Here is a 144,179-nt window from a genome sequence, read left to right as displayed (position 1 = left end):
GTTCACAAGTTCTACTAATGATGTACCAATAATGGGAAGTTTAGAAATTCTTATTAATGATAACTTTAATGTGTACTAACAATAATGTTACCAACAATAATAAGTTTAAAAGGTAGTATTAATGACAAATTTCGAAGCTACTATCAATAACTTCAATGTGTACCAATAATAACAAGTTTAAAGGATGATAATAATATCAAATTTAGAAGGCACTATTAATGATAGTTAATGATTATGATAATGTGTACGAATAATGACAAGCTTCGAAGGTACTATTAATAACAACTTCAATGTTTAATTAACAACAAATTTTGTATATAGTAATAATGATAATTTTGGAATATACAAATAATAACATATCTAGAAAGTACTACTAATGATATCTTTAATGTGTACAAATAATGACAAGTTTGGAATATACTAATAAAGACAAGTTTAGAACATACTAATAATGACAATTTTAGAATATACTATTATGACAAATTTAGAATATAATAATAATGATTGGTTTAGAATATACAAAAAAATGAGATTAGAATATACTAATAATAACTTTAAAGTATACTGATAATGACATCTTTAATGTCTACGTGTATAAGGAAGTTTAGAATAAATCAATAATGACAAGTTTAATGTGTACAAATAATGACAAGTTTTGAATATAGTAATGAAGCATACTTATAATGACAATTTTATAAGACAAATTTATAGTATAATAATAATGATAAGTTTAGAGTATACAAATAATAATAAGATATACTTATAATATAATAATAATAATAACTATTATATATGTACTGATAATAACAACTTTAAAGTATACTAATAATGACAACTTTAATATCTATTTGTATAAGGAAGTTTGGAATATACCAATAAATAACAAGTATAGGAAGTACTAATAATAACAAGTTTACAATATTGTAATAGTGAAAACTATCGATTACTTTAATTTGTACTAATATTGAAAAGTTTAGAATATACTGATAACTTTAATGTGTACTAATAGTGAAATAATAACAATTACAAGTTGAAAGGTACTATCAATCATAACGTTAATGTGTACTAATAATGCAAAGTTTAATGATATGTTTAAAATGTAATCTTAGTAATAACTTCATGGTAATAATATTTTTTCGATATATTAACAATGAATATTTTTGAAGGTATTAATGATAACTTCAATGTGTAATATATAAAATATACTAATAATGACATGTTTAGAATATTCTAATAATTACATGTTTATAATGTTAACCTTCATGTGTTCTACTAATGACAAATTTCGGACATACTAATTAATACTAATCATAATAATATCATACTAAATATAATACTGAATATAATATTAATTAATGATAATTTTAGCATATACAAATAGTGGCAAACGTAGCATATAATGATGGCAAGTACATTTAATGATAGCTCTAATGTGTTTAGTTTAGAACATATTAATAATGAGATTTAAAATATAATAATAATGACAAGTGTAGAATATTCAAATAATGACAAATTTAGAATATTATAATGATGACAATCTTAGAATATTCTAATAATGATAAGTTTGAAATATACTAAGGATGACAAATTGAGAATATCTAATAATGAAAAGTTTAGAATGTGCTAGTAATGATAACTTTACCTTGTACTAATGACGACAAGTTTAGAATATAATGATAATGATAAGTTTAGAATATACTAATTATGACATGTTTAGAAAGTACTATTAATGATAACTTTAATGTGTACTAATAAAGACAAGTTTAGAAAATACAAGTTTAGAAGATACAATTGATGATACCTTGAATGAGTTTAGAACATACTTATAACGACAACTTTAGAATATACTAATAATGACAAGTTTATAAAGTACTATTAGTTAACATAAATGTCTAATAATAATGACAAATTTATTAGTTACTATCAATGACAATTCTAATGTGTACCAACAATGAAAATTTAATAATATACTAGCATTAAACAATACCTTCTAAACTTGTCATTAATAGTAACCCTCTAAACTCTTAGTACCTTCTAAACTTCTCGTTATTAGTATTCATTAAAGTTATAAGAGTGCCTTCTAAACTAATCATTGTTGTCATTAATAGTAGATATTAAAGTTATAATTCTTCTATACTTGTCGTTATTTTTACCTTCTAAACTTGCCAAAATTAGTAACTACTAAACTATTAACTACTTTCTTGTCATTATTTGTACCTTCTAAACTTGTCAAAATTAAACTTGTCAATAGAAGTAATAAGCAATAATAGAACCCCTTATATTTATCATTAATAATAACTTATCGTTATTAGTATACATAAAAAGTTAATTAAGAGTACCTTCTAAACTAATCATTGTTGGGTTGTTATTAATAGTAGATATCAAAGTTATAATTAACAGTAAATTCCATACTTGTCATTATTTCTACCTTCTAAACTGACCAAAATTAGTAACTACGTGTCATTATTTGAACCTTATAAACTTGCCAAATTTAGTAACAACTAAACTTGTCAATATTAGTATATTCTAAACTTGTCAATATTAGTATATTCTAAACTTGTCAATAATTGAACCCCTTATATTTATCATTAATAGTATATTCTAAACTTCTCATTATTAGTATATTCTTAACTTCTCATTATTAGTACACATTAAAGTTACCATTAATAGTCATTATTACTACACATTAAAGTTATCATTAATCATTATTAGTATATTATAACCTTGTCATTATTAGTATGATCTAAACTTGTCACTATTAGTATATTCTATACTTTTCTTATTAGTACACATTAAAGTTATCATTAATAGTATACGCTAAATTCTGAGTATGTCATTATATACGAAATATGTCATTATTAGTACACATTATATATATATATCATTAATAGAACAATCTAAACATCTCATTATAAACTTATCGTTATTAGTATTGAAGTACAATTAAGAGTACATTCTAAAATAATCATTGTTAGTTTATTCTAAAGTTCTTTTTAATAGTAGATACTAAATTTATAATTAACAGTACCTTCCATACTTGTCATTATTTCTACCTTCTAAACTGACCAAAATTAGTAACTACTAAGTTATTAAGAGTACCTTCCATGCTTGTCATTGTTCGTACCTTCTAAACTTGTCAAAATTAGTAACAACTAAACTTGTCAATATTAGTATATTCTAAACTTGTCATTAATAGAACACCTTATACTTATATTTTCAGCTTCTCATTATTAGTGTCATTACTAGGACACAATAAAGATACCATTAATAGTCAGTATTATTACACATTAAAGTTAGCATTAATAGTAATAATGTCGTTATTAGTATATTATAACCTTGTCATTATTAATATGCTCTAAACTTGTCATTATTGTATATTCTATACTTTTCTTATTACTACACATTATATTCATCATTAATGATATATGCTAAATTTGTTATTATGACTATATTCTAAACTTTTCATTATTAGTATATACGAAATATATCATTATTAGTACCTTTCAAACTTGTTATTGTTATTTAAATTTATCTTCTAAACTTGTCCTTATTAGTACACATTTAATTTGTCATGAAGACTACCTTTTGCACCTGCAAAACTTTTTATTCTTAGAAGACATTAAAGTTATCATTAATAGTGAACTTGACATTATTAGCGCATTTTAAACTTGATATTTGTAGTACATGTTCAAGTTATCATGAATAGTGCCCTCTAAACTTATAATTTTTAGTAGGCATTACAGGTATAATTAATAGTACCTTCTAAACTTCTTTTATGTGTTCTAATAATGGCGAGTTTAAAAATTACTATCGATGATAACTTTAATGTCAAGTTGAGAAGTTACTATTTAACTCTAATTTGTACTAATGATAACATGTTTAGTAAGTACTAATAATGACACGTTTAAAATATACTAATAATAAGAAGTTTAGAAGATACTATTTATGATAAATTTAAGGTGTTCTAATAATGATAAGTTTAGAAAATGCTAATAATGACAAGTTTAGAAGGTACTCCTTATGTTAATTTTGAATATGTTGTAATGATAACTTTAATGTAATGACAAGTTTTCAAGGTACTAATAATATCAAGTGTTCAGGGAACCAACAATAACACGTTTAGAAGGTACTATCTTTTATAACTTTAATGTGTACTAGCAATGACAAGTTTAGAACGCACTCATAATGAAAACTTTAGAAGATACCATTAATAATATCTTTAATGTGTACTAATAATGGCAAGTTTCTACTAATGATAACTTTTATGTGTTCTAGTATTGGCAAGTTCAGAAGTTACTATAAATGATAACTATTAAAGGCGCTTGTAATGTCTAGTTAAGGAGATACTATTTAACTATAATTTGTACTAATGATAACATGTTTAGTAAGTACTAATAATGACACGTTTGGAAGGTACTATTAATGATAACTTCAATGTGTACCAAGTTTTTGAATATACTAATAATTTCAAATTTAGAAGGCACTATTAATGATAGTTTTAATGTGCATTGATAATGAGAAGTTTAGAAGATACTATAAGGACAAGGAGGTACTATAAGAACAAGACACTAAACGGCAAGTTTAGAAAAAAATAACAACAAATGACAAGTTAGAAAGTACAACTAATGATAACTTTAATATTTACTTATAATGACATTCTTAGAACATACCAATAAAGATAATTTTAAAATATCATAATAAAGACAAGTTTAGAACATACCAATAATGACAATTATAGAAGCATACTAATAATGGTTAATTTAAAATATAATAATAATGGCAAGTTTGAAATATACATATAATAATATGATGAAACTTGTTTAAAATATTGTAATACATATAATAATATGATGAAACTTGTTTAAAATACTGCAATAATGACAACTTTAATGTCTTCTAATATAATTATCTAGTAATGATAATATTAATGTATGCCTAAAATGAGCACTTTGGAATAATCTAATAATATACAAATGCTGACAAGTTTAAAGACATGTTTTAGAACATACCAATAATGACATTTTTAGAAGCATACTAATAATGGTGACTTTAAAATATAATAATATTGACAAGTTTGAAATATACTGATAATATAATGATGAATATATACTAATAATAACATACTTGTAAACTTGTTTAAAATACTTCAATAACGACAATTTTCATGTCTTCTAATATAATTATGTTGTAATGATAATTTTAATATGAATAACAAGTTTAATGGGATGTTTCGATTATACTAGTAATGACTAGTTTAGAATATACACATAACAAATTTAGCATATACTATTAATGATAACTTATGAATACCTTTGAAAGTTATCATTATTAGTACCTTCTTAAATTTTATAATGTGCATCTTCTACATTCTAAAATTATGTTAGTACCATCTGAAGTTATTATTAGTAGCTAAAGTTATCATTGTTACTACTTTATAAAGTTATAATTGTGTTGTCATCAGATACATTTTAGTATCGTCTAAAGTTACCATTATAAGAACAATCTTAAGTTATCATTATTAGATACTAATAATGATGAATTTAGAAGGCTAAATTCATCATTATTAGTATCTTTTAAAATTACCGTTATTAATACCTTCAAAAGCGTAATTATGAATGCCTTTAAAAGTTATCATTATTAGTACCTTTTTAAGTCTTATAATGTGTATCTTCTTAATTTATCATTAGTAATACATTCTATAATTGTACCTTCTAGTCATTATTAGTAGCTATTAATCTTATCTTTGATAGCACCCTCTGAAGTTATCAATATCACTTCTTTATAAAGTTGTATTTGTTTATGCTTTCTAAAATCGTCACTCTTAGTTCCTTCTTATTTTTACTAGTAACTTCTAAATTTATCATTATGATCAATTTCTAAATTTTTCATTAATAGTACATTTAGCCACCTTTAAAGTTATAATTAATACTATTTTCTAACGTTATTAGTGCATTATTAAATTGTAATTATATCTAACTTCTGAATTTATTATTATTGATATTTGGAAAGTTATATTAGTATCTTCGTTATTATTTTTACTAGCCTACAAGACTCTCGTTACCAGTACCTTTAAAGATACTACATTGTAGTTGTCTTTTATAAATGTCATTATTAGCACATTCTAATGTTGTTATTATTAGGAACTTTCATAGTTATCAGCATAAGTGAGCATCATTATACCTTTTTAATTTATTATAATGTGTACCTTCTCTTCTAATTTTACCATTATTAGTACATTCTAAAATTACAATGTGCTAAGTCATTAGTACTTTGTAAATTTATAATTTTCATTGTAACTTTTAAATGTTCTCATTGTCTTCTAAACTTGTCATTATTCGTATATTTCATACATGTAATAATTACAAGTATATTCTAAACTTGTCATGTATATTAACCGTGTTGTTATTAGTATATTCTGAACTTGTTACTTTACTAAACGTGTCATTAGTATGTTCTAAACTTCCCATTATTGGTATGTTATAAATTTGTAATCATTAGTTTATTCTAAACTTATCATTATTAGTATATTCTAAATTAATTAATAGTACCTTCTAAATATGTCGTTATTAGAGTTGTTCAAACTTGTAATTATTAGTATATTCTAAACGTGCCAATAACAGTACGAATGAAAGTTGTCTAAACTTGTCTTTATTAGTGTAATCTATACTTGTATTTATTAGTATAATCTAAACTTGTCATTGTAAGTATATTTTAAACTTGCCATTTTCAGTGTATCTTAAGTTACACATTATTGATATTATTACACATTAAAATGATCATAAATAGTATCTTCATTATAAGTACACATTAAGGTTGCCTTCTAAACTTATCATTATTATTAGTATCTTTTAAACTTGTCTTTATTACTATATTCTAAACTAGTCATTATTACTACACATTAGATGTATAATTAATAGAACATTCTAAACATGTCATCTCTAACACATTAAACTTATCATTTAAACTTTTTATTAGTATATTCTAATCTTGTCATTATTGGTAAACATTAAAGTTATTATGAATAGTACCTCGTAAACTTTCATTATATTTTCATTATCATATTTTTATTAATATAAAGTTCTCATTATAAGTTTGTTATACTTGAATACTTATTTTTTTTAGAATATTCTAATCTTGTTCTAAACTTGTTCTAAACTTGTTCTAAACTTGTCATTATTAGTGCATTATAAATTTGTCCTACTAATGTTGGGAGTATTCTAAACTTGTCATTATTAATACATTCTAAACATGTCATTATTAGTATACATGCATTTTTAGTATATTCTAAACTTATCATTATAAGTACACATTAAAGTAGCCATTAATAGTTTGTCATATTTAATATATTCGTACCTTATCATTATAAGTATACATTAAAGATACCATTAATAGTACCTTCTACTCTAAAATTTTCATTTTACGACACTCTCAATTACCGTTAGTTGTATCTTTTAAACTTGTCTTTATTACTATATTCTAAACTAGTCATTATTACTACACATTAGATGTATCATTAATAGAGCATTCTAAACATGTCATCTCTAACACATTAAACTTATCCTTTAAACTTTTTATTAGTATATTCTAAACTTTTCATTAAATTTATTATTAATGGTACATTCTAAACTTCTCATTATTAAGATAATCCCATTAATAGTACCATCTAAACTTGCATTATAACTTGTCATTATAAGTACACATTTAAGTTATCATAAATAGGACCTAAATTTGCCATTAATAGTACCATCAAAACTTGATATTATTATTATATATAACTCTTATATTCTAATCTTGTTATTGTCAGTATATTCTAAATTTGTCATACATACATTATTCTTAACATATCATTATTAGTTCAAATTAAAGTTATCATGAATAGGACCTTCTAAAATTGTCATTATTACTATATTCTAAACATTTCATACACAGTGCACATTAAAATTATCGTTAGTAGCACCTTCCAAAGTTGTATAAATTACACTAGTCATTATACGTACATTCTAAACTTGTCGTTGTTAATATAATCTAAACTTTTCATAAATAGTATATTCTAAAATTGTCTTTTAGTACACATTAAAGTTATCATTAATAGGATCTTCTAAATTTGTCATTGTTAATATATGCGAAACTTCTAAAGTAATAATTATTAGCATATTCTATACTTTTCATTATTAATACATTTGTCATTATTATTATTACACATTATTGATATTATTACACATTAAAATGATCATAAATAGTATCTTCATTATAAGTACACATTAAGGTTGCCTTCTAAACTTATCATTATTATTATATTTCATATTTTTCAGTTTATTTTAATTTTTAGTATTTTACAATTTGATGTTATTACACATTAAAATGATCATAAATAGTACCTTTAAAACTTGACATTATTATTATATTTTAAACATGTAATTAGTATACTTTAATTAGTATAGTGTCATTAGTATATATTAGTCATTAGTATACTCTAATCTTGTCATTATTAGTATATTCTAAACTTGTCATCACTAGATTATTCTCAATTTATCATTATTAGTACTAATTAAAGTTATCACGAATAGTGCATTAAAGTTATCATTAGTAGTACCTTCCAAAGTTGTATATAATCTAAACTTTTCATAATTAGTACATTCTAAAATTGTCTTTTAGTGCACATTAAAGTTATCATTAATAGGATCTTCTAAATTTGTCATTGTTATTATATGAGAACCTTGTCATTATATACATTATCATTATTAGTATATCTTATACCTTTAATTATTTATACATAGTAAATTTGTCATTATTAGTATATTATAACTTCATATTTACACATTAAAATTATCATAAATATTATCTTCATTAGTATAATCTATACTTTGTTGTATATTCTAAACTAGCATGACTTTAACAGGGGTGATGCAAACAAAGTCATCATAGTAATTAAAAGAACCGGGCAGGACTCATAGAAATTTAGATTTTAGGAACTCATAGAAATTTAGATTTTAGGAACAGTGAGATAAGTTTAGATGGTACTATTAATGATAATTTGAATGCATATTGATAATGAAAGTTTAGAATCTACAAATAATGGAAACTCAGGAGGTACTGTTAATGATTACTTGAATGTGTACTAATAATGGCAATTTTAGAATATACTAATAATGACAAGTTTAGAATATACTATTAATGACAATTTTAGAAGGTTCTATTATTATTTTTTTTTTACTACATATTAAATTTATCATTAACAGTGCCTTCTAAACTTTTTATTATTAGTATATTCTAAAATTGTCATTGTTACTTAAAGATGTTATTATTAGTATCTTCTCAACTTGTCATTATTGATATAATCTAAACTTATCATTATTAGTACACATTATGGTTATCATGAATAGTGCCTTTTATACTTATCAATAGTATATTTCAATTTGTCATTATTAGTACATGTTAAAGTTATTACTAATATTACTCTCGAAACTAGTCATTATTCGTATATTCTTAACTTGTCATTCCTAGTATCTTCTAAAATTTTCATTATTTGCACACATTAAAGTTATCTTAAACAGAAACTTTAAACTTGTCATTATTAGTAAATTCTAAACTTGTCATTATAAGTACACATTAAAGTTGCCATTAATAGTACCTTCTAAACTTGTCATTGTTTATATATGCGTACTTTGTCATTATAATTACACATTAAAGATACCATTAATAGAACCTTCTAAAATTACCATTAGTAGTATATTCTAAAATTTTCATTAATATTAAATTCTAAACTTGTCATTGTAAGTATATTCTAAAGTTACCATTATTAGTACATATTATAGTTATCATTAATAGTACCTTCTGAACTCATTATTTGCATATTCTAAATTGTTCATTATTAGTACACATTATGATTATCATTAATAGTACCTTCTAAACTTATAATAATTAGTAGATTCTAAAATTGTCATTATTAGTACACATTAAGGTTATAAGAAATAATATCTTCTAAACTTGCCATTGTTAGTATATTCTAAACTTGTCATTATTAGTTTATTATTAGTTTATTATTAGTTTATTATTAGTTTATTATTAGTTCATTATTATTATAGTATTTCCTAAACTTGTAATTATTTCATTGTAAGTTATCATTAATAGTACCTTCTAATCTTGTACTTATTACAATATTAAAAAATTGTCATTATTAGAATATTCTAAGCTTTTTACTTAATATGTTCTAAACTTGTAATTATTGGAGAACATTAAATTTTTCATTAATAGTACCTTATTAACTTGTCATTATTAGTATATTCAAACCTTGTCATTATTTGTACATATTAATGATATCATTATATGTATATTCTAAACTAGTCAACACGTTAAAATTATAATTAATACTACCTTCCAAACAGTAATGATCTTTAACACTACCTTCCATAGAATACCAAGAAAGATATGTTTAGTATTTACTAATAATGATATGTTTTGAATTTACGAATAGTGACAACTTTAGAAACTACTGTTAATGATAACTAATGTGTACTAATAATGAAGGTTTAGAAAATACAATTGACAAGCTTTAATGGGTACTAATAATGACAAGTGTAGAATATCCCAATAATGACAAATCTAGAATATGCTGATCAGATTAGAATACACTAATAATATCAAATTGAGAAAGTATTATTAATAATAAATTTAGTATAACGAGCCATTGTTAATATATGCGAACCTTGTCATTATATACATGTCGTTATTAGTATATTGTAAACTTGTCATTATAGAAATATACTAATAATGACAAGTTTAGAATAATGATATGCTTAGATGATATTTAAGATAACTTTAATGTTTAGAATATATTAATAATGACAAATTACTAAAATGACAACTTTAGAAGGTTCTATATATAATAACTATAATTTGTACTAATAATGACAAGTTTACAAATGACTAAAATGACAACTTTAGAAGGTTCTATATATGATAACTATAATTTGTACTAATGACAAGTTTAGAACATATTAATAAAGACAAATTTAGAATGTACTATAAATGAAAACTTTAATGTCTTCTAATAACTAATGTTTGGAATATATTAATAATGACAAGTTACTATTAGTGATATGTACAAGTTTACAATATTGTAATAATGACAAGTTTAGAAGGTTATATTAATGAGAACGTTAATGTGTTATGACACGTGTAATGACATGTGTTAATGTGTAATGACACGTTTGAATTATATTAATAATGCAAAGTTTAGTAAATACAAATAATAGCAAAATTAGAAGTTGCTATTAATGATAACTATAATACGTACTAATAATGCTTAGTTTTGAAGAAAAAAAACTAACAATGTCATATTTAGAAGCCACCAGTAAGAGTAACTAACAAAAGTAACTAACAAGTTTAGAATATACTAATAATGACAAGTTTTAAATAATTATAAACTTTGGAATATATTAGTATTGCCAAGTTTAGAATATACTAATAATGATAAGCTTACAAGGTCCTAATAATGATAACTTTAATATAGATTAATAATGACAAGTTTAGAATACTAAAGAAGATATGTTTAGTATTTACTAATACTGATATGTTGCGAATATAAGAACAATGACACCTTTAGAAAGTATTATTAAGTTTAATGTTGACCAATAATGAAGGTTTAGAACATACAAATATTGACTATGTGTATTAATAATGACAAGTGTAGAATATGCTAATAATGTCAGGTTTAGAATAAAATTTTAGAATAATGATCAACTTAAGAATATATTAGTATTGCCAAGTTTAATACTGCCAACTTTAATGTGCACTAATAATGACAAGTTTTGAATACCAAAGAAGATTTGTTTAGTATTTACTAATACTGATATGTTTCGAATATAAGAACAATGGCACCTAATAATGAACGTAAAATAATGACAAGTGTAGAATATACTAACTATGACAAATTTAGAATAATGTCAGGTTTAGAATATACATGTAATGGCAAGTTTAGAATATACTAATAATAACGAAGTTAGAAGGTATTATTGATGATAAATTTAGTGTGTACTATTAGTACACACTAAATTTATCATCAATAATACCTTCTAACTTCGTTATTATTAGTGTATTCTAAACTTCGTTATTATTAGTGTATTCTAAACTTAGCATATACTAAGAATGACAAATTTAGAATAATGACGATAATATTCATGATAATATTCATGATAACTTCATTGTGTACAAGTTTAGAACATATTAATCCTGACAAGTTTAAAGATTACTAATAATGACAAGTTTAAAACACACTAATGATGACAAAGTAAAATGTACTATCAGTGAAAACTTTCATGCCTACTAATGATTAAAATTTGAGATATACTAATAATGAGAAGGTACTATTGATAATAATTTAATGTGTACTAATAACGACAAGCTTAGAATATATGAATATTGACATCACTAGAAAATATTAATGACATCTTTAATATGCACTAATAATGAAATTTATAATATACTATCATTGATAACTTTAACGTGTACTAAACAAATTTTAGAAGGTTGATTAAATAGCTTTGATATGTACACATTTTGAATAATTTAGAATATACTAATAATGACAGCAAAAAACAAAAATAATAAATAGTTTAGAAGATATTCATTATAAATTTAATTTGTACTAATAATGACAACTATAGAATATCCTAATAAGGACAAATTTATAATATTCTAATTATGACAAGTTTAGAAGGTATTGTGTACTAGTAATAACAAGTTTAGAATATGCTAATAATGACAAGTTTAGAAGGTACTATTGCATGATAACTTAAATGTGCACTAATAATGACAAATTTAGAATATGCTAATAATGACAAGTTTGTAATATACAAATAATGTCAACTTTATAAGGTATTATTAATAATAGCTTTGTGTACAAATTATAACAAGTTTATATTATACTTATAATGCAAGATACAGTTTATGACAACTTTTATACTAATAATGGCAAGTTTGAAATAAAGTTTAGAATATAATAATAATAACATGTTTCTAAGGTTCGTTTAATGATACTTTTAATATGTACTAATAATGACAGGTTTAAAATGTACTATTAATGATAACTTTAATGTGTACTGAGGTCGGGTTAGGGGGGAGGGGGAGGAAAGTTTAGATAATTTATTTTGTGAAAAATAATCTTGATAATCTGATGTCCATTTGAAATAATCTTTATAATCTGATGTCCATTTGGAATATTCACACTGGGCAAATATTCAATTAATGTGGATTGGTACTTTTCATGATAACTTTAATGAGTAAATTTTAAAATATATTAATAACGATAAGCTTAGAAGGTGTTATTACTAATAATTTCAATGTTTACTAATAATGACAATATACTAATAATGGCAAGTTTAGAATATACGATAAACTTGAGACAAGCTTACTATATACTATTGACTATAATTTTAGCATATAGTAATAAAAAGAAGTTTACAATGACAAGTTTAATTGTAAAAGAAATAGAATAACAAGTTTAGAAAGTGTTATTAATGATAACTTAATTTGCACTAATGATGACAAGTTTAGAAAATACTGATAATGGCAAGTTTAGAAGGTACTATTAATGATAATTTTAATGTGTACCTAAAATGAGTACCTTGAAATAATCTAGTAATGACAAGTTTAGAACGTATTTCTAATGATAAATGTGTACTTACAAAGAGAAGTTTAGAATATACTATTAATGATTATTTAAATGTCTACTAATGATGAAAATAATTACAAGTGTAAAAGGCACTGTTTACTAATAAAGGAAAGTTTAGTATATACTAATAATTACAAGTTTAGAAGGTACTAATAATGATAAATTTATACTAATACAGACAAGTTTAGAATATACCAATAATAAACTTAGAACATACTATTAATGACAACTAATAATTAAAAGTTTAGAATATACTAAAAAATGATAAATTTAGAAGGTTGCGTTAATGAGTACTAATAACATGTTTAATACACTAATAATGACAAGTTTAGAATATATTAAAGAAAAGTTTAGAAGGTACTAATAATGACATATGTAGAAAATACTACTAATAATGGAAAGTTTAGTAATGAGTTTTGAATATACTAATAATGACAAACTTACAATAAAATTAGAATAAGTTAAATATACTAATAATGAAAAATTTAAAATACAATAACAATGACAAGTTTAGATTGTTGTAATAATGACAAGTTTACTGTATTAATAATTTCAAGTTCACAAGTTCTACTAATGATGTACCAATAATGGGAAGTTTAGAAATTCTTATTAATGATAACTTTAATGTGTACTAACAATAATGTTACCAACAATAATAAGTTTAAAAGGTAGTATTAATGACAAATTTCGAAGCTACTATCAATAACTTCAATGTGTACCAGTAATAACAAGTTTAAAGGATGATAATAATATCAAATTTAGAAGGCACTATTAATGATAGTTAATGATAATGATAATGTGTACGAATAATGACAAGCTTCGAAGGTACTATTAATAACAACTTCAATGTTTAATTAACAACAAATTTTGTATATAGTAATAATGATTATTTTGGAATATACAAATAATAACATATCTAGAAAGTACTACTAATGATATCTTTAATGTGTACAAATAATGACAAGTTTGGAATATACTAATAAAGACAAGTTTAGAACATACTAATAATGACAATTTTAGAATATACTATTATGACAAATTTAGAATATAATAATAATGATTGGTTTAGAATATACAAAAAAATGAGATTAGAATATACTAATAATAACTTTAAAGTATACTGATAATGACATCTTTAATGTCTACGTGTATAGGAAGTTTAGAATAAATCAATAATGACAAGTTTAATGTGTACAAATAATGACAAGTTTTGAATATAGTAATGAAGCATACTTATAATGACAATTTTATAAGACAAATTTATAGTATGATAATAATGATAAGTTTAGAGTATACAAATAATAATAAGATATACTTATAATATAATAATAATAATAACTATTATATATGTACTGATAATAACAACTTTAAAGTATACTAATAATGACAACTTTAATATCTATTTGTATAAGGAAGTTTGGAATATACCAATATATAACAAGTATAGGAAATACTAATAATAACAAGTTTACAATATTCTAATAGTGAAAACTATCGATAACGTTAATTTGTACTAATAATGCAAAGTTTAATTATATGTTTAAAATGTAATCTTAGTAATAACTTCATGTTAATAATATTTTTTCGATATATTAACAATGAATATTTTTGAAGGTACCATTAATGATAACTTCAATGTGTACTATATATAAAATATACTAATAATGACATGTTTAGAATATTCTAATAATTACATGTTTATAATGATAACCTTCATGTGTTCTACTAATGACAAATTTCGGACATACTAATTAATACTAATCATAATAATATCATACTAAATATAATACTAAATATAATATTAATTAATGATAATTTTAGCATATACAAATAGTGGCAAACGTAGCATATAATGATGGCAAGTACATTTAATGATAGCTCTAATGTGTTTAGTTTAGAACATATTAATAATGAGATATTTAAAATATAATAATAATGACAAGTGTAGAATATTCAAATAATGACAAATTTAGAATATTATAATGATGACAATCTTAGAATATTCTAATAATGATAAGTTTGAAATATACTAAGGATGACAAATTGAGAATATCTAATAATGAAAAGTTTAGAATGTGCTAGTAATGATAACTTTACCTTGTACTAATGACGACAAGTTTAGAATATAATGATAATGATAAGTTTAGAATATACTAATTATGACATGTTTAGAAAGTACTATTAATGATAACTTTAATGTGTACTAATAAAGACAAGTTTAGAAAATACAAGTTTAGAAGATACAATTGATGATACCTTGAATGAGTTTAGAACATACTTATAACGACAACTTTAGAATATACTAATAATGACAAGTTTATAAAGTACTATTAGTTAACATAAATGTCTAATAATAATGACAAATTTATTAGTTACTATCAATGACAATTCTAATGTGTACCAACAATGAAAATTTAATAATATACTAGCATTAAACAATACCTTCTAAACTTGTCATTAATAGTAACCCTCTAAACTCTTAGTACCTTCTAAACTTCTCGTTATTAGTATTCATTAAAGTTATAAGAGTGCCTTCTAAACTAATCATTGTTGTCATTAATAGTAGATATTAAAGTTATAATTCTTCTATACTTGTCGTTATTTTTACCTTCTAAACTTGCCAAAATTAGTAACTACTAAACTATTAACAGTACTTTCTTGTCATTATTTGTACCTTCTAAACTTGTCAAAATTAAACTTGTCAATAGAAGTAATAAGCAATAATAGAACCCCTTATATTTATCATTAATAATAACTTATCGTTATTAGTATACATAAAAAGTTAATTAAGAGTACCTTCTAAACTAATCATTGTTAGTATATTCTAAAGTTGTTATTAATAGTAGATATCAAAGTTATAATTAACAGTACATTCCATACTTGTCATTATTTCTACCTTCTAAACTGACCAAAATTAGTAACTACTTGTCATTATTTGAACCTTATAAACTTGCCAAATTTAGTAACAACTAAACTTGTCAATATTAGTATATTCTAAACTTGTCAATATTAGTATATTCTAAACTTGTCAATAATTGAACCCCTTATATTTATCATTAATAGTATATTCTAAACTTCTCATTATTAGTATATTCTTAACTTCTCATTATTAGTACACATTAAAGTTACCATTAATAGTCATTATTACTACACATTAAAGTTATCATTAATCATTATTAGTATATTATAACCTTGTCATTATTAGTATGATCTAAACTTGTCACTATTAGTATATTCTATACTTTTCTTATTAGTACACATTAAAGTTATCATTAATAGTATACGCTAAATTCTGAGTATGTCATTATATACGAAATATGTCATTATTAGTACACATTATATATATATATATCATTAATAGAACAATCTAAACATCTCATTATAAACTTATCGTTATTAGTATTGAAGTATAATTAAGAGTACATTCTAAAATAATCATTGTTAGTTTATTCTAAAGTTCTTTTTAATAGTAGATACTAAATTTATAATTAACAGTACCTTCCATACTTGTCATTATTTCTACCTTCTAAACTGACCAAAATTAGTAACTACTAAGTTATTAAGAGTACCTTCCATGCTTGTCATTGTTCGTACCTTCTAAACTTGTCAAAATGAGTAACAACTAAACTTGTCAATATTAGTATATTCTAAACTTGTCATTAATAGAACACCTTATACTTATCTTTTCAGCTTCTCATTATTAGTGTCATTATTAGGACACAATAAAGATACCATTAATAGTCAGTATTATTACACATTAAAGTTAGCATTAATAGTAATAATGTCATTATTAGTATATTATAACCTTGTCATTATTAATATGCTCTAAACTTGTCATTATTGTATATTCTATACTTTTCTTATTACTACACATTATCACAGGTGAGAAATGTAGTAACACATTTATAAATCACAACTAACACCACAGTCGGACGAAAGAAAGAGTTGCGTAAGCGGAACTATATATTTCGATTGCTACCTGCAATCCTCTTCAGTAGTACAAAGTGGCAGGGAGGAGGCTATCTTAAGTAGCAACCTCTTACAAAAGAAAGGGAACACGAGAAAATACAGAACATCACTGCCCCAGCCCTAGTTGACCTGAGGCTGACACGAGGTCGGGTCAGGGGGAGGGGGAGGAAGCTTGTTGACAATATTTTTGGTGATGAATAGTCCTGAAATGATGTCTGGGGTCCATTGACCCTTGGAAATATTCATCGTGGGCAGATAATCAATTAATGTTGATTCCACCATTTTCCTTCTGAACCCACACCCCGATTTGTAAATGAGATCAGATTTCTCCCAGTCCATCCGGTGATTAAATTTATCAACGTGTTGAAACACTGCTGAATTTATTAGCCCATATCTAATCGACCTTTTGTGTTCATTTAATCTTGTCGGTAGGTCTCTTCCCGTCTGGCCAATGTATGAAAGGTCACAATCTTTACATGGAAGGGAGTAAACACCTGGGATATGTTCTTCCTTCAACCTCTGGTGAACATTAACAACTTTTTTATTAATAGTGTTAGGGTAGTTATGAATTAAATTTACTTTCTCTTTGGGAAGAAACTTGGACAATTGACTGATGGACTCTGAGAAGGGGATGACTAGGGGATTTTGTCTCTCTTTCTTTAACTTAGTGGAAGGGTGTTTGAAAAAACTTGCTCTGGCTTGACTAAGGGCTTTATCCAGAAACCAATGAGGGTAGGCTAATTTTGTTAATTGGGACTTGATGGAAGTTAATTCGTGTTCTAAAAATTGGGGGCTACAAATCCTAAAGGCTCGGAGAAAAAGTCCCGAAGCTACACTCCTTTTAATGTGATCTGGGTGATGACTGAAGAAATGGAGGTAACTACCTGAATGAGTGTTCTTTCTAAAAACAGTAAAGGCAAGCTTATTCCCATTCTTCATGATTAAGATGTCTAAAAAGGGGATTTTATCATCTTTTTCCCATTCCACTTTGAACTTGATGTTGGTTGTTAAATTATTAAGTTTATCTAGAAAAATATCAAAGGGACCCCAACTCTCATCCCAAAGAGTGAAAATATCATCAACGTATCTTAACCAAATCATACCTGGGGGTTTAATTGTTGGAAGAAGAACACTCTCAAAGTATTCCATGTAAAGATTAGCCAGAACAGGAGAAAGATTCGAACCCATGCTACAACCAAACTTTTGCCTGAAAAACCGATTTTGAAAGGAAAAGACATTAGATGACACGCAGGTGCGTACAAGAGCAATGATTTTGGAAACCGGAAGGGGGAATTTGTCTTGGAATGGTTGTAGCTTAGTTTCTAGAAAGGACAAAACATCATCAACACAAATGTTCGTAAATAATGAGATAATATCAAGACTTAATAAGCGACGGCCTACTATATTAATCTCCTTTATTTTCTGGATAAAATCTTCTGAATGTTTCAAATGGGAATTGGAAAATTTGCCCACAAATGGTGATAATAAACCCGCAAGCCATTTAGAGAGTTTGCTGGAACAAGAACCCCTGTTGGAAATAATGGGCCTTAATGGGGTACCCTCTTTATGTAACTTGGGGAGGCCATAAAAATAAGGGAGCTTGGGAGTAAAAACTTTAAGTTTGGACACTTGTTCACTAGTGGTGATCTTACGAACTTGCTTATTAAAAGAGGCAGCCATGTCTTTTAAGGGGTTTTTGGTGAGTTTCTCGTATGTATTTTGATCATTAAGAAGCTCCATAGCTTTTTCAACATACGAGTCTAGGTCTAAAACAACTACTTTACCCCCTTTATCTGCCTTGGTGATAATTATGTTACTTAGTTTTTTTAATTCTTCTATACCCATTTGGTAACGTTTGGGTAGACCATTGTTGTCCTTGAAACAATCTGAAATGCTGTTCAAGAGCACGCCTTTGAGACATAATAGGTCTTTATCATAATTATTATGGGACAAGAACTTATCAAAACCTACCAGGAAGTCCATAGCATTGTGTTTTTCCGGTTTTAAAGCAAAATTCAAACCAAGACCTAACACTTCTAATTGTGATTTTGAAAGTACTGTGCTAGAAAGATTGACGACATTATCAGAAGAAGCAAACTTAGACCAAATGCTGTTATTACATAACCTAAAAAGTTTCTTATTGAGGATCACAATGTGTTTGTCATTGGGTATAGAAGAATTAAAAAAACTAAGTAACATAATTATCACCAAGGCAGATAAAGGGGGTAAAGTAGTTGTTTTAGACCTAGACTCGTATGTTGAAAAAGCTATGGAGCTTCTTAATGATCAAAATACATACGAGAAACTCACCAAAAACCCCTTAAAAGACATGGCTGCCTCTTTTAATAAGCAAGTTCGTAAGATCACCACTAGTGAACAAGTGTCCAAACTTAAAGTTTTTACTCCCAAGCTCCCTTATTTTTATGGCCTCCCCAAGTTACATAAAGAGGGTACCCCATTAAGGCCCATTATTTCCAACAGGGGTTCTTGTTCCAGCAAACTCTCTAAATGGCTTGCGGGTTTATTATCACCATTTGTGGGCAAATTTTCCAATTCCCATTTGAAACATTCAGAAGATTTTATCCAGAAAATAAAGGAGATTAATATAGTAGGCCGTCGCTTATTAAGTCTTGATATTATCTCATTATTTACGAACATTTGTGTTGATGATGTTTTGTCCTTTCTAGAAACTAAGCTACAACCATTCCAAGACAAATTCCCCCTTCCGGTTTCCAAAATCGTTGCTCTTGTACGCACCTGCGTGTCATCTAATGTCTTTTCCTTTCAAAATCGGTTTTTCAGGCAAAAGTTTGGTTGTAGCATGGGTTCGAATCTTTCTCCTGTTCTGGCTAATCTTTACATGGAATACTTTGAGAGTGTTCTTCTTCCAACAATTAAACCCCCAGGTATGATTTGGTTAAGATACGTTGATATAATTTAACAACCAACATCAAGTTCAAAGTGGAATGGGAAAAAGATGATAAAATCCCCTTTTTAGACATCTTAATCATGAAGAATGGGAATAAGCTTGCCTTTACTGTTTTTAGAAAGAACACTCATTCAGGTAGTTACCTCCATTTCTTCAGTCATCACCCAGATCACATTAAAAGGAGTGTAGCTTCGGGACTTTTTCTCCGAGCCTTTAGGATTTGTAGCCCCCAATTTTTAGAACACGAATTAACTTCCATCAAGTCCCAATTAACAAAATTAGCCTACCCTCATTGGTTTCTGGATAAAGCCCTTAGTCAAGCCAGAGCAAGTTTTTTCAAACACCCTTCCACTAAGTTAAAGAAAGAGAGACAAAATCCCCTAGTCATCCCCTTCTCAGAGTCCATCAGTCAATTGTCCAAGTTTCTTCCCAAAGAGAAAGTAAATTTAATTCATAACTACCCTAACACAATTAATAAAAAAGTTGTTAATGTTCACCAGAGGTTGAAGGAAGAACATATCCCAGGTGTTTACTCCCTTCCATGTAAAGATTGTGACCTTTCATACATTGGCCAGACGGGAAGAGACCTACCGACAAGATTAAATGAACACAAAAGGTCGATTAGATATGGGCAAATAAATTCAGCAGTGTTTCAACACGTTGATAAATTTAATCACCGGATGGACTGGGAGAAATCTGATCTCATTTACAAATCGGGGTGTGGGTTCAGAAGGAAAATGGTGGAATCAACATTAATTGATTATCTGCCCACGATGAATATTTCCAAGGGTCAATGGACCCCAGACATCATTTCAGGACTATTCATCACCAAAAATATTGTCAACAAGCTTCCTCCCCCTCCCCCTGACCCGACCTCGTGTCAGCCTCAGGTCAACTAGGGCTGGGGCAGTGATGTTCTGTATTTTCTCGTGTTCCCTTTCTTTTGTAAGAGGTTGCTACTTAAGATAGCCTCCTCCCTGCCACTTTGTACTACTGAAGAGGATTGCAGGTAGCAATCGAAATATATAGTTCCGCTTACGCAACTCTTTCTTTCGTCCGACTGTGGTGTTAGTTGTGACTACACATTATATTCATCATTAATGATATATGCTAAATTTGTTATTATGACTATATTCTAAACTTTTCATTATTAGTATATACGAAATATATCATTATTAGTACCTTTCAAACTTGTTATTGTTATTTAAATTTATCTTCTAAACTTGTCCTTATTAGTACACATTTAATTTGTCATGAAGACTACCTTTTGCACCTGCAAAACTTTTTATTCTTAGAAGACATTAAAGTTATCATTAATAGTGAACTTGACATTATTAGCGCATTTTAAACTTGATATTTGTAGTACATGTTCAAGTTATCATGAATAGTGCCCTCTAAACTTATAATTTTTAGTAGGCATTACAGGTATAATTAATAGTACCTTCTAAACTTCTTTTATGTGTTCTAATAATGGCAAGTTTAGAAATTACTATCGATGATAACTTTAATGTCAAGTTGAGAAGTTACTATTTAACTCTAATTTGTACTAATGATAACATGTTTAGTAAGTACTAATAATGACACGTTTAAAATATACTAATAATAAGAAGTTTAGAAGATACTATTTATGATAAATTTAAGGTGTTCTAATAATGATAAGTTTAGAAAATGCTAATAATGACAAGTTTAGAAGGTACTCCTTATGTTAATTTTGAATATGTTGTAATGATAACTTTAATGTAATGACAAGTTTTCAAGGTACTAATAATATCAAGTGTTCAGGGAACCAACAATAACACGTTTAGAAGGTACTATCTTTTATAACTTTAATGTGTACTAGCAATGACAAGTTTAGAACGCACTCATAATGAAAACTTTAGAAGATACCATTAATAATATCTTTAATGTGTACTAATAATGGCAAGTTTCTACTAATGATAACTTTTATGTGTTCTAGTATTGGCAAGTTCAGAAGTTACTATAAATGATAACTATTAAAGGCGCTTGTAATGTCTAGTTAAGGAGATACTATTTAACTATAATTTGTACTAATGATAACATGTTTAGTAAGTACTAATAATGACACGTTTGGAAGGTACTATTAATGATAACTTCAATGTGTACCAAGTTTTTGAATATACTAATAATTTCAAATTTAGAAGGCACTATTAATGATAGTTTTAATGTGCATTGATAATGAGAAGTTTAGAAGATACTATAAGGACAAGGAGGTACTATAAGGACAAGACACTAAAGGGCAAGTTTAGAAAAAAATAACAACAAATGACAAGTTAGAAAGTACAACTAATGATAACTTTAATATTTACTTATAATGACATTCTTAGAACATACCAATAAAGATAATTTTAAAATATCATAATAAAGACAAGTTTAGAACATACCAATAATGACAATTATAGAAGCACACTAATAATGGTTAATTTAAAATATAATAATAATGGCAAGTTTGAAATATACATATAATAATATGATGAAACTTGTTTAAAATATTGTAATACATATAATAATATGATGAAACTTGTTTAAAATACTGCAATAATGACAACTTTAATGTCTTCTAATATAATTATCTAGTAATGATAATATTAATGTATGCCTAAAATGAGCACTTTGGAATAATCTAATAATAACAAGTTTAGAACTTTAGCATATACAAATGCTGACAAGTTTAAAGACATGTTTTAGAACATACCAATAATGACATTTTTAGAAGCATACTAATAATGGTGACTTTAAAATATAATAATATTGACAAGTTTGAAATATACTGATAATATAATGATGAATATATACTAATAATAACATACTTGTAAACTTGTTTAAAATACTTCAATAACGACAATTTTCATGTCTTCTAATATAATTATGTTGTAATGATAATTTTAATATGAATAACAAGTTTAATGGGATGTTTCGATTATACTAGTAATGACTAGTTTAGAATATACACATAACAAATTTAGCATATACTATTAATGATAACTTATGAATACCTTTGAAAGTTATCATTATTAGTACCTTCTTAAATTTTATAATGTGCATCTTCTACATTCTAAAATTATGTTAGTACCATCTGAAGTTATTATTAGTAGCTAAAGTTATCATTGTTACTACTTTATAAAGTTATAATTGTGTTGTCATCAGATACATTTTAGTATCGTCTAAAGTTACCATTATAAGAACAATCTTAAGTTATCATTATTAGTACCTTCTATAGTTATAACTTAAGATACTAATAATGATGAATTTAGAAGGCTAAATTCATCATTATTAGTATCTTTTAAAATTACCGTTATTAGTACCTTCAAAAGCGTAATTATGAATGCCTTTAAAAGTTATCATTATTAGTACCTTTTTAAGTCTTATAATGTGTATCTTCTTAATTTATCATTAGTAATACATTCTATAATTGTACCTTCTAGTCATTATTAGTAGCTATTAATCTTATCTTTGATAGCACCCTCTGAAGTTATCAATATCACTTCTTTATAAAGTTGTATTTGTTTATGCTTTCTAAAATCGTCACTCTTAGTTCCTTCTTATTTTTACTAGTAACTTCTAAATTTATCATTATGATCAATTTCTAAATTTTTCATTAATAGTACATTTAGCCACCTTTAAAGTTATAATTAATACTATTTTCTAACGTTATTAGTGCATTATTAAATTGTAATTATATCTAACTTCTGAATTTATTATTATTGATATTTGGAAAGTTATATTAGTATCTTCGTTATTATTTTTACTAGCCTACAAGACTCTCGTTACCAGTACCTTTAAAGATACTACATTGTAGTTGTCTTTTATAAATGTCATTATTAGCACATTCTAATGTTGTTATTATTAGGAACTTTCATAGTTATCAGCATAAGTGAGCATCATTATACCTTTTTAATTTATTATAATGTGTACCTTCTCTTCTAATTTTACCATTATTAGTACATTCTAAAATTACAATGTGCTAAGTCATTAGTACTTTGTAAATTTATAATTTTCATTGTAACTTTTAAATGTTCTCATTGTCTTCTAAACTTGTCATTATTCGTATATTTCATACATGTAATAATTACAAGTATATTCTAAACTTGTCATGTATATTAACCGTGTTGTTATTAGTATATTCTGAACTTGTTACTTTACTAAACGTGTCATTAGTATGTTCTAAACTTCCCATTATTGGTATGTTATAAATTTGTAATCATTAGTTTATTCTAAACTTATCATTATTAGTATATTCTAAATTAATTAATAGTACCTTCTAAATATGTCGTTATTAGAGTTGTTCAAACTTGTAATTATTAGTATATTCTAAACGTGCCAATAACAGTACGAATGAAAGTTGTCTAAACTTGTCTTTATTAGTGTAATCTATACTTGTATTTATTAGTATAATCTAAACTTGTCATTGTAAGTATATTTTAAACTTGCCATTTTCAGTGTATCTTAAGTTACACATTATTGATATTATTACACATTAAAATGATCATAAATAGTATCTTCATTATAAGTACACATTAAGGTTGCCTTCTAAACTTATCATTATTATTAGTATCTTTTAAACTTGTCTTTATTACTATATTCTAAACTAGTCATTATTACTACACATTAGATGTATAATTAATAGAACATTCTAAACATGTCATCTCTAACACATTAAACTTATCATTTAAACTTTTTATTAGTATATTCTAATCTTGTCATTATTGGTAAACATTAAAGTTATTATGAATAGTACCTCGTAAACTTTCATTATATTTTCATTATCATATTTTTATTAATATAAAGTTCTCATTATAAGTTTGTTATACTTGAATACTTATTTTTTTTTAGAATATTCTAATCTTGTTCTAAACTTGTTCTAAACTTGTTCTAAACTTGTCATTATTAGTGCATTATAAATTTGTCCTACTAATGTTGGGAGTATTCTAAACTTGTCATTATTAATACATTCTAAACATGTCATTATTAGTATACATGCATTTTTAGTATATTCTAAACTTATCATTATAAGTACACATTAAAGTAGCCATTAATAGTTTGTCATATTTAATATATTCGTACCTTATCATTATAAGTATACATTAAAGATACCATTAATAGTACCTTCTACTCTAAAATTTTCATTTTACGACACTCTCAATTACCGTTAGTTGTATCTTTTAAACTTGTCTTTATTACTATATTCTAAACTAGTCATTATTACTACACATTAGATGTATCATTAATAGAGCATTAAACTTATCCTTTAAACTTTTTATTAGTATATTCTAAACTTTTCATTAAATTTATTATTAATGGTACATTCTAAACTTCTCATTATTAAGATAATCCCATTAATAGTACCTTCTAAACTTGCATTATAACTTGTCATTATAAGTACACATTTAAGTTATCATAAATAGGACCTAAATTTGCCATTAATAGTACCATCAAAACTTGATATTATTATTATATATAACTCTTATATTCTAATCTTGTTATTGTCAGTATATTCTAAATTTGTCATACATACATTATTCTTAACATATCATTATTAGTTCAAATTAAAGTTATCATGAATAGGACCTTCTAAAATTGTCATTATTACTATATTCTAAACATTTCATACACAGTGCACATTAAAATTATCGTTAGTAGCACCTTCCAAAGTTGTATAAATTACACTAGTCATTATACGTACATTCTAAACTTGTCGTTGTTAATATAATCTAAACTTTTCATAAATAGTATATTCTAAAATTGTCTTTTAGTACACATTAAAGTTATCATTAATAGGATCTTCTAAATTTGTCATTGTTAATATATGCGAAACTTCTAAAGTAATAATTATTAGCATATTCTATACTTTTCATTATTAATACATTTGTCATTATTATTATTACACATTATTGATATTATTACACATTAAAATGATCATAAATAGTATCTTCATTATAAGTACACATTAAGGTTGCCTTCTAAACTTATCATTATTATTATATTGCATATTTTTCATTGTTTATTTTAATTTTAATTTGATGTTATTACACATTAAAATGATCATAAATAGTACCTTTAAAACTTGATATTATTATTATATTTTAAACATGTAATTAGTATACTCTAATTAGTATAGTGTCATTAGTATATATTAGTCATTAGTATACTCTAATCTTGTCATTATTAGTATATTCTAAACTTGTCATCACTAGATTATTCTCAATTTATCATTATTAGTACTAATTAAAGTTATCACGAATAGTGCATTAAAGTTATCATTAGTAGTACCTTCCAAAGTTGTATATAATCTAAACTTTTCATAATTAGTACATTCTAAAATTGTCTTTTAGTGCACATTAAAGTTATCATTAATAGGATCTTCTAAATTTGTCATTGTTATTATATGAGAACCTTGTCATTATATACATTATCATTATTAGTATATCTTATACCTTTAATTATTTATACATAGTAAATTTGTCATTATTAGTATATTATAACTTCATATTTACACATTAAAATTATCATAAATATTATCTTCATTAGTATAATCTATACTTTGTTGTATATTCTAAACTAGCATGACTTTAACAGGGGTGATGCAAACAAAGTCATCATAGTAATTAAAAGAACCGGGCAGGACTCAAGAAATTTAGATTTTAGGAACTCATAGAAATTTAGATTTTAGGAACAGTGAGATAAGTTTAGATGGTACTATTAATGATAATTTGAATGCATATTGATAATGAAAGTTTAGAATCTACAAATAATGGAAACTCAGGAGGTACTGTTAATGATTACTTGAATGTGTACTAATAATGGCAATTTTAGAATATACTAATAATGACAAGTTTAGAATATACTATTAATGACAATTTTAGAAGGTTCTATTATTATTTTTTTTTACTACATATTAAATTTATCATTAACAGTGCCTTCTAAACTTTTTATTATTAGTATATTCTAAAATTGTCATTGTTACTTAAAGATGTTATTATTAGTATCTTCTCAACTTGTCATTATTGATATAATCTAAACTTATCATTATTAGTACACATTATGGTTATCATGAATAGTGCCTTTTATACTTATCAATAGTATATTTCAATTTGTCATTATTAGTACATGTTAAAGTTATTACTAATATTACCCTCGAAACTAGTCATTATTCGTATATTCTTAACTTGTCATTCCTAGTATCTTCTAAAATTTTCATTATTTGCACACATTAAAGTTATCTTAAACAGAAACTTTAAACTTGTTATTATTAGTAAATTCTAAACTTGTACACATTAAAGTTGCCATTAATAGTACCTTCTAAACTTATCATTGTTTATATATGCGTACTTTGTCATTATAATTACACATTAAAGATACCATTAATAGGACCTTCTAAACTTACCATTAGTAGTATATTCTAAAATTTTCATTAATATTAAATTCTAAACTTGTCATTGTAAGTATATTCTAAAGTTACCATTATTAGTACATATTATAGTTATCATTAATAGTACCTTCTGAACTCATTATTTGCATATTCTAAATTTTTCATTATTAGTACACATTATGATTATCATTAATAGTACCTTCTAAACTTATCATAATTAGTAGATTCTAAAATTGTCATTATTAGTACACATTAAGGTTATAAGAAATAATATCTTCTAAACTTGCCATTGTTAGTATATTCTAAACTTGTCATTATTAGTTTATTATTAGTTTATTATTAGTTTATTATTAGTTTATTATTAGTTCATTATTATTATAGTATTTCCTAAACTTGTAATTATTTCATTGTAAGTTATCATTAATAGTACCTTCTAATCTTGTACTTATTACAATATTAAAAAATTGTCATTATTAGAATATTCTAAGCTTTTTACTTAATATGTTCTAAACTTGTAATTATTGGAGAACATTAAATTTTTCATTAATAGTACCTTATTAACTTGTCATTATTAGTATATTCAAACCTTGTCATTATTTGTACATATTAATGATATCATTATATGTATATTCTAAACTAGGCAACACGTTAAAATTATAATTAATACTACCTTCCAAACAGTAATGATCTTTAACACTACCTTCCATAGAATACCAAGAAAGATATGTTTAGTATTTACTAATAATATATGTTTTGAATTTACGAATAGTGACAACTTTAGAAACTACTGTTAATGATAACTAATGTGTACTAATAATGAAGGTTTAGAAAATACAATTGACAAGCTTTAATGGGTACTAATAATGACAAGTGTAGAATATCCCAATAATGACAAATCTAGAATATGCTGATCAGATTAGAATACACTAATAATATCAAATTGAGAAAGTATTATTAATAATAAATTTAGTATAACGAGCCATTGTTAATATATGCGAACCTTGTCATTATATACATGTCGTTATTAGTATATTGTAAACTTGTCATTATAGAAATATACTAATAATGACAAGTTTAGAATAATGATATGCTTAGATGATATTTAAGATAACTTTAATGTTTAGAATATATTAATAATGACAAATTACTAAAATGACAACTTTAGAAGGTTCTATATATAATAACTATAATTTGTACTAATAATGACAAGTTTACAAATGACTAAAATGACAACTTTAGAAGGTTCTATATATGATAACTATAATTTGTACTAATGACAAGTTTAGAACATATTAATAAAGACAAATTTAGAATGTACTATAAATGAAAACTTTAATGTCTTCTAATAACTAATGTTTGGAATATATTAATAATGACAAGTTACTATTAGTGATATGTACAAGTTTACAATATTGTAATAATGACAAGTTTAGAAGGTTATATTAATGAGAACGTTAATGTGTTATGACACGTGTAATGACATGTGTTAATGTGTAATGACACGTTTGAATTATATTAATAATGCAAAGTTTAGTAAATACAAATAATAGCAAAATTAGAAGTTGCTATTAATGATAACTATAATACGTACTAATAATGCTTAGTTTTGAAGAAAAAAAACTAACAATGTCATATTTAGAAGCCACCAGTAAGAGTAACTAACAAAAGTAACTAACAAGTTTAGAATATACTAATAATGACAAGTTTTAAATAATTATAAACTTTGGAATATATTAGTATTGCCAAGTTTAGAATATACTAATAATGATAAGCTTACAAGGTCCTAATAATGATAACTTTAATATAGATTAATAATGACAAGTTTAGAATACTAAAGAAGATATGTTTAGTATTTACTAATACTGATATGTTGCGAATATAAGAACAATGACACCTTTAGAAAGTATTATTAAGTTTAATGTTGACCAATAATGAAGGTTTAGAACATACAAATATTGACTATGTGTATTAATAATGACAAGTGTAGAATATGCTAATAATGTCAGGTTTAGAATAAAATTTTAGAATAATGATCAACTTAAGAATATATTAGTATTGCCAAGTTTAATACTGCCAACTTTAATGTGCACTAATAATGACAAGTTTTGAATACCAAAGAAGATTTGTTTAGTATTTACTAATACTGATATGTTTCGAATATAAGAACAATGGCACCTAATAATGAACGTAAAATAATGACAAGTGTAGAATATACTAACTATGACAAATTTAGAATAATGTCAGGTTTAGAATATACATGTAATGGCAAGTTTAGAATACACTAATAATAACGAAGTTAGAAGGTATTATTGATGATAAATTTAGTGTGTACTATTAGTACACACTAAATTTATCATCAATAATACCTTCTAACTTCGTTATTATTAGTGTATTCTAAACTTCGTTATTATTAGTGTATTCTAAACTTAGCATATACTAAGAATGACAAATTTAGAATAATGACGATAATATTCATGATAATATTCATGATAACTTCATTGTGTACAAGTTTAGAACATATTAATCCTGACAAGTTTAAAGATTACTAATAATGACAAGTTTAAAACACACTAATGATGACAAAGTAAAATGTACTATCAGTGAAAACTTTCATGCCTACTAATGATTAAAATTTGAGATATACTAATAATGAGAAGGTACTATTGATAATAATTTAATGTGTACTAATAACGACAAGCTTAGAATATATGAATATTGACATCACTAGAAAATATTAATGACATCTTTAATGTGCACTAATAATGAAATTTATAATATACTATCATTGATAACTTTAACGTGTACTAAACAAATTTTAGAAGGTTGATTAAATAGCTTTGATATGTACACATTTTGAATAATTTAGAATATACTAATAATGACAGCAAAAAACAAAAATAATGAATAGTTTAGAAGATATTCATTATAAATTTAATTTGTACTAATAATGACAACTATAGAATATCCTAATAAGGACAAATTTATAATATTCTAATTATGACAAGTTTAGAAGGTATTGTGTACTAGTAATAACAAGTTTAGAATATGCTAATAATGACAAGTTTAGAAGGTACTATTGCATGATAACTTAAATGTGCACTAATAATGACAAATTTAGAATATGCTAATAATGACAAGTTTGTAATATACAAATAATGTCAACTTTATAAGGTATTATTAATAATAGCTTTGTGTACAAATTATAACAAGTTTATATTATACTTATAATGCAAGATACAGTTTATGACAACTTTTATACTAATAATGGCAAGTTTGAAATAAAGTTTAGAATATAATAATAATAACATGTTTCTAAGGTTCGTTTAATGATACTTTTAATATGTACTAATAATGACAGGTTTAAAATGTACTATTAATGATAACTTTAATGTGTACTGAGGTCGGGTTAGGGGGGAGGGGGAGGAAAGTTTAGAAAATTTATTTTGTGAAAAATAATCTTGATAATCTGATGTCCATTTGAAATAATCTTTATAATCTGATGTCCATTTGAAATACTCATACTGGGCAAATATTCAATTAATGTGGATTGGTACTTTTCATGATAACTTTAATGAGTAAATTTTAAAATATATTAATAACGATAAGCTTAGGTGTTATTAATAATAATTTCAATGTTTACTAATAATGACAATATACTAATAATGGCAAGTTTAGAATATACGATAAACTTGAGACAAGCTTACTATATACTATTAACTATAATTTTAGCATATAGTAATAAAAATAAGTTTACAATGACAAGTTTAATTGTAAAAGAAATAGAATAACAAGTTTAGAAAGTGTTATTAATGATAACTTAATTTGCACTAATGATGACAAGTTTAGAAAATACTGATAATGGCAAGTTTAGAAGGTACTATTAATGATAATTTTAATGTGTACCTAAAATGAGTACCTTGAAATAATCTAGTAATGACAAGTTTAGAACGTATTTCTAATGATAAATGTGTACTTACAAAGAGAAGTTTAGAATATACTATTAATGATTATTTAAATGTCTACTAATGATGAAAATAATTACAAGTGTAAAAGGCACTGTTTACTAATAAAGGAAAGTTTAGTATATACTAATAATTACAAGTTTAGAAGGTACTAATAATGATAAATTTATACTAATACTGACAAGTTTAGAATATACCAATAATAAACTTAGAACATACTATTAATGACAACTAATAATTAAAAGTTTAGAATATACTAAAAAATGATAAATTTAGAAGGTTGCGTTAATGAGTACTAATAACATGTTTAATACACTAATAATGACAAGTTTAGAATATATTAAAGAAAAGTTTAGAAGGTACTAATAATGACATATGTAGAAAATACTACTAATAATGGAAAGTTTAGTAATGAGTTTTGAATATACTAATAATGACAAACTTACAATAAAATTAGAATAAGTTAAATATACTAATAATGAAAAATTTAAAATACAATAACAATGAAAAGTTTAGAATGTTGTAATAATGACAAGTTTACTGTATTAATAATTTCAAGTTCACAAGTTCTACTAATGATGTACCAATAATGGGAAGTTTAGAAATTCTTATTAATGATAACTTTAATGTGTACTAACAATAATGTTACCAACAATAATAAGTTTAAAAGGTAGTATTAATGACAAATTTCGAAGCTACTATCAATAACTTCAATGTGTACCAATAATAACAAGTTTAAAGGATGATAATAATATCAAATTTAGAAGGCACTATTAATGATAGTTAATGATTATGATAATGTGTACGAATAATGACAAGCTTCGAAGGTACTATTAATAACAACTTCAATGTTTAATTAACAACAAATTTTGTATATAGTAATAATGATAATTTTGGAATATACAAATAATAACATATCTAGAAAGTACTACTAATGATATCTTTAATGTGTACAAATAATGACAAGTTTGGAATATACTAATAAAGACAAGTTTAGAACATACTAATAATGACAATTTTAGAATATACTATTATGACAAATTTAGAATATAATAATAATGATTGGTTTAGAATATACAAAAAAATGAGATTAGAATATACTAATAATAACTTTAAAGTATACTGATAATGACATCTTTAATGTCTACGTGTATAAGGAAGTTTAGAATAAATCAATAATGACAAGTTTAATGTGTACAAATAATGACAAGTTTTGAATATAGTAATGAAGCATACTTATAATGACAATTTTATAAGACAAATTTATAGTATAATAATAATGATAAGTTTAGAGTATACAAATAATAATAAGATATACTTATAATATAATAATAATAATAACTATTATATATGTACTGATAATAACAACTTTAAAGTATACTAATAATGACAACTTTAATATCTATTTGTATAAGGAAGTTTGGAATATACCAATATATAACAAGTATAGGAAGTACTAATAATAACAAGTTTACAATATTCTAATAGTGAAAACTATCGATAACTTTAATTTGTACTAATATTGAAAAGTTTAGAATATACTGATAACTTTAATGTGTACTAATAGTGAAATAATGATAATTACAAGTTGAAAGGTACTATCAATCATAACGTTAATGTGTACTAATAATGCAAAGTTTAATGATATGTTTAAAATGTAATCTTAGTAATAACTTCATGGTAATAATATTTTTTCGATATATTAACAATGAATATTTTTGAAGGTACCATTAATGATAACTTCAATGTGTACTATATATAAAATATACTAATAATGACATGTTTAGAATATTCTAATAATTACATGTTTATAATGTTAACCTTCATGTGTTCTACTAATGACAAATTTCGGACATACTAATTAATACTAATCATAATAATATCATACTAAATATAATACTAAATATAATATTAATTAATGATAATTTTAGCATATACAAATAGTGGCAAACGTAGCATATAATGATGACAAGTACATTTAATGATAGCTCTAATGTGTTTAGTTTAGAACATATTAATAATGAGATTTAAAATATAATAATAATGACAAGTGTAGAATATTCAAATAATGACAAATTTAGAATATTATAATGATGACAATCTTAGAATATTCTAATAATGATAAGTTTGAAATATACTAAGGATGACAAATTGAGAATATCTAATAATGAAAAGTTTAGAATGTGCTAGTAATGATAACTTTACCTTGTACTAATGACGACAAGTTTAGAATATAATGATAATGATAAGTTTAGAATATACTAATTATGACATGTTTAGAAAGTACTATTAATGATAACTTTAATGTGTACTAATAAAGACAAGTTTAGAAAATACAAGTTTAGAAGATACAATTGATGATACCTTGAATGAGTTTAGAACATACTTATAACGACAACTTTAGAATATACTAATAATGACAAGTTTATAAAGTACTATTAGTTAACATAAATGTCTAATAATAATGACAAATTTATTAGTTACTATCAATGACAATTCTAATGTGTACCAACAATGAAAATTTAATAATATACTAGCATTAAACAATACCTTCTAAACTTGTCATTAATAGTAACCCTCTAAACTCTTAGTACCTTCTAAACTTCTCGTTATTAGTATTCATTAAAGTTATAAGAGTGCCTTCTAAACTAATCATTGTTGTCATTAATAGTAGATATTAAAGTTATAATTCTTCTATACTTGTCGTTATTTTTACCTTCTAAACTTGCCAAAATTAGTAACTACTAAACTATTAACAGTACTTTCTTGTCATTATTTGTACCTTCTAAACTTGTCAAAATTAAACTTGTCAATAGAAGTAATAAGCAATAATAGAACCCCTTATATTTATCATTAATAATAACTTATCGTTATTAGTATACATAAAAAGTTAATTAAGAGTACCTTCTAAACTAATCATTGTTAGTATATTCTAAAGTTGTTATTAATAGTAGATATCAAAGTTATAATTAACAGTACATTCCATACTTGTCATTATTTCTACCTTCTAAACTGACCAAAATTAGTAACTACTTGTCATTATTTGAACCTTATAAACTTGCCAAATTTAGTAACAACTAAACTTGTCAATATTAGTATATTCTAAACTTGTCAATATTAGTATATTCTAAACTTGTCAATAATTGAACCCCTTATATTTATCATTAATAGTATATTCTAAACTTCTCATTATTAGTATATTCTTAACTTCTCATTATTAGTACACATTAAAGTTACCATTAATAGTCATTATTACTACACATTAAAGTTATCATTAATCATTATTAGTATATTATAACCTTGTCATTATTAGTATGATCTAAACTTGTCACTATTAGTATATTCTATACTTTTCTTATTAGTACACATTAAAGTTATCATTAATAGTATACGCTAAATTCTGAGTATGTCATTATATACGAAATATGTCATTATTAGTACACATTATATATATATATATCATTAATAGAACAATCTAAACATCTCATTATAAACTTATCGTTATTAGTATTGAAGTATAATTAAGAGTACCTTCTAAAATAATCATTGTTAGTTTATTCTAAAGTTCTTTTTAATAGTAGATACTAAATTTACAATTAACAGTACCTTCCATACTTGTCATTATTTCTACCTTCTAAACTGACCAAAATTGGTAACTACTAAGTTATTAAGAGTACCTTCCATGCTTGTCATTGTTCGTACCTTCTAAACTTGTCAAAATTAGTAACAACTAAACTTGTCAATATTAGTATATTCTAAACTTGTCATTAATAGAACACCTTATACTTATATTTTCAGCTTCTCATTATTAGTGTCATTACTAGGACACAATAAAGATACCATTAATAGTCAGTATTATTACACATTAAAGTTAGCATTAATAGTAATAATGTCATTATTAGTATATTATAACCTTGTCATTATTAATATGCTCTAAACTTGTCATTATTGTATATTCTATACTTTTCTTATTACTACACATTAAATTGATCATTAATGATATATGCTAAATTTGTTATTATGACTATATTCTAAACTTTTCATTATTAGTATATACGAAATATATCATTATTAGTACCTTTCAAACTTGTTATTGTTATTTAAATTTATCTTCTAAACTTGTCCTTATTAGTACACATTTAATTTGTCATGAAGACTACCTTTTGCACCTGCAAAACTTTTTATTCTTAGAAGACATTAAAGTTATCATTAATAGTGAACTTGACATTATTAGCGCATTTTAAACTTGATATTTGTAGTACATGTTCAAGTTATCATGAATAGTGCCCTCTAAACTTATAATTTTTAGTAGGCATTACAGGTATAATTAATAGTACCTTCTAAACTTCTTTTATGTGTTCTAATAATGGCAAGTTTAGAAATTACTATCGATGATAACTTTAATGTCAAGTTGAGAAGTTACTATTTAACTCTAATTTGTACTAATGATAACATGTTTAGTAAGTACTAATAATGACACGTTTAAAATATACTAATAATAAGAAGTTTAGAAGATACTATTAATGATAAATTTAAGGTGTTCTAATAATGATAAGTTTAGAAAATGCTAATAATGACAAGTTTAGAAGGTACTCCTTATGTTAATTTTGAATATGTTGTAATGATAACTTTAATGTAATGACAAGTTTTCAAGGTACTAATAATATCAAGTTTACAGGGAACCAACAATAACACGTTTAGAAGGTACTATTTATTATAACTTTAATGTGTACTAGCAATGACAAGTTTAGAACGCACTCATAATGAAAACTTTAGATGATACCATTAATAATATATTTAATGTGTACTAATAATGGCAAGTTTCTACTAATGATAACTTTTATGTGTTCTAGTATTGGCAAGTTTAGAAGTTACTATAAATGATAACTATTAAAGGCGCTTGTAATGTCTAGTTAAGGAGATACTATTTAACTATAATTTGTACTAATGATAACATGTTTAGTAAGTACTAATAATGACACGTTTGGAAGGTACTATTAATGATAACTTCAATGTGTACCAAGTTTTTGAATATACTAATAATTTCAAATTTAGAAGGCACTATTAATGATAGTTTTAATGTGCATTGATAATGAGAAGTTTAGAAGATACTATAAGGACAAGGAGGTACTATAAGGACAAGACACTAAAGGGCAAGTTTAGAAAAAAATAACAACAAATGACAAGTTAGAAAGTACAACTAATGATAACTTTAATATTTACTTATAATGACATTCTTAGAACATACCAATAAAGATAATTTTAAAATATCATAATAAAGACAAGTTTAGAACATACCAATAATGACAATTATAGAAGCACACTAATAATGGTTAATTTAAAATATAATAATAATGGCAAGTTTGAAATATACATATAATAATATGATGAAACTTGTTTAAAATATTGTAATACATATAATAATATGATGAAACTTGTTTAAAATACTGCAATAATGACAACTTTAATGTCTTCTAATATAATTATCTAGTAATGATAATATTAATGTATGCCTAAAATGAGCACTTTGGAATAATCTAATAATAACAAGTTTAGAACTTTAGCATATACAAATGCTGACAAGTTTAAAGACATGTTTTAGAACATACCAATAATGACATTTTTAGAAGCATACTAATAATGGTGACTTTAAAATATAATAATATTGACAAGTTTGAAATATACTGATAATATAATGATGAATATATACTAATAATAACATACTTGTAAACTTGTTTAAAATACTTCAATAACGACAATTTTCATGTCTTCTAATATAATTATGTTGTAATGATAATTTTAATATGAATAACAAGTTTAATGGGATGTTTCGATTATACTAGTAATGACTAGTTTAGAATATACACATAACAAATTTAGCATATACTATTAATGATAACTTATGAATACCTTTGAAAGTTATCATTATTAGTACCTTCTTAAATTTTATAATGTGCATCTTCTACATTCTAAAATTATGTTAGTACCATCTGAAGTTATTATTAGTAGCTAAAGTTATCATTGTTACTACTTTATAAAGTTATAATTGTGTTGTCATCAGATACATTTTAGTATCGTCTAAAGTTACCATTATAAGAACAATCTTAAGTTATCATTATTAGTACCTTCTATAGTTATAACTTAAGATACTAATAATGATGAATTTAGAAGGCTAAATTCATCATTATTAGTATCTTTTAAAATTACCGTTATTAGTACCTTCAAAAGCGTAATTATGAATGCCTTTAAAAGTTATCATTATTAGTACCTTTTTAAGTCTTATAATGTGTATCTTCTTAATTTATCATTAGTAATACATTCTATAATTGTACCTTCTAGTCATTATTAGTAGCTATTAATCTTATCTTTGATAGCACCCTCTGAAGTTATCAATATCACTTCTTTATAAAGTTGTATTTGTTTATGCTTTCTAAAATCGTCACTCTTAGTTCCTTCTTATTTTTACTAGTAACTTCTAAATTTATCATTATGATCAATTTCTAAATTTTTCATTAATAGTACATTTAGCCACCTTTAAAGTTATAATTAATACTATTTTCTAACGTTATTAGTGCATTATTAAATTGTAATTATATCTAACTTCTGAATTTATTATTATTGATATTTGGAAAGTTATATTAGTATCTTCGTTATTATTTTTACTAGCCTACAAGACTCTCGTTACCAGTACCTTTAAAGATACTACATTGTAGTTGTCTTTTATAAATGTCATTATTAGCACATTCTAATGTTGTTATTATTAGGAACTTTCATAGTTATCAGCATAAGTGAGCATCATTATACCTTTTTAATTTATTATAATGTGTACCTTCTCTTCTAATTTTACCATTATTAGTACATTCTAAAATTACAATGTGCTAAGTCATTAGTACTTTGTAAATTTATAATTTTCATTGTAACTTTCAAATGTTCTCATTGTCTTCTAAACTTGTCATTATTCGTATATTTCATACTTGTAATAATTACAAGTATATTCTAAACTTGTCATGTATATTAACCGTGTTGTTATTAGTATATTCTGAACTTGTTACTTTACTAAACGTGTCATTAGTATGTTCTAAACTTCCCATTATTGGTATGTTATAAATTTGTAATCATTAGTTTATTCTAAACTTATCATTATTAGTATATTCTAAATTAATTAATAGTACCTTCTAAATATGTCGTTATTAGAGTTGTTCAAACTTGTAATTATTAGTATATTCTAAACGTGCCAATAACAGTACGAATGAAAGTTGTCTAAACTTGTCTTTATTAGTGTAATCTATACTTGTATTTATTAGTATAATCTAAACTTGTCATTGTAAGTATATTTTAAACTTGCCATTTTCAGTGTATCTTAAGTTACACATTATTGATATTATTACACATTAAAATGATCATAAATAGTATCTTCATTATAAGTACACATTAAGGTTGCCTTCTAAACTTATCATTATTATTAGTATCTTTTAAACTTGTCTTTATTACTATATTCTAAACTAGTCATTATTACTACACATTAGATGTATAATTAATAGAACATTCTAAACATGTCATCTCTAACACATTAAACTTATCATTTAAACTTTTTATTAGTATATTCTAATCTTGTCATTATTGGTAAACATTAAAGTTATTATGAATAGTACCTCGTAAACTTTCATTATATTTTCATTATCATATTTTTATTAATATAAAGTTCTCATTATAAGTTTGTTATACTTGAATACTTATTTTTTTTAGAATATTCTAATCTTGTTCTAAACTTGTTCTAAACTTGTTCTAAACTTGTCATTATTAGTGCATTATAAATTTGTCCTACTAATGTTGGGAGTATTCTAAACTTGTCATTATTAATACATTCTAAACATGTCATTATTAGTATACATGCATTTTTAGTATATTCTAAACTTATCATTATAAGTACACATTAAAGTAGCCATTAATAGTTTGTCATATTTAATATATTCGTACCTTATCATTATAAGTATACATTAAAGATACCATTAATAGTACCTTCTACTCTAAAATTTTCATTTTACGACACTCTCAATTACCGTTAGTTGTATCTTTTAAACTTGTCTTTATTACTATATTCTAAACTAGTCATTATTACTACACATTAGATGTATCATTAATAGAGCATTCTAAACATGTCATCTCTAACACATTAAACTTATCCTTTAAACTTTTTATTAGTATATTCTAAACTTTTCATTAAATTTATTATTAATGGTACATTCTAAACTTCTCATTATTAAGATAATCCCATTAATAGTACCATCTAAACTTGCATTATAACTTGTCATTATAAGTACACATTTAAGTTATCATAAATAGGACCTAAATTTGCCATTAATAGTACCATCAAAACTTGATATTATTATTATATATAACTCTTATATTCTAATCTTGTTATTGTCAGTATATTCTAAATTTGTCATACATACATTATTCTTAACATATCATTATTAGTTCAAATTAAAGTTATCATGAATAGGACCTTCTAAAATTGTCATTATTACTATATTCTAAACATTTCATACACAGTGCACATTAAAGTTATCATTAGTAGCACCTTCCAAAGTTGTATAAATTACACTAGTCATTATACGTACATTCTAAACTTGTCGTTGTTAATATAATCTAAACTTTTCATAAATAGTATATTCTAAAATTGTCTTTTAGTACACATTAAAGTTATCATTAATAGGATCTTCTAAATTTGTCATTGTTAATATATGCGAAACTTCTAAAGTAATAATTATTAGCATATTCTATACTTTTCATTATTAATACATTTGTCATTATTATTATTACACATTATTGATATTATTACACATTAAAATGATCATAAATAGTATCTTCATTATAAGTACACATTAAGGTTGCCTTCTAAACTTATCATTATTATTATATTTCATATTTTTCAGTTTATTTTAATTTTTAGTATTTTACAATTTGATGTTATTACACATTAAAATGATCATAAATAGTACCTTTAAAACTTGACATTATTATTATATTTTAAACATGTAATTAGTATACTCTAATTAGTATAGTGTCATTAGTATATATTAGTCATTAGTATACTCTAATCTTGTCATTATTAGTATATTCTAAACTTGTCATCACTAGATTATTCTCAATTTATCATTATTAGTACTAATTAAAGTTATCACGAATAGTGCATTAAAGTTATCATTAGTAGTACCTTCCAAAGTTGTATATAATCTAAACTTTTCATAATTAGTACATTCTAAAATTGTCTTTTAGTGCACATTAAAGTTATCATTAATAGGATCTTCTAAATTTGTCATTGTTATTATATGAGAACCTTGTCATTATATACATTATCATTATTAGTATATCTTATACCTTTAATTATTTATACATAGTAAATTTGTCATTATTAGTATATTATAACTTCATATTTACACATTAAAATTATCATAAATATTATCTTCATTAGTATAATCTATACTTTGTTGTATATTCTAAACTAGCATGACTTTAACAGGGGTGATGCAAACAAAGTCATCATAGTAATTAAAAGAACCGGGCAGGACTCATAGAAATTTAGATTTTAGGAACTCATAGAAATTTAGATTTTAGGAACAGTGAGATAAGTTTAGATGGTACTATTAATGATAATTTGAATGCATATTGATAATGAAAGTTTAGAATCTACAAATAATGGAAACTCAGGAGGTACTGTTAATGATTACTTGAATGTGTACTAATAATGGCAATTTTAGAATATACTAATAATGACAAGTTTAGAATATACTATTAATGACAATTTTAGAAGGTTCTATTATTATTTTTTTTTACTACATATTAAATTTATCATTAACAGTGCCTTCTAAACTTTTTATTATTAGTATATTCTAAAATTGTCATTGTTACTTAAAGATGTTATTATTAGTATCTTCTCAACTTGTCATTATTGATATAATCTAAACTTATCATTATTAGTACACATTATGGTTATCATGAATAGTGCCTTTTATACTTATCAATAGTATATTTCAATTTGTCATTATTAGTACATGTTAAAGTTATTACTAATATTACCCTCGAAACTAGTCATTATTCGTATATTCTTAACTTGTCATTCCTAGTATCTTCTAAAATTTTCATTATTTGCACACATTAAAGTTATCTTAAACAGAAACTTTAAACTTGTTATTATTAGTAAATTCTAAACTTGTCATTATAAGTACACATTAAAGTTGCCATTAATAGTACCTTCTAAACTTATCATTGTTTATATATGCGTACTTTGTCATTATAATTACACATTAAAGATACCATTAATAGGACCTTCTAAACTTACCATTAGTAGTATATTCTAAAATTTTCATTAATATTAAATTCTAAACTTGTCATTGTAAGTATATTCTAAAGTTACCATTATTAGTACATATTATAGTTATCATTAATAGTACCTTCTGAACTCATTATTTGCATATTCTAAATTTTTCATTATTAGTACACATTATGATTATCATTAATAGTACCTTCTAAACTTATCATAATTAGTAGATTCTAAAATTGTCATTATTAGTACACATTAAGGTTATAAGAAATAATATCTTCTAAACTTGCCATTGTTAGTATATTCTAAACTTGTCATTATTAGTTTATTATTAGTTTATTATTAGTTTATTATTAGTTTATTATTAGTTCATTATTATTATAGTTAGTATTTCCTAAACTTGTAATTATTTCATTGTAAGTTATCATTAATAGTACCTTCTAATCTTGTAATTATTACAATATTAAAAAATTGTCATTATTAGAATATTCTAAGCTTTTTACTTAATATGTTCTAAACTTGTAATTATTGGAGAACATTAAATTTTTCATTAATAGTACCTTATTAACTTGTCATTATTAGTATATTCAAACCTTGTCATTATTTGTACATATTAATGATATCATTATATGTATATTCTAAACTAGTCAACACGTTAAAATTATAATTAATACTACCTTCCAAACAGTAATGATCTTTAACACTACCTTCCATAGAATACCAAGAAAGATATGTTTAGTATTTACTAATAATAATGTTTTGAATTTACGAATAGTGACAACTTTAGAAACTACTGTTAATGATAACTAATGTGTACTAATAATGAAGGTTTAGAAAATACAATTGACAAGCTTTAATGGGTACTAATAATGACAAGTGTAGAATATCCCAATAATGACAAATCTAGAATATGCTGATCAGATTAGAATACACTAATAATATCAAATTGAGAAAGTATTATTAATAATAAATTTAGTATAACGAGCCATTGTTAATATATGCGAACCTTGTCATTATATACATGTCGTTATTAGTATATTGTAAACTTGTCATTATAGAAATATACTAATAATGACAAGTTTAGAATAATGATATGCTTAGATGATATTTAAGATAACTTTAATGTTTAGAATATATTAATAATGACAAATTACTAAAATGACAACTTTAGAAGGTTCTATATATAATAACTATAATTTGTACTAATAATGACAAGTTTACAAATGACTAAAATGACAACTTTAGAAGGTTCTATATATGATAACTATAATTTGTACTAATGACAAGTTTAGAACATATTAATAAAGACAAATTTAGAATGTACTATAAATGAAAACTTTAATGTCTTCTAATAACTAATGTTTGGAATATATTAATAATGACAAGTTACTATTAGTGATATGTACAAGTTTACAATATTGTAATAATGACAAGTTTAGAAGGTTATATTAATGAGAACGTTAATGTGTTATGACACGTGTAATGACATGTGTTAATGTGTAATGACACGTTTGAATTATATTAATAATGCAAAGTTTAGTAAATACAAATAATAGCAAAATTAGAAGTTGCTATTAATGATAACTATAATACGTACTAATAATGCTTAGTTTTGAAGAAAAAAAACTAACAATGTCATATTTAGAAGCCACCAGTAAGAGTAACTAACAAAAGTAACTAACAAGTTTAGAATATACTAATAATGACAAGTTTTAAATAATTATAAACTTTGGAATATATTAGTATTGCCAAGTTTAGAATATACTAATAATGATAAGCTTACAAGGTCCTAATAATGATAACTTTAATATAGATTAATAATGACAAGTTTAGAATACTAAAGAAGATATGTTTAGTATTTACTAATACTGATATGTTGCGAATATAAGAACAATGACACCTTTAGAAAGTATTATTAAGTTTAATGTTGACCAATAATGAAGGTTTAGAACATACAAATATTGACTATGTGTATTAATAATGACAAGTGTAGAATATGCTAATAATGTCAGGTTTAGAATAAAATTTTAGAATAATGATCAACTTAAGAATATATTAGTATTGCCAAGTTTAATACTGCCAACTTTAATGTGCACTAATAATGACAAGTTTTGAATACCAAAGAAGATTTGTTTAGTATTTACTAATACTGATATGTTTCGAATATAAGAACAATGGCACCTAATAATGAACGTAAAATAATGACAAGTGTAGAATATACTAACTATGACAAATTTAGAATAATGTCAGGTTTAGAATATACATGTAATGGCAAGTTTAGAATACACTAATAATAACGAAGTTAGAAGGTATTATTGATGATAAATTTAGTGTGTACTATTAGTACACACTAAATTTATCATCAATAATACCTTCTAACTTCGTTATTATTAGTGTATTCTAAACTTCGTTATTATTAGTGTATTCTAAACTTAGCATATACTAAGAATGACAAATTTAGAATAATGACGATAATATTCATGATAATATTCATGATAACTTCATTGTGTACAAGTTTAGAACATATTAATCCTGACAAGTTTAAAAATTACTAATAATGACAAGTTTAAAACACACTAATGATGACAAAGTAAAATGTACTATCAGTGAAAACTTTCATGCCTACTAATGATTAAAATTTGAGATATACTAATAATGAGAAGGTACTATTGATAATAATTTAATGTGTACTAATAACGACAAGCTTAGAATATATGAATATTGACATCACTAGAAAATATTAATGACATCTTTAATGTGCACTAATAATGAAATTTATAATATACTATCATTGATAACTTTAACGTGTACTAAACAAATTTTAGAAGGTTGATTAAATAGCTTTGATATGTACACATTTTGAATAATTTAGAATATACTAATAATGACAGCAAAAAACAAAAATAATAAATAGTTTAGAAGATATTCATTATAAATTTAATTTGTACTAATAATGACAACTATAGAATATCCTAATAAGGACAAATTTATAATATTCTAATTATGACAAGTTTAGAAGGTATTGTGTACTAGTAATAACAAGTTTAGAATATGCTAATAATGACAAGTTTAGAAGGTACTATTGCATGATAACTTAAATGTGCACTAATAATGACAAATTTAGAATATGCTAATAATGACAAGTTTGTAATATACAAATAATGTCAACTTTATAAGGTATTATTAATAATAGCTTTGTGTACAAATTATAACAAGTTTATATTATACTTATAATGCAAGATACAGTTTATGACAACTTTTATACTAATAATGGCAAGTTTGAAATAAAGTTTAGAATATAATAATAATAACATGTTTCTAAGGTTCGTTTAATGATACTTTTAATATGTACTAATAATGACAGGTTTAAAATGTACTATTAATGATAACTTTAATGTGTACTGAGGTCGGGTTAGGGGGGAGGGGGAGGAAAGTTTAGAAAATTTATTTTGTGAAAAATAATCTTGATAATCTGATGTCCATTTGAAATAATCTTTATAATCTGATGTCCATTTGAAATACTCATACTGGGCAAATATTCAATTAATGTGGATTGGTACTTTTCATGATAACTTTAATGAGTAAATTTTAAAATATATTAATAACGATAAGCTTAGGTGTTATTAATAATAATTTCAATGTTTACTAATAATGACAATATACTAATAATGGCAAGTTTAGAATATACGATAAACTTGAGACAAGCTTACTATATACTATTAACTATAATTTTAGCATATAGTAATAAAAATAAGTTTACAATGACAAGTTTAATTGTAAAAGAAATAGAATAACAAGTTTAGAAAGTGTTATTAATGATAACTTAATTTGCACTAATGATGACAAGTTTAGAAAATACTGATAATGGCAAGTTTAGAAGGTACTATTAATGATAATTTTAATGTGTACCTAAAATGAGTACCTTGAAATAATCTAGTAATGACAAGTTTAGAACGTATTTCTAATGATAAATGTGTACTTACAAAGAGAAGTTTAGAATATACTATTAATGATTATTTAAATGTCTACTAATGATGAAAATAATTACAAGTGTAAAAGGCACTGTTTACTAATAAAGGAAAGTTTAGTATATACTAATAATTACAAGTTTAGAAGGTACTAATAATGATAAATTTATACTAATACTGACAAGTTTAGAATATACCAATAATAAACTTAGAACATACTATTAATGACAACTAATAATTAAAAGTTTAGAATATACTAAAAAATGATAAATTTAGAAGGTTGCGTTAATGAGTACTAATAACATGTTTAATACACTAATAATGACAAGTTTAGAATATATTAAAGAAAAGTTTAGAAGGTACTAATAATGACATATGTAGAAAATACTACTAATAAGTTTAATAATACCAAGTTTACAATATACTAATAATGGAAAGTTTAGTAATGAGTTTTGAATATACTAATAATGACAAACTTACAATATATTTAGAATAAGTTAAATATACTAATAATGAAAAATTTAAAATACAATAACAATGAAAAGTTTAGAATGTTGTAATAATGACAAGTTTACTGTATTAATAATTTCAAGTTCACAAGTTCTACTAATGATGTACCAATAATGGGAAGTTTAGAAATTCTTATTAATGATAACTTTAATGTGTACTAACAATAATGTTACCAACAATAATAAGTTTAAAAGGTAGTATTAATGACAAATTTCGAAGCTACTATCAATAACTTCAATGTGTACCAATAATAACAAGTTTAAAGGATGATAATAATATCAAATTTAGAAGGCACTATTAATGATAGTTAATGATTATGATAATGTGTACGAATAATGACAAGCTTCGAAGGTACTATTAATAACAACTTCAATGTTTAATTAACAACAAATTTTGTATATAGTAATAATGATAATTTTGGAATATACAAATAATAACATATCTAGAAAGTACTACTAATGATATCTTTAATGTGTACAAATAATGACAAGTTTGGAATATACTAATAAAGACAAGTTTAGAACATACTAATAATGACAATTTTAGAATATACTATTATGACAAATTTAGAATATAATAATAATGATTGGTTTAGAATATACAAAAAAATGAGATTAGAATATACTAATAATAACTTTAAAGTATACTGATAATGACATCTTTAATGTCTACGTGTATAAGGAAGTTTAGAATAAATCAATAATGACAAGTTTAATGTGTACAAATAATGACAAGTTTTGAATATAGTAATGAAGCATACTTATAATGACAATTTTATAAGACAAATTTATAGTATAATAATAATGATAAGTTTAGAGTATACAAATAATAATAAGATATACTTATAATATAATAATAATAATAACTATTATATATGTACTGATAATAACAACTTTAAAGTATACTAATAATGACAACTTTAATATCTATTTGTATAAGGAAGTTTGGAATATACCAATAAATAACAAGTATAGGAAGTACTAATAATAACAAGTTTACAATATTGTAATAGTGAAAACTATCGATTACTTTAATTTGTACTAATATTGAAAAGTTTAGAATATACTGATAACTTTAATGTGTACTAATAGTGAAATAATAACAATTACAAGTTGAAAGGTACTATCAATCATAACGTTAATGTGTACTAATAATGCAAAGTTTAATGATATGTTTAAAATGTAATCTTAGTAATAACTTCATGGTAATAATATTTTTTCGATATATTAACAATGAATATTTTTGAAGGTACCATTAATGATAACTTCAATGTGTACTATATATAAAATATACTAATAATGACATGTTTAGAATATTCTAATAATTACATGTTTATAATGTTAACCTTCATGTGTTCTACTAATGACAAATTTCGGACATACTAATTAATACTAATCATAATAATATCATACTAAATATAATACTAAATATAATATTAATTAATGATAATTTTAGCATATACAAATAGTGGCAAACGTAGCATATAATGATGACAAGTACATTTAATGATAGCTCTAATGTGTTTAGTTTAGAACATATTAATAATGAGATTTAAAATATAATAATAATGACAAGTGTAGAATATTCAAATAATGACAAATTTAGAATATTATAATGATGACAATCTTAGAATATTCTAATAATGATAAGTTTGAAATATACTAAGGATGACAAATTGAGAATATCTAATAATGAAAAGTTTAGAATGTGCTAGTAATGATAACTTTACCTTGTACTAATGACGACAAGTTTAGAATATAATGATAATGATAAGTTTAGAATATACTAATTATGACATGTTTAGAAAGTACTATTAATGATAACTTTAATGTGTACTAATAAAGACAAGTTTAGAAAATACAAGTTTAGAAGATACAATTGATGATACCTTGAATGAGTTTAGAACATACTTATAACGACAACTTTAGAATATACTAATAATGACAAGTTTATAAAGTACTATTAGTTAACATAAATGTCTAATAATAATGACAAATTTATTAGTTACTATCAATGACAATTCTAATGTGTACCAACAATGAAAATTTAATAATATACTAGCATTAAACAATACCTTCTAAACTTGTCATTAATAGTAACCCTCTAAACTCTTAGTACCTTCTAAACTTCTCGTTATTAGTATTCATTAAAGTTATAAGAGTGCCTTCTAAACTAATCATTGTTGTCATTAATAGTAGATATTAAAGTTATAATTCTTCTATACTTGTCGTTATTTTTACCTTCTAAACTTGCCAAAATTAGTAACTACTAAACTATTAACAGTACTTTCTTGTCATTATTTGTACCTTCTAAACTTGTCAAAATTAAACTTGTCAATAGAAGTAATAAGCAATAATAGAACCCCTTATATTTATCATTAATAATAACTTATCGTTATTAGTATACATAAAAAGTTAATTAAGAGTACCTTCTAAACTAATCATTGTTAGTATATTCTAAAGTTGTTATTAATAGTAGATATCAAAGTTATAATTAACAGTAAATTCCATACTTGTCATTATTTCTACCTTCTAAACTGACCAAAATTAGTAACTACTTGTCATTATTTGAACCTTATAAACTTGCCAAATTTAGTAACAACTAAACTTGTCAATATTAGTATATTCTAAACTTGTCAATATTAGTATATTCTAAACTTGTCAATAATTGAACCCCTTATATTTATCATTAATAGTATATTCTAAACTTCTCATTATTAGTATATTCTTAACTTCTCATTATTAGTACACATTAAAGTTACCATTAATAGTCATTATTACTACACATTAAAGTTATCATTAATCATTATTAGTATATTATAACCTTGTCATTATTAGTATGATCTAAACTTGTCACTATTAGTATATTCTATACTTTTCTTATTAGTACACATTAAAGTTATCATTAATAGTATACGCTAAATTCTGAGTATGTCATTATATACGAAATATGTCATTATTAGTACACATTATATATATATATATCATTAATAGAACAATCTAAACATCTCATTATAAACTTATCGTTATTAGTATTGAAGTATAATTAAGAGTACATTCTAAAATAATCATTGTTAGTTTATTCTAAAGTTCTTTTTAATAGTAGATACTAAATTTATAATTAACAGTACCTTCCATACTTGTCATTATTTCTACCTTCTAAACTGACCAAAATTAGTAACTACTAAGTTATTAAGAGTACCTTCCATGCTTGTCATTGTTCGTACCTTCTAAACTTGTCAAAATGAGTAACAACTAAACTTGTCAATATTAGTATATTCTAAACTTGTCATTAATAGAACACCTTATACTTATCTTTTCAGCTTCTCATTATTAGTGTCATTATTAGGACACAATAAAGATACCATTAATAGTCAGTATTATTACACATTAAAGTTAGCATTAATAGTAATAATGTCATTATTAGTATATTATAACCTTGTCATTATTAATATGCTCTAAACTTGTCATTATTGTATATTCTATACTTTTCTTATTACTACACATTATATTCATCATTAATGATATATGCTAAATTTGTTATTATGACTATATTCTAAACTTTTCATTATTAGTATATACGAAATATATCATTATTAGTACCTTTCAAACTTGTTATTGTTATTTAAATTTATCTTCTAAACTTGTCCTTATTAGTACACATTTAATTTGTCATGAAGACTACCTTTTGCACCTGCAAAACTTTTTATTCTTAGAAGACATTAAAGTTATCATTAATAGTGAACTTGACATTATTAGCGCATTTTAAACTTGATATTTGTAGTACATGTTCAAGTTATCATGAATAGTACCCTCTAAACTTATAATTTTTAGTAGGCATTACAGGTATAATTAATAGTACCTTCTAAACTTCTTTTATGTGTTCTAATAATGGCAAGTTTAGAAATTACTATCGATGATAACTTTAATGTGTGCTAATAATGTCAAGTTGAGAAGTTACTATTTAACTCTAATTTGTACTAATGATAACATGTTTAGTAAGTACTAATAATGACACGTTTAAAATATACTAATAATAAGAAGTTTAGAAGATACTATTAATGATAAATTTAAGGTGTTCTAATAATGATAAGTTTAGAAAATGCTAATAATGACAAGTTTAGAAGGTACTCCTTATGTTAATTTTGAATATGTTGTAATGATAACTTTAATGTAATGACAAGTTTTCAAGGTACTAATAATATCAAGTGTTCAGGGAACCAACAATAACACGTTTAGAAGGTACTATCTTTTATAACTTTAATGTGTACTAGCAATGACAAGTTTAGAACGCACTCATAATGAAAACTTTAGAAGATACCATTAATAATATCTTTAATGTGTACTAATAATGGCAAGTTTCTACTAATGATAACTTTTATGTGTATTGGCAAGTTCAGAAGTTACTATAAATGATAACTATTAAAGGCGCTTGTAATGTCTAGTTAAGGAGATACTATTTAACTATAATTTGTACTAATGATAACATGTTTAGTAAGTACTAATAATGACACGTTTGGAAGGTACTATTAATGATAACTTCAATGTGTACCAAGTTTTTGAATATACTAATAATTTCAAATTTAGAAGGCACTATTAATGATAGTTTTAATGTGCATTGATAATGAGAAGTTTAGAAGATACTATAAGGACAAGGAGGTACTATAAGGACAAGGCACTAAAGGACAAGTTAGAAAGTACAACTAATGATAACTTTAATATTTACTTATAGAACATACCAATAAAGATAATTTTAGAATATCATAATAAAGACAAGTTTAGAACATACCAATAATGACAATTATAGAAGCATACTAATAATGGTGAATTTAAAATATAATAATAATGGCAAGTTTGAAATATACATATAATAATATGATGAAACTTGTTTAAAATATTGTAATACATATAATAATATGATGAAACTTGTTTAAAATACTGCAATAATGACAACTTTAATGTCTTCTAATATAATTATCTAGTAATGATAATATTAATGTATGCCTAAAATGAGCACTTTGGAATAATCTAATAATAACAAGTTTAGAACTTTAGCATATACAAATGCTGACAAGTTTAAAGACATGTTTTAGAACATACCAATAATGACATTTTTAGAAGCATACTAATAATGGTGACTTTAAAATATAATAATATTGACAAGTTTGAAATATACTGATAATATAATGATGAATATATACTAATAATAACATACTTGTAAACTTGTTTAAAATACTTCAATAACGACAATTTTCATGTCTTCTAATATAATTATCTTGTAATGATAATTTTAATATGAATAACAAGTTTAATGGGATGTTTCGATTATACTAGTAATGACTAGTTTAGAATATATACATAACAAATTTAGCATATACTATTAATGATAACTTATGAATACCTTTGAAAGTTATCATTATTAGTACCTTCTTAAATTTTATAATGTGCATCTTCTACATTCTAAAATTATGTTAGTACCATCTGAAGTTATTATTAGTAGCTAAAGTTATCATTGTTACTACTTTATAAAGTTATAATTGTGTTGTCATCAGATACATTTTAGTATCGTCTAAAGTTACCATTATAAGAACAATCTTAAGTTATCATTATTAGTACCTTCTATAGTTATAACTTAAGATACTAATAATGATGAATTTAGAAGGCTAAATTCATCATTATATACTAATAATGATGAATTTAGAAGGCTAAATTCATCATTATTAGTATCTTTTAAAATTACCGTTATTAGTACCTTCAAAAGCGTAATTATGAATGCCTTTAAAAGTTATCATTATTAGTACCTTTTTAAGTCTTATAATGTGTATCTTCTTAATTTATCATTAGTAATACATTCTATAATTAGTACCTTCTAGTCATTATTAGTAGCTATTAATCTTATCTTTGATAGCACCCTCTGAAGTTATCAATATCACTTCTTTATAAAGTTGTATTTGTTTATGCTTTCTAAAATCGTCACTCTTAGTTCCTTCTTATTTTTACTAGTAACTTCTAAATTTATCATTATGATCAATTTCTAAATTTTTCATTAATAGTACATTTAGCCACCTTTAAAGTTATAATTAATACTATTTTCTAACGTTATTAGTGCATTATTAAATTGTAATTATATCTAACTTCTGAATTTATTATTATTGATATTTGGAAAGTTATATTAGTATCTTCGTTATTATTTTTACTAGCCTACAAGACTCTCGTTACCAGTACCTTTAAAGATACTACATTGTAGTTGTCTTTTATAAATGTCATTATTAGCACATTCTAATGTTGTTATTATTAGGAACTTTCATAGTTATCAGCATAAGTGAGCATCATTATACCTTTTTAATTTATTATAATGTGTACCTTCTCTTCTAATTTTACCATTATTAGTGCATTCTAAAATTACAATGTGCTAAGTCATTAGTACTTTGTAAATTTATAATTTTCATTGTAACTTTCAAATGTTCTCATTGTCTTCTAAACTTGTCATTATTCGTACATACTTGTAATAATTACAAGTATATTCTAAACTTGTCATGTATATTAACCGTGTTGTTATTAGTATATTCTGAACTTGTTACTTTACTAAAAGTGTCATTAGTATGTTCTAAACTTCCCATTATTGGTATGTTATAAATTTGTAATCATTAGTTTATTCTAAACTTATCATTATTAGTATATTCTAAACTAATCATTATTAGAATATTCTAAACTTGTCATTATTGGTACACACTAAGGTTACCATTAATAGTATACTCTAAACTTATCATTATTAGAATATTATAAACCTGTCATTAGTAGTATATTCTAAACTTTTTCAATATTAGTATAAATTAAAGTTATCGTTAATAATAACTTCGATACTTTTCATTATTAGAAGATTCTAAACTTGTTATTATTAGTACCTCCTAAACTTGTCATTATTGGTATATTCTAAACTTGCTTATGCAAGAAGACATTAAAGTTGTCATTATTACTTCTCATTATTAGTATACTTTAAAGTTGTTATCAATAGTATATTCTGATCTTATTATTATCTATATATTCTAAACTTATCATTATTATTATATTCTAATCTAAATTTGTCATATTATTATATTCCAAAATTGTCATTATTAGTATGCTCTATACTTGTCTTAATTAGTATATTCTAAACATGTTATTATTAGTACACATTATTTATTGTTAATAATATATTCTAAACATGACATTATTAGTACACATTAAACTTGTAATTATTCTATCATTAATTGTGTCTTTTAAATTAATATTATTATATTATAAAACTTTTCTTATTGGTACACATTGAATTTATCATTAATAGTATCCTCGTAACTTGTCATTATTAGTACCTTTTAAACTTGTTATTAATGGTACACATTCAAGTTAACATTAATAGTACCTTTTCAACTCGATGTCAATAGTATCTTCTAAAACGTTTATTACACTGGGCAACAAAAAACAATTATTTGCCTGGTGTTTGAGATATTTTAGCGAATTCTTATGTGGTTTTGCCTGCTAAATTCAAAAATGAATTCAGTTTTTCCCTATCAGGTATAGTTTTTGACTCTTCTTATTTCCATTTTAGTTACGTTGGTCGATAAAAATCCTCATAAAATCTTCTCGAACAGTATACGACAAGACTGTTTCCTTAAAGTATTTTATTCATACATGAGCAAAACACAGGAAGAAATAGCGAGGCCATTATACAGAAAAGAGCACAAGTATGAAAATAAAATAAAAGCTTTATGGCAGAAAATTCAAGGAATAAATTTACGTTTCTTTGTGCGCCGTGAATGTTGAGCCGCTGGTGAATCTCGTTTTAAACACTGCCATCATCACAGAGTCCCAACGTCCTTGGTACCGAGTTTCCATCTCCTTGATGTCCTGATGAAATCGTTCGCCTTGTTCATCGCTAACATCTCAGATATTTTCAGGAAAACGATCAAGGTGACTGAAAAGAAAATGCATTTTGATGCTCATATTTGCACCGATTTTACCAAATGTTGATATTAAGATGGCAACAAGATCCTTATACAGTAGTTGTCACTTTTGTGGTTCCCAAGGACATTTGGCACTACTTCAACAAATTTACGCCATGGTTCACTAATCGTTTTCATGAAGTTTGTGTCCTTCAAGAGCTTACGGATTTGTGGTCCATCAAAAATCCCTGCTTTCAGTTTTTCAATCGTCATTTCTGGAAATACATAGCAGATATATTTGAAACACTCCCCATTTTTGTCAAGAGCTTTGACGAACTGCTTGATCAGTCCGAGTTTGATGTGCAAAGGATCTTATCTCGCTCAACTAAAGGTTCTTCCAATATATTGACAGCTCTACATGGAACCATATTTGTTCGAGGTGGCCAGTTTTTTCTTGACATAGTGGTTTACTCGGTCTCTGCTGTCCCACATGCAAAGAAAGCATGGGTATTTGGTATAACCAGATTGCTGTCCCATGAGAATATTCACCATCTTCAAGTCAACACAGATGACCCATTTATGATCATGGTACCGTATCTTCTTTAAAAGTAACTTAATTTCTTCATATTTTTCCGTAAGAGTTGTTGAGTGGGCAAGTGGGACAGAGCCATACAAATTCCCGTTGTGCAACAATACACTTTTTAAACTACGCTTAGAGCTGTCTATGAAAAGACGCCATTCATCTGGTTTATATTCCTCAATACCAAGTTTTTTAAGAAGCCCACTGATATCTCTCCAACTCTCCCTCTTTTATAAAGAAAGAACTCTTCATGCCGATTCCGATAAAAGTTTATACTGACACCATTCTCTGGAAGATTCTTTTCTTTCAGTCGGGAAGCCAATAGTTCTGCTGAGTTTTTTTGGGAGGTTCAAGTCACGAACCAGATCATTCAGCTCCTCCTGGGAGAAAAGCTGAGGTAAAGTCGTACCTGAAAAGTCTTCGTTTCCAGTGTCATCTTCAGGTGATGAGATTTCTTCAGTTGAGGGCAAAGTTATCTGAGGCAAGACACTGAAGACAAGAATAGGAAGCTCTTCACTGTGTGGAACCGGTCTGATAGCCGAAGCAAGATTAGGATAGACAAGCGTTTGTCGGTTTTTCCTGTTAATACCCTTCAAATTTAGGGCACAAAAGTACCAGTCGTCTAGGTGATTTTTGGGCTCCCGCCACACCATTGGTACAGCGAATCTCATACTTTTCCTTGTCCCTTTAGTCCACTGTCGCATATGCTCTGTACATTGTTTGCAAATACTATGCGGTGCCCAGTATTTATCTTGGTCTCCCAGCTTGACCCCAAAATATGCCATATAAGCTCTTTCAACAAAGTCCGTGATGTTTTTCCGATTTTCAGGCAAAGTGTATTCTCCACAAACGTGACAAAACACATTTGGAGAATTTACGCAAAACCTTCTGGAAGACATCTTGCTCATTTTCTGTTGCTGAATTCACCACATCTCAAAAAAAAAAAAAAAAAATCTGGAAAAATAGAAAATTAGATATGGCAAAGAAAATTAGAGTGGACGTACGAAAATTCGGTAACTTCAAAACTAGACCTGATTGGTCAAAATGAAGGTTATTTTTGGACTCAGGAGACAAATTTCCTATAGGAATGACTTTTATTTCCTGAACACCAAAAACTTGTAGACCAGTGTTATCATTAGTATATCTTGTAAACATGACATTATTAGTACACTAAACTTGTCATTATTAGAATATTCTAAACTTGTTATCATTATTATATTTTTAAATTGTCATTAGTTTGTCATTAGTTTGTCATTATTGGTATATTATAAACTTGTCATTATTAGAATATTCAAAACTTGTACATTCTAAGCTTCCCATTCTTAGAAAATTCTAAACTTCTCATTACTAGTGTATTCTAAACTTGTAAATATTAGTATATATTTTAAATTATCATTATTAATGTTTTCTAAATGTGCTATTATAACAATTTTCTAATAATGAGAAGTATATACTTATAATGACAACTTTAGAATATACTAATAATGACAAGTTTATAACATAAATATGTACAAATAATGACAAGTTTATTATTTACTATTAATGACAATCTTAATGTGTATCAATAATGAAAATTTAAGAATATTCTAGCATTGATAAGTTTATAAGGTTAATGATAACTTTAATATTTACCAAAAATAAAAATAAAATGAAAAATGAAAACTTTGGAATATACTCATAACAATTTTATGGTAAAAAGATAATTGACTAAAATTACAAAATTAGAATAAGCTTATGGTGACAAATTCAGAATATACTAATAATGGGATATTTAGAATATACTAATAATGACAAAATTGGAACATACGAATAATTAAAAATCTAGAAGATACCAATAACGACAATTTTATAATATACTAAAAATGATAATTTTGAAGGTACCTTTAATGAAAACTTAAATGTGTACTAATAATGTGATTTTTGGAATATGCTAAAATGACTAATTTAGAATATATCTAATGTGTACTAATAATGATAAGTTTAGCATGTACTATTAATTCTTAATTTAATTTGTACTATTAATGAGAAGTTTAGAAAGTAGTATTTTGATAACTTTTATGTGTACTAATGGTAACAATAAAAAGTCTAGTAGCCACTAATAATGATAAGTTTAGAAGGTACTATTAATGATAACTTTAATGTGTTCTAATATTGACGTGTTTAGAAGGTACTACTAATGAGAAGTTTAGTAGGTAATGATTAATAAAAATGATAAGTTTAGAAGGTACTATTCATAATAACTTGAACATATACCACAAATGACAAGTTAATAATGTCAAGTTCAATGTGTACTAAAAATGAAAAGTTTAGCAGGTGCTAATAATGACCAGTTTCGAAGGTCCTCTTCATGACAAATTAATTGTGTAAGTTTAGAAGATACTATTATGGTAATATGAATAACATATTTTGAATATACTAACAATTACAAGTTTAGAATATACTCATAATAACAAATTTAGCATATACTATTAATGATAACTTTGATGTGTACAAATAAGAAAAGTTTAGAATATACTAATAATGACAAGTTTAGAGTATACTAATAATGACAAGGTTATAATATACTATGAATGATATCATTACTATGAATGGTAACTTTAATGTTTACTAATAATGACTATTAACGGTAACTTTAATGTGTAATAATAATGACATGTTTAGAATATACTAATAATGAAAAGTTTAGATAAAGTGTTCTAATAATGATAATTTTAGACAAGTTTAGAAGGTACAAATAACAACAAGTATGGAAGGTACTATTGATTATAACTTTATTGTCTATAAGTTTAGAATTTACTAATATTTATTAGTTTAGAAGGTACTCTTAATGTATACTAATAACGACATAAAATAATGAAATACTTTAATGTGTACTAATAACGACAAGTTTAGAAGCTACTCATAATGAGAATTGTTGATATATTAATTGTTAATATATTCTAAACTAATCATTATTTGTACACATTAACATAGTACCTTCTAAATTTGCCATTTTATTATATTCTAAACTTTTCATTATTATGTATACTAATAACGACATAAAATAATGAAATACTTTAATGTGTACTAATAACGACAAGTTTAGAAGGTACTCATAATGAGAATTGTTAATATATTAATTGTTAATATATTATTAGTGTATTCTAAACTAATCATTATTTGTACACATTAACATAGTACCTTCTAAATTTGCCATTTTATTATATTCTAAACTTTTCATTATTAGAACACTTTAAAGTTGTCACTAATAGTACTTTGCCTTCTCATCTTGTAATTATTATTAAAGTTATCATTAATTGTACCTTCTAAATTGAATATTATTATATGTATATTAGTATATTAGTATATTCTAAACTTGTCATTATTAGTATATTCTAAACTTGTCATTATTAGTATATTCTAAACTTGTTTAGAACATGCTAATAATGAAAATTTAGAATATACTAATAATGACAAGTTTAGAATATACTAATATACTAATATACATATAATAATATTCAATTTAGAAGGTACTTTGTGTTCTATTAATTACAAGTTTATAATATACAAACAATAACAAGTTCAGAACTTACTCCAAATGGTAAATTTAATGTGTGCTAATAATGAAAAAATTACAATTTATTAATGACAACACAACAGCACAGTCGAGTGTAAGCAAAACTATATATTTAGATTGCTAACTATAATCCTCTTCAGTAGTACTTGCTAACTATAATCCTCTTCAGTAGTACAAAAAGCAACCACATAGAAAAGAAAGAGAACTTGATGATGACATGAGGTCGGGTTAGGGGGAGGGGGAGGAAAGTTAGAAATTTTATTTTGTGAAAAATATTCTTGATAATCTGATGTCCATTTGAAATAATCTTGATAATCTGATGTCCATTTGAAATATTCATACTGGGCAAATATTCAATTAATGTGGATTGGTACTGTTCATGATAACTTTAATGAGTAAATTTTAAAATATATTAATAACGATAAGCTTAGAAGGTGTTATTAATAATAATTTCAATGTTTACTAATAATGACAATACACTAATAATGGCAAGTTTAGAATATACGATAAACTTGAGACAAGCTTACTATATACTACTAACGATAAGTTTAGCATATAGTAATAAAAAGAAGTTTACAATGACAAGTTTAATAGGTACTATTAATATAACTAATATTACTAATAATAAAAGAAATAGAATAACAAGCTTAGAAAGTGTTATTAATGATAACTTTAATTTGCACTAATAATGACAAGTTTAAAAGATACTATTAATGATAATTTTAATGTGTACCTAAAATGAGTACCTTGAAATAATCTAATAATGACAAGTTTAGAACGTATTTTTAATGATAAATTTAATGTGTACTTACAAAGAGAAGTTTAGAATATACTATTACATACATACATACATACATATACCAAGGCTTTCTCCCCCTTACCAGGGAGGTAGCCAAAAAGGACAAGGCATAAAATCATTCCCACCCATTCCATCCCCGAAAACACTCTACACCCCTCCACCCTCCCTCCCATCTTAGCACCTCCTAGATGACGGGTCATCCCTGCACCCTGTCCACTGCCTGTGTCGTAAGACACAGTACATCCACAGCAAGGCCGCTTCATTAAATCGGCGACCCCCCTCATTCCCCCGTCCATTTCACCTCATGCATCACAACATCATCCATATACAACCTTCTCCATTCACCCCTGTCTTCTGTCCTCTCCCGTCCTTCCTCAACAGACATTGCCCTCTTCCCAAAAGCCCCCTTCACCCCATCCATCCATCTCATCCTAGGACGTCCCCTCATGTTCACTTCCTCCACATCTGCCTTCCATACCTCCTTTACTAGTCTTTCTACACTCATTCTTTCCATGTGTCCAAACCATCATCTTTCATCAACCCTATCTCCCAGCTCCCTTTCCACCCATGTTCACCTCCTACTAATGATGAAAATAATTACAAGTGTAAAATTTTAGTATATACTAATAAGTTTAGTATATACTAATAATTACAAGTTTAGAAGGTACTAATAATGATAAATGTATACTAATACTGACAAGTTTAGAATATACCAATAATGACAAACTTAGAACATACTATTAATGACAACTAATAACGAAAAGTTTAGAATATACTAAAAATGATAAATTTAGAAGGTTACGTTAATGAGTACTAATAAAATGTTTAATACACTAATAATGACAAGTTTAGAATATATTAAAGAAAAGTTTAGAAGGTAGTAATGATCATAACCTTAATATGTACTAATAATGACATATATAGAAAATACTACTAATAATAAGTTTAATAATACCAAGTTTACAATATACTAATAATAGAAATTTTAGTAATGAGTTTTGAATATACTAATAATGACAAACTTACAATAAAATTAGAATAAGTTAAATATACTAATAATGAAAAATTTAAAATACAATAACAATGACAAGTTTAGAATGTTGTAATAATGACAAGTTTACTGTATTAATAATTTCAAGTTCACAAGTTCTACTAATAATGTACCAATAATGGAAAGTTTAGAAATTCTTATTAATGATAACTTTAATGTGTACTAACAATAATGTTACCAACAATAATAAGTTTAAAAGGTAGTATTAATGACAAATTTCGAAGCTACTATTAATAACTTCAATGTGTACCAGTAATAACAAGTTTAAAGGATAATAATAATATCAAATTTAGAAGGCACTATTAATTATATTTTTAATGTGTACGAATAATGACAAGTTTCGAAGGTACTATTAATAACAACTTCAATGTGTAATAATAATGTCAAGTTTAGAATACATAATTAACAACAAATTTTGTATATAGTAATAATGATAATTTTGGAATACACAAATAATAAAATATTTAGAAAGTACTACTAATGATATCTTTAATATGTACAAACAGTGACAAGTTTGGAATATACTAATAAAGACAAGTTTAGAACATATTAATAATGACAATTTTAGAATATACTATTATGACAAATTTAGAATATAATAATAATGATTAGTTTAGAATATACAAATAATAATGAGATTCGAATATACTAATAATAACTTTAAAGTATACTAATAATGACAAGTTTAAAATACTGTGATAATGACAACTTTAATGTCTACGTGTATAAGGAAGTTTAGAATAAATCAATAATGATAAGTTTAATAATGACAAGTTTTGAATATGGTAATGAAGCATACTTATAATGACAATTTTATAAGACAAATTTATAGTATAATAATAATGATAAGTTTAGAGTATACAAATAATAATAAGATATACTAATAATATAATAATAATAATAATAACAACTATTATATATGTACTAATAATAACAACTTTAAAGTATACTAATAATGACAAGTTTAATATAATGTAATAATGACAACTTTAATGTCTATTTGTATAAGGAAGTTTAGAATATACCAATAAATAACAAGTTTAGGAAGTACTAATAATAACAAGTCTACAATATTCTAATAATGAAAACTATCGATAACTTTAATTTGTACTAATATAAGTTTAGAATATACTGATAACTTTAATGTGTACTAATAGTGAAATCATAATAATTACAAGTTGAAAGGTACTATTAATCATAACGTTAATGTGTACTAATAATGCAAAGTTTAGTATATGTTAATAATGACATGTTTAAAATGTAATCTTAATAATAACTTAATAGTAATAATATTTTTTTCGATATATTAACAATGAATTTTTTTTAAGGTACCATTAATGATAACTTCAATGTATACTATGTATAAAATATACTAATAATGACATGTTTAGAATATTCTAATAATTACATGTTTATAATGATAACCTTCATGTGTTCTACTAATGACAAATTTTGGACATACTGATTAGTACTAATCGTAATAATATCATACTAAACATAATACTAAATATAATATTAATTAATGATAATTTTAGCATATACAAATAGTGGCAAACGTAGCATATAATGATGACAAGTTTAAAAGGTACATTTAATGATAGCTCTAATGTGTTTAGTTTAGAACATATTAATAATGAGATATTTAAAATATAATAATAATGACAAGTGTAGAATATTCAAATAATGACAAATTTAGAATATTATAATGATGACAATCTTACAATATTCTAATAATGATAAGTTTGAAATATACTAAGGATGACAAATTGAGAATATCTAATAATGAAAAGTTTAGAATGTGCTATTAATGATAACTTTATCTTGTACTAATGACAAGTTTAGAATATAATGATAATGATAAGTTTAGAATATACTAATTATGACAAGTTTAGAAGGTACTATTAATGATAACTTTAATGTGTACTAATAAAGACAAGTTTAGAAAATACAAGTTTAGAAGATACAAGTGATGATACCTTGAATGAGTTTTGAACATACTTATAACAACTTTAGAATATACTAATAATGGCAAGGTTATAAAGTACTATTAGTTAACATAATAGTAACAAATTTATTAGTTACTAATAATGACAATTCTAATGTGTACCAACAATGAACATTTAATAATATACTAGCATTAAATAGTACCTTCTAAACTTGTCATTATTAGTAACCCTCTAAACTCTTAGTACCTTCTAAACTTGTCATTATTAGTACACATTGAATATATCATTAATAGAACAATATAAACATCTCGTTATGAATACCTTCTAAACTTCTCGTTATATGTATCTATTAAAGTTATAATTAAGAGTACCTTCTAAACTAATCATTGTTAGTATATTCCAAAGTTGTTATTAATAGTAGACATTAAAGTTATAATTCTTCTATACTTGTCATTATTTTTACCTTCTAAACTTGCCAAAATTTGTAACTACTAAACTATCAACAGTACTTTTCATTCTTGTCATTATTTGTACCTTCTAAACTTGTCAAAATTAAACTTATCAATACAAGTAATAAGCAATAATAGAACCCCTTATATTTATCAGTAATAATAACTTATATTTATCAGTAATAATAACTTATCGTTATTAGTATACATTAAAGTTAATTAAGAGTACCTTCTAAACTAATCATTGTTAGTATATTCTAAAGTTGTTATTAATAGTAGATATCAAAGTTATAATTAACAGTACATTCCATACTTGTCATTATTTCTACCTTCTAAACTGACTAAAATTAGTAAATACTTGTCATTATTTGAACCTTATAAACTTGCCAAATTTAGTAACACCTAAACTTGTCAATATTAGTATATTCTAAACATGTCAATATTAGTATATTCTAAACTTGTCAATAATATAATATTTATCATTAATAGTGTCTCATTATTAGTATATTCTTAACTTCTCATTATTAGTACACATTAAAGTTACCATTAATAGTCATTATTACTACACATTAAAGTTATCATTAATCATTATTAGTATATTATAACCTTGTCATTATTAGTATGATCTAAACTTGTCACTATTAGTATATTCTATACTTTTCTTATTAGTACACATTAAAGTTATCATTAATAGTATACGCTAAATTTGTTATTATGAGTATGTCATTATATACGAAATATGTCATTATTGTCGAAACTTGTCATTACGAAACTTGTCATTATTAGTACACATTATATATATATATATATATGTATATATATATATATATATATATATATCATTAATAGAACAATCTAAACATCTCATTATAAACTTATCGTTATTAGTATTAAAGTTATAGTTAAGAGTACCTTCTAAAATAATCATTGTTAGTTTATTCTAAAGTTCTTTTTAATAGTAGATACTAAATTTATAATTAACAGTACCTTCCATACTTGTCATTATTTTTACCTTCTAAACTGACCAAAATTAGTAACTACTAAGTTATTAAGAGTACCTTCCATGCTTGTCATTGTTCGTACCTTCTAAACTTGTCAAAATTAGTATCAACTAAACTTGTCAATATTAGTATATATAAACTTGTCATGAATAGAACACCTTATACTTATCTTTTCAGCTTCTCATTATTAGTGTCATTATTAGGACACAATAAAGATACCATTAATAGTCATTATAATTACACATTAAAGTTAGCATTAATAGTAATAATGTCATTATTAGTATATTATAACCTTATCATTATTAGTATGCTCTAAACTTGTCACTATTGTATATTCTATACTTTCCTTATTAGTACACATTAAAGTTATCATTAATAATATATGCTAAATTTGTTATTATGACTATATTCTAAACTTTTCATTATTAGTATATACGAAATATGTCATTATTAGTACCTTTCAAACTTGTTATTGTTATTTAAATTTATCTTCTAAACTTGTCCTTATTAGTACACATTTAATTTGTCATGAAGACTACCTTCGAAACTGGTCATTACAAGCACCTGCAAAACTTTTTATTCATAGAAGACATTAAAGTTATCATTAATAGTGAACTTGACATTATTAGCGCATTTTAAACTTGATATTTGTAGTACATGTTCAAGTTATCATGAATAGTACCCTCTAAACTTATAATTTTTAGTAGTCATTAAACTTCTTTTATATGTTCTAATAATGGCAAGTTTAGAAATTACTATCGATGATAACTTTAATGTGTGCTAATAATTAACACTAATAATGTCAAGTTGAGAAGTTACTATTTAACTCTAATTTGTACTAATAATAACATGTTTAGTAAGTACTAATAATGACACGTTTAAAATATACTAATAATAAGAAGTTTAGAAGATACTATTAATAATAAATTTAAGGTGTTCTAATTATGATAAGTTTAGAAAATGCTAATAATGACAAGTTTAGAAGGTACTCTTTATGTTAATTTTGAATATGTTGTAATGATAACTTTAATGTAATGACAAGTTTTCAAGGTACTAATAATATCAAGTTTACAGGGAACCAACAATAACACGTTTAGAAGGTACTATTTATTATAACTTTAATGTGTACTAGTGTGTTGTCACGTGACCACCTCTAACCTTAAAGCAATTAGTTAGTAAATAAAGGATCTAGGAGGACAACAACAGATCTTGCCTCATCCCTTAACCCGCTAAGACCGACAGGCCTTAAATAGGGCTGCATCGCAAACGTCCGACAGTCCTTAAATGGGGCAGCTACTTTCAGCGCTAATAAAAACCGCGCTAAAATTGGTAGCACTGCTATATTTGGCCATGACGTAGTCCTATGGTAGTACTGTAGGCTAGCAGGAAGTAAACTGCTCTCGCCAGCCAGTGTGCCGCAAAATTTTGTGAGAGGCGTGCGCATCGTGTCACGGCGAGAATTTTTACGTATTTACGTATTTACTTATTTACGAAACTCTCATTTACAACTATGCATCTGGTGGTGACCATAAACGTGCCAAAAACGGCATCAACAACCCCTGTTGTTAGTGCACGAGGACGGGCAAAGCGGGATTCTGTGAAGCCAATCGTGTCCACCCAGCACTGCGTGCCACCGCCAGAGAGGCGGAGAGTTGCCGCTACAACGATCTTCTCCAACTCTCGGTAATTATTCCGAGACAACTATGGTGAGTAGAGCAATAAAAACTTGTAGGATGATGCATTGTCATGTCTACTAACAGCAGATTTTTTTTCCAGAGTAATTCATAAGAGTTGATTTTTTGATGATAATTGCGGTACTGGGAGATTGCTAAATTTTCGGCCGTCGGTCTTAGCGGGTTAAAGGTGGAGTGACAATAAACGGATATCTATTTCATTTCCTTCTTCACACTTCCTTCTGTAAATATATCTTATCCCCTTTCAGTTAGGAAAAATCATCATCCCACATTAATTATCATAATACATGGAGGACACAAAAAGATATTAGGTAATTTTCTCTATACCTATATTGAATAAGCCTAACAGTACAGAACTAAATGCATACATTTATTATTTAACTCATACACTCTCAACACATATGAGGTAGGTATTTCAGCATCTCATCTCTCCACTTATTGTAAATATAATCAAAGACACAAATCATTAAGTCCTACTCATCTATAAATTCCACAATCCTGTTCATACTTATATAACATTCAACAAGCCTCTCTACTCCTACAAACGCCGAGGAAAATTGGATCCTAGTTAATAATTTTAATTCACCTTAATCCTTACAAGACATACAATCGTAACTCACCAGTAATTATTGCTACTCTCCCTCTGTGTATTTCACCATTATTTATCCTCCTTAATTCTCCCGATTCTTATTTTCCCTACCCTTTTATACCCACGAAAGGACTTGCACGTCCGCCTTGCTTTATACACAGAAAGAGAGAGGCCTGAACAATGCTTCCCTTGTTTTAGCGTTTGAGTTGGCACCATGGTTCCAATACTCTTAGCATCATCCTAACGATACATTCAATATCGTAAAATACACACCGTACATGGACCATACACCAAAAGCATCTACAATACGTATTTCTATAAATTCTTACATAACTAGAGCACCGTAAATCTCAAAAGTATAAACGTATCTCTAGACACATTTTATCCAAAACACTTTAATATCAGACCGTGAATTCGCGTCTGTATGTAAACACTAGCTGGCTAGGCACTACTCCTGGTCCGAGGGCATCGCAAAAATAGAGAATGTAATTAACACCAGGGGGTGACTATAGTAACACCCTCCCCCTTCAAGACATGAGGCGATCCTTGGATTGACTCATGTTGGAGAAGGAAGACGGGACAGAGTATCCGCCAGGATATTATGTGCTCCCTTGACATGCCGGATAATTAGATCATAATCTTGGAGCATCAAACGCCATCGAATCAACCGTTGGTTATCATTCTTCATCTTATGTAAAAATACCAGGGGGTTATGATCAGTAAACACTGAAACAGGATATCCGGACCCTCTCAAGTATATGTCAAAATGACTCGAACTAAGGATCAAGGCTAAAGTCTCCTTCTCAACTGTACTGTAGTTTCTCTGATAAGGGAGGAATTTCTTTGAAAAGTAGCATATCGGGTGGTCGATATCCTCTTTCTCCTGAACTAAAATTCCCCCTACACCAACGTTGCTCGCATCCACATACAATTTGAACGGTCTCTCAAAATCAGGAGTGACAAGTATAGGGTCACTCGTTAACATCCTTTTTATAGTTGTGAAAGCCTCCTCACAATGTGTATCCCACACAAACTTGGTACCCTTTGACAACAGCCTAGTCAATGGTAAAGCTACTGTGGAAAAATTCCTACAGAACCTCCTATAGTAACCGCTCATGCCTAAGAATCGTAACAACTCTCTACGGTTCTTAGGAGCGGGACAATCATTGATACTCTTCACCTTGGCATCAACGGGTTGTATTTCACCCTGGCCTACCACATATCCTAAGTATTCAACCTTTGCCTTTGCAAAATCACTCTTAGCTAAGTTCACTGTCAAGTCGGCATCATTCAGTCTCTGGAAGACATTTGAAATTTGCTCTACATGGTCTTCCCAAGTTTCAGAATATATGACGATATCGTCGATATAGACTGCACACCCAGTCACTCCTGCCAACACCTTGTTAATCAATCTTTGGAACGTACTCCCACTGTTCCTCATCCCGAATGGCATCACCCGGTACTGATACAAGCCATCCATTGTCGCGAAGGCAGAGATTTCTCTGGCCCTCTCCGTCAAACCTATTTGCCAGTACCCTTTCAACATATCTAGCTTACTGACAAACTTCGCCTTTCCCACACAATCGATACAGTCATCCAACCTTGGTATCGGGTAAGAATCACTCTTAGTCACTTGGTTCACTTTCCGAAAGTCTGTACAGAACCTGTACGAATCACTACCTGCCTTCTGCACTAACACACACGGGGAACTCCACGCACTGTTACTTTCCTCAATTAATCCATTTTCCAACATATACTGGACCTCCTTTTTCATAATTTCCCTTTTTTTTTGGGATTCACTCGGTATGGGTGTTGCTTTATCGGCCTGGCATCACCTACATCGACATCATGTTCCACCACAGTACATCTTCTCGGAGTATCCGAAAATAATGTTCCACACTTATGTATCTCATGGATGATATCATCCCTCCTTTCACTGCTCAGATGATTCAGCTTAGCTCCTAGGTTCTCTACACCATCGAGTTCTCCAAGTTCTTCTCGCACCTGCTGAATTTCTCCTCCTCTCCATCATCCATTTCTTGTTCTGCATTCACCACGCCGCAACTCAACTCAGTCATCTCCTCAGGTACTTCCGTCTTCTCCTCTTCCCTTCCATGATATGGTTTGATCATGTTCACATGGCACAACTGGTTCTTCTTCTGCCTACCAGGAGTGTTGGTTATGTAGTTCAGCTCTCCTACCTTCTTCTCAACTGTCCATGGACCACAATATCTTGCCTTCAAGGGATCCCCTTGGATAGGTAATAACACCAAAACTCTGTCACCTGGTTTGAATTCTCTCACTCTCGCCTTCTTGTCATACCACTTCTTCATCTCCTGTTGTGCATTCTTCAGATTCTCTGCGACAAGTTCCCTCGCCTTCATCAATCTACTCTTGAATTCTGATACATATGTTAACAAATGTGGGTCATCACTCTTGCCGAGCCACTTCTCTTTCATCATGCTCAAAGGACCTCTCACATCATGGCCGTACACTAGTTCGAATGGACTGAATCCAGTCGATTCCTGTACTGCATCTCTGACCGCAAATAAAGCTAGTGGGACTCCCTCATCCCAATCTATACCAAGATCCTCACAGTATACTCTCAGAATGTTCTTAAGAGTTTGGTGGAATCTCTCCAAGCTACCTTGTGATTGTGGATGGTATGCACTTGCCAACTTCTGTTCAATATGCAAGCCCTTCAATATCTTCCTGAACATGCTGGAAGTGAAGTTACTTCCTCTGTCGGATTGTATCACCTCTGGGAGTCCTACCCAAGAGAAATATTTCACCAACTCTCTCACTATACTCTTGGCATGAATGCTCCTTAGTGGAATAGCTTCTGGGAATCTCGTGGCTACACACATTATTGTCAGTAAATAGGAGTTTCCTCTCCTAGTTCTCGGCAAAGGTCCAACGCAATCGATTACGATTTTGCTGAACGGCTTGCAAAATGCTGGTATGGGCTGCAATGGTGCTCGTGGGATTACTTGATTCGGTTTACCCACTCTCTGGCACACGTCGCAAGTTTTACAGAACTCCGCAACATCTCTCTTCAGACTTGGCCAATAGAAATGAGTCAACAGTTTCCCTGCTGTTTTCCTCACTCCTAGATGTCCTGCCAAACTAAACTCATGAGACAAGGCTATCAATGTATGCCTATACTTCTTCGGTACCACTATCTGCATTTTCATTTCCCAATGTTCTGTTGCGGGTACACTCGCAGGTCTCCACTTCCTCATCAATACATGGTCGTGAAGATAGAATCCAGTAGAACTATCATCAGACACGCCATTTCTATTTGCTTCTCCAAAGCATTCCTTCAAAGTAGGATCATTGCGCTGGGCCTCGATAAGTTCCTTCCTGCCAACATTGAAATCAGGGGATATCTCTAATTTCATCTCCACACTTTCATCTTTCACAGGCTTATGTTCCCTTTCCTCATCGAATATATCACCTAAACCCATATCCTCATCGTTAGTTTCCTTATTCCTCATCATGGCTCTGGTCACTACACAAGCTGGGTAAATTCTTTGGATACTTCCATCATCCGCACTCTCCTCACTTGCATTTACTTCACCTTCGCTCAGAGATTCCTTACTCCCTGCAACTGGAGTTCCTTCTCCATTTCCACAGTCACTTTGGACCTTCTTCCAAATTCCAATATCTAAGACATCTCCTTCACCTTGCACGTCGACATTCCCATCCTTCACATTCCCGATGGGTTTAGCAATCATTATTGGCTCTGGGACCACCTTATCTCCGGCTAAGTCATTTCCCAAAAGCATATCCACGCCATTTATAGGGAGTTCTTCACGGACTCCAACTTTCACCTTGCCACTAACATATCCTGTGTCTATTTCTACATAATGCAATGGGGTATTCGTTCCTGCAACCACACCTCTTATTCTAGCCTCTTCACCGGTATATGAACTTTCGGTCCAATCCAATGTCTCTCGGAGGACTAGACTCAGATTCGCCCCTGTATCCCTTAGGATTTTTATTTGCTTCTTTGATCCTCCAGGTAATGATATCGTTCCTTCTGTTATGAACGGTTGGAAACTATCCACAATTTTCTCCTTCCCCTTAGGTTCTACATCCAAGCTCACTTGTGGTTTCCTCCATGCCACAGTCAATCCAGCAGATTTGGGCACTTTCCTACACTGATACTGCACATGACCACTCTCTCCACATCCTTAACATTTCACATGCGACCTTTCCTGCCTGTTCACATAACCGTTAAAATTCTGCTGTCTCATAGGGTTATACTGGGGTGGGTTCCTAGGTTTACTTCTCTCTTGATACTGCGGAACATAATGGGGTTGTGATCTCTGGGGGTTGTAATGGTCCTGCCTATAATCAAAGTGGCCTACTCTTTGGTCATTCCTTCCATAAGCATGTCCCACATTCCTTATTCCAACTGGCTTGGGGCTCACTTGCCCTGTACACATCTTCCGCATAACAGTCAGTTCATCCGCTAACTGTGCTGCATCCGTTATATTCTTAATCCGACTCCTACAGATTTCATATCTGATATCGGGGTGCGCCATCTCTGTAAAGTGTTCCAACAACATCAACTGTTTCAGGTCCTCAAAGTCTTCTACTCTCTCCGATTTGCACCACCGTTCGAATCGCATGGTACTCTCCCTGGCCAACTCGCCATATGTCTGTCCATCTGTCTTCTTCATATTTCTGAGTTTCCTCCTATATACTTCAGGTGTCATCTCTCTTGTCTTGAGCACAGCCTCCTTCACTCTGTGGTATCGGACTGAATCATGTAATGATAAACCTGCAAAGGCCTCCCTTGCTTTTCCCGTGAATCTCGCTTGAACCAACATCGCCCATCCTCTCTCTCCCATTTTCTGATGGTGGCCAGTTTTTCGAACTGGATAAAGAAGTCTTCTGCCTCTCCTTCTATAAATTCGGGTAACTGACTGACCCTATCATCTCCTCCGCCTCCTGCGTTTCTTCCTCCTTGTGCACCCCAGACTTCTATCTCTTTTAATCTTATTTTGTTTTCCATCTCCTTTAGTTTTAATTCCTTATCTGCTCGGATTTTCTCTATCTCAACTTGCACTCGCCAGTCACATTTATCCGACTCTACATTGCCACTTAACTGCCCTTCTTCTTTCTCTGACTCATTCCCACTAATTCCGCCAAGAACTTCCTTCCTGACCAAGGCTCTCATGATTTGTTTCTGTAAATCACCCTTGAGAGCGTCTGACACAGTAATCTCATATACCTCCGCTAACTTGTGCAAGTCGTCTACCTTAAGCTGGTACAAATTATGCATATCGGGATTTTTCACAAATTCGTGCACGGCTTTACTCATAACTATTTCATCTATTTCCACATTCTGTTCATGCACTTCCACTTCATCACTGTGGTCACTACCCATTTCTACTTGGTTGCTGTGCGTAGCCATTGTATTCATTATATATTTCACTTTATATTTCACACTTTCACTCGAATAAATTTTTCAACACAACATACCTCTGTCCTTGGGAGTTTACTCTGGGGGTTCCTACATGTGTAATTCTTACTTGCGACTGTATCTGGCCGGTGTTCCCGTGTGGGAGAAGCACTGGTTGTGGCTTCCTTGTCTGGTTCTGGATCCCGGATCTGAGGCCCCCAACTGTCACGTGACCACCTCTAACCTTAAAGCAATTAGTTAGTAAATAAAGGATCTAGGAGGACAACAACAGATCTTGCCTCATCCCTTAAAGGTGGAGTGACAATAAACGGATATCTATTTCATTTCCTTCTTCACACTTCCTTCTGTAAATATATCTTATCCCCTTTCAGTTAGGAAAAATCATCATCCCACATTAATTATTATGATACATGGAGGACACAAAAAGATATTAGGTAATTTTCTCTATACCTATATTGAATAAGCCTAACAGTACAGAACTAAATGCATACATTTATTATTTAACTCATACACTCTCAACACATATGAGGTAGGTATTTCAGCATCTCATCTCTCCACTTATTGTAAATATAATCAAAGACACAAATCATTAAGTCCTACTCATCTATAAATTCCACAATCCTAACATTCAACAAGCCTCTCTGCTCCTACAAACGCTGAGGAAAATTGGATCCTAGTTAATAATTTTAATTCACCCTAATCCTTACAAGACATACAATCGTAACTCACCAGTAATTATTGCTACTCTCCCTCTGTGTATTTCACCATTATTTATCCTCCTTAATTCTCCCGATTCTTATTTTCCCTACCCTTTTATACCCACGAAAGGACTTGCACGTCCGCCTTGCTTTATACACAGAAAGAGAGAGGCCTGAACAATGCTTCCCTTGTTTTAGCGTTTGAGTTGGCACCATGGTTCCAATACTCTTGGCATCATCCTAACGATACATTCAATATCGTAAAATACACACCGTACATGGATCATACACCAAAAGCATCTACAATACGTATTTCTATAAATTCTTACATAACTAGAGCACCGTAAATCTCAAAAGTATAAACGTATCTCTAGACACATTTTATCCAAAACACTTTAATATCAGACCGTGAATTCGCGTCTGTATGTAAACACTAGCTGGCTAGGCACTACTCCTGGTCCGAGGGCATCGCAAAAATAGAGAATGTAATTAACACCAGGGGGTGACTATAGTAACAGTGTACTAATGTGTACAAGTTTAGAACGTACTCATAATGAAAACTTTAGAAGATACCATTAATAATATCTTTAATGTGTACTAATAATGGCATGTTTTTACTAATGATAACTTTTATGTGTTCTAGTATTGGCAAGTTTAGAAGTTACTGTTAATGATAACTATTAAAGGCGCTTGTAATGTCTAGTTAAGGAGATACTATTTAACTATAATTTGTACTAATAATAACATGTTTAGTAAGTACTAATAATGACACGTTTGGAAGGTACTATTAATGATAACTTCAATGTGTACCAAGTTTTTTAATATACTAATAATTTCCAAATTTAGAAGGCATTATTAATGATAGTTTTAATGTGCATTGATAATGAGAAGTTTAGAAGATACTATAAGGACAAGGAGGTACTATAAGGACAAGGCACTAAAGGACAAGTTTAGAAAAAAATAACAAAAATATAGTAATAATGATAAGTTAGAAAGTACAACTAATGATAACTTTAATATTTACATATAATGACATTCTTAGAACATACCAATAAAGATAATTTTAGAATGACAAGTTTAGAATATCATAATAGAGACAAGTTTAGAACATACCAATTATGACAATTATAGAAGCATACTAATAACGGTGAATTTAAAATATAATAATAATGGCAAGTTTGAAATATACATATAATAATATGATGAAACTTGTTTAAAATACTGCAATAATGACAACTTTAATGTCTTCTGATATAATTATCTAGTAATGATAATATTTATGTGAGCCTAAAATGAGCACTTTGGAATAATCTAATAATGACAAGTTTAGAACGTAATATTAATGATGATTTTAATGTGTACTAAAAACATGTTTTAGAACATACCAATAATGGCATTTTTAGAAACATACTAATAATGGTGACTTATAATATGTATATTGACAAGTTTGAAATATACTAATAATATGATGATGAATGTATGCTAATAATAACATACTTGTAAACATGTTTAAAATGCTTCAATAACGACAATTTTCATGTCTTCTAATATAATTATCTTGTAATGATAATTTTAATATGAATAACAAGTTTAGAAGGTACTAATAATGGGATGTTTCGATTATACTAGTAATGACTAGTTTAGAATATACACATAATAAAAAAATTAGCATTATACTATTAATGATAACTTTAATGTGTACTAATAAAATGTTTAGAATATACTAATAGTGACAATTTTAGAATATACTAATAATGACAAGGTTATAATATACCAATAATGGTATTATTACTATTAATGATAACTTTAATTTGTACTACTATTGACAACTTAAATGTGTACTAATAATGATATTTTTAGAATATACTAATAATGAGAAGTTTAGAAGATACTATTAGTGATAAATATAAAGTGTTCTAATAATGACAAGTTTAGGATATACTAATATTGACAAGCTTATTAGTTACTAATTTTGACAAATTTATAAAGTATAAATAATGACAGGTATTTGAAGTTACTGTTAATTATAAATTTAATGTCTACTATTAATAACTAGTTTAGAATATACTAATAGTAATTAGTTTAGATGGTACTCTTAATTATGATTTTAATGTGTACTAACAACGACAAATTTAGAAGGTACTCATAATGAGGAGTTTAGATTGTCCTATTAATGATATATATATAATGTGTACTAATAATGACAATTTTAGAATATACTATTAATGATAACTTTAATATGCACTAATAATGACAATTTTAGAAGGTACTATCAATGATAACTTTAATGTGTACCAATAATGAACAGTTTAGAAGGTACTAATAATGACAAGTTGAGAAGGAGTACCTTCTCAACTTGTCATTATTAGTACCTATGATAACATTAATGGGTACTAATAATAAGTTTAGAAGGTATTTATAATGACAAGTTTAGAAGGTACCATTAATGTTTATTATTAATAGTGTTTAGAATATTCTAGTAATATCAAATTTAGAAGGTATTATTAATGATAACTTCAATGTGTACGAATAATGACATCTCTAGAATGTACTAATGATATCAAATTTAGAAGGTACTGTTAATGATACTTGAAATGAGCTCTAAATGTGGCAAGTTTAAAAGTACTATTGTTAGCTTTGCTACCACTAACACATATTATTATTCCTTCTCTTTAGTATATTTCCACAAAATCTTCTATAATCAGAGTTAAAGTTTCTTGGTATAGTTTTCTCGACATATTTTCTTCTAAACAACACTTGGTTCTTCCAGTTACACCAAGGGACGTCACTATTTAATTCATCCAATAACTTTTAACGTTACAAATAAGTGCCACCCTTTTAGGGCGTGACTTTACCTCCATGCATCAATAATTTTTCTCCTCCTCCACCCTTTTCTCCAATCAGAAACACTGCTATACTGCCACTAGAAATCTCGATATCCTAATCTATATTTACAAATATCAGACGGTAAGCTGACTTGCAGTCGGCCACTGTATCATAACAAACTAATAAAATTTTCATATCGTTTCACCTACCTCTCGATCTACCTAAATATCTACCTCTATCTACCGGTCTCTTACAACTACTATTTATGATAACTTTAATGTGTACTAATAATGACAGGTACTCTTAACTATAAATCTAATGTGTGCTAATACTGAGAAGTTTAGAAGGTACTCATAATGAGAAGTTTAGAAGGTTCTATTAAATATATATTTAATGTGTATTAAAATGACTAGTTTAGAATATACTAATAATGAGAAGTTTACAAGGTACTATTAATGATAACTTTGATAAGTACTGATAATGACAAGTTTAGAGGGTACTATTAATGATAATTTTAATATGTACCAATAATGAAGAGTTTAGAAGGCACTAATAATGACAAGTTGGGAAGGTGCTATTTATGAGAACATTAACAAGTTGAAGGTACTTGTAATGATAAGTTTAGAAAATACTATTAATGATAACTTCAATGTGTACTAATAATGACAATTTAGAATATACTAATATTGTCAAATTTAGAAGGTACTATTGATGTGTAATCTAAATGTGTACTAATTATGGCAAGTTACTGTTAATGATAACTTTAATGTTTTGAAGGTAGTGATAAAGACAAGTGTACTTATAATGAGAATTTTGCAAGGTACAAATAATGACAAGGTACTAATAATAATAACTTTTATGTATACTAAAAACACAACTTTAGAAGGTAATAGTAATGAATCTGTAATTATTAATGATAACTTTAAATATTCACACTGGGCAAATATTCAATTAATGTGGATTCCACAATTTTCCTTTTGAACTATTAGTAACATGTTTAGAAGGTACTGTTCATGATAATTTTAATGTGCTTCTTCTTCGTGTTCTTTGCGTTCTTCTTCGTGCTCTTCGCGTTCTTCACATTCTTTGGATTCTTGGCGTTCTTGGCACTCCTCGCGTTCTTCTTTTTCTTCATTCATTCTTATTTTTCTTCTAATTTGCGTTCTTTTTTTCCTCTTTATATTGATACAATGTTTTCCTTTTTCCAGTCTTGTGGTACTGTCCCTTCTTTGAGCGAGCTTTTGATTATAGTGTGTATTTTATCTGTTAATTCCCCCACGCATTCCTTCAGTATTCAATTTGCAATTCCATCCGACCATGCGATTTTCTAACATCTAGGTTTGTTATTTGGTCACTGATTTCCTTTTTTGTTACGGATATTTCCTTCATTTGGGGGGGATTTCTGCTTCTCTATTCCTTCACAGATAGGTGATTTCTCAATTGTGAAAACAGATTTGAAGTAGTTACTCATAACTTCTGCCATTTCTAATTCTTTTGTGTATTCATGACTTCCTTGGCGTCGTTTTTCTATTTCTTGTTTGTTTTTTTCAGTTTACCATTCACATATCTGTAAAATAGCTTCGGCTGATCCTTACATTCTTCTATAATTTCCTTTTCATAATTCCCTACGTATTTTTACATAATCGTTTCTTGGTTTGACGTATGTTTCTATTAGCTCTTTTCATTTTTTTTCCATTTTTCCCAGGCTTTCACTGTTTTATCCTTGGCTTCACTACATTTTCTTTATGTATATTCTTTCTTGGTTTTGTTGTGGAACATATTTTATCACACCCTCATTATAAATTTCCTTTAGTATATTCCATTTCTCTTCCATCCTTGTTTATTCACTAAGGAAATTTTCTCAGTTTGTGTTTCGATTTTTTTTTAAGTTTCTCAAATTCGTTTTGCTATACATTAGTCTTCCTATTCTATATTTCTCATTTCTTCTTAGGTCGAATTCTATTAGTACATAGTCACTCTTTCCTAATGGTGTTTTGTATTCTGTTCTGTCTACAATTTCGGGTTCCGATGTGAGTACTAGATCCAATTTCGAAGGTTCCTCATTGTTTCTGTATCTGGTATTTTCCTTTATCCATTGGGTCAATGGTCATATCGAGTAGCATGCTGCCCTATATGTCACTTAGTTCGATTGCCTTCAAATTCTAACAACAAAGAACATTGTAAATGTTGTTTTTAGATGTAAATATAACACAATCATACTTGTAATAAAAATGTTGATGATGACACTTGCAAAAAGACTTGAAGAACCTGGACCTTGATCGATTGTTTTTTCTTTTAACAATCATTAATAATTGTTAGTCAAATCCTATTATAAAACTTGCCGAGATAAAATTACTATATTACCTATTCGTATCCACACAAAGGACTTGGAAAAGACTTTTAAGGAAAGTAGCTGGTGAATACTTGTTGAGTTGTCAGAGGATCAGTATTTTCCAAATATCTCTATCTACGTAATTTTCTTGTAGGAGGACATTAAAAAGGGAAGAATTCTTGCTATTGCATTTGTATCAAATTCTAAAAAAAAAAAAAAAAAAAAAAAAAAAAAATAGAATCCGTCACCAATAAGCATGAATAACTGAAAATGCAAAGAAATATTGAACTAGAAAGTTAAGGTCAGTTCAGTTATAATGGAAGATGATACATACAAACATATATATATATATAAATATATATATATATATATATGTATATATATATGTATATATATATGTATATATATAAATATATAATATGTATACATATATATATATGTATACATACATATATATATATATATATATATATATATGTATATATTTATATATATACGGTATATAAATCAGCACCGCACTTTTCATATCGCTTAAAGAAGTGCACTTGATTATGGCTAAAAAACGAATCTATTATTCCTGTGAAAATTTTCACGACACGTATGAAGACAGTCTTCAAGTCACACAAAAACTATATAAAATCTTAACGTTTGGCCTCGCAGAATTAACATCAACAAAAACAGTAAATGAATATTAGGGCACTGTGATCAAACATTTGGCAACTGTGAGTCTTGGAAAACTCCTTGACTCTTCACAAATAACAATAACAACAACAAGGCACTTTAATGAAATATTTCACACAGACTTCGGCACTTGGTTGTGGCATTGGCCATGATTAAAATATAAATATATTATTAAGAGGCACTGGTTACTTATTGAAACCTAAGAGGGCGTGGTGATCAAGAGAATGAGGAGTAGAAAAATATAGCGTCCTCACTGGTAGCCATTTTCTACAGGCACAGCAAAGAAAACGAACCGAGTGGTCCTATGGCTTTGAGGCGCCATCTTGCAACTAGTCCTGAAACGTGATGATGGCTCCCAGCCTCTCTCAAAGGCGCCACCACCCACCCACCACTTGCGAGTAGGCTCTCCACGTCGAGAGGCTGCGCAGCCTCCCTCCGAAGGTGCGCCGGTGGTGGAAGAAGGAGAGGTTTGGGTGCTCACGTGTCAAGTTCGAAAGCTTTTAAGTCATGACGGAGACTCGGAAGAGGTCCGCACGTGAGACATATCGTTATCAGGAAGTAATGCCAGTATCACACTTGGAACCCATCAGCGGGGGCTACACTAATATCTACAAATTGTATAAGGAGTCCTTAAAGTCCGAACAAGGGACATTGACCCTGTACACTAGAGGTTTCCTTGGCACCGCCTATCGTCATTTGACAACATGTTGGCACACATTTGAATGATTGGCACTTTTACGTAAAGATTTGTTGTTCTTGGCACTGGTTTACATTATGAAGTGATCGGATTGAAAGAGAGAGAGACAGAGATGTCTGATGGACAGGTACGATAAGTGGGCGTGGTGATGGTGAGTAATGGTTGTGATTGTGATGGTGGTGGTTTGGTGACTAAAGTTGAAGAGGAGGAAACGGGTGGGGAGATTTTGGGGCTCTAGGGAGAAGGTAAAGGAAGGGGGGGGGGAAAGAAGAGGAGACGGCGGTGCTGGGGAACTCTCAGCGGTCAAGGTGATGCTATACATATTCCTCATTCGGTTTTGGTGTGCCCCTAGCACTCACCCGCCCGTTGCTTGTGTTGTCGGGTAGCTCAGCAATGTCCATAAATACCCCCACCAGGCTTTCAAAGTTGGGCCCCCAGTTGAGCAGGTAGTCCCAGCCGAAAGTGGACCCATTGGGGGGCTTGTACGAGCTCATGTTGCTTAAGTCGTCATCGGAAGCCACCAAAGTGCTCAGAGACCCTCTGAAAGAATCGAAGCCATCGTAATTTTTTGACGACTCATTATCGTTTTCATTTTCATTATCCACCTCAGCTAGTTTACTAAATATCATATTTCCTGGACCAAAATCACGTGTGACTTTCTCATAGTTGTTCTCATACTCGAACTCAGAACATGTGAACGAGTCGTTGCCAGACTCGTCGGTGGAGGAGTCTGGCGCCTCAAGGAGCTCCGTGTTGGTCTCCAGCAGTTCGGCCAGCTTGTCCTTCCGCTGGTTGTCGTCTGAGGAAGACGACACGGCGTCGAGGGTGGACACCAGGGACGAGTTCCGAGGCCTCGCGTTCAGCCTCTCGATCTCTTCGGCCGTGAGCCCGATGGTGGCGCTGCTGTCGTGTTTCTTCTTGCGAGTTGACTGCGACGACGCGTGCATCGAGCCGGACGAGTGCGAGAGATGGGACACGGGGGAGTTGAGGGATCGCTCGCTGGTCGACATGACGTCCTTCACGCCAGGGCCCTGAGACGTGGCCAGCAGGGCCGTCTGCAAGGGTTTGCCGCTAATGTCCTGCAACGTGAGAATCCTCGGCGTCTGCTGCGACAGCTCAGACGACGGGGAGAGGCGTGCCAAAGGTGTGGTCTGCATCTTGAGCACGGAAGGGGATTCTCTCGGCGCCACGGGGTTGGGGCTCTGGCGCATCAGGTTTCGGGGGCTCTCCCGGTGGGGGGCCCCTGGGAAGTTGTGCGGCGAATGGCGGTGGTTGTGCTTGTGGTAGCCGGGGACGTGTGGGTTCGTTTTATACTTGCGGACGTTACCGTCCCGGTATCCCTTGTAGTGGTACACGATGTCGATGTCCGAGGGGGCGATGGAGGATGCGTTCTCCAGGTCGTAGTGTTCCGGAGGCTCCGAGTCAGGGATGTGGCCCAAACCGGACATGGCGTCACGGTCAGGAAGCTGAGTGTCGTCCACTCGGAGGGGAACTCCCGGGGACTTGTTCATGACCTCACGCTCAATGATGTCCGGGCGCTGAGGTCTCTCGTGGTCGCGTTCTTTGTATTTCTTGGTGGCGAGCTCCTGGGACAAGTGCGAGCGGAGGACGTCGTCCGTCATCTCCGAACTTTCGACGTAGCCCGAGTCTTGGGGAGACCTGCCTGAGTCGGTGGAGGTGTTAGCCAAGAGCGCAGACCCATTCTGCTTCACGTGGCTTCCTGTTTTTTCACGCTTCTGCCGCCTCACCCGATACACTATGAAGGACACGAGAATGGCGACCAGCAGGAGGACGAAGAAGACAATGACGAGGGTGATCCCTATGGACAGAGGATCTGTGGCACCAGCGGCTCCTAGGGCGGCTCCAGAGCAGTCCTTCACCAACGTCACACCCTTGGCCATTGCCTTCAGGAGGGACCCGGTAGAATTGAGAGGCTGCACTTCGCCGTCGACACTGAAGGTGGAGACACATCCTTCGAAACCTGGAAGAGGAAATATTGTACATTAGCACGTAAAGAACTTGTCTCGGAATCCTGTAAAGGAAAATAAATAGACAAATAAATAAATAAATAAACAAGATATAAATAAACAAAATAAGTAAATACATAAACAAATGAATGAATAAATGAAAACTTTAATATAACGACAAAAATAAGATACATGCACGTTATAGGCAACTGAAACATAAGGTAACATTAGGTAAATACAGAGGTTGAAAAAGAGCGTGAAAGAATGCAGAAGGTAAGGTATTGTCTACTCCCAACACCCGAAATATCCCTGTTTTAGGTTAGGTTAACCTGGATTAAGCTGGATATTAGGTCAAATTAGTATAGCAGGGTAATATTGCAATGGCCCCGCGGAAGAGCTAGACTTATTGTGACCAGGGTGACCAAACTTCTCGAGCGGGAATATGCTAGATAGCAGCTGAAATTATTATAGATTGGCAAAATAATGCTAAATCTTTTGTTCCTCTTACTACGTTCGGTTTCTGTTACATTCTTTTATTACTATTATTTCTAGGAAAATATGCGAAATTTAGTATAATCACGCTAAATCTGGTCACCCTGATTGTGACTATGTCTATAATACGTGCGGCCCCTTGCATACAGCTGGATTTTAAAGTAAACATCAACTGCAATTTAATGTTCTTATTTGCGAATATTCATATACATACATACACACACACACACACACACACACACACACACATACACACACACACACACACACACACATACACACACACACATACATACATACACACACATAGACACACACACACACACACACACACACACACACACACACACACACACACACACACACACACACACACACACACACACACACACATATATATATATATATATATATATATATATATGTGTGTGTGTGTGTGTGTGTGTGTGTGTATTCACTTGGTCTTTGGATCACGTGTTGGACTCGTGATCGACAGCTATTTTCCTTCTGGAAGAGAGCTCAGAGCTCGTAGGTCCGATCTATGGGTAATGCTATGACCTTACACACACACACACACACACACACACACACACACACACACATGGCGCTGTGGTTAGAGCTCTGGCCTGCCACTACGGAGGTCCGGGTTCGACCCTCGCCCGGGGCTGAAATAATATCAGTATCGCAGCGCTGAGGGGTGTTACTCCAACTCTCGTGGGCGGGGAGTTGGGGGTGTGTGTGTGTGTGCAAGGTCATAGCATTACCCATGGATCGGACCTACGAGCTCTGAGCTCTCTTCCAGGAGTGAAATAGCTGTCGATCACGAGTCCAACACGTGATCCAAAGACCAAGTGAATACACACACACACACACACACACACACACACACACACACACACACACACACACACACACACACACACACACACACACACACACACACACACAACTCCCCGCCCACGACAGTCAGAGTAACGACCCGAAGAGCAGTGGTACCGAAATAATTTCGGCCCTGGGCAGGATTCGAACCAAGAACTACGGGCCACTATTGTAGCAGTTCAGCGCTCTACCAACTGCGCCACCGTGTGTGTGTGTGTGTGTACGAAAAAAGCTGGAGTCCGGGAACCATAATGGTGGAAACGTAGAAAACACCAGACTCAGAAGTAGGTAATTTATTTCCGACATTTCCAGTCCTGCCCGGGATCCATCCTCAGGGGATTCAGTGGAATACAGAAATCGCATGGTATAAATATACGAGCGACCACGTCCACAGAAGGTACGCGGCAACCTGCGCCGGGCGAGAGCGCGTGGTGGTGGAGAAAGGGGGAAGGACATTTACCCCCCGTCGTTGTTCGTGATATTTTTCCACCTCTTCCTTGCACCTGCATATATGGGATTGAATGTTATGGACCTATTTACGCTATCTTCGTTAGTGGCCCACGCCTCCAAGAACTTTCTGCCTCCTTTTCTGTTGCTATTGTAGAGTACCTTTGCGCCCTGCCAGTGGAACTCATGCTGGTACAAACATACTGCACAACACCAACACAAGTATATATATATATATATATATATATATATATATATATATACATATATAACATATATATACATATGAAAGGTAAGAATGGAAAGACACGATTGAGAACAAGAGACTTTATTCCTGACCGGTTTCGCCTTTGAGGCTTCTTCAGAGGTAATATTTACAGAGAATGAATGCATAGGTATTTGTAGGGCAGTTGCTGTGGTTTATGAGGGACGCGGGGTGGGATTCCGTGTATTGCTAGGCTAGGTGGTCATGTGGGGTCAGGTGTGAGGCGGGCGGATGTATTTGTTTGTTTGTTATGTGTGGACATTTGTCTCATGGCATATTTGGCGGCATGTTTTGCAATCTTGATGTCTCCTGTTCTGTTGTTGATGCAATCGTTGGTGTTTATGTATATTGTTTCTAGAGTCTTTCTTTGTGGTTTGTTCTCAATCGTGTCTTTCCATTCTTACCATTCATAAACCTGTCATGATGTCACAATATATGCATACATATGTATAAACATATATACATATATGTATATATATATACACATGTATATGTATACATGTATATATATATATATATATGTATATATAAATATATATGTATGTATGTATATATATACATATATATATGTATATATACACACACATATATATATATATATATACATATATATATATATATGCATACATATATATATATATATATATATATATATATCACACACACACACACACACACACACACACACACACACACACACACACACACACACACACACACACACACACACACACACACACACACACACATATATATATATATATATATATATATATATATATATATATATATATATATATATATACATACACACACACACACACACACACACACACACACACACACACACACACACACACACACACACAGACACACACATTATATATATATATATATATATATATATATATATATATATATATATGTGTGTGTGTGTGTGTGTGTGTGTGTGTGTGTATGCGTGTGTGTGTGTGTGTGTGTGTGTGTGTGTGTGTGTGTGTGTGTGTGTGTGTGTGTGTGTGTGTGTGTGTGTGTGTGTGTGTGTGTGTGTGTGTGTGAAGTATTAAATTTGTTTTTGTATTCAAATCACTGTATACACTTCACTCGATCGAAAAGAGACAAAGAGAGAACGAAACTGTCATGCCTACATTCGTGGTCGGGACACCGTTTTTGCCTCATAAATTTCTACTTCTGAATGTTGAAACCCAGCCATGTGTGTTTTAACTCCCCCCCTATCCCTCCCTCATCCCCCATTCCAACACCCACCCACCCCTTCCTCCACCACTATCTGAAGCAGTGGCCATCGGAGCGTCTGCAGGATCTCTGACGTTGTACATTCCTGTAGAGTTTAAGGTCAGATTAATTTACATACAATATGCTCCCCCCCCCCCCCCCACACACACACACACAAGCTTGCACGGAGATTTTGCCCCTCGTTCGGCGTGGGTACCGGTACGACAGCCACCGGCCAGCGTAAATCATAATATAAGGGTTAAACAATGGAAAGGATCTTTCATTTTGTTTCTGGTGTTGTGTTTATAGTGAGGGAGTCGTTCTTGTTCTTCCTCCAAGGCACCCGTGACGTCACCAATGTCGTCTCGTCCGCCCGCCCGCCTGGGACCAGATCTAGCAAATGCGACCATGCGATTTGCAGCGTTGTAGTAGAATTAAATTTCATCATCTTTGCAACTTTGTCCATCAAGGAAATTGTAAATCTCTACAACATAAAAGTCCAAACTCTCTTATGAAAAAATTCTGAAAGATGGAATGATGGGTAGAGTAGCAAGCGAGTTGCTGTGACGTCATTGATCGTACTACCAATCGTGTTGCAGGAATAATTTGATGACGTCATCAGGGTTGTAGCTCCTTACTGGATCTGGTTTCTGACTGGCTAACAAAGCAACCCACTCAGTCTTTACATCAAAATTGTTCATTTCCAAATAGATGTTTTCATTAGGAGACGCTTAATACTGACAGAAGCCGTCATCTTTGCCCTATGTGTTTGGGTAGCTGCATAATAATAAATCGAACGCAAACTTCAATCAACCACTAAATATTGAACACTTAAAAAAAAAAAAAAATCAACGCCTTCACATAGGTTTTTTCAGACTTTTTTTTAGTTGTCGACCGTCCCTTTTTCATCTTTATGTGACCCGAGTTCCTAAGGTTTTGAAATTTCATTTGGCTTATGGGGTACAATAACTCCACAGAAACTTTCAATTTATCAGAAGAGCTACAGGTTGCCATCATAATTTTTGTTGTTGCTTTTGTTATTTTGTTGTTGTTGTTGCTGTTCAATTAAGCGAAACAAGTGGAATGGGAGAACCGCGCACGCGCACAAACACACACACACACACACACACACACACACACACACACACACACACACACACACACACACACACACACACACACACACACACACACACACACACACACACACACACACACACACACATATACACATAAACACACACACACACACACACACACAAACACACACACACGTATACATACACACACACACACATACACACACACACCCACACCCACACCCACACACACACACACACACACACACACACACACACACACTAACACACACACACACACACACACACACACACACACACACACACACACACACACACACACACACACACACACACACAAACATACACACATAAACACACACACACAAACACACACACACGTATACATACATACACACACACACACACACACACACACACACACACACACACACACACACACACACACACACACACACACAAACACACACACACGTATACATACACACACACATACACACACATACACACACAAACACATACACACGTATACATACACACACACACACACACACACACACACACACACACACACACACACACACACACACATACACACACACACACACACAAATACACACACATAAACACACACACAAACAAAACATAAACATATGAGGAACGGTAGTAGATGCACATGAGAACGCACACTCACACACATAGAAATAAGAAAATATAAAAAAACGACAAGAAAAGAAAAATGAAAACAAAAAGAAGAGAAAGGTGAAGTGAGCCTAGGGCTTGTTTATCTTAACCTATCGGAGGATTGTTATAGTTAGAAAATCAGTTCAACTAACCGAGTAACTTTCTTGTTGAAGGTACGTTTTACTCAGCGTGTATATTGTATATTGTGTATTAGCCTCCTACTACCACAACCCATGACGCGCATGCTACCTCCTAACGTCATAGTTGGGTCAACGCGTTGGTTTTAGGTTCGGTTAAGACGATCAGCCTCCTCGCACTTTGAAGCCTCGAAGCAAAACAGCCCCATCATCGTTGAGCCCTAGGCGGTCACTTTTGAGCGAAGATCGCCCACCGAGCAAAAGGTGACTTGAACGAAAGTAAAGAAAGGGAGGAAAGGAAAGAGGGGGAGAGGGAGAGGAAAGGAGAGGGAGGAAAGGTGGAAAAAGGAGAAAGGGAGAGAGAGGGGAAGAATTTATCATAAGGAATGTTCCTTTTCTCTGTCATTGTTCCTAAGGTTTACGTCACTGTTTTTCTAAGTTAGTAACGACTGCAATATCAATTAGAATGACGAGGACATAAAAGAAAAAAGTGATTGCAAGAAAAAAGTGATTGCAAGAAATAGATGAATATGAAATAAAACAAAATTAAATTAAATGAAACAAAAAATGAAATAAAATGAAATTAAATAGAATAAGTAAATACAAATCTAAAAAACAAAAAGAATAATATAAAACAAACGAAAAATACAGAAGAAAAACGGGACAAATACAACGAAACAAAACCGACAAAATATATACGTGGTGTGTGTGTGTGTGTGTGTATATATATATACATACATATATATATATATATATATATATATATATAATATGAGCAGTTCCTTAATGTCACTCCTCAATAATGACAACCAAGTTGACATCCATGACTTTAACAACAATATCTATGAAAGGAGCCATCATGATCTCTCGACAAAACAAAAGAAGAAAAGAAACACTAATCCTGATATGATAATAGATAATGTCGCCTTGTCTGCAGCAGAAAAAAAAAATACACTCCCCTGTGGGGATGGGGTGGGTTGAGGGGGGCATTCCAACTCAGTCAAGAGATAACTGACGATAATATAAACGAGATAAGAATGTTGAAGACGAAGGAAAACAAAAGAATGTTTGGAACCTCCACAATGCATCAAGCTCCCCCCCCCCCCCCCGCATTTGGTCACCACCACCACCAACCACTACCATTATGACTATCATCGCAACCACCATCAACACTACCACCACCATTACCATCATCATTACTACCACCAACCACCACCATTGCCACCACCATCACCACTACCACAAATCACTACCAATACAACCACCCCTATTACCACCACTACCACCACCACCACCCGTTCACTGTATGTCCCAGCCGGGCATTCATCCGCACCTACAAGGATGTGGTGGCAAAGGCACTAAATGTAGGACAGAAAAAATGAGAGCAAAAAGAAAAGGAATATAATGAAAAATTTAATGAAAGAAATATAAAAAAAGAAGACAGATAAAAATAAAATGGAAAAGGAAGAAGTAATAGTACAAAAAAGGAAGAAAGAACAAAAGAAAAACGAAAGAAGGACAAACATAAAAAAGCGAAAAAGAAGACAACTACAAAGAAAAAACAAAAAGACAAATATGAAAATAAAAGAAAAAGTGAAAAAGAAGACAAATACCAAGACAAATAACTATAATAATAACAATAAGAAGGAGACAGAGAAGAAGAAAAAGAAAAAGTAAAGAAATAACTACATTTTTAACATCTTGCTCACTGAAGGAATCTCACTGAACCGAATAAAACCGCCTGGCGGCAGACATCCAACCAGAATAAAAACCATAAAGACAAGCAGAAGGCACCAGCGCTTCATTCCACGTGGAAAAAATCGTACCGAAGAGCTGGAGTCTTGAGAAAAAACTGATGACGAAGAGAGAATTAAGGAAGGGCAGTGGACTAAAGGGGTAGTCGAAGAAAAAACTGATGGGTTTCTTTTCATTCATCAAAGAATACTGCGTGACTCTGGTCCATAGGGATGCGACTAAAGGCCCTAACGTATTGTACTTAACACCTAATACTCGATACAGAGGATAAGAGATACACTTTTATTTTTTATTTTATTTTATGCCATATTTCTATGCAAACAATTACACACACACACACACACACACACACACACACACACACACACACACACACGCACACACAAACATACACCTCCGTAGTGGCAGGCCAGAGCTCTAACCACATGGCGCTGTGGTTAGAGCTCTGGCCTGCCACTACGGAGGTCCGGGTTCGATCCTCGCCCGGGGCTGAAATAATATCAGTATCGCAGCGCTGAGGGGTGTTACTCCAACTCTCGTGGGCGGGGAGTTGGGTGTGTGTGTGTGTGCAAGGTCATAGCATTACCCATAGATCGGACCTACGAGCTCTGAGCTCTCTTCCAGGAGTGAAATAGCTGTCGATCACGAGTCCAACACGTGATCCAAAAGACCAAGTGAATATACACAAAGGCAAATTGTCTGAACGAAGGAGACATTTTTCTCCAATGGAAAGAAAGACGAGAACGAAAAGGTAACGAGTGGCGTGCAAGGATCAGTACTAGTACAAGGATCAGTACTACTGTAGTACCAATCATGTTTTATTTTTTTCATATTTCAGGGGGCAGCAAAGAGCCAGTAAAGAACCAATCCGGGAGGAAGAAGAAGAAGAAGAAGAAGAAGAAGAAGAAAACGAGCCGTAGCCAAATGTTGGTGTAGGAGAGATGGAGGTCTTGAAGCTCTATTTTTCTCAGAGTCAAAACCAAAGACAAAAGGAAAAATATTTGGAAAACAGATTAATAGTCTCCAGTGTAAGGAAAGAAAGAGAACGTGAGCGCCGAGAGGCCTGTGAGTCTAATTGCATGGTCTCTTGACAAATGGTAAAGACCAACAGTTAGCTCCAGTGGGCCTTCATAGTCTGTGAATGAATTTTTTTATTTCTTTTGTGGAATGTGCTATTCTGTATATGTTTTCGTGTTGGCGTGGTGACTTCCTTCATGACTCTTGTTCTGGAAGGTACACACAATACCGTGCTACCTCTGTGGAATCTCGATTGAATGAGACTTTTTCGATCCGGAGACCTCACCTCTCTCAGCTGTCTGGCATCACCTGTTCTTCCAGAATAAAGACATGAAGTACGTCACAATTTTTTGTGAGCAAGAGCATGTGTGTGTCTTACACTTTACACTTTTATTCACATTTCATTATACTCTCGGTTTCGCAAAAGGGCCTCACGATTTTATTCAAGTGTGTGGGTGTTTTTAGCCTGGCAAATTGCTAACGAGAGAGAGAGATAGATAGATAGATAGATAGAGAGAGAGAGAGAGAGAGAGAGAGAGAGAGAGAGAGAGAGAGAGAGAGAGGAGAAGAGAGAGAGAGAGGAGAAGAGAGAGAGAGAGGAGAGAGAGAGAGAGAGAGAGAGAGAGAGAGAGAGAGAGAGAGAGAGAGAGAGAGAGAGAGAGAGAGAGAGAGAGAGAGAGAGAGAGAGAGAGAGAGAGAGAGAGCGTCAATCCAGCAAAAGTCGTTTTGCGGAGAACATGCGTTGTCGTTCACTTCGCCATAGATGGGATTTTTCCGGGCATCCAACAAAGAAATACAATGATACCTGGTCTTCACAGACCTAAGTAAGTCCAACTCCACCTGGACAATGACCCTGAGACATCCCAGACAAGATCCACGGGGGTGGAAACCATATTATCCTTCAGAGAACTTTGACAAACTTATCAGGAGGCATGAGGCGTCTTCAACATCCCACGGAGTGGAAACCGTATCCATGAGCGAGCTTTGACAAGCTTATCAAGAGACGAACCACGATTAGCATTAGTGCATCATTAAGGAGCAGAATCGGTCATGAGGAGACGGGTCATGGAATTAGTAATGAGGAGCCCAACTCTCGACACAATTGCTAATGGATCCACGCTCCAACGAATCGTGCATGAGGAATGATATTTGACAAAACCACCAATGGGGAGGTCGTTGTCTCTATCGATTCAGATGCGGAATGCTAAGGTATATAGATTCATACTGTTTGTACTGTTAATGTTAGTATTATTGTTAGTATTGATGTTGATGTTAATAATTTAAATGTTTATGTTAATCGGAGAGAAATGCGGGGCTCGAACGCACAACTAAGCAAACTCGAGTCCGACACGCGTCCAATCAAGGCACCAGCGTACAGACATAAATAAAAAAAAAACTTTTCCCTCTTATATACGGGGTGATCGAGTCGCATTTGCTAATGAAACTAATCCTCATAAGTCATCAGAAAAGGTGGACTATAAAGTACATACCTATGAACACAAGCTCCTGGGCGATGCTATCTATATAAGAAAGGCAGTAGTAGGAGCTGGCACCAGATGTGCCACAATAAGTAGAGTGAAATGGTTCGTTAGCATAGCACAATGACTACGCTTTACCCACTACTAATTACAGTTTGCTGTGGGAAGCTCCGGACAGCTGATACATTTTTCTTGTACCAGCCAGACGATTTTGTGGAGTTTAGAGGGACCTCTTGGTCTTAAATGGTTAATGAAATTCCTCCTCGGGTCAAATTTATGGTTATCTCCATACATCGAAAAGAAGTACGCCAGACAGACAACAATTACGTCCGTTTACGTCACTCAAGGAAGTCGGGGCCTGTGACGTGTGATGGGGCCAGGGTAGCTTCATCGACCCACGCCAGACTCCTCGGAAAAAAAGAAAGAAAAAGAATAACATCGAAGTTTCACCGAGAGGTCCCACTTGGAGTAACTGTGGACCCGTCGACCGCGAGTGGTTTCTGAGAAGAAGAACGTGCGACAACTATATCTCTAGTTTTTTTTTGTTTTTTTTTTTGCCGACGTCTCTTCTCTCTCTCTTTCTTTCTCTCTCTCGTTTTCTCTTTGCCATGGCCGACCGTTTGCTTCTCATTCTTCAAAACATGTCACAGCCTCTGAGGCCCTCTCTCAACGAGTCAGCTTAAAATTTCCGCCTGAACAGGTGAAACCACACCGTCTTCAAAAGGCGGCATTCCTGCCTCATTTACACCGTTTCCGAGCAGCTGGCTGCCGAGACCACCTCTAAACAGAAGGAACCGGGTGAAGCTCTGGCCTGTTTTCCCTTTATCATGCCACTCTTTGCCACGGACGCGTACACAGTTGGACACTTCAGTTCCCTCGACGGGCAGGGTCCGGCTTGTATGGCCTTGCAGTTCTTTTAATGAATTCTAATATGTTCATTGACTGTACATATTTTATAAAAGTATTTTGTAGATTTTTTCATTCCTTGTGGGAATAATCTGACAGGAATGAGTTACATAATGCCCCTGCAAAATCCCCACACTTTTCCATTTAGACCATGCCAGGTATATTGTACTCTGTTCTCCTGAGATAAAACTTTAGCTGTTATGTCCATGTAATCTTTGTCCAGTGATAGCACTGAATTTGCCCTCCAGTAGTACATACACTGGAAGCTGTTTACCTTGTTTACTTTGTCCTTCATTCTGGATTTTGCTTCATTGAAGATCATACCCCTTTTCACTGAGCTCTTTTGTACAAGTATATATGCTCTAAAAAGTATTGAGCAATTGGTGACTAAGTTTGGAAGGGTATGTGAGGAGAGAAAGTTGAGGATAAATGTGGGCAAAAGTAAAGTGATGAAATGGATAAGGTGTAATGATGGTAGATTGGATGTGAATTTGAAGGTTGAGAGGCTGGAGCTAAGATAAAAAGGGAAATAATAAGTAGGGGTGGGTTCATACCTTGGTTGGTTACCTCCTTTGTAAGAGAGAAGAAACCTTTTGGTATGTATGAGTAGACAGATGAATTAACTTTTTTTTTATAGGCAGTGTTTTAAACTTTTTTCAGCCTCGGTTCCTCCTTTAGTCAGGTATAGGCAGACCAGCACCCCCAAATATCCTTACTACAATGAACAGCATTCTCAAGCATCCTCAGAGATTCATCTCAGCACCCCAGGTTAAGAAACACTGTTTTAAGGAGTGAATGAGGGTCCAGGTGCACATGGAATATCTTTAGATCAGGGAAGAGAGGGTGCAAAAGAGAGGAGTGAATAAAAGGATCCTTTCAAGTTGAATAAAATTCTTTGCTAGAACAAAATCTTTTTAAAAATGCAACATTTTTGAGGGCACTAATCTTTAGAGTCTTCATATTGTTCACCCCACAAAAGCACATAAGGTATCCTAAGAGTTTAATAAAATTGCCTGACACTAACCAGAATAATCTTTTAAATGTACACTGTATTTGAGAGCATTAGCTGAGTCAATTTTGAGACTTTTATTTGTGAGATAACACATGATTCATGCAAGCCACACATTGTGATCCCATATTCTTTTGAGGTGTGAGCTGTACTGCCAGTCACACATTAACTAGCATATTTCTGATCTTCCAGCCTTACCCTGACCCTGAGTCAGGAAAATTTCCAGCCAGGGAGGTGTCCAAACTTTAGTTGGTTGGTGTACAATTGGCATTGCTTGCCTTCATTAGGGTCATATTCCACCACTTGAGTAGCACTGACACAGATGGTCTGGCTCTGGACAATTTATGTCCTAGATGTGTATGCTATTTGTGAGATACAGAACACAATCCTACACTGTCCAACAGTACAGTAGATATCAGTACAGTACTTCTCTGAAAGGTCTATGAGTCAGACTAGGGCCATTATCAGTTATCTTGTGAATGGGTCTCCTGCAAGAGGCACAAGGCAACAGGTTGATTTAGATTTCATTTGTTTTCTGACAGGTGGAGGCAAGTAGTATGGCAGAGTCATCCAGAACTGCAGCAAAATATTATGAGGACACAAATTCGTCTGAAGATGACTGTCACTACAAGGTCTACTGCTGATGACCAAGGCCATATGCCCACTGCTACGTGTTTTTTTTTTTTTTTTTCAATATCTAGATTGGCATATCTATTTATGTACCAAGGATCTATATACCAAGGGCTTTTTCCCCCTTATAAGGGAGGTAACCGAGTTAAAATTGACATATGAAAGCTTAATTCTCTTGTTCACAGGGGTCATAGTGGGAAGGGTAATTAGGCACTCTTGTTAGTTAGTTAATTACAGCCTCACCACTTCTTTGTGTCCCCTTGGATTGATTCTCCCCAACGTAGTCAATGCTAAGAGTGAGGAAGCAGCAGTCACTACTTAAAGGTAGTACTCTCCTAGACATTGAACAGACTTGACTCCTAGGTCTGGATCCTCACTCTCACCTTAAATAACATAAGACGTACTGTTTTTGAACCTGTGATCTTAGATTACTATACCACACAAATTGGGAGCTGACAGACAATCCCTTTGGAATATACCAAATTCACATGATTTAGTTTGATATCACAAGCTCCTATTAGAAAGGGCTAGGATGGTGCTACCTCATGGATGCAGGCAATTTAATGTAATGTGCCCTCACTTCAAACTCACTTGTTGCTGGACAGACTCAATCCACCCATATTCCAAATTTGTGCCTAAGTAGCGACTTTCAAAAGTTTAAACCATTCTGCTTGTGAGCATCCCACCAAACACTTATACAAAGCAAAATTGATCACAGATATCAAGCCTATTTTTCTGCCTCAGCCATGGTCTGTTAAATGTTAGGTTTTGTATGCTGCTTTGGCTTATGCCAGGAAGGGGCAATCTTTTCACAGTGGGGGCCAGAAGGGATTTTTGTGAACAGTCCATGGGCTGGAGTGAAAATTGAGGACACAAAAGTGACTACATGCAAGAATTTATTGGAAAACATGTTAATCCTAGTAAGTTTGGTGGGCACGCTAGACTTCTCCAGGCCGGAGGTTACCTGCCCAAGGTGCTTTCCACTATCCCAGTAAAAAGTTTGCCTCCAGAAAGTAGATAACTCCTTTTTGACATCCAGTGTTCCTTGACATTACTAATAGCTTGACAGTGTCCATTGGGAGCTGTGGGTCTTGGATTGATTGATTAACAACTTGGGGCAGTGGCTTGATTGATTAACAACTGTCCATAAATATAGGGGCATAGGTAAATTTTTGGCAACAAAATACAATACATGGTCTCTGCAGCTGAACAAGATTGCATAAGTTAGCCAGGACAAAAATGTGTAAAATGGTAGGCTGAAGGCATCAATCCAATCAGTGCAAAATGTAGTATAATGAATGAAAAGATAAACTGTCATTGGTCAGAAGAAATTTATAAAATTAAGGGATTTCCATATGTACTTGACCCATTGAGAATGGTTTCTCTTAACAGAATAAAATTGTACCAAAAAAAGAAGCTGGGTGACAACTTTATATAATTTGTAAAACTAAGAGTTTTTTTTTTATGGTTTTACCACTGCAATGTTGAGATCATGTGTATTAATGAAATAGGCATTTTCTTATTCTGCAAATGTTTCTACAGATTGCTCTTAAAGTTTGGCTATTCTCAAATTGTACTTTAAATTTTATAAAGCAGTCATTTCAAATTATATTAATTAAAAGTATAGATTATACACATTAAGATTTTCACTATTTGCTTAAGATGATAAAAAAAATCATAGTATGCCTAATCTGCCCTAGATTATAATGTGCATTTGTGGTATGATCTTTGCACAAAGTGAAGGATATAAACAAAATTGAAAAAATACAAAAAGCAGTGACCAAATTGGTTTTCAGCCCTGCAGATGAAATGTAAAAATAAAAAGAGATTACAATCATTGGACCTGCAATTACTGGAAGGAGTGTAGATGACACAGTCATGTTCAGGTCATCAAAGGAAATTTACCAAACTGACGAGATCTCTTGGTTTGGGATGGAGCGTGTTATACAGTCATGGGGCAAATTGAAGATCTTGTGTCTAAATGCTGTAAATATAATGTTTGATATTTAAGCTATGCAACAGAAATGGCATGGAAGATGATATAGGCCAAGCTAAAACCATCTTTTCATGAAACAAAAATATAAATCCTATTGGAAGTAGGTGCAAACTGTGAACTGGAAATACATATACCAAAGGCTTTTTCCCCCTTATAAGGGAAGTAGCAAAAAAACAGACATAAAAACTACTACCCATTCCATCCTTAACATACTCCACTCCCATCCACCCTCTTCCCTCCCTCTTATCTTGGCACCTCCTGGATGACTGGTCATCCCTGCATCTCGCCCACTGCTCTCGGCGAGAAGATAAGTGGAATGGAAATAAAATAAAAATAAAAAAAGCCATCATGATAATACATATGAAGAATAAACCAGAAGAAATAAAACGAAATAATTGGGGTAATTATAAAAGTCTAGAAACGTGTTCAAAATACAAAAGAAAATGACAGAATATGCAGAAACTAGCAGACATTACCTACTTCATAGTAATGAAGAGTATCATTAATGAGGAAAGCATATTTGAAAAGCGTAATACTGCCTGCAGTACTATATGCCAGTATATTACAGGAGAAAACGCAGAAAATAGACAACTTTTTGTAGAACCACGACATTAATCTCAAATGGGATTTAGGGCTTTCAGGACATCTGCCTCAAGGTTATTTAATCGACTTCCCAGAGAGATAGAAGAAAGCAATAATGTTGATACATTCAAGAAGAAATTGAAAACGTACCTATTTAGTGATTGTTACACTCAAGACATTCAGATGAGTGAGTTTTATAGTGTAATGAATTATCAGAATGATGATATAAAGTGTGACTCCCAGAACGTCGGAAAGATGAGCGGTAGTTGAGAATAAACTCACAAAAGTAAAGAAATTATGTAACCGTGAGCACACCAAGAGGAGAGATAGGGATGTCAAATATAAGGGTGAGAATAATGCCTCCTGAGGCACGACAATAACTCTATCCCTAAAAAGCACTGTGTAGCAATAGCCCCCTTTTATACATAACTGTTTTCATTTTCCTAATGCCTTCTGTTCCTCCCACATACACCGCCCTCGCGCAAGCTGGTGGTTTTTACTAGGTAGTCCATAATGGAAGGGGAAACATGTTTATAAACTTATAAAGAATATAGAAGAAAGAGAAACTGAAAAACAAGAATTTGGGAATCCAAAAGAAAGGCTAGAAATGACAATGGAGTAAGATGACACTGAAATACATGGAGAATGAGATGACACTATTTCAAAATTATGCGCATGGAAGAAATGAAAACAGTTTAAGAAAGGTCATGAAAGGTAGAGTAAAGTAATGGGAAATGAAAGGACGTGTCTTATCATGCAAAGCATCATCTTGGCGCAGCTGGGCCTGTTAAATGAAATATATTTTTTAAAATTGTAAATACAAAAATTACTAATGAATAAACAATTTTAAAGAAGAATCTTGCTATCGCGGCAGATAGGTATCAACAATGTGATATAGAGCAAAGAAGATACTAGAGAAAAAATAAGTAAGCAAATATAATACACTTTATGATGCACTGCCCAAGACAGTAAGAAAGTAAAAATGTAGAGTTGCAAAGACCATTGGCGTAGCAAACATGGACACATAATTTTAATAGGTAGTGTCTTGTTTGAAGGTGAAAATGTTGAAGAAAAAAATATGTGGGTAAAGGATATTGAAGAAAACAAATTAGGGAGAAACGGATTATAAAGGATTATATAAACAAAAGCAAAGCGCTTAAACAAATTATGCAAGAAACAATGGTGTACCCAAGATCTATATACACCAGGTCTAACCGTTTGAGCCGTTCTGCGCAGCTTCTGACATCATCTGGCTCCTTCCGTTTTCTCTTTGTGAAACACTGAAGAAAACTGAAACGCTAAGGAAGACTGGAATTATTATATTTTCCCCCCGTTATCTCTCTCTCTAGCTCATTGCTATTATCAGTGTGTGTGTGTATTTACCTAGTTGTATTTACCTAGTTGTATTTTACGGGAAGGGGAGCTATGCTCATGGTGTCCCGTCTTTATATCTCATTTTATCTAAACTATTTTTAAATTCATGTATTGTTTTTGCACACACCACTTTCTCATCTAACTTGTTCCAAATGTCTATTAATCTGTGAGGAAAGCTATTCTTTTTCAGATCTCTTCTATAGCTGTCTTTCTTGATTTTCTTTCCGTGTCTTGTATTTCTTTCATCCCATTTTATTAGATCCTCTCTATCAATAATATCTATGCCTTTCATGATTCTGTAAATAGTTATCAAATCTCCTCTCTCTCTTCTCTGCTTTAGTGTCTGTAACTCAAGTTTTGCTAGTCTCTCTTCATATGATAGTTTTGAGAGTGTTGGTGCCAATTTTGTAATTGCTCTTTGTATTCTTTCAAGTTTTGTTATACATTTTTTTGTACTTGGTGACCACATCGTTGCTGCATATTCCAATCTTGGTCTTATCAAAGTGATTAATATTTTCTTCACCATTTCTTCATCCAGGTATGTAAATGCCACTTAAATGATAAGTTTCTCCAAAAACCTTGTTTATATGTTTCACAGGTGACATATTATTCATAATAATGACTCCCAGTTCCTTCTCATTTTCTACTTTTTCTATTCCTTCTTCTCCCAATTTATATGATCCTGTTATTCTGTTTTTGCTTTTTCCAAATTCCATTATACTATACTTTTTGGTATTGAACTCCATCTCCCACTTCCTACTCCATTCCCATACTTTATTGAGATCACTCTGTAGTGACTCACAATCTTCTTCCATGTTAACTTTTTTTAACAGTTTTGTGTCACATATGGAAAGAATAGAGTAGAGATGATTATGATAGCAAACATTATTGGTGTCAAAACTGTTTCTTGTGGAACACCGCTTATTACTTCATCCCAGTTAGAGTGTTTGTCTCTTATCACTACTCTCATTTTTCTTTCTTGCAAAAAGTCTTCCATCCATTTAAGCAGTTTGCCCTGTATTCCTCCTTCAGTTTCTAATTTCTTAAGTAACTTCTTGTGTGGTACTTTGTCAAAAGCTTTTTTTAGGTCTAGAAATGCACAATCAGCTCATCCATCTCTTTCTTGTATTATATCTATTAGCCTTGAATAGAAATGTATTAAATTGGTGATGCATGATTGTCCTTGTCTGAATCCAAATTGCCTTGGATTTAGTACGTTGTTTTTTTCTAAATACTTTACCCATCTAACTATGATAATTCTTTCACAACTTTTTGCTATTGTACTTGTTAGAGAGACTGGTCTATAGTTAGTAGGGTCTTCTTTATTTCCCCCTTTATATATAGGTACTATATTTGCTTTTTTCCAATCTTCTGGAACTTTTCCTTCTTTCAAGGAACTGTTTATTATGCTGTGTATTTTGTCTGCCAGTTCATTCCTGCATTCTTTCAAAATCCAGTTTGCTATTTCATCTGGTCCATGCGATTTTCCGACATCAAGATTACTCAAGTGTTTCATTATTTCGTTCTTTGTTACTTCTATTTCTTTCATAGGGGGGACTTTCTCTTTCCATTCAATCTCCCCAGGTTGTATGTTCTCCCTTGTAAACACTGATTTAAAATGCTTGTTCATAATTTCTGCCATTTCTATTTCCTCTGTGTATTCAACTCCTCCTTGTCTTAATTTATCTAAATCTTGTTTGTTTTTCAGTTTGTTATTTACAAATCTGTAAAATAGTTTTGGTTGATCTTTACATTTTTCTATGACATCTTTTTCATATTTTCTCTTTTCCTCTCTGCACAAGTATATATTTTCCATTTTTCAGGTCTTTTGTGTTTCTTCCATTTGGTCCAAGCTTTGTATCTTTTGTCTTTTAATTCCCTACAACTTTTGTTGTACCAGCACTTTACATATTCTTTTTCTTGCTTTTGTCGTGGGACATACTTTTCCACTCCTTTTTTATACATTTTTGTCAAAATATTCCATTTCTCTTCCACTGTTGTTTCTTCTATGTATATTCTTTCCCAGTTTTCTTTTTGAAAGAATTCTTTTATTTGATCAAAGTTTGTTTTTTCATACATCATTCTTCCTTTTCTATATTGTTCATTTCTTTTCATGTATTTTTCCTCATTTAGTTCCAGTTCAATCAATATGTGGTCACTTTTACTTATTGGTATCTTATATTTAATCTTTTCCACAATTTTAGGTTCAGATGTGATTATTAGGTCTAGTCTTGATGGTTCTTCTTCATTTCTATACCTAATGTTCTCTTGTATCCATTGTGTTATTGTGTGGTCAATAATCATCTCGAGTATAACATTTTCCCATAAGTTGTCTCCACCCTTTACTGTCATCTATTCCCAGCAGACTTCTTTGCAATTAAAGTTGCCCATTATAACTATTCTTCCTCCATCTTCCATTATCTTATTTAATGTTATCCTTGTGTCTTCTAACATACTTTTATGTTCACTCTCTTCCCACGAGGCTGTTTTTGGAGGCACATAGTTTATTACAAACTTTCTGCTCTTCTTATCTCTGTCTTCCACTTCGATCATAATCATCTCTACTGTATTCTTTCCATATGTGACACACCTCACGTTTATATCTTTCTTAGTCAGGAACATAACTCCACCCCCTTGTTTTGTCTCTGTTTCTAATCCAATAATTATATGCATCATGTCCTACACTGTTGGGTGGTAGTGGACCTTTTAATTTTGTCTCTACAGTTCCCATTATGTTCGGTTCTTTTTCCTTCAGATAATCATTCAGTTCATTCAATCCTGTTATTAATCCATCTATATTTGTGTAAGACACTCTTAATTTTCTGCTACTTCCATTGTATTTTCTGTTTCCCCTTTGTTTTTCTCTGGTATGGCCCATCTCCTCACTTTCTTATTCACTACTTTCCAATAGAATTTCTCATTTTCTGTGTCTGTTCTTTTCTCGTTTTTTTCCTTAGCTTCTTGTCTTTTCATTTTTTCCTCCTCTCCTCTTTATTCATTTCTCTTTTTATCCATACCTTTTTATATTGTTCACTGTTTGCTAGTTTCCCTGTTTTTGCTAAGATATTCTCTGCTGTCGTTTGTGACCTAAATTTAATCTTAATTGGTCTGGTCCTATCTGTACTATATTTTCTGAGTCTGAACATCTCTTCAATTTGTTTATGATTTCAGGTTCATCTTCCTGAACTAATTCTAGTAAACTGTTTACTTTTTCTTTTTCCTCATTGATTCTTGTGGTTCTATTAAGGTTATACTTCTCTTCCATTCCTAATATAATTAGACATTTCTTTTTATCTCCTAAGTCTCTTACTATATTTTCCTTCTGTCTCATCACTTTGATAACAGAGTCTTCAGTTTGTTCTATCATTTGCTGTTTTATTGTGTCAGTAAATACAACTTTACTGTTTACTTGGATTGTCTTCCAATCCTGTGCTTCTTTTGCTATGGACTCTTTATTGTCTTTGTTCTTCTTTAATTCTCATCTTTTACTTCTTTTAACTGTCTTTTTAATTCTTCTATATCTTTAGTTAGGTTTTTGTTCACCTTCTCTAATTCTTCCAATTTGTCAACTCTCTGTGCAATCTCTGCCATTTTAGCGAACCTACCACCTCCCAATGTTCGGTCATTTTTTCAAGTTTTTCCTCTAGTCTTGCTAATTGGGGGAGGTTGGTATCCCCCCCCCCCTCATTAAATCCCTGGAAATTATTATCCTCACCTTCCATTGTGCTGCTCGTATCTATATTTCTAATCTTTACATTTTTGTTGGTCCCTTCATTGTCACTAAATTGATGTTTGTTTATATGGCGTCTGCCTGCCTGGACCAAGTCCCCTCCTTCCTCATTTCCTTCCATTTCCCTCAGTAATCCCTCCCCTTCTCCTTTTTCCTCACCTTCCCACTACACAACGAGCTTTCCCCTTCCCTGTAAATACAATAAGGTACTTGACGTTGAGATCCACGTCAATTTTGATTTTTCTTCGGAACTCCAATCTTCGCCGTCCATCTGACGAAAGTGTGTGTGTGTGTGTGTGTATTTATATACTTGTATTTTACGGGAAGGGGAAATATCGTCGTGTGTGCTTATATGTATTTACCGAGTTGTATTTTACGGGAAGGGGAGCTATGCTCGTGGTGTACCGTCTTTATATCTCATTTTATCTAAACTATTTTTGAATTCATGTATTGTTTTTGCACACACCACTTTCTCATCTAACTTGTTCTAACTGTCTATTACTCTGTGAGGAAAGCTGTTCTTTTTCAGATCTCTTCTATAGCTGTCTTTCTTGATTTTCTTTCCATGTCCTCTTGTATTTCTTTCATCCCATTTTATTAGATCCTCTCTATCAATAATTTCAATGCCTTTCATGATTCGTGTACACGTTCACATGTGTATGTATATACTTGTATTTTACGGGAAGGGGAGATATCGTCGTGTGTGCTTATATGTGTACACGTTCACGTGTGTGTGTGTGTATTTATGTACTTGTATTTTACGGGAAGGGGAGATATCATCATGTGTGCTTATATGTGTACACATTCACATGTATTTACCTAGTTGTATTTTACGGGAAGGGGAGCTATGTTCGTGGTGTCCCGTCTTTATATCTCATTTTATCTAAACTATTTTTAGATTGATGAATTGTTTTTGCACACACCACTTTCTCATCTAACTTGTTCCATCTGTCTATTACTCTGTGAGGAAAGCTGTTCTTTTTCAGATCTCTTCTATAGCTGTCTTTCTTGATTTTCTTTCCGTGTCCTCTTGTATTTTTATCATCCCATTTTATCAGATTCTCTCTATCAATAATTTCTATGCCTTTCATGATTCTGTAAATAGCTATCAAATCTCCTCTCTCTCATCTTTGCTCTAGTGTCTGTAGTTCAAGTTTTTCTAGTCTCTCTTCATATGATAGTTTTGAGAGTGTTGGTGCCAATTTTGTAATTGCTCTTTGTATTCTTTCAAGTTTTTTTTATACATTTTTTTTGTACTTGGTGACCATATCGTTGCTGCATATTCCAATCTTGGTCTTATCAGAGTGATTAGAATTTTCTTCACCATTTCTTCATCCAGGTATGTAAATGCCACTTTGATTGTTCTTATTAAGTTATAAGTTTCTCCAAAAATCTTATTTATATGTTTTTCAGGTGACATATTGTTCATAACAATGACTCCCAGGTCCCTCTCATTTTCTACTTTTTTTATTCCTTCTTCTCCCAATTTATATGATCCTGTTATTCTGTTTTTGCTTTTTCCAAATTCCATTATACTACACTTTTTAGTGTGAAACTCCATCTCCCACTTCCTACTCCATTCCTGTAATTTATTTAGATCACTCTGTAGTGACTCACAATCTTCTTCAGTGTTCACTTTTTTTAACAGTTTTGCATCATCTGCAAAGAAGCTCATATAACTTTCAATTCCGTCATCCATATCATTAATATATATAGCAAACATTATCGGGGCCAGAACTGTTCCTTGTGGAACACCGCTTATTACTTCATCCCATTTTGAGTGTTTGTCTCTTATCACTACTCTCATTTTTCTTTCTTGCAAAAAGTCTTCCATCCATTTAAGCAGTTTGCCCTGTATTCCTCCTTCAGTTTCTAATTTCTTAAGCAATTTCTTATGTGGTACTTTGTCAAAAGCTTTTTTTAGGTCTAGAAATGCACAATCAGCCCATCCATCTCTTTCTTGTATTATATATATTAGCCTTGAATAGAAACATATTAAATTGGTGACGCATGATCGTCCTTGTCTGAATCCAAATTGCCTTGGATTTAGCACGTTTTTTTCTAAATATTTTACCCATCAACTTTTGACAATTCTTTCACATATTTTTGCTATTGTACTTGTTAGAGAGACTGGTCTGTAGTTGGTAGGGTCTTCTTTATTTCCCCCTTTATATATAGGTACTATATTTGCTTTTTTCCAATCTTCTGGGCCTTTTCCTTCTTTCAAGGAACTGTTTATTATGCTGTGTATTTTGTCTGCCAGTTCATTCTTGTATTCTTTCAAAATCCAGTTTGCTATTTCATCTGGTCCATGCAATTTTCTGACATCAATATTACTCAAGTGTTTCAATATTTCATTCTTTGTTACTTCTATTTCTTTCATGGGAGGGACTTTCTCCTTCCATTCGATCTCTTCAGGTTGTATGTTCTCCCTTGTAAACACTGATTTAAAATGCTTGTTCATAATTTCCGCCATTTCAATTTCCTCTGTGTATTCAACTCCTCCTTGTCTTAATTTCTCCAAATCTTGTTTGTTTTTTAGTTTGTTGTTTACAAATCTGTAAAATAGTTTTGGTTGATCTTTACATTTTTCTATGACATCTTTTTCATATTTTCTCTTTTCCTCTCTGCACGCTTGTACATATTCATTTCTATAACAAGTATATATTTATCATTTTTCAGGTCTGTCTTTCTTCCATTTGGTCCAAGCTTTGTATCTTTTGTCTTTTAACTCCCTACAACTTTTGTTGTACCAGCACTTTACATATTCTTTTTCTTGTTTTTGTCTTGGGACATACTTTCCCACTCCTTTTTTATAAATTTTTGTCAAAATATTCCATTTCTCTTCCACTGTTGTTTCTTCTTTGTATGTTCCTTCCCAGTTTTCATTTTGAAAGAATTCTTTTATTTTATCAAAGTTTGTTTTTTCATACATTCTTCCTTTTCTATATTGTTCATTTCTTTTCATGTATTTTTCCTCATTTAGTTACAGTTAAATCAGTATATGGTCACTTGTACTTATTGGTGTTTTATATTCAATCTTTTCTACTATTCTAGGTTCAGATGTGATTATTAGGTCTAGTCTCGATGGTTCTTCATTTCTATACCTAGTGTTCTCTTGTATCCATTGCGTCATTATATGGTCAGTAATCATCTCAAGTAGAACATTTCCCCATGAGCCGTCTCCACCCTTTACCGTCGTCTCTTCCCAACAGACTTCTTTGCAATTAAAGTCGCCCATCATAACTATTCTTCCTCCATCTTCCATTATCTTGTTTAGTGTTATTCTTGTGTTATTCTTGTGTTATTCTTGATATAATATAGATCTTGACAATATGGCTTATTGTGGCATTAAGGGTTGTGGCTCAAACCAAATAGGAGGTAAGCCAAATGTTAATTTTCATCGTTTCCCTGCAAACACACAAATGTGAACGTGTACACATATAAGCACACACGACGATATCTCCCCTTCCCGTAAAATACAAGTATATAAACGCACACATACGTGAACGTGTACACATACTGTATAAGCACACACGACAATATCTTCTAACATACAAGGCTGTTTTTGGGGGCACATAGTTTATTACAAACTTTCTGCTCTTCTTATCTCTGTCTTCTATTTCTATCATAATCATCTCTACTCTGTTCTTTCCATATGTGACACTCTTCACGTTTATATCCTTCTTAGTCAGGAACATAACTCCACCCCCTTGTTTTATCTCTCTGTTTCTAATCCAATAATTATATGCATTGTCTCCTATGCTGTTGGGTGGTAGTGGACCTCTTAATTTTGTCTCAACAATTCCCATTATGTCCGGATCTTTTTCCTTCAGATACATTCAGTTCATTTAGTCCTGTTATTAATCCATCTATATTTGTGTAGGATACTCTTAACTTTCTGTTATTTCCATTGTATTCTCTGTTTCTTTTTTGTTTCTCTCTGTTATGGTCCATTTCTTCAATTTCATATTCACTACTCTCCAGTAGAATTCTTGTTTTTCTGACTCCATTCTGGTCTCGTTTTTTTCTTTAGCTTCTTTCCTTTTAATTTTTTCCTCTCTTTCCTCTTTATTCATTTCTCTTTTTATCCATACCTTTTTATAATGTTCACTTGCTGCTAGCTTACCTGTTTTTGCTAAGATATTCTCTGCTGTTGTTTGTGATCTGAATTTAATCTTAATTGGTCTGGTCTTATCTGTACTATACTTTCCGAGTCTAAACATCTCTTCAATTTGTTTCATTATTTCAGGTTCATCTTCTTGAACTAATTCTAGTAATCTAATTACTTTTTAATTTTCCTCCTTGATTCTTGTGGTTCTATCTGGGTTATGTTTCTCTTCCATTCCTAATATAATTATACATTTCTTTTTATCTGCTAAGTCTCTTACAATATCCTCCTTCTGTCTCATCACTTTAATAACTGAGTCTTCAGTTTGTTCTTTCATTTGCTGTTTAATTATATCAGTAAATGCAACTTTACTATTTTCCTGTATCTTCCTCCACCCCTGTGCCTCTTTTGCTATTGTTTCTTTATTGTCTTTATTGTTCCTTTTTAATTCTTCATTCTCCTCTTTTACTTCTCTTAACTGTCTTTTTAGTTCTTCTATTTCATCAGTTAAGTTTTTGTTCGCCTTCTCTAGTTCTTCCAATCTTTCAACCCATTCCGCAATTTTTGACATTTTACCGAACCTAATCTCCCAATGTTCGGTCATTTGTTCAAGTTTTTCCTCCAGTTTTGCCAGTCGGGGGAGGTTGGTATCCGCCACCCCCTCATTAAATCCATGGAAATTATTATCCTCACCTTCTATTGTGCTGCTCTTATCTATGTTTCTAATCTTTACATTTTTGTTAGTTTCTTCGTCGTCACTAAATTGATCCGGTCCGCGCTTGTTTACATGGCGTCTGCCTGCCTGGACCAAGTCCTCTCCTTCCTCATTTTCTTCCATTTCCCTCAGTAATCCCTCCCCTTCTCCTTTTTCCTCACTTTCCCCCTACACCACGAGCAATCCCCTTCCCTGCAAATACAATAGGTACTTCCTTTGCGTTGAGATCCACGAAAATTTCACTTTTTCTTCAGGACATCAATCCTCGCCGTCTGTTCGACGTGTGTGTGTGTGTATTTATATATTTGTATTTACGGGAAGGGGAGATATCGTCGTGTGCAGGATTTTTTTTTTTTTTCAAAACCATTTTTCATTTTTCATTTTTTTCATTTTTTTTTTTTTTTACCAGAGCCATTTTTTTTTAAATTACGAGAGCCATTTTTTATACTTCCAGAGCCATGTTTTTGCAGGTTTGATTTCTTAACATTTTGGCTTACCAGTTGAAACTGATCGGCAGACACAGCGCCTCTGTTTCCATTGGCAGTGCTTGGGGGTGGAAATGCACGACAAGCCTTGCAATACATCGTTAGAGTACCATCACTGCCTCGATCCACTTCAAGCCAATCTAGGTTCCACGAGCGTATAGTAGATTCATGCTTTACTGGTTTTCGTTTTCCCGTAGAGTTTGAATTAGGCTTTGCTGGTCCAGAAGCGGTTCCTGCCATCAAAACACTCTCCCTCGATTCTGAAAAGACTGAATCTGAGGGCAAACCATCTTCACTCATCTTCACTCGCTTCACTAGAAATCGCTCCATGATGTACGATCATCGAAAGTTTGGCATGGACATGACGTACGAACGTAGACCTAGCTAGCTAAGGAATCATTTCTTATTTTTGTATTTTTTATTCTCCTTCCAAAGATCCATGTTTATGAACTAAATATATAATTATCAAATGTTCATATTTATACTTAAATTTATTTACTTTCAATTACTAACCAAACATTTGAGTTCTATTTTGTTTTCTCATAAATACGCGAACGAGGTTATAAATGGGATTTTCCAGTTTCCCTCCTAGGCCTCGAGCGAGTTTGCATATGTACAGTGTACGTATGCATGCGGTGATGTGGTATTGGGCAAGATCTATATATACCAGGTCTAACCACTTCCGACCGAATTTCGAGGGTGTTGGCACAGCGGGCCCGTGAACGTCACCTGGCTGTTCAAAGTGGGGTTCGCGCGTCCCATCGCTGTCAGTTGTAGCTGGTGCGTCGCTCGGGTATGTTGCTGCCTCCGCTCGCACCGCTCCACGCAATTAGTTATATTCTGACAATGAAGATCTGTATATACCGGTATATATAGATCTTGACAATATGGCTTATTGTGGCATTAAGGGTTGTGGCTCAAACCAAAGAGGAGGTAAGCCAAATGTTAATTTTCATCGTTTCCCTGCAAACACACAAATGTGAACGTGTACACATATAAGCACACACGACGATATCTCCCCTTCCCGTAAAATACAAGTATATAAACGCACACACACGTGAACGTGTACACATACTGTATAAGCACACACGACAATATCTCCCCTTCCCGTAAAATACAAATATATAAATACACACACACGCACATATATACAGTATAAGTGACTCGGTGGTACTGTTGGTAGGGACTCAGATTTCTGGGACAACAATAACAGCATTACCTAGTTCGTATCCCGCCCAAACATGAAAATTTTCATCGTTTCCCTGCAAATAAACACACACACACACACAAGTGTACACATACTGTATAAGCACACACACACACACGTGTACACATACTGTATAAGCACACACGACGATATCTCCCCTCCCCGTAAAATACAAGTATATAAATACACACACACGTTCAATTAAGTAAGAGACTCGGTGGAGCGGTTGGTAGAGACTCAGACGTCGAAGACGCAATTATCGGTGAAACCTGGTTCGAATCCTGCTTAAGCTTAAACAATTTTAAGTATTGCTGCGCTTCGAATCGTTACTCCAACTCTCGTATGGGATGTGTGTGCGTGTAAGTTTATAGATCGGACATACGAGCTAAATAATAAACAAACAGGTAAATAGTAAATACTAATAAATTGACATATAACTAACAATAAATGAAAATCAGGCAGACAAATGATAACAAAACAAAAACAAATAATATAAGATAAATTATAATCATTACAGCATCTTAGGTATTTATCTAAATGATTCTTAAAGCTTCGAACTGAACTACATTGCACTACCTGTGCCGGAAATTTATTCCATTCATTAACTACACGGTTGGCAAAGTTGTTTCTACCTACTTCCAAATTTAATCTATTTCCGGACAGTTTGAGACCATTGTTTCTTGTCTGATTCTCATTCAATGTAAAAATTTTGTCACTTTTGATGTTGTCAATTCCCTTTAGAATTTTATAGACCTGTATCAAGTCACCTCTGAGTCTACGCTTTTTTAGGGAAAACAGTGAGGAAAGCTGTTCTTTTTCAGATCTCTTCTATAGCTGTCTTTCTTGATTTCCTTTCCGTGCCCTCTTGTATTTCACATGTGAGTGTGTGTGTGTGTGTGTTTATATACTTGTATTTTACGGGAAGGGGAGATATCGTCGTGTGTGCTTATATGTGTACACGTTCACATGTGTGCGTGTGTGTATTTGCAGGGAAACGATGAAAATTAACATTTGGCTTAATTCCTCTTTGGTTTGAGCCACAACCCTTAATGCCACAATAAGACATATTGTCAAGATCTATATATACCGGTATATATAGATCTTCATTGTCAGAATATAACTATTGCATGGAGCGGTGCGAGCGGAGGCAGCAACACGTCCATGCAACGAGCCAGCTACAACTAACAGCGATGGGACGCGCCAGGTGACGTCACGGGCCCGCTGCGCCAACACCCTCGAAATTCGGTCGGAAGTTGTTAGACCTGGTATATATAGACCTTGGGTGTACCCATGGAAAAGTCGTACTGTAGATTGTAGTGTTTACTTTGAACCTGAAACTAAAACTTGCCTGTCCCTGCTCTTCAAGCGCCTCAGCTTCATCGTATCAAATGATTATTTTACCAAGGGATGTAGTGCCAAATTTATAGGTGCTGGAGCTGTCGGGGTAGTATCAAGTCATAATTAATCGCCGAGGCTGTGCTCCAGCGAGGTCCGACAGCACTGCATACTTGATTTTGAATCGAGGTTATAATTGCTGCTTTTTGTGGCGAAAGCAATAGTATTGGAATAAATAACTTAATTTTAAAACTCCGTGCTCGAAAGCAAATTATTTGCGGTAGAATTCTGTATCAGTTTCACATGAATCACGGTTAGGGTGGCCAGACGTCCTCCTCTAGGGAGGACAGTCCTCCTTTTGAGCATTTTGTCCTCCATCCGGCGCAACCTCACGCCGGACGTGCATTTATCCTCCTTGGGGTGGGACAAAAATAAATAGGTAAATAAATAAATAAATAACACTAGGTATACAATAATGCCGTACAATTAAATTATGTGGGAGTACCCAGGCTAAGGTCAACGTCGGAACTCGGCAGCCGAAGTAGACAGGAAATGCACAAGACCAATGTTGTGAACGTGTAATTGTATGATTCACATCTCATACATTGGGCTGCAGTCCTGATGTGGCCACGGTGCAGTGTGGTTTGGTAATTTATTTATGAGGTTAAGGAGTCTGAAAATGCCGAAAAGAAAGAGGGCAGAAATACAAAAAGTAGAGGGCAGAAATACAAAAAGAAATAAACCTCCAGGCAATCAATGTGAGGATACAACTAGGTTTTGTTTGTGTTGTAACTTAGTAAGAAATACAGGTATTAGTTTTTTGTCGGTTTTATTAGAATGAAAAATATTATTCACTTTCAGTTTTTTATTATATATATGTATATTATGCAGACAAACCACTGGGAAAATGAAAGAGATGAGACCGAGCGCTTTCGTCTATTCAGACATTTTCAAGGTGAAATGTCTGAATAGACGAAAGCGCTCGGTCTCATCTCTTTCATTTTCCCAGTGGTTTGTCTGCATACTAGTATCACGCGTTCAAGTGATTTCTTCTGCATGTATATTATAATCATTGATATGCAGTATCCTCCATTGTGGAAATTTGGAAATGGCCACCCTAATCACGATACAAATTTGATTGGTGATATTCTTTATTGGAGTGGGTGTGGTGGACATTTGTGGAATTTTTACCATCGTTTGCTATACCTCGTGTAGTATTAATAGATCGTTTGGAAAAAAGCTCACTGCATGCGAGAAATTAAGTGCCACTTGTTTGATGCGTAATTCGCACTGTACGTGCAATTACGATGGAAGGTACAGTAGAACCTGTAGTGATAGTACATGGAGGAACCGGTGTTTCTGCGGATCTCAGGGAGGCACGCATTACCGGAGTCAAGAATGCAGCAATTTGTGCCTATCAAGTAAGTTTTTCTGGCTTAGTTGATTTATTATTATTATTATTATTTACTATTATTATTATTTTTATCATTGTTGTTGTTGTTATGTGAGAAACTGATTTTCATTGCTTAGGACGCACTAGCATAGCGTGGGCGGCCCCTTCTCGAGTGCAGCAAACCAAAACAAAATTAAATTGCGCTAAGGTATACAAGGCCCTGTTGAAAGCCCTCTTATGACACCAGCGACCACTTACTTCAATATGATTGGTCAAATGTGTTTTAATATTTTATCCATGGCCAATCATGTAAATCCTAAGATGTGAAGTACAGTCCTATAGGGAGGGACATAAGAATAGAGGAGACTGCAAGAGACCATAAGGCCTACACTGGGCAGCTCCGTATCCATCACCACCTGTCATACCCATCCACGAAGTTGTCTAATCGTTTTTCAAAACAACCGATAGGTTCAGCGCTTACTACATGGTTACTAAGTTTATTCCATTCATCGACCACCCTATTAGTAAACCAATTCTTGCCTATTTCCTTCTTAAATCTAAATTTGTCCAGTTTATACCCATTACTGTGAGTCCTGCCCTGTTGTTTTATTATGATGACCTTGTTTGCATCACCCTTGTTATAACCTTTGATCCACTTGAACACTTCTATTAGATCACCCCGCACTCTGCGTCTTTCCAGAGAGTGTAAGTTAAGGTGCCTAAGGCTTGATTCACACTATCGGTCCGGTCGTGCTCCGCTCTCGGCACGGTCCAATATTGTCTCATTAATTTCAGTGGAAGCATTCACACTGGCGCTCTCGCTCCGGTTTCGCTCCGGTCACGGTTCCGTCAAAATATATTTTTACTGGAGCGAGAGCGGAGCGTGAGCGCCAGTGTGAACTCAGTTGTAATGTCCTGCACCTCCTGCTCCACTCCAGTCGAGATTCATCCTTCATATAAGCTAGTAGTGTTGCCTTCTGTCCTACCAAACCATGGATAATCCAGAGAAAACACCACAATGGGATCATGCGAAAGGTAGATAAATGATAAAAATACGTTTTCTTTTTATTTATCACTGATACAATGACAATGCGTACAGCTAGGATATACATAAGCACCAACTGAATAAAATATAACCTACAAAACTTACTTTAATTTTGTGGTTTCAGATTAAATACTAATAAAATTAGTCAAAGGTAAACCAGAGCTGTATGACCTGACTTCGCTGCACTACAGTGATAACGTGGCGAAAAGAAGCTGGGTTGTGAAGGTAAGAAATTCCATACAATAGCCTAATGTCCACTGTGGAAATGCATTTCCTATCCTCACTAAACAATTTTCCTATACAATAATGTTTGTATACTTATCATATTGCCAAGGTACTGAGAGAGAAAAAAAAATACACATTATTAACCGAAGAAAGAAATTCCATATGTATAATAACAGCCTATTATCCACTGCGGAAATGCATCTCCTTAGCTCACTCAACAAATATTACTACACAAGTTTGTTTGTCTACTTATATTTTATAATTTTGCCAAGGCATTGAACCAGCTGGGGAGCTGAAATAATCTTTTAGTGTTTCTATCACGCCAAAAGCCTCCCTTGTAGCATTTTCCCCTCTTCCTCTCATTAGACGTACTGTATTTGATGCAGGCGTGACAACAGTATCTGGTAATGTAACAGCATTTGGGTGTATCAGATTGTGAAGTATGCATGTTGTTGTAATGATTGCATTAGCGTTAGAAGGCATAGCTTTAAGTTTCCTTAAATATATTCTGAAGGTTTGCACTAGAATACCAAATGTGCACTCAACTATCCTCCTGGCTCTAGATAATCTATACTTAAAAATCCTCTTTACATTATGTTCAGTCTGTGAACCTGGGTAGGGCCTCATCAAATTTCTCTTCAGCGGGAAGCCTCATCTCCCACTATAACGTATGGTGCAAGCACATCAATGCCAGGAAGTGCAGCATCTTCTGGTACATTTAATTGTTCATCTTCCAGATATTTGCAAAGTTTGGAATTTGTAAAAATATCACTGTCACTATTCTTACCATAAGATCCTACATCAACCCATACGAAGCGGTAGTTTGCATCAACCAAAGCTAAAAGAACAGAAAATGTATTTTTATAGTTGAAATATAGGGAACCACTATTTGCTGGTGCTTCAATTACCACATGTTTACCATCAAGTGTACCTATGCAGTTTGGGAAGTTCCACTGTGCCCAATATTCATTTGCAATTCGTTGCCAGTCTTCTTTACTTGGTGTCGGTATAGCCTCGGCCATAAGGTTTTTCCTTATTGCATGACAAACTTCCAGTACAGTACCCTGAGTGGTTGAATGGCCTAGACCAGGGGTTCTCATTAGGGGTGAAATTCATCCCCAGGGGGGAATTTTGGGTTTTCTGGGGGTGAATTGTGACCACATTAAGTTTACGGAGTAAGGAAAGCAAATATAAGCTTTGGCCTATCTGGCCTGTCACCTGGGCTGGAATTATACCTGTTCTGACCCAGGTTAATCTTAGAATTAGAAAAATGTTACGCTGTGCGATAATACCGGCATATTATTTAGAATGCACCTTTTGAAACAGGCAATCTTGGAAAGGAGGGGGGAATGACATTCTGGCAAATGGTGAAAGGGGTGCATGAGCCAAGCAAGGCTGAGAACCCCTGGCCTAGACGATAGCTGAAAGCTAGTGATTTGTAGGATTCACCCGTAGCCAAAAACCTGCAATGAAACAATGGAGGGAATAACTAATCCGTTTTCTACTTGTTTTCAGGGTCTAAGTGTAAAGAACGCTGGGAATGCCTGCGATCGCAGTATCGTAAACACAAAAATAAGTGGGCAGGCTGCTGATGGCTGCCAGAAATGGAAGTATGAGGGTCAAATGTCATTTTTGTTTGCATTTATGAAGGACAGAACACGAGTTACATCTCTGCAAAAGGCTGAAAATGAAGCAGAAGATTCAGATACTTCAGAACATGATGGCACACAAGAAAGAGAAATAAGCGACGAGGCTGTTGGTGTTGCACAAGATAGGCCTACACTTCCTCAGCAAGAACGTCTCACGCGTAAAGAAAAACACAGGAAAATAATAGTGCATCTGCTACACTTATGAGATTCTTAGTAGAAAAGAAGAAGGAGGAACATGCCCCAGAAAAAATAGGTGCTTTCTTTTCATTGATGGCAAATACTGTCAAGAAATTCAGTCCAGCTGATCAACATTATATTAAAACAAAAGTGTTTTTATTAGTAAATGAAATTGAAGGAAAGTACATTCATTACCAGAGCGAACAGGCATACGCACAGAATGTATGCCCCCAACCTGCAGCATCACCTGCTTTGTTGCAGTACTCCACTTCATCATCTGCAAGTGCTCAACCTATACAACAATTTCATCAAGCAACACAATGTTAAGAGCACACCCACAGGGCGCCATCACCTCTGCAGCCTGCATGCACTTCACAGTGGCTTAACCAGCATGATCCTTCTGCTTTCTCTTCATAATTATTGCACAGTCAATGTAACAACAAAAGGAATAATAAATGAGGATCATCTGTGCCCTTTATCTTGTGTTTGAGTCTTACAGCAAAATAAATCTGAGTCACATCTTTTCTTTGCCTTATCTTAGACACACAGCCAGTTTTTCTCTTGGAGTGAGTGCTTCTCTGAATGATGTGGTTCCTTTTTTCAGGTCATCCTCAATTTTGGATAGTATTTTCTCAAATGTTCCTTTGTTCATTCTGAAATAGCTGTGGAATTTACTCTCATCATCAATAAGACGAGGATACAGAGTATGAATTTCTCCTTCAGTCTTCCTATCTTGCAACATAGGATGAACCCACAATCTTTCTTTTTTCTATTTTGTTTTCTTTCTTCAAGTGCAATAGCGATTATTGCCAACTCGGCGTCAGAAAAGTCACACATCCTTCGTATCTGAGGGTAAGATTTCTAATGGTGTCGAGGGAGGGGAATGACGGGAGCGATAGCGGAGCGAGAGCAGACCGTACGTGTGAATACCTCAGAACCGAGAGCGGAGCGCGACCGGACCGATAGTGTAAATCAACCCTAAGCCCCTCTTCGTATAAGGCAAATTTCTGAGTCCATGTATCATTTTGGTCATTCTTCTCTGTACTGATTCTAGTTAATTGATGTCCATTCTGTAGGACGGAGACCAAAACTGTACCGCATAGATAGATTTTGATAATTACCTCTGCACTTCTATTCGATACCGTCCTAGCAATGAAACCTAATGCAAGGTCTTTATATATACCAGGTCTAACAACTTCCGACCGAATTTCGAGGGTGTTGGCGCAGCGGGCCCGTGACGTCACCGGGCTGGTCAAAGTGGGGTTCGCGCGTCCCATCGCTGTTAGGTGTAGCTGGTTCATTGCTTGGATATGTTGCTGCCTCCACTCGCACCGCTCTACGCAATTAGTTATATTCTGACAATGAAGATCTATATATACCGGTATATATAGATCTTGACAATATGGCTTATTGTGCCATAAAGGGTTGTGGCTCAAACCTAAGAGGAGGTAAGCCAAATGTTAATTTTCATCGTTCCCCTGCAAATACATACACGCACACACACACACATGTGAACGTATACACTTATAAGCACACACGACGATATCACCCCTTCCCGTAAAATACAAGTATATAAATACACACACACACACATATGAACGTGTACACATATTAGCACACACGATGATATATCCCCTTCCCGTAAAATATAACTAAATACACACTCCCTCATACGACTCGGTGGCGCGGTTGGTAGAGACGCAGAATCTCAGTATGGAGTTATCGGTGGTACCTGGTTCGCATCCCACTCTGGGCCGAGATTTTTTCAGTATCGCTGCGCTTCGAGTCGTTACTGCAACTCTCGTTGGCGGGGAGTTGGGTGTGTGTGTGCGTCTAAGGTCATAGATCGGACATACGAGCTATGAGCTCTCCTCCGGGAGGGAAATAGCTGTCGATCACGAGTCCAACACATGATCCAAAAGACCAAGGTGAATCACATACACGTGATCGACAGCTATTTCCCTCCCGGAAGAGAGCTCAGAGCTCGTATGTCCGATCTATGACCTTAGACGCGCACACACACCCAACTCCCCGCCAACGAGGGTTGCAGTAACGACTCGAAGCGTAGCGATACTGAAAAAATCTCGGCCCAGAGTGGGATGCGAACCAGGTACCACCGATAACAACATACTGAGATTCTGCGTCTCTACCAACCGCGCCACCTAGTCGTATGAGGGAGTGTGTATTTATATAGTTATATTTTACGGGAAGGGGATATATCATCGTGTGTGTTTATATGTGTACACGACTCGGTGGCGCGGTTGATAGAGCGCTGGACTGACAAGTACGGTGGTGCTCGCAGTACCTGGTTCGAATCCTGCCCAGGGCCTAAATTATTTCGGTATCGCTGCGCTTCGGGTCGTTACTCTGACTCTCGTGGGCGGGGAGTTGTGTGTGTGTGCAAGGTCATAGCATTACCCATAGATCGGTCATACGAGCTCTGAGCTCTCTTCCGGGAGGGAAATAGCTGTCGATCACGAGTCCAACACGTGATCCAAAGACCAAGGTGAATACACATGTGAACGTGTACACATATAAGCACACACGACGATATCTCCACTTCCCGTAAAATACAAATATATAAATATACACACGCACGCACGAACACACGCATATGTGAACGTGTACACATATAAGCACACACGACGATATATCCCCTTCCCGTGAAATACAAGTATACAAATACGCACGCACACATACACACACATGTGAACGTGTACACATATAAGCACACACGAAGATATCTCCCCTTCCCGTAAAATACAAGTATATAAATACACACACATGTGAACGTGTACACATATAAGCACACACGACGATATCTCCCCTTCCCGTAAAATACAAGTATATAAATACACACACATGTGAACGTGTACACATATAAGCACACACGACGATATCTCCCCTTCCCGTAAAATACAAGTATATAAACACACACACACTGATAATAGCAATAAGCTAGAGAGAGATAACGGGGGGAAAATATAATAATGGGACCTTTCGCAGTGAGCAAATTGATACCAGACACCGCCAGATTTTGTAATTTTTGCCGGAAAATAAATACTTTTTTGGGCAAGTTTTATAAGCTTACAGAGGTGTATCGTTGTACATTATTGTGTCTGAAATTTAAGTCAATTTCATGATTGCAAACGGCATATAGCATTGAGCCTCTATAATCACAGATGATATTCGTAAAACAGCCTATAATTGTATCAAGCCAAGCAATTTGTAATTTTCTACCGACTTCAATGGACGTATACTGATATATACTTCCATTTGAATGCACCAAGCAATAGGCAAATCCATGTAATGTATCGAAAATATAATTTTGCATCGAAGACTTAATTTTTCGGTACGATAAACTTTGTCTTTCTCTTATTTTTTCTTGAATCTGACGTGCGGTTTGCCACGGCACACGTAACATTAGTCACATTTGTTTGAAAATAGCTCCCAGCTTATCTAAGAGGCTATTCTTTACAAAAATGTCGTTAACTTCGTACGTCCGCCACCACTGTTGTCATTTTTTTTTATCTCACTGATTATCTTCATATACAGGACGTGACAGTGATATCCATTATTTTTCAACACTCATATAAAATGCACAAACCGAAATCAACATCCTTTTATTTTTACTGCTCATAGTTACTTCAGTAAAAATAATTACCTATTTTTAGTTTTACCTTATAATTAAATTAACAAAGCCTTATCACACACCAGTAAGTAAAAATTATAACATTAAGAGTCATGTTTTTTTTATTTTAAATACATTTATGCAGCAATTTGTGGCGTATATTTTTTTAAATATCGGTTTCCAAATTAGCTAAGTCACCCCTTTGCCTCGTGAAATCCGAGACAATTGAAAATTCTAGCGCTAATAGGAATCTACGAGCCTGACTGCGAAAGGTCTCATTCCAGTCTTAGCGTTTCACGGTTTTCTTCAGTGTTTCACAGAGAGAAAACTGAAGCAGCCCGATGACGTCAGAAGCTACGCAGAACGGCTCAAATTGTTAGACCTGGTATATATAGACCTTTCCTAATGCTCTGTTAGCTTTATTTCTGGCGCTAATGCACTGCTTCCTGGTTTTAAGGTCTGGACTCACCAGAACTCCCAAGTCCCTCTCGCACTCAGATTAAAAAAAAAAAAAAAAAAAAAAAAAAAAAAAAGTGTTATCTAAGCTGTATCTATTTTCGGGTTTTGTAGCCCTACGTTTAACACGCTACACTTAGAGATATTGAAGTTCATTTGCCATTTCACCGACCATGTTAACAATTTATCAAGATCATCCTGCAGAATCTCTGCGTCGTCTCCTGACCTAATTAGGCGTCCTATTTTAGTGTCGTCCGCAAACTTACTAACATCACTATTTATTCCATCGTCTAAGTCGTTTATGTACATGATGAACAACAAGGGACCCAAAACCAAGCCCTGGGGGACCCCGCTAGTAACATTGCCCCACCAAATTTTATTCCATTTATGGTGACCCGTTGTTTTCTGCTACTAATCCAAGCTCTAATCCATTCTAACACTTTTCCTCCTATGCCATGGGCTTTGCTTTTATTTAGTAGTCTCTGGTGTGGCACCTCGTCGAACGCTTTGCTAAAGTCAAGGTAAATAACATCGTAATTATCATTGTTATCTGACGCCGTATATACTTTAGTGCAAAAGGATAGAAGATTAGTCACACACGACTTACCCTTGGAGAAACCATGCTGTGAATCACGAATTAAATTATGTCCTTCGATGTGTTCTCTGAGTCTATTTACTATTATTGATTCAAGCATTTTTCCTATAACCGATGTCAAACTGATTGGCCTGTAGTTGCATATATACGATCTATCTCCCTTCTTAAAAACAGGAACAACGTTTGCCTGCCTCCAAGCAATTGGCACAAAACCAGTGTCTACCGATTTATTGAATATTTCAGTTAACTGGTCGCAGATTTCAAATTTACACTCCTTAAGCATTCTTGGAAAAAAGAATTCGTCTGAACCTAGCAGTACCGAGGTATGCTAAAAGTTTGAAAAGAGAAGGAAGCTGCCCTAAGATCAGGTCACGTAAGGCAAGTAGCAACAGTGAACTCCCACAAACATTATACACACACTCTAGCACATTTAATAAACAAATAAACGTATACAGCTGGTTTGTTCTCTTACTCTAGTGTCAACCTAAGTTCGTAATCTCCTAGGGTTATAGCCCGAAATAGGAGAGCCTTAACAGTGGTGGCAGCGATGGGATACCTGCCCGGTATACAGCACAAATCAACCACACAAATACCTATACACGGGAGAGAATGACATTATTTTTGTTTTGTAGCATATAGAAATCAGTGGTATATAATAACAAAAGTGATAAGTGTGTATAAATGGCTGTTTGTAGCATATAAAAAATTAGTGGTATATAGTAAAAGTGATACGTGTGTATAAGTGACATACAAGTTATATATATATATATATATATATATATATATATATATAATATACTGTATATATATATATATATATATATATATATATATATATATATATAAAGGGTGACGAAAACATTAGAAGTTAAGTAAATAAATATAAAAATGGGAGACAATTGAATTAGCCAAATGACTAAATTCAACAACGTCGTAGAACGAGTGGAACAAGACCCAATATGGAGTTAATTAGTGATGGGGTGGCGATGCGCTTATCGTTAAATGAGGCCCTTGCACCGGAGGATCAAGAAGGGTGAAAAAAAAAAAAAAAACATGGAGGGTGATTTAGATATCTCCAAAACGTTATCCGGCCAATTAGACAAAAGAGATAAGGATAAATTTGGAAGAGTTGATGATCTTCCATATTTCATTGCGCCGGGAGTGGATCAACATCCGAAATACACTGTTTGCCCAAATGCACACGCATGGATACGCATGATTAAGAACCAATGCCAATCAGTCGATTGGACAGATGTAGGGCGCATAAGGTTCATTATTTCGAGAACCTTACCCGGGTCGACCACGGCAAAAGCTATCAACGTGTGTAAAAGCAGTTTTCCAAATTATTGGGACGGGTTCAAAACTATGTTTTTAAGTTTCTGCCCCCAGTCAACCTCGAGTGATGACTTGTTCGATGAGCTAGAAAAAGCAAAGCTATTCGCGGGAGAGCTTCTAGAGGATTTCAATATCCGATTACAATCTATTATCCCAAATCATAGATCGTGTCCCCATGAAAGAGACACCTGCTCGGTATGTGGCTCAGAGGAGGTTTCTTAGCATAATTCCAGCAGGATTTGCAGAATCTGTATCCGACATATCTACTGATAATTATATTGAATTAATGACAAGGGTACTCAGTTATGTTACAAGTCACCCGGAACTCAAACTAAATAGGAGAGATATCTGAAGGGAATCGTCAGCCCGAGAAGTTAACATGATTACCACCGAAGACACTGTTGTTAATATTAGGTCTCGACTTGAAGTTCCGGGGAAGCGAAAGATTGAGAGAAGGTATGATGAAGGAACCATGGCCAACAAAGCACATGGGCTCGGCCCTGGTAGGAGTACGAAAAGGAAACTAGAACATAGTTCAGGAGAGATGCTGGTTCATAGGTGAAGCATACCTAGCGGGGACGTACACGGACACCCCTAGGTGGCAAGAGCAGCCACACCTCGACACTCAATGCCTAAAGTGTTGGGGATAGGGACATGACAGGGTAAAATGCCCTTCGATAGGAGAGGCAGGCAAGAGAAACTGGACATTAATACAAGGTAGCTTCCCAAATAGGACAGTCGAAAAGTGGAATAAATTGCTATAAAACAAGAATTCCGAACATGAATAGTTTTAAGAATGTGATAGTTACATGGAGACAGAAATGACAAGTATAAATGAATAAAAAAAACATGGTAACGAAGAGGAGAGCAGAGGAGGATATCGTAGAACCAGAGGGTAGTAAGCACAAGTAAGAAACAAATGTGTCAATGTACAAATGACGCTTCACTGTCTGTAATGAATGTTCATGGTCTCAGTTGGGATTGTACTTGCAGAGAGCACACAAACTGCAAAATACTCTTTGGGGAATTGGAACCATTCAGTAAATTGGCAATAAAATACAATTTTGATTTGGTATTCCTGAACATTCCCCCATGCGGTGGATCTCCATAGAGGCCATATTTTCTAAGTCATAAGGTTCTTTTGTATTAGTTGTCACCACTATCTTTATCTATTTATTTTTTCTCTTTCTTATAGCTTTCTGATTTCCTGTGGAATTACTTAGAATTTATCTAAATGTAATTGTGGGTTATGATTTCTGTTATTTTGATTTCCAAAGGTCAAGTGACAAATGATAGTTGTTTGAATTATCTCTGCCATTCACCTTCAGAAACTATCCATTGTCTCTATCTGGAGGTGCAGCCCTAAGGGAATGACACTCCATTTCTGGACAGAAAGCTGACACCCAGCAACTGCTCCCATCTGACAGTTATAAGCTTGTGACATAGAAGCAACTTCACACTGATACAACATGGACAATCACAATTTTTCTTCTCAGAGAAATCCATGGGAGGGTCTGAGGGCATTGTTGCCAGCTGCTGTGGGGCTGTGGGTTTCCAGTCAATGAAGCTCAAGGCAACAGTCATTATTAATTGTAATTTCTCAGGATATTTGTTTTATTCTCTTTAGGAGGGAAGGATTTGGCTATGTCTAACCATTTGTATGCACTATTTGTTTCTGATATCTTAACACAAAGATAGGATATGTTTAACATTATTATATGTGATTCTACATGATAAGAACCTCCTAGTGTTTGACCCTGTAACATTTCAAGCACATGTACTCTATCCCAAGCTATATATAAGAAACAGGGTGTATCCATGCAACTTTAGGTGTCCTGGAACAAATGTGGGACATGAAGAAATATTAGACTTGAAAAGCCCATTCCATTTCGAGGTAATAAACTTGCAAAAATGCTGAAAGTTGTCTCAGTTCAATTTTTTTTTTGTCTCTCGGAGCAAAGATGATGAAACCCAGCCCTGTAGACCAGATCTTGTAGAGCCACAAAGTAAATACTAGTAGAAAAATTTGTTTACTTTGGTACTCTCCAGGAGGACATTTCTTGAATAATAATTTTATAAGCTTCTTTTGTGAAATAGAACAAAGGTAATTTACAGAAATATAGTAACATCAGATGATGGAGAGGGGGGTCACAGAGTAAGTGAAATGGCCTTGCCGTAGATGTGCTGTGCTATGTCTTGTTGCATTGCTCCTGACCCAGGGTAGTAAGCGGAATGCAGGGATGACCTGTTATCCATGAGAGAAAGGAAAGGGTGGTGGATGAGAGTGGAATGGGTGGGAGTGGGTGTATGCTTTTTGACTTTGGCTACTTCCCTAATGGGAAAAAAGCCCTTGTTGTATAGATAGAACATTAGATGATTGCTTTGTATAACAAACTAAGCTGCAGTAACTTTTGAAAGGGACCAATGACAGACCTGCTTCTGATGGCCTTTCAAGGTGAACAATGGAGAGAATTGTCCTGCTGCCCATTTTCAAAACCTGTCCAATAAAATCTGGTTTCAAGCGTTTGTTTGAAAACTTTAGACGAGGAGCGAGATTATGCAACTCCGCGGCTATAATTTACCAAACATCCAACTCATAAAATTAATTGTTCGCCACCTACCCCTCTATCTACCTTGTCTACCTTTATCTACCAGCCTCTTACACAGAGTATCTTAGGGAGTTGCTAATGTGTAGAAGAATAGGGAGGGAAAGGTAGTTGCAGTGGGAAGCACTAAGAAAATGACCGTCATGAGTGAGGAAAATGGAGGATAAATAAGGAAAAATGAAGTAAAGACAGTTGTTAAAATGGTGAGAGCAAGTAAGGCACCTGGATTGGATGGATGCCATGCAGAATGTCTGAAGAAAGCAGGCATAGTGATGGTGGACTGGCTGATGAGGTTATTTATTGTTTGTTTAAGAGAGGGTAGAGTGCTGGAGGAGTGTCTGTATAGTTCCTTTTTGCAAGGGAAAGGGGGACAAGTGTGAGTGTAGTAGTTTCAGAGGGATCAGCTTATTAAGTGTAGTTGGGAAGTCTTATGGGAGGGTCTTGATTGAAAGGATTAGGAGAGGAACAGAGAGAGTAATTGTTGAGGAACAGTGTGGGTTTAGGGCAGGTAGGGGTTGTGTAGATCAGATTTTTGTGGTAAGACAGATATGTGAGAAAGCTATAGGAAAAGGTGAGGATGTTTTTTGGGCTTTATGGACCTGGAAAAGGCTTAAGACAGGAAGGCAGTGTTGGGAAGTACTGCAGATATACTCGTATGGGATAAAAGGAAAGCTTTTAAGAGCAGTCAAGAGTTTTCACGAGAGTAGTAGAGCGCGTGTCATGGATGGGGTAGTGGGAGAGGTAAATGCAAGTGTAGCGGGTAAAAGATTGGAGAAAATGGGAGATAAGCCAGTTGTTGTTTGCTGACGACACTGCGCTTGTAGCATGATCAGAGGAGGGATTGAGAAAGTTAGTGACAGAGTTTAGGAAGGTGTGCGAAAGAAGGAATTTTATGATAAATGTGGGTAAAAGCAAGGTGATGAGATGTACAAGGAGAGAGAGTGGCAGCAGACTGGAAGTGAGTATTAAAGGAGAGAGACTGGAGGAAGTGGATTGTTTTAGATACTTGAGTGCGAATGTGGCGGGAAAGGGAGGAGTGGGGGTGGAGGTAGAATGTAGATTAAGAGAAGCGAGTAAATGCCTTGGTGTTTTAAAAAGTGTAATGAGAGATAGACATCTGGGAATGGATGCTAAGAGGAGGTTGTATGAAGGAGTGATTGTGCCAACACCACTGTACGGGGCAAAAACATTGAACATAGGAGAGGAAGAGAGGAGTTTCAATGTGTTTAAGATGAGGTGCCTGAGAAGTATGACGGGTTACTAGGCAAGATAGAGTGAGAAATGTGGAGGTGAGGAGGAGAACAAGGGTGGAACGGGAGTTGGGAGACAGGGTTGATGAAAGAGTATTGGGATGGTTCATGGAAAGAATGAGTGAAGAAAGACTAGTAAAAGTGGTGTGGAAGGAGTGAACATGAGGGGTCGACTTAGGATGAGATGGATGGATGGGGTAAAAGGGGCATTGGGGAAGAGGGGAATGTCTGTTGAGGAAGGACGGGAGAGGACAGAAGATAGGGGTGAATGGAGAATGGTTGTGTATGGATGATGCTGTGATGCATGATGTGGAGTGGGTGGGAGATGGGGGGGGTGAGGGAGTATGTATGAGAAATAAATTGACGCAGCCTGAAGGGATTTCTCCCCGTCTTCTTTTCTGCATGAGGGGACGGAGAAGGGGGGTCGCCGATTTAATGAAGTGGCCTTGCTGTGGATGTGCTGTGTCTTGCGACACTGCTTCTGACCCAGTGCGGTGGGGGAGATGCAGGGATGACCCGTCATCCAGGAGGTGCCAAAATAAGAGGGAGGGAAGAGGGAGGAGGTGAGTGGAGTATGTTAGTGATGGAATGGGTGGGAGAGGTTTTATGTCTTTGTTTTTTGGCTATCTCCCTTATAAGAGGGAAAAGTCTTTGGTATATGCATAGATATATATACATATATATATATATATATACATATATATATATATATATATATGTATGTATGTATGTATGTATGTATGTATGTATGTATGTATGTATAGACACCTTGATGTGGTGGATAGGCTTGAGAATCTTAATGAGTACAAAAGCTATCTCGATAGAGACAATCTCCGCAGGGTCACCCATATCGAACTGGTTTTGTAAGAAAGATCAGACAAAGAGCAGCTCACACGCACAGTCGCAGGACCCACTGCAAACTGGCACGTCCCTGATGGCGAACAGGGAAACTCCTCATAAATATATGGGGAACTGTCATACTGACGGCATGGACCATTGGGCACCCTATGGATATATGGCTTCACCGAATATAATGAATAAGGTGACACCAGAGAAATATCTCACCAGAAACCAGTTGGCACGGAGGTGAGATTACTGCCAACCCCCGTTCATAGCCAATATGAATAGCACAACCAAAACAAAATCGGGCATTCCTGTAGGATCATCGTCTCCTAAAGGTCCAACCGCATTGCCTCGTTTGCTTATGGGCAGTGTGCCACCGAATGTGAGTAAGCATTGTCCAAGCAGATCCAAGTCTTGTACATTAAACAACATGAAGAAAATGAAGATCTATACTTACAACGTAAGAACTCTCTCAGAAGACCACAGGCTGGAGAGTTAATGGAAGAACTCGATATCATCAAGTGGGACATCGTAGGACTGAGCGAAGTCCGAAGAGCGGAAGAAAGGCTGATACAATTATAAGATGGTCACCACCTGTTCTACCATAGAGTTAAGGACAAAGAAAGATCTAGTGGAGTAGGATGGATTCTTGATCAACCGAGAGGTTGCTGGTAACGTAGTCAAATTCATTAGTTTGTCAGACAGGGTGGCTTGGATTGTGATTAGGTTGTGTAAAAGGTACACTCTAAAAATAGTTCAGGTTTATGCACCAACTTCACAGAGTTCGGACGAGGAAATTGAGTCCTTCTATGATGATTTAAGTCAGGTAATGCATAAAGAAAAAAGTAAGTACACGTTTAATGCTAAAGTGGGGAAGAATATGGGAGATGAGTCGTGCATTGGGAAGTTTGGAGTAGGTGAAAGAAATGAGAGAGGCGAGATGTTAGTAAATTTTGCGGAGAACTACAACACGAGGATAATGAACACTTTCTTCCAAAAGCGTGTAGGTCGTAAATGGACTTGGAGAAGTCCAAATGGAACAACAGAGAACGAAGTAGACTTCATATTAGGAGATGAGAGCAAGAGCGTTAGCAATGTTACGGTGAGAAATAAAGTCAACATAGGTAGTGACCATAGAATGGTAGGTTGCACAGCTAAATTCAATTTCAGAGCCGAGAGAAATAACCTAGTTTTAAAAAAGAAAATCAGCCTTGCAAAGGTTAAAGATAATAATAAGAAATTTCAGTTAGAAATTAAAAATGGATAAACAGATTCGAAGCTCTAAGATCAAACGAGGACACCGTCGAAGATATGAATTTAAATTTAGTGATTATCATTAGAGAATCGGCAGAGAAAGTAGAAAGTACAAAAGCTATTAAAGAAAACAAATACTCCCAAGATACAAATGACCTAATTAAAAGAAGAAGGACTATGCAGATTAAAAGCAGGAGAGACGAAATAGAAAGAGTAGAACTAAACAAGCTTATCGACATAAGGCAAAGATCAGAAAAAAGAAAGAGAAACATGGATGAAATAGAGGAAACTATTCGGAAAGGTAAAAGTATTAAAGGAACCAAGCGCAGACATGTTTTTGGAAGACAGCAAGTGATACGTTTAAAAGATAGAAATGGAGAAGTCATTAACTGCAGAGACAAAATGGTAAAAGGAGTAGAAGAATATTATTAAGAGCTTTACTCAACGAAGACCGTAGTTGAGTCAGTAAATTCATGTGTAGGCGTTAGTAGTGTACCAGAGATTACAAAGGAAGAAGTAGAATTTGCTCTAAATATGAAACAAGGAAAAGCACCTGGGGAAGATGGTATATCGATAGATCTGTTGAAAGACGCAGGGAAAGAAGTTCATATTAAGTTAGCTGAGTTGTACACCCAGTGCTTATATCAAGAAAGCGTTCCTGAATCGTGGTGCAATGCTATAGTGATTTTGCTTCATAAAAAAGGAGACCAGAAGGACCTTAGTAACCATCGACCGATTAGCTTGCTATCAAATGTATATAAAGTATTCTCCAAGATCCTTACAAATAGCCTAAGTCAAGTTTTAGATGGAAACCAACCGAGAGAACAGGCAGGCTTTAGGAGCGGATATTCGACTCTAGACCATTTGCAGGCGATGAACCAACTAATCGAGAAAAAGACAGAATACAATATGCCTCTGTGTTTAGCTTTTGTAGATTACGAGAAGGCCTTTGACTCGGTAGAACAAATAGCAGTACTAAATTCGTTACGCAAGCAGGGTACAAACGAACACATCGTAAGGGTTTTAGAAAAGATTTATGCGAAAGGTACCGCTATAATTCGACTACATAAAGATACAGAAAAGATCAAGATCGAGGAAGGAGTACGGCAAGGCGATACCATTTCACCCAAACTATTTACCGCTTGTTTGGAAGAAATTTTCAGAAGATTGAGTTGGGAAGAGAAAGGTTTGAAGATTAATGGCGAATATTTGAACCACCTAATATTTGCAGATGACATTCTTATTTCAGAAAAAGCAGAAGACTTGCAATATATGCTGAGTGATCTGAACAAAGTGTCAAAGTAGGTTTAAAAATGAATAAGAGTAAAACCAAAGTAATGTTCAATACGAAAGTTCAAAGTAGAGATTATAATTGATGGTGAAAGTCTTGAGGAAGTTGAAGAGTATAATTATTTAGGCCAGATGGTGAAAGTGACGAAAGATAATGATAATGAAATAAAAAGACGTATTACAATCGGTTGGAAAGTGTTTGGTAAGTATAATAAAATCCTGAGAGGCTCTCTACCTTTATGTTTGAAATGTAAAGTTTACAATCAGTGCATTTTACCAGCAATAATCTACGGGTGTGAGACTTGGAAACTAACAAAGGCAATGGAAACAAAGCTAAGGACTGCACAAAGGAGAATGATCAATGATGGGAATAACACTGAGAGACCGAAAGAGAGCAAGTTGGGTGAGAGAGCAGACTAGAGTGAAAGATATTGTGGAGGCAGTAAAAGAGAGGAAGTGGAATTGGGCAGCTAAGTTAGTGCGAACGACTGATGAGCGATGGTGCAAGTGTGTTACTGAGTGGACGCCGCAAGATAGGAAGCGTGGAAGAGGGAGACCAGACAGAAGGTGGAGAAACGAAATCGAGAAATTTGCGGGAGTGACGTGGCAGAGGATGGCGCGGTCGTGTGATTCATGGAATGCTATGAAAGATGCCTTTGTTCAGCAGTGGACTCAGGATGGTTGGTTTGATTTTATATATATATATATATATATATATATATATATATATATATATATATACACATACATATATATAATCAATGCAGAACAAGAAATCACTCGATTGCACAGGAATCAATATGAACCTCATAAAACAAATTATGCCTATCATCAAAGATCATTTTCTGACAATATGCAATAAATCATTTGAACAAGGGATATTTCCAGATGCAATGAAAATAGCAAAAGTAATACCGATATTCAAATCAGCCGACAAATCAAGTTATAATAACTATAGACCAATTTCACTATTACCAGTTTTCCAAAATTCTTGAAAAGTTATTCACAATTCGCCTTGACTCATTTCTAAAAAAAAAAAAAAAAAAAAAAAATGACGTCATTTACCATAGTCAATATGGATTTCAACGAAATCTTTCAACGTCTACAGCAGTAATGGAATTAATTGAAGAGATAACTAACAATATAGAACAAAAGAAAAAGACAGCCGGCATATTTATTGATCTTAAAAAGGCATTTGACACAGTAAATAATGAAATCCTAATTCGAAAGGCCGAATACTATGGGCTAAGAGGTAAAGTTAATGACTGGTTAAAAAGTTATCTAAAAAACAAGAAACAATATGTAGCCATTGAGGAAGAAAGATCACACATTCTACCAGTTACATGCGGAGTACCTCAAGGTTCAGTTCTAGGACCCAAACTATTCTTACTATACATTAATGACATTACAAATGTATCCAACCTTATGAAATTTATACTGTTCGCCGACGATACCACCATTCTATGCTCCGATATAAATTCCGACAAACTGATCAAAACAATTAATGAAGGATTATGTCAACTATCCAACTGGTTTTCAGCCAATAAGCTATCCTTAAACGTATCAAAAACTAACTACCTGCTTTTCTACAAAAATAATGAAAGTACTAAGCCGATCAAAATAAACAACGAAATTATTGAAAAAGCGTCCGTCAGTAAATTCCTAGGTGTGTATTTAGACGATCAACTTAATTGGAAACATCATATAAATCACGTGATAAATAAGATATCCAAAACTTTAGGAATTATGCATAAAATGAGAAATATCCTCAATGAAAATACCCTACGTACCATTTATTGTAGTCTACTACTACCATACTTAAACTATTGTTCAGAAATTTGGGGTAATACTTATCAAACTAATCTTCAACGCATAATTACCTCTCAAAAAAAGGCACTGCGTATAATCTGCAATGTAGGTCGTTTGGAACATACAAATAATTTATTTAAAAAACTAAATCTACTCAAATTCAATGACTTAATAAAGTACAAAACTGCCATTGTTATGCACCAAATCTACAATAAACAAATGAATCAAAACATATTGAAATTTTACTCAACTTACGAAACTCGCTATGCGACTAGGCAAACAAACGACTTCTAACTCAATACAGAAAAAAAAGCCAATGCTTATCTATTATAGGTGTTAACACATGGAATAAACTGGAAAAGGATTTACCTAAGACAAAATGTTTATCAACATTCAAACGATACTTAAAAAAGTCTTTAATCTATAAGTACTAGTATATTGAACATTTCAGGTCCATTTCATGGTTGTATTCATGGAGAAACTGTCATGTACTGCCCAAGTCTGCCGCTCTTTTTTTTTCTATTCCAGCAGGTCACGGTGACCCGGATCTGCGCATTAAGCAATTATCGTCCCGTCAACAATCGATCTGACCTCTCACCTCTCACCTGACCCCCACAAGTTGCGATGCTCGCTCGTGCCCCCGATTTCTACGTGAGGTCGGAGTTAGCGGACGTCGTGTCGCATGTCATTGTGTGTGTGTGTGTGTATACATGTGTATGCATGTATGTGTGTATATATGTATATATGTGTGTAGATGTGTATGTACCATACTAACATGTAACAAAAATAAATAAATAAAAATAATTTTTTTCCTTAAGGGAGAGCAACTCCCCATAAGCTTTGCTTCTCGCTCTCCCTTTTCAACTACCAATTTTGTAAGAAAAAAGAAAAAAAAAAGTATATATGTATGTCTAATTGTATTTAATATTGTTGAATAAACCTATACTACTACTAAAAAAATATATATATACATATATATGTACATATATATATGTATATTTCACCTCCCCTTGTCACCACTGTCACCACCACTGTCGGTTCTCGATGTTTACACTTAAATTTGACTTGTAATATCACTCGTCTCAAGGCCCCTTGCCTTCGTTAAGTGAGTTTCCCTAAATATTCAAGTTCCTCTTAAGCAGTAGTCTCACTATTTTCTAGGCCCCGTGCCTATTCCTCTCGTCCTTTGGGTTAATAAAAGGGTGGTGAATTTTCTTTCTTCTTTCACTGTAATTTCACCTACTGGTTACACTCGGGATCTCTTTCTCTCGTCTCTACATCGTCTCTCCCTAGATCGTCTCTCTAGATCGTCTCTTGATCCTCTCTCACGAGATCCCGTATCCTACGCTAAGCTACCTTCGTCTGACGTCACTAATTTTTCTAATCCAATCTCCGGTGACTTTTCAAATAAATGTCACTCCTTATGGGCGTGACTTTGAATTCATGCACCAATAGTTTTTTCCTCCTTCTCCGCCTTGCACCAATCCGGAAAGCCATTCCAATGCCACTAGCAAAATTGTTTACCTCAGCATTAGTCAAACGAAGCTAACCTGCGCTTACAGAGTTTTGATTACAACATCGATTATAAAACAGTCACCACCGTCGGTGTGTTTACATAGACATAGCGTCACCTCAATGTTTTCAAAACAGGCGAGCAGGCAGGCTCATTTCCATTCGTACAACTACCGGCCTCTTACATATATATATGTATATATATATGTATATATACATATGTATATATATATATACATATATATATATATATATATGCAAGGTTGACCACGAAGAAAAACTATTAATAGTTTTTCTTCGTGGTCAACTTTGCATTTTCAAGGACACACGCTCCCATTGTTTTTCCTGCATATATATATATATATATATATATATATATATATATATATATATTATACATATACATATGTATATGTAAATATCTATATATGCATATATATACATATATATATATATATATATATATATATATATATATATATATATATATATTTCTAAATAGAAATGTAGTAGCACATTTGTAAATAACACACAGGAACCCACAGTCGGAGAAAGAATAAACTTCGAATAAAGAATAATCCTATATTTCGGCTATCAACTGTAGCCCTCTTCAGGAAAGTACATAAGATAGAGAACAGAGGGGACTTATAAACTACAGTAAGAAGAGATGTGGACAGTTGACCTCACTCAGGCGCGGGGCAAACTGGGGTGGCGGAGGAGGAATGCCCTAATATTAATATTTCTAAAGGGCAGTGGACACCTGACATAATCTCACGCGCAGCAATAAATAAGCTAGTGCGGACGTTACATCCTCCCCTCTCCTCACCCCCTCCCTCCTCCGCCACCCCAGTTTGCCCCGCGCCTGAGTGAGGTCAACTGTCCACATCTCTTCTTACTGTAGTTTATAAGTCCCCTCTGTTCTCTATCTTATGTACTTTCCTGAAGAGGGCTACAGTTGATAGCCGAAATATAGGATTATTCTTTATTCGAAGTTTATTCTTTCTCCGACTGTGGGTTCCTGTGTGATATATATATATATATATATATATGTATATATATATATATATATATATATATATATATATATATATATATATGTATATTGATCGCTGGGAACCATTCAGTGTAGATGTATAATCTATCCCACGTGCACATACTAGCTAAATGCAATATCATAGCGGAGGTGGGTTGAACGCGATATTTCGTGTAGATGTATGTAATTCGAGCATACAAATATAAGAAAATCGTACTCAACTTATATCTCTCTTGATAGCGCATTGGATTAAGTCACTGTAACTTTGTTACGGGTTAGCTGGGTTCGAATCCTCGGCTCGCCCACGTTTCAATTTCCAACAAAATGTCTCCATCGAGCGATTCTTCAGTCTCGATTGCGATGGCATGGAATTAAAAGTTGTTTGTGGTTGAATAAAAATATCAATTGATCGCTGGGAACCATTCAGTGTAGATGTATAATCTATCCCACGTGCACATACTAGCTAAATGCAATATCATAGCGGAGGTGGGTTGAACGCGATATTTCGTGTAGATGTATGTAATTCGAGCATACAAATATAAGAAAATCGTACTCAACTTACATCTCTCTTGATAGCGCATTGGATTAAGTCACTGTAACTTTGTTACGGGTTAGCTGGGTTCGAATCCTCGGCTCGCCCACGTTTCAATTTCCAACAAAATGTCTCCATCGAGCGATTCTTCAGTCTCGATTGCGATGGCATGGAATTAAAAGTTGTTTGTGGTTGAATAAAAATATCAATTGATCGCTGGGAACCATTCAGTGTAGATATATATGTATATATATATATATATGTATATATATATATATATATATATATATCCTATCCATGAGCTGACACCTTGACGTTGTGGATAGGCTTGAGAATCTTAATGAGTACAAAAGCTATCTCGATAGAGACAGTCTCCGCAGGGTCACCCATATCGAACTGGTTTTGTAAGAAAGATCAGACAAAGAGCAGCTCACACGCACAGTCGCAGGACCCACTGCAAACTGGCACGTCCCTGATGGCGAACAGGGAAACTCCTCATAAATATATGGGGAACTGTCATACTGACGGCATGGACCATTGGGCACCCTATGGATATATGGCTTCACCGAATATAATGAATAAGGTGACACCAGAGAAATATCTTACCAGAAACCAGTTGGCACGGAGGTGAGATTACTGCCAACCCCATGTTCATAGCAACCATGAACAGCATAACCAAAACAAAATCGAGCGTTCCTGTTGGATCATCGTCTCCTAAAGGTCCAACCGCATTGCCTCGTTTGCTTACGGGTAGTGTGCCACCGAATGTGAGTAAGCATTGTCCAAGCAGATCCAAGTCTTGGACATTAAACAACATGAAGAAAATGAAGATCTATACTTACAACGTAAGAAGTCTCTCAGAAGATCACAGGCTGGAGAGTTTAATGGAAGAACTAGATATCATCAAGTGGGACATCGTAGGACTGAGCGAAGTCCGAAGAGCGGAAGAAAAGCTGATATATTACACCTACATTCATTTTTTGTCCATTTGTTTGGGTTAACTCAACCCACAAACTATCATATGCATCCTGTTTCACTTTCTCTAAAACACAAGCATGAACATTGTTTTTAACGTACAACAGAACACCTCCACCTTTCTTGTGGTCTCTATCCTGATGAAAGTGTTTAAATCCCGCAATATTAAATTCAGCTTCGAACTCTGTACCATTTAACCATGTCTCAGTTATTCCTAGCATATCACTTATACTTATTGGTGTTTTATATTCGATCTTGTCCACTATTTCGGGTTCTGATCTGATTATTAGGTCCAGTCTCGATGGTTTTCCCTCATTTCTATACCTAGTATTCTCTTGTATCCATTGCGTCATTGTATGTTCAATAAACATATCAAGTCATACATTTCCCCATAGGTCATCTCCACCCTTCACTGTCGTCTCATCCCAGCAGATTTCTTTACAATTAAAGTCACCCATTATAATTATTCGGCCTCCATCTTCCATTATCTTAGTGATACCCTGGTGTCTTCTAACATATTTTTGTGTTCTCTCTCTTCCCACGAAGCCGTTTTAGGAGGCACATAATTTGCTACAAACTTCCTGCTCTTCCTATCCTTGTGCTCCACTTCCATCGTATTCATCTCTACTCTATTCTTTCCATATGTGACATTCCTCACATCCATATCCTTCTTAGTCAGTAACATAACTCCACCCTCTTGTTTTACCTCTGTGTTTTTAATCCAACAATTATATGCACCATGTCCTACACTATTGGGTGGTAATGGACCTTTCAATTTTGTCTCTACAATTCCCATTATGTCCGGTTCTTTTTCCTTCAGGTAATCATTCAGTTTGTTCAATCCTGTTATCCATCTATATTTGTGTAAGACACTTATAATTTTCTGCTACTTCCATCGCGATTTCTGTTTCCCTTCCGTTTTTCTCTGCTATGAACCATTTCCTCACTTTCATATTCACTACTCTCCAATAGAATTTCTCTTTTTCTGCCTGTTCTTTTCTCGTTGTCTTTCCTTGGCTTCTAGTCTTTTTGTTTTCTCATCCTCTCTTCCCTCTTTATTCATTTCTCCTTTTATCCATACCTATTTAAATTGCTCACTGTCTGCTAGTTTCCCTGTTTTTGCTGAGATATACTCTGCTGTCGTTTGTGACCTGAATTTAACCTTAATTGGTCTGGTCTTATCAATATTGTATTTCCCGATCCTATACATTTCTTCTATTTGTTTCCCTATTTCTGGTTCATCTTCTTGAACTACTTCTAATTTACTATTTTCTTTTTCCTTTTCCTCCTTTATTCTTGTAGTCCTATTTAGATAATACTTCTCTTCCATCCCTAATATAATTATACATTTCATTTTATCTGCTAAATCTCTTACTATATTCTCCTTCTCTCTCATCACTTTAATAACAGTGCCTTCAGTTTGTTCCTTCATCTGTTGTTTCACTATATCTCTAAATTCAATCTTGTTATTCTCCTTAACCTTTTTCCAACCACCTACTTCTTTTGATATGGAGTCTTTATTTTCTTTATTGTTCCTCTTTAGTTCCTCATTCTCTTCCTTTACTTCTTTTAACTGTCTTTTTAATTCTTCTACTTTTTTAGTTAGATTTTGATTCTCTTTTCTTAGTTCTTCCAGTTTATCAACTTTCTCTGCAACTAGAGTTAATTGGTCAAACCTAACCTTCATTTTTTTTTCTCTCCTCTAGATTTACTAGTCGGGGGAGGTTGTCCCTCCTCCCTCTTTAAATCTATAAAAGCAGTTATCATCTCTTTCCATTCAGCTACTATTATCTATATTTCTACTCTTCACACCTCTGCTTCCTTGTCGTTCGTCTATATATTCTGTCCCCAGTTTGTTTACGCCTCTCCTAAGATCATGGGCCCATTCGTGCCCTTCCTCATTTCCTTCCATTTTCCTCAGTAATCCCTTCCCTTCTCCTTTTTCTTCACCTTCCCACTACACCACGAGCTTTCCCCTTCCCTATTAATACAACACAAGTACTTCCTTGTCGTTGTGATCCTCGAAATTTGCAGTTTTCTCTGGAGTCCAAACTTCGTTGTCACTTCTACCGACGTGTGTGTGTGTGTATTTACCTAGTTGTATTTTACAGGAAGGGGAGCTATGCTCGTGGTGTCCCGTCTTCATATCTTATTTTATCTAAACTGTTTTTAAATTCATGGATTGTTTTGCACACACCACTTTTTCGTCCAGCTTGTTCCAGATGTCTATTACTCTGTTCGGAAAGCTGTTCTTTTACAGGTCCCTTCTATAACTGTCTTTCTTGATTTTCTTTCCGTGTCCTCTTGTATTTCTACTATCCCGTTTTATTATATCCTCTCTATCAATAGTTTCTATGCCTTTCATGATTCTATAAATAGTTATCAAGTCTCCTCTCTCTCTTCTTTGTTCGAGTGTCTGTAGCTCAAGTTTTGCTAGTCTCTCTTCATATGATATTTCTGAGAGTGTTGGTGCTAATTTTGTAATTGCTCTTTGTATTCTTTCAAGTTTTGTTATACATTTTTTTTGTACTTCGTGACCAGACCACATCTTCCTAGCATATTCCAATCTTGGTCTTATCAAAGTGACTAGTATTTTCTTCACCATTTCTTCGTCCAAGTATGCAAATGCCACTTTGATTGTTCGTATTAAATTATAAGTTTCTCCAAAAAATTTGTTTATATGTTTCTCAGGGGACATATTCATAATAATGACTCCCAGGTCCTCATTTTCTACTTTTTTTTTATTTCTTCTTTTCCTAATTTATATGATCCTACTATTCTGTTTTTGCCTTTTCCAAATTCCATTATACTACACTTCTTGATATTGAATTCCATCTCTAACTTCCTACTCCATTCCCATACTTTATTGAGATCACTCTGTAGCGACTCACAATCCTCTTCAGTGTTCACTTTTTTCAACAATTTTGCATCATCCGCAAAGCTCATATAACTTTCAATTCCTTCATCCATATCATTAATATATACTGAGAATGAGTGAAGAAAGACTAGTAAAAGAGGTATGGAAGGCAGATGTGGAGGGATCGAATATAAGGGGACGTCCTAGGATGAGGTGGATGGATGGGGTGAAGGGGGCTTTGGGGAAGAGGGGAATGTCTGTTGAGGAAGAACGGGAGAGGACAGAAGACTGGGATGAATGGAGAATGGTTGTACATGGATGATGTTGTGATGCATGAGGTGGAATGGGCGGGGGGATGGGGGATGAGGTAGCATGTGTGAGCAAAATTTGACGCAACCCAAAAGGATTTCTCCCCGTCTTCTCCTTTTATGCATGGGGGGACGGAGAGGGGGGGTCGCCGATTTAATGAAGCGGCCTTGCTGTGGATGTGCTGTGTCTTGCGACACTGCTTCTGACCCAGGGCAGTGGACAAGGTGCAGGGATGACCCGTCATCCAGGAGGTGCTAAGATAAGAGGGAGGGGGGAGGGGGTGTGGAGTGTATTCAGGGATGGAATGGGTGGGAATGATTTTATGCCTTTTCCTTTTTGGCTACCTCCCTTGTAACCCCCTTGGTGTATGGTATGGTATATATAGCAAAGGAAAACCCACAGTCGGAGAAAAAAAAACTTCGAATAAAGAAGATTCCTATATTTCGGCTATCAACTGTAGCCCTCTTCAGGAAAGTACATAAGACAGAGGAACAGAGGGGGCTTATAAGCTACAGAACAGAGAAGGAATGCGGACAGATGGCATTACTCAGGCGCGGGGTAAAATGAGGTGGCGGAGGAGGGTGAGGGTGAGGTGAGGGGGGTTGTAAGCTCCGTACCAGTCTGCTGACTGCCGCGTGTGAAATAATGTCAGGTGTCCACTGTCCTTTAGATTTATTAATATTGGGGGATTCCTCAATTAATGCTGATTCAACTATTTTTCTCCTGAAACCGCAGTGGGACTTGAACACTAATCTGGCCTTACCCCAGTCGAAAGAATGATTCTTATTTTTGACATGAAGAAAAACAGCCGAATTTTCTTGTCCATACTTAATTGACCTTTTATGTTCTGCCAATCTAGTCTTCAAATCTCTCCCGGTTTGACCTAAGTAGACCAAATCACAATCTTGGCATGGCAAACAATAAACACCAGATGACTCTACTTCCTTCAGTTTTTGCTGAACGTTCACAATTTGCTTACGCACAGTGTTAGGATAGTGATAAGCAATAGTGAGACGCTCATGAGGAAACAACTTGGTAGAAGAACTGATGGTTTTGTTGTATGGAATTTTTAAGATTTCCTAGGAGCGGTGAAAACTTGAGGGGACGGAAGTTTTAAAATGGTTGGCCCTAGCCTTACTGTGCGTAAGAAAATTGTGAACGTTCAACAAAAACCGAAGGAAGTAGAGTCATCTGGTGTTTATTGTTTGCCCTGCCAAGATTGTGATTTGGTTTACTTAGGTCAAACCGGGAGAGATTTGAACACTAGATTGGCAGAACATAATTTTTGCTGGGATAATTTGATAACACCGAGGAAAGAGAAATTAGTTCTTTATCATCTTATCAGTTATGGTAACAACCGGCATTGTAATATATATTTTTTAAGTTCCGCCACTATTGGCGGAACTTTAAAAAATCTAACACGCCAAGAGAAACTATAGACGACCTAATGGAGTACATCCCCTTACAAGGGAGGTAGCCAAAAAACGAAGGAATAAAATCCACTCCCACCCATTCCATCCCCATATACTCCAATCCCATCCACCCCCTCCCTCTCTCTTATCTTGGCTCCTCCTGGATGACAGGTCATCCCTACATCTCGCCCACTGCCCTGGGTTAGAAACAGTGTCGCAAGACACAACATATAATAAATAAATAAATAAATAGATAAATAAATAAATAAATAAATAAATAAATAAATAAATAAATAAATGAATGAACGAATGAATAAATAAATAAATAAATAAATGAATAAATACAAATAAATATCCCCTATCCACAATATCTACTGGAATTTCAACATTAAATTAAGGTACGGGCTGAATTTTACTACCATCCCAGTAGCCTACTAACCACACACTATCTATACACCGAGGACTTCTCCCCCCTTAAAAGGAAGGTAGACCTAGTTTAGTCATAGGCGCACTTACTCCTATCTACTACCCTAGTGGATGAAGGGTCATCTCTGTTCTCTGCCCACTGCCCGGGCCAGAAGCAATGCAGCAAGACAGAGCATATCCACAGCAAGGCTGCTTCACTTACACTGTGTAGGATAAGTTGGGCTCCAGGCAGGCACCACTACCGTGCCTACCCACTGTACCCACGCCGGTCGCCAGTAGGCGTCACTCATCAATAAAGAGTACACTATTCACTCGCCTATCACTCTTCACTCGCCTATCATATATGGCGCAGTGACCGGTTCACGACCTACGCACTCAACATGGCCGGACGTCGTCTTCGGCTACCTGCTCAGACCCCACGGTCCAGCCGTGGGTCCCCTCAAGCATCCGCAGCCCTGGGGCAAGCTCATCGGCTTCTCTTAGCACAGTCGGAAGCCATCACAGCCCTGCAACGCCAGGTAGCGGCACAGCCCAGACACCACTCATCGGCTCCTCGGTCCTCAGCACCCGAGAAATGTGACGTAAGTATGTCCACGGCAGCTTTCCGATCCTGGAGGCGCTCCATGGAGTACTGGCTGGCCCTCAGCGACTTTGCACCTGCTGAGGCGGTCCTTCATATCCGTCTCCTCTGCACGCCGACCCTACAACGCTCTTTGGACTCTAGATTCACCACGCAGCAATGGGAGGCTCTCTCCATCCAAGGAGCACTGGACGCTATTGGGTGCATGGCCGTGCAGGCGTCCAACCAGGCGGCGGAGTGGCTCAAGTTCTTCTCGGCGGTGCAATAACCCAGTGAGTCCATAAGTGATTACTTTACTCGTTCCACACAGTGTGCGGCGGATTGCGAGTTTTCGTGTCCCCAGTGTCAGTGTAGCCTTTCTGAGTACATGCTCCTCCGTAAGCTAGTGTGTGGGTTACATAGTGTGGGGTTGAAAGAGGAAGTATTTCGTCAGTGTGAATCCTTCAATGATGTGGATTCGTTACGCAGGTTCTGTGTTGCCTTCGAGGCGGCACAAAAGGACGCCCGCCATAACACATTGGGCGGGAGTTTCGGGCGGGAAAATCTGGCCGCGGTGGCTGGGGTGACGCCGCTGCCAGACGCGCAAGCAGATTCCTACGCTCAGGTAGCTGGAGCCCGCCACCAACAACCCACTCGCATGCCGCAGGCAGCCCGCCAACAGCAGCAGGTTTTGAAACGCTGTGGCAACTGTAGTTTAAAACACAAGCAAGGCAGAGGGCTGTGTTACGCGGAGACACTAGCCTGCCACAGCTGCGGTAGAGTTGGGCACGTGCAGAAAATGTGCAGGAGTAAAGTGAAACCAGCAGCAGCAGCGGCAGCTGAAGATCTGGAAGCGTCTGGCATCGTGATTGCAGCTGCAGGCGCAGCTCGAAGTCAACCACGCATCTGGGTGACGGCCAGTCATGCGAAAGGGAAGAACAAATCCGCAAAAATCCAGGCCGTACCTGACACGGGAGCTCAGGTGTGTGTGGCTGGGTTGGAGTTACTGACTTCATTGGGCGTCAAGGTAGCATCGCTGACACATCGGGGAGGACTGCGAGATGTGGCGAACGTCAGGCTGCAACCTCTGGGCTCTTTTCCCTGTCGACTGCAGTATGGTGACAAGTCGACACTGCAGGAGATTTTTGTGGTGAAGAGAGCCACACAGTGCTACATATCGCTACAGGCGTGCAGGGAGTTGGGACTGGTGCATGAGACCTTCCCTCATCACACTGTCGTCGCAGGAGCGGCTATTGGCGGCGTTGGCGACGCTGCCACACAGTCAGCTGACACCATGCACCCACGCCCATCCTCCCCTCCGTTTCCCCCTCTTGAAGAAAACGTGTCCAGATTGGAGGAATGGCTCCTCTGTCATTTTTCGGGATCTACATTTAACACAGACAGAAGTCCCCTTCCAACAATGGCGGGTGAACCGCACACCATCCACCTGCTTCCAGACGCCAAGCCCTACGCATGTCACACACCGGCCTCAGTACCTAGACACTGGGAGGCAGAGGTGAAGAGGCAACTCGACGACGACGTCAGGATGGGAATTATAGAGCCAGTGCCTGTGGGGGAGGCCACGGAGTGGTGCGCGAGAATGGTAGTTGTGGCTAAGAAGTCAGGTCAACCTAGGCGCACCATTGATTACCAAAAGCTCAACGCTGCATGCAGAAGGGAGACCCATCACACCCCTACACCATTTGACATGGTATCCGGCATCCCGCGCCACACATACAAGACCATCGCGGACGCACATTGGGGCTTTCACCAGGTCGAGCTTCAGGAAGCCAGTAAGAAACTCACAACCTTCATCACACCCTGGGGCCGTTACAGATACTGCAGGACCCCCATGGGTCACTGTGCCGCCCCCGACGCTTACACTCGAAGGTTTGACGAGGCCATTGCAGGGATTCAGAGAAAAGTGAAGTGTGTTGACGACACCCTACTGTTTGACGCTAGCGTTGAGGACGCATTCTGGCATACGTATAACTTCCTTGAAACCTGCGCCACGAAAGAAGTGACCCTCAAACCCGAGAAGTTCAAGTTCGGAAGGAGAGAGGTGGACTTCGTCGGGTTTCATGTCGGGTGGGACGCCTACAAGCCGACAGACGAAAGATTGGCTGCCATCAGGAACTTCAGTATGCCTGCGGAGCCATCACTGACGGACGTTCGCTCCTGGCATGGGTTCGTCAATCAAATGGCACCTTTCCTCGCTACTGCACCAATTATGGAGCCGTTTCGTGAGCTGCTACGGAAACCTCAAGGCAGGAAGGTGTACTGGGATGGAAATCTGCAAGAGAAATTCCAGCAGGCAAAGGAGGTTATCTGTAGCCTTGCTAAGGAGGGCCTAACCTATTACGATAAGAACAAGCCCACAGCGGTGATTACCGACTGGAGTAAGGTGGGCATCGGGTTTGTGGTGCTGCAGCAGCATTGTCAGTGCCCGATGAGAGAGAGTCCATTCTGCTGCAAGAGTGGGTGGCGCCTCGCACTTTGTGGCAGCCGCCACCTCACACCTGCGGAGGCGGGTTACGCCCCGGTAGAGGGGGAGGTGTTGGCGGTCGCTTGGTGTCTCCGTAAGGCCCGCCTGTTCCTGCTCGGATGCCCCAACCTCCTGATCGTCACTGATCATCGCCCGCTAGTCAAGCTTCTTGGGGACAGGGCGCTGAAAGACATAGTGAACCCAAGGTTATTCTCCTTGAAGGAAAAAACCCTTCCTTACCGATTTCAGATCAAGTACCTGCCCGGGAAGCGGAACTGTGCAGCAGACTTTTTGTCCCGCTATCCTGCGCTCTGTGCACCACCAGAGGCTGGGGACGAAGAGGATTCAAATGACATGGAGGCCGCTGTGGCAGCAGCAGCAGTTGCCGCGCTCGATGTCGCTGACTCTATCGTACTCGATAATGCAGCGGTGGTGCGGGCAGCTGCAGATGATCCAGACTACCAGCTACTAGTGGCTAAGGTGACAGCAGGCGATTGGCATCCTCACCGAGCACAAGAGTTGACCAGCCTTCGGCAGTACTATGCCGTCAGGGAGAGGTTGGCAGTGTCACACGGGTTGGTGACGTACACATACGACCAAGGCGCCGTGCGATTAGTGATCCCGGAAGTTCTACGACGACGCATTGCAAGTAATCTCCACGCGGGTCACCAAGGCCTAGACGGAATGTTACGAAGGGCGACGCAATCGGTATATTGGCCTGGCATGGAGGGCGACCTGCAACAACATCGGGATGCTTGTGCCACCTGCAACACTCACTCGCCTTCACAAGCCGCGGAACCCTTTGCCTTCACCCCTACGCCTGAGTACCCGTTCCAGCACACCGTGGCAGACCTGTTCCAACTTGACGAGAGAATGTATATGGCATACGCCGACAGGCTCACCGGGTGGATGGAGTTAGCACACTTCCCAAGTGGAGCCACGTCAAACAAGTTAGCATCAGTGTTCCGGCAGTTCTTCCACAGGTGGGGTGCGCCCGTGTCTATTTCTACAGACGGAGGGACAAACCTCACCAGTGAGGAGATGCGTGCCTTCTTCAGAAAATGGGGTGTAGAGAGACGGATCTCGTCCGCTCACTTCCCTCAGTCAAACGGGAGGGCAGAAACAGCTGTGAAGTCCGCCAAGAGACTGCTCCGAGACAACACAGGTCCGGGCGGCAGCCTGGATGCTGATAAGGTATCAGTAGCCCTACTGCAGTATCACAACACACCTCTGCGCGGGGTGGACAAGTCACCAGCGCAGCTAGCCATGGGCAGACAGCTACGAGATGGGATACCGGTGCACAAGCAGCACTACAAGGTGGATGTGCACTGGCAGCAGGCGCTACGCGCAAGGGAAATCGAGGCGGCGAGGCAACAGGAAGCTTGGATGATCAGCCAAGGGACACCTAAGACTCTTCCCACATTATCGATTGGCACCCAAGTGCTGATACAGGACCAGGCCAGTAAGTTGTGGGACAGGCGAGGCGTGGTCACAGAGGTCCTACCATTCCGCCAATACTCTGTCAAGTTGGATGGGAGTGGACGCATTACCTTACGCAACCGCAGGCACCTGCGGGTCGCTGCGGACACCAGTTTACAAGAAACGCTGTCACCGTCACCAGCACCACAGACGTCCAATCCGCCGTCATCCAACACGCCTCATAGCCGCCCTAAAAGGAGCTCAAGGAAGCCGATGTGGCTGCGAGATTATGCAACCGACGATTGTGACTGATTGCCTGGTGTGTGTGCGTGTGTGTATTTACCTAGTTGTATTTACCTAGTTGTATTTTACGGGAAGGGGAGCTATGCTCGTGGGGTCCCGTCTTCATTTCTCATTTTATCTAAACAATTTTTAAATTCATGTATTGTTTTTGCACACACCACTTTCTCATCTAACTTGTTCCAACTGTCTATTACTCTGTGTGGAAAGCTGTTCTTTTTCAAATCTCTTCTATAGCTGTCTTTTTTTATTTTCTTTCCGTGTCCTCTTGTATTTCTGTCATCCCATTTTATCAGATTCTTTGTGTGTGTGTGTGTGTGTGTATGTGTTCCTCTCACGAAGGAACAGTAGATATCCCTCACTTTTGCTTTTGTGTTGAACATATTGTTTTCTCGGAATTGTGAACACTTAACATTACTAGTTTTGTTATATACCATATGGTACATTTAATTGTCTTGGGAGGGGGATGTAGGATAAGTTGGGCTCCAGGCAGGCACCACTACCGTGCCTACCCACTGTACCCACGCCGGTCGCCAGTAGGCGTCACTCATCAATAAAGAGTACACTATTCACTCGCCTATCATATACACTGCCACGCACTAACCGCACACAAGTAATACGAAAATATGTGCAAGCCTCTTAGATATCCCAATGCCCCACCAGACCAAATGGAATGAATGAATATATCCAATCCTACACCAACCACCAAGGGAATATGACCCAAAATAACACCACGTCAGACTAAATAATAGACTCCATTATAATGTGAAACTCCAACTTGCCAAAGTGAAAATACCATTACAATATCACACATACTGCTACCCTACCCAATTTACACAACACCCTCCAATAACTATCTATTCTGTCATCTACCCCCTTCAAACCGCGCTAACTACACCAAACCCTAAGCAACACAACTCCAATACCACCATCATCTCTTCACGTCGTCTTACAGAAAACATGACTATCAAACCCTGTTCATACTATCACGACACAAGTGAGTTCGTTTGAGTAGAAACAATTTTATTCTGAATCTCCAAATGTCATAACTTTGCATCATATGTTGAGAAGCTGAATGACAAACTAAGAGAAGTTAATCCTATACGAATATTAGACACAATGTTTAATTGTCCTTAGTGAAATCTAGAATAGTGTAGGCGAAGTCGTCCTGGAGCTTTTCAAATTCACAACATTTGACGAGAATCGTGATAATGTAACTGGGGCTTTAACTAAACTACAAATTAACCAACATAAAATGGCATGGAATTGTCGATTTTTTTTATTTACATATCTTGTAATAGGATACATGGATATGATATACAATGTATAAGATTACGAGGACTACAAAAAGAGTATGAAACTTATTTCCATTGTGGTCCTCCAAGAAGAATAGAAGCGCCAGTAAACTCAAACAACGTAATGCTGATTGACCCATTACAACAACAATCATAATGCTCGGGTATAAGATAAGAGGTAAATATGACTCTCTCAGACCCTACGAATTCCTCCCTTCATCTGAATAAAATCGTTTGGGGTTAGCCAATATAAAATTAAGTGCGTCGTCGGAAGGGTCAGATGGTAGAGAAGACGCTGATTAAAGTAACCGTTTGTTTTAAAGTTGTGCATCGTAAGGACTACGGAGAACCCCCCAATTCACTATGATAGAATAAACAATGAAATATTGCTAACAGGTTTTCTTAATGTTTAGCAAATTATGAAGTCAACGCATCTCATTAGTGGATGGGAGAAAGTAATGTAGTTACTGCTTTGTTGTTTGGTTTTCTGTCATGGAACTTTGGAAAACGTCACGTTAGTTCGTCTACTATATCTTTATTATATGAAATTGATTTGGCTTTATTCAAGATACATGATAGCTAAAAACGCATGTAATGCAATCAATCAGTAATTTGTTGGAAGTTCTAATTTAATTAATTACTTCAGAAAACTAAAGCTAACCCAAAAAAAATTAACACCTGCTGTTTATCATTTTATGTCCACGAAAATAAAGACACCTTTTTGCTTGATTGGATCCATTATTACTTGAGAAATACTATGAACGAAAAACGCATTCTATACACGACAATTCACAAATTCCGAATTCTACTTTTAATCTTGGGGTTGTCTGGTGCTTTGATAAGACAAGATATTAGTGCGTAATAAATTTACAGCTCGTAAAAGTAGTGTATACCTGAAAGACAACATTGTGTGATGAGAAGTGTAGGAAGGTTTGTCACCTGACCTGGGTAAGGACATTCCAATTCGAGTGAAATGGAGGGGAAAGTTGAACCAACTG

General features: G+C 33.0%; 1 pseudogene; it reads left to right on the top strand.

Moving 5' to 3' along the window:
- The first annotated feature begins 110,174 nt into the window (after positions 1-110,174).
- On the top strand, positions 110,175-113,415 carry LOC143021902 (uncharacterized; annotated as a pseudogene).
- The last annotated feature ends 30,764 nt before the right edge of the window (positions 113,416-144,179 follow it).

The sequence above is a fragment of the Oratosquilla oratoria genome, chromosome 43, assembly GCF_046742065.1.
Source record: "Oratosquilla oratoria isolate Oo_2021 chromosome 43, ASM4674206v1, whole genome shotgun sequence".
NCBI lineage: Eukaryota > Metazoa > Arthropoda > Malacostraca > Stomatopoda > Squillidae > Oratosquilla > Oratosquilla oratoria.
The sequence above is the reverse complement of the archived record's forward strand: the minus strand, read 5'-3'. Positions and strand labels throughout refer to the sequence as shown.